The 143,502-nt window shown below is 42.4% G+C and overlaps 4 protein-coding genes across 8 annotated transcripts; 1 reads left to right on the top strand and 3 right to left on the bottom strand.

Annotated features, from left to right (window-relative positions):
* Positions 1 to 11,017: 11,017 nt before the first annotated feature.
* On the bottom strand, positions 11,018 to 48,005 carry GTF2H1 (general transcription factor IIH subunit 1). The gene is made up of 15 exons (XM_025988187.2): positions 47,718 to 48,005; positions 40,418 to 40,586; positions 37,067 to 37,259; positions 36,140 to 36,305; positions 35,182 to 35,275; positions 33,463 to 33,612; positions 33,248 to 33,327; positions 27,303 to 27,430; positions 27,116 to 27,203; positions 23,156 to 23,244; positions 22,656 to 22,773; positions 18,819 to 18,909; positions 18,247 to 18,362; positions 17,257 to 17,349; positions 11,018 to 12,038 (listed from the first exon to the last, which is right to left on the bottom strand). Exons 2-15 carry the CDS (start codon positions 40,569 to 40,571, stop codon positions 11,952 to 11,954), a joined length of 1,647 nt encoding a protein of 548 aa, XP_025843972.1. The 5' UTR covers positions 40,572 to 40,586; positions 47,718 to 48,005; the 3' UTR covers positions 11,018 to 11,951.
* HPS5 (HPS5 biogenesis of lysosomal organelles complex 2 subunit 2) lies at positions 47,927 to 92,334 on the top strand. Of its 5 annotated transcripts, none has more exons than XM_025988184.2 (24): positions 47,927 to 48,362; positions 48,730 to 48,945; positions 54,390 to 54,553; positions 60,817 to 60,927; positions 61,097 to 61,161; positions 62,038 to 62,230; positions 63,794 to 63,927; positions 68,622 to 68,834; positions 69,124 to 69,195; positions 72,861 to 72,949; positions 75,398 to 75,576; positions 76,036 to 76,194; positions 76,964 to 77,150; positions 77,838 to 77,961; positions 79,355 to 79,504; positions 80,743 to 80,820; positions 81,300 to 81,877; positions 83,306 to 83,426; positions 83,796 to 83,951; positions 84,939 to 85,058; positions 85,823 to 85,936; positions 87,320 to 87,426; positions 90,081 to 90,351; positions 91,535 to 92,334. In XM_025988184.2, exons 3-24 carry the CDS (start codon positions 54,446 to 54,448, stop codon positions 91,593 to 91,595), a joined length of 3,390 nt encoding a protein of 1,129 aa, XP_025843969.2. In that variant the 5' UTR covers positions 47,927 to 48,362; positions 48,730 to 48,945; positions 54,390 to 54,445; the 3' UTR covers positions 91,596 to 92,334. The 5 variants fall into 5 exon arrangements, 4 of the variants coding, with proteins under 4 accessions (XP_025843969.2, XP_025843970.2, XP_072581552.1 ...); XR_003233390.2 differs by having other exon boundaries at positions 47,938 to 48,362; positions 90,020 to 90,351; XM_025988185.2 differs by lacking the exons at positions 90,081 to 90,351; positions 91,535 to 92,334 and adding an exon at positions 88,213 to 88,372 and having other exon boundaries at positions 47,938 to 48,362.
* A 21,173-nt stretch (positions 92,335 to 113,507) lies between these two features.
* Positions 113,508 to 117,875, bottom strand: LOC112911570 (serum amyloid A protein). Its single transcript, XM_072725454.1, has 4 exons — positions 117,818 to 117,875; positions 117,099 to 117,203; positions 114,188 to 114,326; positions 113,508 to 113,805 (listed from the first exon to the last, which is right to left on the bottom strand). The coding sequence occupies exons 2-4, from the start codon at positions 117,187 to 117,189 to the stop codon at positions 113,643 to 113,645; spliced, it is 393 nt and encodes a 130-aa protein (XP_072581555.1). The 5' UTR covers positions 117,190 to 117,203; positions 117,818 to 117,875; the 3' UTR covers positions 113,508 to 113,642.
* A 14,476-nt stretch (positions 117,876 to 132,351) lies between these two features.
* LOC140594392 (serum amyloid A protein-like) lies at positions 132,352 to 137,012 on the bottom strand. Its single transcript, XM_072725453.1, has 4 exons — positions 136,701 to 137,012; positions 135,967 to 136,071; positions 133,035 to 133,173; positions 132,352 to 132,649 (listed from the first exon to the last, which is right to left on the bottom strand). The coding sequence occupies exons 1-4, from the start codon at positions 136,777 to 136,779 to the stop codon at positions 132,487 to 132,489; spliced, it is 486 nt and encodes a 161-aa protein (XP_072581554.1). The 5' UTR covers positions 136,780 to 137,012; the 3' UTR covers positions 132,352 to 132,486.
* Between the last annotated feature and the right edge of the window lie 6,490 nt (positions 137,013 to 143,502).

The raw sequence follows: 143,502 nt of genomic DNA on the forward strand, positions 1-143,502 counted from the left end.
TTAAAAAAATAAAATAAAGTGAAACACCCAGGTGTCCTGGCCATCCTAAGCTGGCCATGTGGCCTGGCCATTGCCACAAACAGGCCAGTTTCTGCTTCTTGCATAGATTCAGAAAGGCAGCTTCTGCGGGGAGGCCCTGGCTTTCCTGCTTTCTTTTTCTTACAGGTTGGAAAGACAGACGGTCATGCAATGTCCAGACAGCAACCAAGGGAGGCATGCGTCTCCAGGAGACAGGTTTGGCTCAGTGTCTTTCCCCCATCATGGTTCTTTGCTTTGGCCTCATGCTACTCTGGGTTTGACTCCTGGCTCTACCAATTACTATGAGGACTTGGGCAAGTTACTTGATCTCATGGAGCCTCGGTAAAATGGGGATAATACCATTTTCATAAATTGTTGTGAGGTTAAAATGTAAAGCTCTGGGCATGATAAATGGTGCTCAATAAATATTAGTTCCCTTTTCTATCCCTTTGGGGAGATCTAGAATATTGAACTTCTGGGACACTTTCTGGGAAGCTCTCAAGAGCTCAATCTAGTAAGGGGGACAACCTCCAGGAGCCAGGAGAGACCTCTGATACCACATGCTTCCCAGCTGGCACTGCCTTGTCTGGGCTGGAGATATGCCAGGAACTCGAAGACAGGCAAGCAGCCAGATGCCCTCCCTGAGGCTAAGAACTAAACATACCAGGTAACTGTCAATTATCAACCCCTCCCATATGCTCACCTTGCAGCTCAGGGCAACAGGAGCAAGGTGCAAAGGAAGGGAGGTCCCTAGGAGCAGAAATACAACCCTAAGAGGGAAGCAGTTTCTAGGAGATCGGCTTTGCTATTCCAGCTCACACCCTCTGCAGATAGCCTCTTGCAATTCAGAAGCAGCTAACTCAAACCAGGACAGAGGCGTTTCTACATTCATTGCTCAGAAACAAACTGACTTCTGCGAGGAAGGCTACCACTGGGCAATCCTCAGTTTCCATTCCAGTTTGGGGACTCCTTCTGGAAGAGCACACATCCCAGGGCTATTTTGGAAAGAAATGTGCTTAAGTCTCCTTTTTGGATCATGTAGCACAAGCTAGCTGCAACTCAGCAGGATAAGTGTTTATCAAATTCCAGTCATTGTCACAATGTTTACCATTCCTGAAAAGCTCCTATACCATTATTTATTCAACTCCTTCCTTCCTTCCTTCTTCCTTCCTTCCTTCCTTCCTTCCTTCCTTCCTTCCTCCCTCCCTCCCTTCTTCCCTTTCTCCCCCTTTTTTTTTCAAGTAGGTTCCATGCAGTGGGCTCAAACTCACTACCCTGAGATCAAGACCTGAGCTGAGGGCAGGCTGGGTGGCCCAGCAGTTTAGTGCTGTCTTCAGCCCAGGGCGTGATTCTGGAGTCCCGGGATCAAGTCCTGCATCGGGCTCCCTGCATGGAGCCTGCTTCTCCCTCTGCCTGTGTCTCTGCCTCTCTCTGTGTGTCTCTCATGAATAAATAAATAAAATCTTAAAAAAAAAAAAAAAAAAAAAAGACCTGAGCTGACATCAAGTATCAGATGCTTAACAGATTGAGCCACCTAGGCGCCCCTCCGCACTTTTCTTTAAACTGATTCATTGTTTTACTTTGACTCCTCTTTAGCAAAACAGGGGCCTGATGTGCTAGTTACATTTAAATACATGTATACAGTAAAATACATAACTATTACAATTACCATCTTGAAATGGTCTTTTATCGGATACTTAAGTCAAGCCCTTGGAGGTGTGCTAACAGCACTTTAGAAAGCACTGGGCTAGTGAAGAACTTATGAGAATCATGTGACATGCTTATGCCAAGAAGTTGGGAACTTTGGCTTACTGTATCACAAGGAACCGAGGCCAGCTCCTAGGGGTTTGGGTTATACTGATTTATAGCAATCACCTTATGGGGCCTGTAGTCATAAACTGATGACCATTCACCTAGACCTAAAATAAAACATCCCCCAAATTCATCACTAGAGGACATCTGCTTAAACACGGTGGATTGAATTCATATGTTTAAATCAGCCAAACTAGATTGATGGGGAAAGAACACACAAAGGTATAATCACACAAAGATGAAGAGACTGGGACAGGAGACGACCGCAGGTGATGTCTGCCAACAACGTTTTGCAAAGTTGAAATCAGTGTGACTCACACGGGAATGAAATCCAAGCACCCGCAGAGAGACGCAGTCAAGAGGAAGAAGCTGATTTACCTTGCAGCTGTGAACTGGAGATAGCAGCTCCCATGGAAGGAGGGTGAAGTATGGGGCTGAGGCAAGCGATATAAGGGACTGTTGGACTCCGAGACTCCTATCACCACCCTGTGAAACAAAACGTGTGCCTCCTGTCTCTACCTTCACTGAAAACGGAAGATTTATTCTTTGGAGAGATGAATCAGGACCCAAACACGGTGAGAGGTGTGGTGAGCAGCACTGAACAGGAGCATAAAAGAACGCCCATATGCGGAGCAGAGAACATCATTCCCGAGGCAATCACCAGAGAGCTAGCCTCTAGGCTTACATTCCCAGGTAGAAACGTGGAGGCACCCTCCCTGGAGAGATTAAATGGCCCCAGAGGAAAGTCCCCCAGTACTGACATGTGAAGAGTCCTGAGTGGAAAGGCTTCCCTTCCCAGTGACCCCCTAGGAAGCCCTCCACTTGACAGGCCTGCCTCTTACATACTGAGCTTCGAATCTGCTTTAAAGTACCTCACTTGGGGATCCCTGGGTGGCTCAACGGTTTGGCGCCTGCCTTCGGCCCAGGGCTTGATCCTGAAGTCCCTGGATCGAGTCCTGCATCAGGCTCCCCACATGGAGCCTGCTTCTCCCTCTGCCTGTGTCTCTGCCTCCCTCTCCGTGTGTCTCATGAATAAATAAATCTTAAAAACATTTTTTTTGTTAAAGTACCTCACTTAAATACAAGGGCTACCTGAGGGCTTTTATAGTTCACTAGAGTAGTAGTAGTCATGGGAGTGTTGGAAGGTCAAGCAAACTGCAGAGGTTTTCTAGGAAAAGACAAAAATTCGGTCAATGCTAAGCGAAGTCAGTCAGAGAAAGACAAATACCATATGCTTTCACTCATATGTGGAATTTATTTAAGAAACAAAACAAACAGGGAAAGGGGGAGAAAAGAGAGAAAGAAGCCAACCGAGAAACAGACTCTTAACTATAGAGAACACACTGATGGTTACCAGGGTGGGGGTCATGGGTTAAGTGGGTGATGGGGATTAAGGAGTGCACTTGTCGTAGTGAGCACAGGGTGATGTACAGATTTGTTGAATCACTCTATTGTACATCTGAAATCAGTAGAACACTGTATGTTAACTGGAATTGAAATAAAAACTTAAAAAAAAGAAAAAAAAGTTGGTCAAGAAAGTTGAGGGGACCTTCTAGTATACCCTGCCTGTTTGTAGTGCTGGGCTTTGCTCTGCAGGTCCCCTCTCCCCTTCCCCAACGCTGCTCTGGGGGACTGACCTGAGTGAACCACACAGCAGTGGTGTCCATGCCCTCTGCCTCTGCCTCCACTGGAGGAGACTGGGAGAGGGAGAGGGAGATGTTCTCTCCATGGGACCATGGGTGGGCTGCGTCCCTTATCTCCCATCTCTCCTCTCCTGGGAACCACTCCTTTCTAACCTCTCGGCGGGCCTAGGCCTGGTAAGTCTATATACTCTGCCCACAGCTTAATAAACAGTCTCTCTATTTATCTCAAATTACCCAATCTGAGGGTGCCATTTATTTTCTGCCGGGACCATGACCGAGGCACTGAACAGTATTTACATGATCAAATGTAAACACTGTTGATTATCAAAGAGCTATGAAATATATATATTTCATATATTGGAATGGAGGGAGGGAAATGGGAATAATGATATAAGAACACTAAATCCTCAACTACCAAAATAGAAAGTCAGCAGGTAATGATAAAATTGATAAAGAAAGAGTGGTATAGAAGCGAAAGGAGTTGAAAGTGATGGATTCTGTGAAGGGGGGAAGAAGGAACAGGGAGCAGTGGACAGGATGCTTTGGAATGTGCTTTTTAGTGTTTTTGACTTTTTAAAATTATAAGCAGGTTGGGGTGCCTGGCTGGCTCAGTTGGAAGAGTATGCAACTCTTGGTCTCAGGGTGGTGAGTTTGACCCTGATGTGGGGTGTAGAGCTTACTTAAAAAAAAGACTTAAAAAAATAAAATGAACAGGTATACATTTGCTAGATAGAAACACAATTCTGAAAAGGTCCAATGTGAAGGCCTTTTTATTCTTTTGAGGACCTAGCACATCTCGGATGCTCAGTGGTACCAACAGCCGAGTTCAAGCCTGTGTGGCTCTCTCCTTAGCACCTTTAGATCCAAGAAATCTGTCCCCTTCATCGCATGTCAGGATAATGAAGCGGTCTCTCTGAGCGTTAGAGCCATCTGTGCTTGTCAGAGTGTGGCCAGACAGAAATAAAATAGCTCTCCCTCTCTCCATTATTTATAGCAGGTAGAAGGGAAAGCTCCAGCCTGAGCAGGGCAGGGAGATGGGGGGGGGGGGGGGGGGCGGGTAGGGCAGGAAGAGGCCAATCGTTGGCAGCTGCACAGATTTTACATTCAAGAACTGCATCTTGAAGAGCTCTCTGCTCCCAAGTTCAGATGCAGGAGCTTTAGGAAAGTTGGTTTAACTTTCTTTCTGAGCCTTGGTTTTTTCTTCATCTTTTAAAAAATTTTATTTATTCATTTGCCAGAGGGAGAGGCAAGCAGGGGGAGAAACAAGCTTCTGACCGAGCAAGGAGCTCCTTGAGGGGCTCGATCCCAGAACCACAGGATCATGACCCGAGACTAAGGTAGCTGCCTAACCGACTGAGCCACCCCGGCGCCCCGAGCCTCAGTTTATTCTTAAGTAAGCCTGCTGAGGGCACGGTCTACTTCACTCTTCATCTAGGACAGTGCCTTTTCATAACTGGAGTCTTTAGAAGGTGGGGACTATGGACTGACCCACAGTAGCAGCTTGGTAAATAATTGTTGGGTGAATCCTAAGGATTAAATAAGAATATATTTATGCATGGCAAATATCCGGCAAATAGACCTAACAGATACCAGAATCTTCTCTTTACTCTCTGCCTCAGTTGCCTATCAGTGTTGATAGTGTATCGGAGGCCAGAGTCGGTAAGCTTTGAGCCTGATGATGAGGATAGTAAATGAAAGGAAGAACACTGCTTAAATTTGTCAAGCACTATTCTAAGCACTCATATTTATTAGCTCATTTAACGACAATAAATCTACAAGTACTATTAGTATGTCCATTTTACTAATGAGAAAACCGAGGCATGAAGAGACTAAGTAATCATACCACACTAGTAAGTGGCAGGGCTGGAATTTGAACCCAGGCAGCCAAACCGCAGAGCTTCAGTGCTTAGTCATATGTTAGATATTTTACCAATCTATTCATGTAACACAGAAAATAGACCACTCTTATGTTTTTAAATAAATTCCTTCTTGCCTAAGCTAGAACCGTAGAGATGTTAAATCACCAAATTGAGGTCTGCAGCCGGTAATGTTAGTAACCTTGTTTTGAAAGGAAACCCTTTGCACCTGTTGAATCAAGTTTCAAAGTTCCTCCCCTGAAAACTTTTTCTTTTACCTCAAATTTGGCCCCAACCCCTATTTTTTATTTTCATTTTATGATTATTACAAGTTACAGTAGAGAGTCCACCTCTAGGGGCACCTGGGTGGCTCACTGGTTGAGCATCTGCTTTCTGCTCAGGTGGTGATCCCAGGGTCCTGGGATCGAGTCCTGCATCATGCTCCTTCAGGGAGCCCACTTCTCCCTCTGCCTGGGTCTCTGCTTCTCTCTCTGTCATCTCTCATGAATAAATAAAATCTTTAAACACACACACAGAGTCTATTTCCATCACTGCCAGGAAGCTCAGGCTGGGTCAGGAAGCCCAAGATGAGTCCTAGAGGCAAGTACACCCACCCTGCTTCTCCCTCTGCCTCTCTCTCTGCATGAATAAATAAAAATTAAAAAAACCTTAAAAAAAAAAAGATTTTATTTATTCATGGGAAACAGAGAGAGGGAGAGACACAAGCAGAGAGAGAAGCAGGCTCCATGCAGGGAGCCCGACGTGGGACTCAATCCCGGGTCTCCAGGATCAGGTCCTGGGGTGAAGGCGGCACTAAACCGCTGAGCCACCTGGGCTGCCCTAAATAAAATCTTAAAAACAAAAACAAAACCCCTCAAAAAAAACCAGCTCCTAATTTGGAGAATGCAGGGTACCACACAAAAAAGTAATTTCTGAAGATGAACCATGAAAATCAGATTCAGGCAGGATTTGGGGGGATAAAAGTACAGAAGCAAGCACTTTTAATACTGTTCTTTGGGGGAATTTTCTTCTTTTTTTTTAAAGATTTATTTATTTATGATAGAGATAGAGATAGAGAGATAGAGAGAGAGAGAGACAGGAGGAGGGAGAAGCAGGCTCCATGCCGGGAGCCCGACGTGGGACTTGATCCCAGGACCCCAGGATCCCGCCCTGGGCCAAAGGCAGGCGCTAAACCGCTGAGCCACCCAGGGATCCCCCTTTTTTAGGTTTCTCAACAATGAAGTCAACCTACCATGTGGCTCAGTGAAAACTCGTGTCAGCATTAAGGCCAGCAAACACTCACATGGCGCTCACCACGCATTGGACTCTGCTCCAAGTGCTGTATCACAACATGATGATATTCTATTACAATAATCTTATCAACAGAGCACTACTATAATGCCCATTTTATAGATGAAAAAATGGAGGTACTGATTAAATTGTTCAGTCACACAGCTAGTGAGCTATGAAGCTGTATGATTCAAACCCAAACAGATTAGGTCCAAAGTCTGTTCAACAGCTCCACTAGATCACATCTCTGCTGCTCAAGAGGCTGCAGTCAACCCCAGTCAGGCATATGGCAACACTCTTTTTCTCTACTCCCTTTATCTGTGGATGTAAATGTTCTTGGTGATAGGATCTGATTGTACACATAAGGTCCAAGGAATTTTTGTATTCCGGCCAGGCACAGCCTGTTCCTTAGGGATAACCAGGTGCCAGAAACAGCACACTAATGGATAAGACCAAAATTCACAAACATTTGGCTTACAGAAATAGGACCATGAATGGATCCTCTAGGAGATGAGAACCATTATCAAGGTTTATCTTAAAGGGCCTGAAAGTGGGCACAGACATCTCTCTCCAGAAAAATCTCAGGTTGTAGAGGTTAGAATTTTTTTTTTTTTTAATATTTATTTATTTGAGAAAGTGCACAGAGAAGGGGCAGAGGGAGAGAGAATCTCAAGTGGACTCTGCACTGAGCTTGGAGCCTGACATGGGGCTCATCTCAGGACCCTGAGATCATGCCTGGGCCGAAACCACCAGTCTGATGCTTAACTGATGTGAGACACCTAGGTGCCCCAGAAAAATTAATTTTGAGTGCATAGAAAAGTGTCCATAAGAAAACGCAATGAGGGATGCCTGCGTGGCCCAGTTAAGTGTCTGGCTTTGACTCAAGTCATAATGTCAGGGTCCTGGGATCAAGCCTGGTGTCAGGTTCCATGTCCAGTGTGAAGTCTTTCTTGTTCCTCTGCCCCTGCACCTTGCCCTTGTGCTAATATGTAAAAAAACAAGGGGGGGGGGCACCTGGGTGGCTCATTGGTTGAGCATCTGCCTTCAGCTCAGGGCATGATCCTGGAATCCCAAGGTGAGCCTGCTTCTCCCTCTGCCTATGTTTCTGCCTCTCATGAATAAATAAATAATATCTTAAAAAAAAAAGAAAAGCAAAAGAAAAAAAATGCACTGAGCATTACCTCAGCAGAGTGAAATTTGGTGGTAAGGGTACAGAACCATCTACTTTATATGCTTCGGTACTATCCAACCCTTAAAAAATTGTACTTTTGTAAGAATTTTTAAAGTGAAGACTAATGGTAACAATCTTATAGGTCATTCACTTTTTATTACTCTGTTCACAACAGTTAGCTACTGGAATCAAATAAATAAATCTGAGTAATAAAGGACTTTGAACTCTAACACTTAGTGAACCTGAATTTGACACTCGATGGAGGGCAAGTCTGGTGAATTAAGGGTAGATGTTTTTGTGATTCTAACTAGTGTGTGTCGAGTCTTTTTTTTTAACCGAATCTGACAAAATCTTCGTCCTTTTAAAGTGTTCAGCCTGTTTACATTTAATGTAATTGCTAACAGGTTGGGTTTAAGTACCATCTTGCTATTTATGACTATGGAAAAGTAAAATTTAAATTTAAGCCAGAATTTATATTCAGCTTCAGTCTATTCCTATTATCAGCCACTCCAATAAACAGCAGGTTACCAGGTTGCCAGAGAGGGTATGTTCCAAAGGTAGTATTCTTAGTGTATTGTTGAGATGGGGGGGTGGGGGGCAGTGAGAGGAGCTGGACCTGAGGCTTTGCCTTGGCAGGTACAATTCCATGTTCGTCCTATGTATTACGAACTCTATGAAAAAGATGATGGAAACAGGATTCTGTGGTTACAGAAGCTGGGATTCTAAAGTCTTTTCAATGGTTTTAATACCCCCAAGCAAGAACATGGACTACAAACTGAGGCTGATCACTCCTGAACCAGGTTCTAGGCAATATTCCAACTCTGGACAGCTTCAGAGCTGAAAATAACTAATATTCCCTTGGCCTCAGAAACTGGGAGAACAGCTGAGTCTTCAAGAAGCTAAACTGGGAAAGGGCAGAGGTAACACACTCAGGAATCCCATGCAAGTCTTGACACTGGGGACAGCAAATCTAAGTTTAAAATAGGCAGCTTTCTATCCCAGGGCCACTGTTGGCTCCAGATGGTATATATACTGACTGGAATCACTTTCTGGATTCAACTCTCCCTCTGGATGTTATAACGGATGGTTACCATTATAGGTACAGATGCTAAAGCATTCTTTAGTCTTCAAGACTGAAGTGGGCAGCGCAACACAGAATTCACTTTGTAGTTTAAATCCAAAGCAAACCAGCACTACTGACTTTCCACTTCTTTCCAAGAGAAAGTCCATTCTCCTAAGGCAGGTTATGATTTCATTATTATATTCTGCAGCCCTCTGGGCTAATGGGACCCATTAAGCAGACTACTGTGATTTGCCATAAAAGCAACACAGAATAGAATCAGAGGTAGGAATAGCAAGGAAGTCAAAAGAAAATCTAGCCAATGGAGGCGTGACTTGGGGAATAAAAGTTTCCAACTTCACAAGCATCTTATCCCTAAGGGACTGCAAAAGCTTAGCAGTTCGGGTAAATCCCATCACCTAATATCTAAACCAGTTCTTTCTTTTTTTTCTTTCTTTCTTTTTTTTTTTTTTTAAGATTTTATTTATTTACGAAAGAGAGAGAGAGAGGCAGAGACACAGGCAGAGGGAGAAGCAGGCTCCATACAGGGAGCCCAATGGGGGATTCCATCCAAGGACCCGGGATCATACCTTGGGCCAAAGGCAAACGCTCAATCACTGAGCCAACCAGACGTCCCGATCTAAACCATTTCTGATTTGTAAAATTATCTGTCATACCTACCCACTTCACTGGTTATATCTCCATCCAAGTAGAGAATGAAATGAGATACAGCCGGAACGGTGCGATCGTTTTCCACAATCAGAAGGTAGGAAAGTAACAGGCCCAAACGGCAGCCAAAGTTCACTTTGAAAAGACTCCAAGGATAAGATACTTTAAATGCAAGGTAGACATGAAATTGAGAGCTATCTCGGGTGAAATCATCCTTAAATCCTTCATTTCCTGTAAGACTAGGTCACATATCTTAAGAATGTCTTTACTCATCCCTTCCTATTTACCAGAACTCTTCTTTAATTTGGACCTAGTTTCCAGTCTGGATTGGCATGTTTAGGGGGTTGGCCTTCCTAACTGCCAGGCTTTATCTAAAAACCAACCAACCAACCAACCTTCATAAAAACTTACATTTTTTTCTGACATAACCCATGCCTAAAGGATAAAGTCTTGAATTTCTTACCTTGGCATACAAAGCCATTCACAATCTGGATTACACTGATTTTCCCAGTCATTTACTGTCATTCCCAGCCTTCTAATCTAACACACTGGGGTCTTTCCAAGCCCTCACACCTTCATCATGCTTTTCCCTATTCAACCTGCAAGGCTTAGCTAAAATATTACCTCCTTAGTAAAGCCTACCCAGTTTCCCAAAGTGGTTTCTCTCTTCAGTCTCCGTTACTTCCATCACTTAATAACAGAGTACTCAACAGGGTATTTGTTTACACTTGGCTTTCCCAACAGATACATACTCTTCATTTCAAACATTCTCTACCTGCTCCACTGCTATTGCTTACAGTAGTTGTAGTGATAATACACTTGAAAAGCACTTTGCAAAACTGTAAGGTGTAAGAGATTCCACTATTACTGTTCTGATCTGAAGGAAAAATGGGAAGACTGAAGCTGAAAGGGATGTTGCCCCTTCTCTTTTACCAGTTCAAAGACCAAGTTTTTGACCTGTTGTAGCCATTATATGAAAGAGAATCAGTCACAAGGATGGGAGGTACTGCATACAGAATATTGTCACTGGTACTGTAATCAATGGTGACAGACGGTAGCTACACTTGTGGCAAACATACAGCATAACATGTAGACTTGCTGAATCACTATGTTGTACACGTGAAAGGAATACAACGTTGTATGTCAACTATACTTCAATACAAAAATAATTTTAAAAAAGCAAGAAAAAAAGGAAAGACAACCAGCTTGTACAATGGCTTTAAAAAGAATGAGTAGCCTACCTGAGTAAATACCACACGTGAGAAATCACAAGATGTGTTAACAGTTAAAACAGTACCTACAAAAAATTTTTTTTTCCTGTAATTTTTAATACATCTGAAGTCTTAAACAGTGAGTTGATCCTATTAGGAACAAAATATGGCATGAGTCCAGAAACAAGAATGTGCCTTTTTTTTTTTGCATGTAGGCTTTTCAGTCACTATGCAATGATTATCGATTCGCCAAGGACAGTAACAGTCAGATACTGGAGAAAAGGAGATATGAGAAACATCTTTTATTTTTTTCTAAAGAGGTGAAAATAAGTAAGATTTCTTATATTTCTCACTCGTAAGATTTTTAAACTCTTAAAAATGCAATTTCCTCTTTTCAAAGCACATGCCATCTTAAAAAAAAATCTTAGCAATGTACATTTGCACTCAAAGAAAAACATGCAGCGCCAGTCTTTTGACAAAATTCTGCATAAAAAAACCCCACACAACTTTCTGCAAATATGTTCCCTCTTAATTATTTAGGGACTCCAAACCACAAACATTCAGTGCAACATTTATTGTTTCTTATTTCCGTAGGAAACACAGGACCAATGATGTCTTCTGACTATAACTGTTTCCTGATGGCTGAACAACAGTCTCCTTCTGCTTTACTTTAAAGTACTCTCTTTAACTTGCTGATGTAAGGTATAATTAGAATTCAGTACAACTTGAGGATCCAAGTGGAGGATGGAGGAGAAATACTTAAGGTGTACCCTGTGCCATAAACTTAGGAAAAAAATTTACAAAGAAAAAAAAACAAACCTCAGATTTTATCAATGCACCCTTTTAAAAAGTTTTTTTTTTTTTTTAATTTCTGAAAGCAGCTTAATGTGAATCAAAAGCAGTTCCTGAGTAACTGCAGTAAACAGTGTCTCTTTAAAATATATATATGTGTATATATACATATACATATATATATATATCTGCAACTTATTAGCTCATTTTGGTTCTGCCTTAATTTACCTCCTCAGCTTTGAGTTTTGTCACAGTTCCTTTCCTTTCAGTTCACAATGTGCAAGAACAACAGCATCAGCTCCGAGAGTTGGCATGGTGCAGATGTTTGTCACTTCTGTGCGATCATCGGCATGTCTCAGCCAGGTTTCCAGAGTCACTGCAGGTCACAGTTCTCTTAATTTCACAAAACCTGCGAGAGCCACAGATACTTCACGTTTTCTTCATCAGACGCCGTGACTGCCACTTGTGGAGCTTGTTGTAGGCTGTCTGGAGCATCTCTTCTATGTGACTTACCAACTGAAAAACAAAGCAAGACACTTAAGCAATAACTGGGCAAAGGCTGGGGAGGTTAACCGTTCTGATCCAGATCTGGCACATACTTCAGAGTATAGTTTCCAAGCTCATTTCTATTACTCTGATGAGGCAACCTGCAAGCCCTTTGTGGAGGTATTTTCAGACACACTGGTGGGATAGAGGCTGGACATTCATCTGCTTTGGCCTGTTATTAACTAGCTATAGGACACCATTTAAGTTGAAACTGAGCTCTAGACCTCAGTTTCTTCTGTCAAATGAGGCTGATTGATAGTTTCTAGATTTAAACATTATTCTGGGGATCCCTGGGTGGCGCAGCAGTTTGGCGCCTGCCTTTGGCCCAGGGCGCGATCCTGGAGACCCCGGATCAAATCCCATGTCGGGCTCCCGGTGCATGGAGCCTGCTTCTCCCTCTGCCTACGTCTCTGCCTCTCTCTCTCTGTGTGTGACTATCATAAATAAATAAAAATTAAAAAAAAAAACCTTAAAAAAAATAAACAGTCTGTTGACTAAGGACAGGATGGTGGCATCAACATTATTTTATAGAACATTTGAAAAAAAATGGCTTACTCTCCTGAAGATCTTTAAAAAAAAAAAAAGCAACAGATTTTTATTTATTCGAGAGAGAGAATGAGCAGGGGCAGGGGCAGAGGGAGAAGCAGACTTCCTGCTGAACAGGGAATCTGATGCAGGGCTCCATTACAGGACTACAGGATCATGAGCTGAAGGCAGGTGCTTAACTGACTGAGCCACACAGGCACCCCTCTCTCCTTAAGGTTCTGATGTAGCAGGTCTGGCACAAGATCAGGAATCTGATGTTCAAAAGCTCCTGTAGCTAATTTTGTTGCACAGCCAATCTTGTGAAGTATTTTTCTATGTTTTTTTTATGGTCTTTTCCAGCTCCAATGTTAGGGAATTTCAATGTTACTCAGTAAATTAAAGAAAATCTTAATGGTGTCAATCAGTACTTCACCTTAAGTATTATGTCACACCTTAGGTCAGAACTATACATCTTGAATAGAAAAGGATTTTCACCCTTGTTATGGATATAACTAGAGGTCAACAGGATCACACTGATTAAAGTTGATAAAGACTCCTGAAGGAAAATGTCTTTGGAGTATCTGTTTCTTTGGAGACGGACAGTATTTATGTGGTTGGAACTAACAGTCTTATAAAGTCTGCAAGTCAGTTCTGGCAGTATGCAATGGCGACAGGAAGTCCTTAATTCTTTTAGCATGTCAATAACTTAGATTCGATCTGAGATGGAATAAAAAAAAAAAAAACCACCAACACACTTATTTACCCCATCTGTTATCATTATGGTGGGGATGGGGGTAAGGAGAAAAAGTATTATGTTATTTAGTTGGAAATAACATTGGAAAGTATATAAAAATCATTTATTTTGCTTGACGGGCACCAGTGGTTCCCTAGTGCCAGTGAGAAGAGATGAATGCCATAACCTCTTGTGAGGTTGTACAGGCATACCTTGTTTTATAATGCTTATCATGCTTCTCAGTGGTTTTTTTAATCACAAATTGAAGATTTGGGGCAACACTGCATCAACTGAGTCTACGAGGGAAAAGCCAGTTTCCCAAGGGCATTCATTCACCTTGTGTCTCTGTGTCACATTTTAGTAATGCTTACAACATTTCAAACTTTTTCATGTAATCTGTGACAATGTGACTTTGATGTTTCTGCAATTAGTTTTGGGGCACCATAAAGCATGCCTGTATGATGTAAACTTTATTTTTTATTTTATTTTATTTTTTTTTATGATAGTCACAGAGAGAGAGAGAGAGGCAGAGACACAGGCAGAGGGAGAAGCAGGCTCCATGCACTGGGAGCCCGACGTGGGATTCGATCCCGGGTCTCCAGGATCGCGCCCTGGGCCAAAGGCAGGCGCCAAACCGCTGCGCCACCCAGGGATCCCATGATGTAAACTTTAAATCGATAAATGCTGTGTCCTCTGACTGCTGCACTGACTGGCTGTTCCCCTCTCTCTCCCCTGTCTTCAGAACTCCCTATTTGCTGACACACAATGCTGAAAATAGGCCAATTAACAGCCCTACAATGGCCTCTAAGTGTTCAAGTGAAAGGAAGAGTCACACAACTCCCACGGTAAAACAAAACTTCCTCTTAGTGAGGAAGGGGTGTTGAAAGTTGAAACAGGCTGAAAGCTAAGCCTCACTGTGTCAGTTAGCCAAGTTGTGAACGCAAAGGAAGAGTTCTTGAAAAAAAATTGTTATTCCTGTGAAAATATGAATGGTAAGAAAGCAAAACAGCCTTATTGCTGATATGAAGTTTTAGTGGTCTGGACAGAAGCTCAAACCAGTCACAACGTTGCCTTTAGCCAAAGCCTAATGCAGAGGAAGGTCTTAACTCTCTTCAGTTCTATGAAGGCTGAGAGAAGTGAAGAAACTGTAGAGAAAAAGTCCAAAGCCATCAAAGTTGGGCCATTACCTTTAAGGAAAGAAACCATCTCTGTAACAAAGTGCAAGGGTGAAGCAGCAAGTGCTGATGTATAAGGTACAGCAGGTTATCCAGAAGATCTAGCTAAGTTAATTAACAAACGCGGCTAAATTAACCAATAGATTTTCAATATAGACAAAACAGCCTTCTACTGGAAGATGACATCCACGACTCTCATAGCTAGAGAGAAAACTTCAAAGGACACACTGATTCTCTTATTAGGAGCTAATGCAGTTGGTGACTTTGACAATGTACCTGGTCACTCAAGAGCTCCGATGAAGATGTGCAAGATTAATGTTGTTTCCATGCCTGCTAACCCAACATTTATTTATTCCATAGCCTGTAAGTTAAGGAGTAATTCTGACTCCTAAGTCTAATTATTTGAGAAATACAATTCCCAAGGCCATAGCTGCCATTGACAGGGATTACTCTGATGGATCTAGGCGAAGTAAAATGAAACCTTCTGGAAAGGATTCACCATTCTAGATGCCATTAAGAATATTCATGATTCCTGGGAAGAGGTTAAAATACCAACATTAATATGAATTTGGAAGAAGTAACTGCAAAGTAAAGGAAATAGAGAACTACAATTAGAAGTAGAGCCTGAAGATGCGACTAAATGACTGCCATCTCAATAAAACTTGAATGAATGAGGAGTTGTTTCTCAGGTATGAGCAAAGATAGTAGTAGTTTCCTGAGACGGAATCTATTCCTGGTAAAGATGCTGTGAAGACTGTTGAAATGACAACAGGATATTTATTTACATAAATTTAGCTGATAAAGCAGAATTTGAGAAGGGTGACTCTGAAGCAAACTTCACTGTTATCTTATTTTTAAAAACTGCTACCAGCCACCCCAACCTTCAGCAGCCACCAACACAGAAATAAGATCCTTCGCCAGCAAAAAAGATTGACTCTCTGAAAGTTCAGGTGGATAGCAATTTTAGCCATAAAGTTTTTTAAATTAAGGGAGGTACAATGTTTCTAAAGATATAATGTTATTGCATACTTTAAAAAAAATTTTTTTTTTCATTCACAAGAGACAGAGAGAGAGAGAGGCAGACACAGGCAGAGAGAGAAGCAGGGTCCATGCAGGGAGCCTGACGTGGGACTCGATCCCGGGACTCCAGGATCACACCCTGGGCCGAAAGCAGGCTCTAAACTGCTGAGCCACCCAGGGATCCCAGTTATTGGATATTTAATAAACTATAGGAGAATGTAAACAATTTGTACATGCACTAGGAAACAGAAAAATTCATTTGAATTACTTTACTGAGGTGATCTGGAACCAAATGCTCAATATCTTTGAGGTTATGTATGCATGGGGCTTCAGAATCCTTTTTTCCACAGTGTTCCAGGCAGTTACAACTGAGAAGACAACACATAAATTGAAACCCATGTGCTGTCCTTGCTCTCATATAGGAAGAAACTTCAAGCTTCTTTCCTGATTTTTAGTACTATAGTTCTATTCTGAGAAAAACCATGTAGAATGTTCATGGAATAAATACTAAAAAACCTTACTGATGAAGAATTTTCAGCTTTCTTTCTTTTTTTTTTTTTTTTTAAATTTTTTTAATTTATGATAGTCACAGAGAGAGAGAGAGAGAGAGAGAGGCAGAGACATAGGCAGAGGGAGAAGCAGGCTCCATGCACTGGGAGCCCGACGTGGGATTCGATCCCGCGTCTCCAGGATCGCGCCCTGGGCCAAAGGCAGGCGCCAAACCGCTGCGCCACCCAGGGATCCCGAATTTTCAGCTTTCAATTATAAAACTCCTCCTTTTGATTAGCCCATTTACTGAAATACTAAATCCTAAAATTGTATATATTCTTCTTTCCCAGTCATCTCAGAGGGAATTGCATAACACATACAAAGAAACCAATCTTGAGTGGTTGCTCTAGCCTTGCATTAAAAACAATGTTAAAAATCCTGAGCACAAAGTGACACTTTTCACCCACTACCGCACCCCCAGCCCTGCGCTGCTGTAAGCAATTAGGGTAGGTGAAGGCAGACCATTAGGCAGCAACTTTAAGGTTTACTGTTACAGAGTAGCAATTCTGCCTTTCTTGGCAGGGTTAAGTTTTCAAAATAATTTTTTAGGAAATATATGTAGGTTTCTAAATCTATAAAACAAAGCACAGAGATGATTAGAGCTCCTTGACTGGCTCAATTGGTAGAGCAGTAACTCCTGATTTAGGATTGTGAGTTCAAGCCCTATAGAGCTTACTTAAAATGAACTTAAACCCATGGAGTTCATTATTATAAATGCCTGGGTTAGTTGTGGACTTGGAAGACTGTGAAGGAGGGGTAGGCAACTGGATAGGGAATGCCTACGGGTACTGGTATTGTTCCATTTCTTATGGCGATTTATGCATAGATCCTTGTTTTGAAGTGTTACGTATTTTATATACTCTTGAATGTATGGTACATTTTCATTTAAAAAATAGTACCCTTGAGAAGCTCCTGAGCGAGAGCCCCACACTGGGTACAGAGATTACTAAAAAAAAAAACTAAAACAAAAACAAAAAAAAACCCCAAAAAACCAAAACCAAACTGTACTCTGAGCAATAGAAAAAACAAATGAACCCAAAAAACCAAAAAAACCAAACTGTACTCTGAGCAATAGAAAAAACAAATGAACCCAATTTATCTACTCATTCACATGAAAACAAAATTAATCCCATAATTTTGTGACACAGAGAAAGAAAATCAGGCCAAAATCACATTGTTGCCTTACATTTGTGCTTAAATACTGTCTCCGAATCTTTTCTTGGAATGGGCAGAGCTTCGTAACTTGAAATCGCTCCAAATTACTTTTCATTTTCACTACCTAAAGACGATGACAGAAATAAATTAGAGAAATCTTAGAGAACCTATGGGAGGTAAGATAGAAACACAGGAAGGTTACTTTTTTTTAATAGATTAATTGGCTTTAGGAATTTATATTAAATTCCTGAATACTGAATTTCTGGGTCAAAACATTTTTTAAACAAGGTAGTACAAATTTAATGAAGAAAGGACTCTTAGCAACACGGCCATCACGGATCATTTTAAATTTTTTATTTTAAAAACCATAGATAAAAAAATGCTCTTTCACTGTAGCTTTGAAGATTATTTGAATACTAGGGAGTATGAAAATGTCCTCTTAGGTTTGCTGAGCCAAGTGCATTCTTTAGTGAGGTGCCTGTTAAAAATCTTTTGACTATTATTTTTAATGGGGCATTTAATCTTTTTTTTTTTTTTTTTAGAGGGTTGTTTAAAAGAGCAATCTATACAGTTCAATTACTACTATTAATACTATATATATTTTCTATTTGTCAACTGTCCTTTAATTGGTTAAAAAAGGATTTTAGTGTTATACAGCTAGTGCTGTATTTGTTGTCAGGCTCAGTTTGAATTTCGCTACCTCTAAAAAATAAACCAAATAAATAATTTTACATATATAACTTGTTTTGGGTCTCTGTCCTTCATTGCCCCTAGTTGATTTGAGCTAGACACAAGTTTTAAGATGCCAACTATAGGTTATAGAAATGGCCTGGATCTAAAGTTTATTTATAAAATGGGTTTCAAAACCTACTCCATTAAGATGTTGTAGGCTTAAATTAACATATGCAAGTAGTTATCTGAATGTCTAGCACATGGTAAATACTCAATACAATTTTGATTTCAAAATAACACCCTACTAAGTCATACTACCAGAGAGCTGGCTGTTTGGAATTATTCTGACCTTTTCTTCTAGGAATGGTGTATTAACAGGAAAGCAGGACCAGAAGTGCCGTAGAAGTTCCCCAACAGCCACATAAAGGTGTTTCAATTCAGACTGAATATCATTTGGCACCATCTCTGCCGAAGAAAGAATTGGATAAAAGTTATTTCCACATATGTATAGTCTCTGAAAGAACGATCACTCACAAAATAAATATGATCATGTGTTCTTTGCCAATGCTAAACCAGGATGTGCTATTCAGAGATAAGTTAATGATTTTGTGGCTAACAGATCTTAAAATTTAAATTCCCTTAGATTTTGGAATAATTTTCAGGTTTCCTTTTATTCTAAGAGGCTGGAAAGTAAAAAAGAAAGCTTTTAGTATGATTAAGGAGACTAGCAATGTACTGCTGTTTGTAATATTAAGATAATTAATGAAACCTAACTCTTGTCTAAGTAGGATCTATATGCATAAAAACATAAGTTCCAGAAATGCTCCCAAAAAACAGAATATAATTTTTGCATTCCTCTCAACTTGCTCTTTAGAGTTTATTTAAGTAAAGGGACAGCAAAGAAAGTGGCCCAGCACATACGGTTTATGGCTTGCTGTGTCCCTCCCTGCATAAGTGCTCCTCCAGGTGATAGCGTTGTGATAGTACTACTGGCAGCACTACTTGAGAGAACCTGAAAGAAATGAAGACACAGAAAAGTGGTTTTCCTCTTCTTGCCATCTTTCTTACTTGTTTTACAGCAAAACATTCAGTACATCTTTATTCCTGTATCAACAATATACAATTTATAGCAGCCAGAGTGAATTATTTTGCATGAGGCCAGAAAAAAATACCTACCAGTCTTCTAGCGAAACAAGCAAGTCTATAGAACTCAAAACTCACACTTTGGCTAGTAAAGCACTTTCTTAAGCACCAACTCAACTAAACTTGTGAACTTTTACCAATGAAGGTAAAATTGAGTTTAAGAAAACAAGCAAAAACAATATAATGTGTACTAGCCGGTAGCGGCGGGGGGGGGGGGGGGGGGGGGGGGAACAGAGCCGTTTTCCGTTTTCCAAAGGAGTGAGTGAATATACCTTGCCAAAAGGGGAAAAAACATACTCCCCACTGTATCAGTATCAATAGTTAAGGAAATAATTGACCTATGTATTCAGTGAATGCTTAACAAGTGCCAGGCACTGTGGTTATAGAGGAACAAATCATTTGTTGAATAGTTCAAGTGCAGGACCAGTATGTGCAAGGCTTTTCAATGATGTTTTTGCAAGTAGAAATCTATGGGTATAAGGGACTGGCTGAAAATAAATTTTCAACCTGGCCTCAGGGTACAGGACATGACAACAATGAGTGAAGAGAACATGGGAGTTCATGTTATTCCTATTTCTTTTTGTCAGAAATTTAATGTGTTGGACCCAGAAGTTTCACTGACTGTTGAGTTTGCTGACTAGCCATGGGCTGCACTCAGGTACACACACCCAAGGAGAGATAACTTCCTGGGCATTCCTGAGTCAATTCATGTGTCTTAGATATTAAATCATTTTGGGGATGCAGAGTGGGTGTGGGGAAAACTTTAAATATCTAAGATTGACCACAGCTTAAAAACAACCAGGAGAGTCTATCTGGGCCCAAGGGCCAGATGTTGAGCAGTTATATACCAAGAAGAAAAAAAAGTAGTCAAATAATCTCAAATGTATTATGTGTACATACATGTACATACCTATATTTCTCAGCTCTGATCATGGAAGGGACAATAACACTAGCAGTAAATGATACCCCAAAAGCAATGAAAACACTGCACCCAGGTCTTTGTTTCTTTCTTTTTAAATTCTACACCAAGAGAGAGAATCCCAAGCAGGCTCCGTACTGAGGGCAGAGTCCGACTTAGGGCTCAATCACACCATGCTGATACCAAGACCCCAGAAATCAAGAGTGTGGCATTTAACTGACTGCACCACCCAGGCACCCCCAGATCTTTGGCTTCTAAATCTACACAGCACTAAAGAAGATTCCGTGGCTGGGGCAGAGAAAGCATAAGATGAACCTGGAAGATCTATCTCATTGTTCCATAAAGTAAGGTACTCAAAAATTGATGAAGAAATCATCAGAAAGATACAGGAGCCAGTGTAAGGGGCATGGGAAGGTACTAATTACAAAGAGGCATGGGTACATTTTTGGGGATGACGAAACTGCTTTTTGACTTGTGTTGGTGGTTACCGAACTGCATATGTTTATTAAAATTTGCAAAAGAGACTAAAAAAAATGTACATTTTATAATTTACTGCATGTAAATTATACCTTAGTTTAACAAAAAGACAGCAACAGTTAATAACCCAGAGAATAATGTAAGAACCCATGAATCCATTCTGATATAAATGCAAGAGAAGAAAAGGCAAGCTCTTCATCTTAGCAAAGTGTCAATAAATGTAGAAGGAATAATGGGATTAGAAAATCACCATTTGGGGCACCTGAGTGGCTCAGTCAGTTGGGCGTCCAACTCTTAAGATTCTCTCCCTTTCCCTCTGCTCCTCCCACTGCTTGTGCACTCTCTCAAAGACAAAAAAAAAAAAAAAAAAAAAAATCACCATTTAACTACCATGGTATTGTTTCTGTTAAGAATAAAAAATGGATTCTAAAAAACTGTGGGTAATAGTTTGATAAGAAACAGAATAGTTACATAGTCTTAAAAGTATTGCTCAAGGGGCACCTGGGTGGCTCAATGGGTTAAGCCTCTCCCTTTGGCTCAGATCATGATCTTAGGGTCCTGGGATTGAGCCCTGTATCAGGCTCAGTGGGGAGTCTGCTTCTCCCTCTGCCCTTCCTCCCCACTCATCATGCTGTCTCTCTCTCTCTCTCTGAAATAAATAAAATCTTAAAAAAAAAAAAAAAGTATCTCTCAAAATAAGTCATTACAAAGGGAAAAACAGTAACTTTTTGGTGGAGAAACCAGGTAGATACTACCTTACCCAAGTGGTCAGAAGTTAGGAAAAATAAATATGTGCCTGATAGGATATAGTGAGGATAACACATCACTTCTGTGGTATTCCTGCCAAAAATGCATAATGTGAATCCAATCATGAGGAAACATAACAGAAACTCAAATTAAGGGCATGTCACAAAAACTGGCTCTACTCAAATATCAAGACCATGAAACTGTAAAACGATTCCATTTGAAAGGAGACTAAAGGGATACGCGAGAACCAAATAAAACTTGGAACCTGACTTGGATGCTGGACCAAAAAAGTTTTCTTTGCTGTGAGGGACACTGCTGGTACAACTGGTAACATTTTTGTAAGACCTAAAGAATAACAATGCTTTATCAGTGTTAACTTATCATTTCTGTAATTATATTGTGTTATTTATGAGGAATGTTTTGTTTCAGGAAATACAAACTGAAATATTTCAGAGTTTCTAATCTCAAAATAGGCCAGAAAACATTCTTTTGGCAACTTTCTGTAAATTTGAGATTACTTCAAAATAAAAAGCAAAAAAATAAGTTCCAATACATGACAAGTATTATAAAACATATATGAACTCTGCCTCGGGGTTTACAAAAACAGACATGCCCCCATGCCCTGCCCCAAACTTGTTCTGGGCATGCTGAGAATTGCTTTACAGAGATAATGAAATCTGAGCTGAGTTTTGAATAATTATTATTAGAGGCAGAACAGACTAAGGGCATTCTAAGAAGAGAGAAAGCCTGAGCTTTCTCTGTTTTCTAGGTAGTTTAGTGTGTTTGGCTGGAGAGAAGACTCTTGGTTGTGTGGAAGGGAATGGTGGAGATACAGCTGGAATGCAAACTGGAGATGTGAATCCGGGCCACAACGTAAAGGCTCTGGCACACCAGATAAAGGCATTCAGACGATTCCTATCTATGTCAATGAAAGGGGACAGTAAAGGTTTTAAGCTGCAGGGTGATAAGATTAAATTTCTGTTTTTAGAAAGATAACCTGTAGAGGCATTGTGGAAAATTGATCAAGTGTGCTTAAACCAATGTTGTGCGAATCAAGAAATACTGAAGAATGGACAGAACTTGCCGAAGAATTTAAGTATGAATAAGAAAATAAAGACCTGATAATAAGCTCTATTTTATATATTCTAGTTTGAGATCATGCAGAATATCTAGATAGTGATGTCCAGGAGTGTTTCGGAAATCTGGGAAATTTTCCCAATAACACTGGGTATGTGGAAGGAAAAAATTAGCAATCACAAAACTTATGTTATTTTTTATTACATCTTAACTTCAGATGCTTAAGTATGCCAAATATCTTTTTTTCCCTACCTCTTGGTTATTTTAAAATCTATTTAGCAGAAATATGCCTTTAAACCCAATTAAAACAGTTTATATAGTTCAATACAGTTGTGCTCATAAACGGAGGAAAGAACTATGGGAATTCTGGTTTTCAAACTGTACAAGTCACATACCTGAGTTAATTTGGGTGTATAAGCTTCCATTTCTTGCCTAATACTTTGAAAAGAATTAATAATGTCCTGACTTGTTGCATATTGTAGTGACTGGATTGGAGTTGGCCCGTGATAATACCTGAAGATTAGCAAAGAATAAAGAAATTACTCATCACACAGAATAAAGGCGCTCAACATTTGCCCTTCAAATATTTCAGCAGTCTTCATATAAGTTGTCCCCAAAGGAAAAAACAATAATACATTTAAACAGATTTCAATAAAGTAACTCAATTTTTATGGGGGTAATAAAAAAATAGCACAGAGAACCACCTTTTATCTTAGCTTTTATCATTTAGCATCCTTTTCTGAAATGCACAAATTTTCAAGGAAAGAATATACTGTATTTATATGGTAACAAAGGGATAGAAAACTTGGGTGCTACACTTGCAGAATATACTCTGCAGTGACTTGTGTTATAGAACTGTTGTGCCTTAAGTTAATTTGATATTGACCAAACTTACCTATCTGACTTCTTGAGGTTTAGTGCAATCGTTTTTATGGAATTATTTTTTCCCAAGTCTTCATATTCAATGGACTCTTGTAACTTTGCCTGTAATTATCAATACAGCACTTTTTATGTTAACTTTTCCGTACAAAAGTAATAATTGTGACTGAAAAAGTACCACTATAGAGTAAAATATGAAGTCTTCCCACCATGAGATTCGATTCCTAGAAATGAATGTTCTACAACTTGTTGAACTCATTTTTTCACCAACCACTCAGAGTACCTGTTTTCTTCCTACACTCTGAAGTACACTTCCTACACATCTTAAGTATTACTGAACTTCTAGTTTTTAGCAGTCTGACAGGTGAAGATGGTGTATTTTACTATTTTTCTACCAAATAAGTAAGACTAATTTATTGTATGTGTTGTAAATACTTTTTCTTTTACTTGGGTGGTTTTTTTTTTTTTTTTTTTTTGGTTTTAATTATTTCTTTCTTACTTATTATTCTGTGGATTAAATCTTTTGCCTAACTTTGATCCACTTAGGATTTATTGTGGAATAAGGAATCTGAGTTGTTTTAACAGTCCTCCCAACAGCATTTATAGAATAATGTCATTTCCCATGCATTATGAAACAGCATGTTTATCATGTATATTTAATTCTTCCAGGTATTTGGGTTTACTTCTGTACTCTCTCTTCTGGTTTCTGTATTCTCTATTTTGGTTGTACTAATCTGTTTTCTCCTGTACTAGTAGTAACAGACTGCTAAATTTCTACAGCCTATATGTTAATTATAAAAGAAATAAAGCAATCTACATATGGCTATTTGTGAAAATAATTCTACAACATTTCATCCTTTACATAGCTGTGAAATTCATCTGGTCAAACCTTCATCTATAGCTACCAAGACTAGGACCAAAATATTTAGGTTATTAAATAACCTGAAAACTTAGTATCTGAAATTACCCATTTGGACAGTTTGAATATTCCCCTGGTAGTATAGGAACACAATATTCAGAATAAACACATTCACCAGTCCCACTTTACCTAAACCCAGAATTTTTTTTCTCAACTCTATACCCTTTTACTAACTTCAAGGCATATAGAAATCTTCATTAATTTTCACATAAATCAAGCTCATTTCTACCCCTGCTGTTGCTTCACCTAAGTCATATTCCTTTCTAACCTCCCATGATAACCCAAATCCCATACTTTTGCCAAAGTCTCATTCGATGACCTGATTCTCATACCTAACCGAAAACTCCATAAAAATACTCTTATTACTTCAGAATCTCTCATTCTATAAAACCCTTCTACAGAACATTCATCAGACTATTTATTTCAAACTATTGATTTCAAATAATGTCTAGAGTCAGCATTATTGAACACTGTGAAAATCCACACAAACCATTTTTTCTTCAAACCATGATTTTTGACAACTCTTTAATTACCAACTGTCAAATGTACTTAGTGTAATAGTACTGCAAAGAAAAGCATCACTTCCTAGATTTCCTCTTAAACTCCTCTCTATAACTTTCATTTTATTTTCACTTTTCTTAATCAGAAAAAAAACTATTCAACTCATAAATAAGATATTTTTTATTTATTTATTTATTTATTTTTTATAAGATATTTTTTAAAGGAGTGCACTTGTGATGATCACTGGGTATTATATATAAGTATCGAATTACTAAATTGTAGGGGCGCCTGGACTGCTCAGGCACTTAAGCGGCTGCCTTTGGCTCAGGTCATGATCCTGGAGCCCTCGGGTCCTGGAATAGAACCCAGTGGTGTGCTCCGCGCTCTGCCTCTCCCTCTGCCCTTCCCTACTGCTCATGCACACTCTCTAATAAATAAATAAATCTTAAAAAAAAATTAACAAAGCCAATAGAATATTTTTTCATTTTAAGTTTCCTTTTTTTTTTTTTTTTTTATGATAGTCACAGAGAGAGAGAGAGAGAGGGAGAAGCAGGCTCCAAGCACCGGGAGCCCGACGTGGGATTCGATCCCGGGTCTCCAGGATCGCGCCCTGGGCCAAAGGCAGGCGCCAAACCGCGGCGCCACCCAGGGATCCCCTCATTTTAAGTTTTCATTTAAATTCCAGTTAGTATATGGTACAGTCTTCGTTTACAGGTATAGAATTTATTATTTTTCTTTACAAGATTTTATTTATTTATTCGAGAAAGAGAACAGGAGCAGGGTGATGGGCAGTGCGAGCGGAGAGGAAGAAGCAGGCTCCCCCATTGAGCAGACAGTCCAACGGGAGGCTTAAGTCCAGAACTCTGGGATCATGTCCTGAGCCAAAGGCAGATGCCTAACTGACTGAGGTGCCCAGGCTTTGTTAATTTTAAAGGTTTTAAATTTTTTTAATTTTTTATTTTTTTAAAGATTTATTTATTTATTTATTTATGAGAGAGAGAGAGAGAGAGAGAGAGGCAGAGACACAGGAGGAGGGAGAAGCAAGCAGGCTCCATGCAGGGAGCCGGATGTGGGACTCGATCCTGGAACTCCAGGATCAAGCCCTGGGCCAAAGGCAGGCGCTAAACCGCTGAGCCACCCAGGGATCCCCTAAAGGTTTTGTAATTTATTCATCTGAGAGAGAGAGAAAGCAAAAGCATGAGAAAGGGGGAGGCGGAGAGGGAGGAGACAACCCACTGAGCAGGGAGCCCAACCTGAGGCTCAATCCCAGGACCCTGAGATCATGACCTAAGCCGAAGGTAGACACTTAATCGAAGGAACCACCAAGGTATCACCGGCTTTGTTAATTTTAAAAGTGTATATGCCTGTAGAAACATTAAGTTACTAAAAAATGAACTAAAAAATGAGTGTAAGACTCATTCATAATTCTTTTATGGAAAGAAAACCATTTAGCGAATTTTTGAAGGCCTTTTAAAAAAGTTCATAAACTTTTTTTTACATGTGAAATTGTATTACATAGCCTGTTCTGTGAACTTTGCATTTATTTAATTCATGAATTTTTATTTTCTTTGATTCCTACTTTATTTTTTTTTGATTCCTACTTTAAATAACATAATTGCTATACTTCAAGTTTTATTCTGAAACACTTTTGATTTTGTGTTCCCTAAGACACTAAACTCATAAAGGATAAGAACTCTTATCCTTTTTTGTTTCCCACCCCCTAATATTTTCAGTGACTCAAAAATAGTTTCTTGAATATAATTTTTTATGAACTAGTTATGGCATATGTGAACTCTTTTTAATTTAGTATGTCAATAATCCTTTTCAAGTTATTCATGACTGCATCAATCTCCATTGTATGGGCAGATGTATTATTAGGATATTTGCTACTTTGTTATAATACTATAATAGGTATTTGCATTTAAATATTTGCACACCTTTACTGTCCCCAAAATGGAATTAAGTGCATAAACCACTAAAATTTTAATACACATTGCTTGATTGCTGTTTATATTTATAATTAGGGAAGAACTTAAAAAATTGGAGAGAGAGTAGCTTGGCAAAGTTGAAGGAAAAAATATGCAAGTAGATAATTCTGTCCATACTCCCCAAACGCCCCAAATGATTACTTCAATATTTAATGAGAACACATTTCTAATTCTGATACGTTGTTTAAGAGAGGCCCAAATCCTATCTTTTAAAATCATATACACAAACCTTTAGTTTTTCTTCCTGTCATATTGCCTTTGTTGAATACTCTTGCCCAGAACACAAACTGTATGTCAATATGTGTGTATGTGTACATGTGAAGGAAAAAAAGAGAACAAAACCAGTAAGAACAGTTAACAGACAGGAGTGCATGGAAAGTGGGCTGGCAAGTTAAAAACCAACAAAGTATTCTTTAAAACGTTCTATAAGTTATGCCAAATGCTTAAGGTCCTGGTCAGAAGAACTGAGTCATTTGAAATAATCTAGGGTTAACATAAAGTACTAATAGTTATACAAGGTTATCTGGACAAACTTGAGCTCTAAACCTTCTGAACATTTTACCCATACCCTTTTGACTGCAGGCTGGAAGCAATCTGCATCTCCAGAATTTCCATCGATGCTGCTGGGTTCACCATTTTGTTCATTTTGTGCTTCTCTTAAAACAAAGGGGGAAAATGTTAAAAATCAGAACAACACAACTCCATCTGGTTACCTTGAAAAGCCCAGTTATTGCACCTTTGTATGAATACTTAACTGTTTCCTGAGACCTGCTGCAAGGACCATGGCACTGTGATGGTTAAACCTCTTGATGATGGCAGCATTACTATTCTCCTTTATGGATTTAGAATTAGAAGTAGATGGCACAGAAGAAATGCCATAGCCCTGTGAGAAACAATTTAGAAGATTAAAAATAAAGTTCTGGTTTTCTTATCCATTATGAGAGAGATGCCTAGCTGAAAAAGTTTTCTGGATGATGGGACTATATTAATTCTGAGCATTACACAAAAATTTTTTTTTTGCGTTACTCAATGTTTACAGGCAAATATTTAACAAGTTACATACACACAAAAAAAATACAACATGCTCCTTCTTCTAGCATGATAAAAATAATCTTAAACCACCCATTTTTTAAAAGAAGATTTTAAGTCATCTTTACACCCAGTGTGGGGCTCAAACTTCTAACCTTGAGATCAAGAATTGCATGCTCCACTGACTGAGCCAGGCAGGCACCCTGAACCGTGTTTTTCTTTATTTTTTCTTTTTAGAAGAGCAGTTTTGGATATAGTTAGCAAAATATTAAATGAAGAATTAGAATACAGTGGAAAAAAAAGGCATAGACTTTGGAGTCATGTAGATATGGAGTCAAATCCTGGCTTTATAACTTTTTAATAAGTATTAGTCTAAGCAAGGGTAATAAACTTTTCCAAGCTCTGTAAAAATAAGTATTTAAGAAACAGATGAGATATTTTCAAACATGTAGACAGAAAGTTGTTAAGACCTCGTGCCAAAGGAGCCAGAACACTAGTTAGCAGGGTGCTAGGCTATAAGCCAGTTACACATAGTTAAGTGCTGCATCCTGAGAGAAAAAAAAAAAAAAAAAAAAAAAAAAAGTGCTGCAACAGAGGAAGTAGTCTATCCCACAGGAGAGCAGAGATAGGTTCAAAAAAGCTTCATGGAGCACCATAAATTGATCAAGTGCTTGCAAGCCAGACATGAATACAGTAACATTTCAGGGAGAGGAAACTGCTTAAATATAGGTATACAAGCAACATAATACATATGTGTCATAGGGTTTTCCTGGTCAGCAATACATCTGGAATGAAGGGTGGACCAGGGATTGGTAAGACATAGGACTAAAAAGGGAAAAGATTATAAAAAGACTCATGCCGGGCAGCCCGGGTGGCTCCGCAGTTTAGCACTGCCTTCGGCCCAGGGCCTGATCCTGGAGACCTGGGATCGAGTCCCATGTTGGGCTCCCTGCATGGGGCCTGCTTCTCCCTCTGCCTGTGTGTCTCTGCCTCTCTCTCTCTGTCTCTCATAAATAAATTTAAAAAATCTTAAAGACTCATATGTCATTCATTCATCAAATACTGAATACCTATTACATGTCATGTGCAGGGGATAGGTCAGTAAATGAGAGTCACCATCACAAAACTTCTACTCTATTGAGAGATCACTTTTGAAAATGACAAGGGGTATGAAAAAAATAAAAGGGTGGCAGGATATAAGGACTGCATGGAGAGAGAGCAGGAACTACTTCAGATAGAGAGGTTAGAGAATGTCTCTCTTTTTTAAAGATTTTATTTATTTATTTACTCATGAGAGAGAGAGAGAGAGAGAGAGAGAGAGAGAGAGGCAGAGGGGGAGTAGGCTCCACGCAGGGAGCCCGACCCAGGGTCACGCCCCAGGCTGAAGGCGGCACCAAACTGCTGAGCCAATGGGGCTGCCCGAGAATGTCTCTCTTGAAGAAGTCTTTGAACAGATGTCTAAAAGATAGGTAGGAGCTAGTTAGGAAAAAAAAAAAAAAAAGGAGCTAGTTAGGTAGAAGAGCAGGAAGGAGGAATAGCAAGTGCAAAGACCCTGAGGTAGAAAAAGCTTGGGATAGACATGAAAGAAGGTATCTAAGGGGATGAATGAGTTTAAGTGGCCTAAACTGAAGTAGCAGCAGGCAGAGGCCAAATCAAGAAGAGCCTTGTAGTTTTGATTTTTAGGTTCAATAAGAAACCACCAAAGAGTTTTACACAAAAAACTGTTATGATCTGATTTATAACTCTACTGCTAAGGGAAAGTAACATAGGGAACAAAGTTGAAAATAGTATCAATTAGGAGGCTAATAAAAGCAATCAAAACAAAAATGGTGGTAGCTTAATAGTAAGAGAGTTTAAGTGTGGAGATGGACAGTTGTAGGCAAATCAATGTATGGTAGGGGACTTGCTGATGAACTAAACATTGGAGGTGAAGGAAGGGGAGGAATCAAGGAGACTCCCAGCTTCTGGCTTGAGCAACTGAGTCCATGGTAATGTTCGTCTTTTTTTCTGAAGATTTTATTTATTTCAGAGAGTGAGGGTGGGAGGGGAGGAGAGAGAGAGAGAAAGAGAGAGAGAGAGAATGAGAGAGCGTGTGCAAGTACAAGTGGGTGTTATAGGCAAAGGGAGAGGGAGAAACAGATTCCCTGCCGAGCATGGAGCCTGATGTGGGCCTTCATCCCAGAACCCTGAGATCATGACCTGAGCCAAAGGCAGATGCTTAACCGATTAAGCCACCTAAGCACCTCGATGCTATGTAATGGTAATTTTTTAAAAATTAAGATACAGAAGATCCAAGAAGAAATAGGTTTAAGAGGATAAGAACAAAAAGTTCATTCTGGACATGCTATGCTGAGGTGTCTGTGAAATATCTAAGTGAAGACAGTAAGCAGGTATGTGTATAGTTTTGGAGTTCTGGGGTCAGAGAGACCAGGGCTACCTGGGATTCATTATTACATATTAGTATTTAAAGCAATGGAAGAAAATGTATCCAGAAGGTGGCCCAAGGCCATATTCTGGAAAAGTTACAACTAGAGGATATAGGGGAAAGAGGCACCAAAGGAAAAACAGAATCACCCAACCACCCAATCACCTCCAATGTTTAGTTCATCAGGATTTCTATTTAGGGAATTGGTTATGTAAATGTTCATTTCTCCATATAATGGAATATCAAGCAAGCACACCTAAACATAAATAAAAGTAACACCTATGATTTGCTGAGCACTGTGTACCACACTCTTCTAAACTCTTGTAGCAATCCCATAGTCAGCACTTTTCTTTGTACTGAATTTATTCAACTCAGATATAATTGATACATAACATTTTATAAGTTAAATGTATAAAATGTATTAACCTCATATTTCCATATTGCAGTATGATTACTCTAAAGCTAACATCTCTATCATGTCATGTAATCATCATTTCCTGTTCTGCAGTAAGAACTAAGATGTAGCAACTCTGAAGTTTATAACACAGCATTGTTGACCATAGGCCGCATATTAGATCTTTAGAACTTATTTATCTGCTAGTGGCAAGTTGGTTATCCTTAACCAACATCTCAATTTTCCTATCCCCTACTAATAAGGTCAGTACTATTAACCTCATTCCATAAGAAAACTTGGAATGACAGTCTAAGCCAGGTAGTTTGGTTTTATAGTCTATGTACTTAACAACTATGGTTTATCTAACTAGGACTGACAGTGGTTAACAGGCAAAGTGAAGAACAAAATCACACAAGAATACGTATAATATGCCATCATTTCTTTTTTTTTTAAGTTTAAAAAAAATTTATTTCGGTAAACTCTGCACCCAACGCGGGGCTTGAACTCATAACTTTGCGATTAAGAGTCACACGCTCTGCTAACTGAATCAGGCCGACACCCCAAAATACCATCATTTGTATTTTCTTAAACAAAAAAACCCACTAATATCTTTCCCCCATATTAAGCTATACTTTTTAAATTTTTTTTAAAAATTTATTTATGATAGTCACAGAGAGAGAGAGAGAGAGGCAGAGACACAGGCAGAGGGAGAAGCAGGCTCCATGCACCAGGAGCCCGACGTGGGATTCGATCCCGGGTCTCCAGGATCATGCCCCGGGCCAAAGGCAGGCGCCAAACCGCTGCGCCACCCAGGGATCCCTTAAGCTATACTTCTAAGCTTCACAAAACTTCATATTTTCAGGATGATTTAAAGAGGGCCATGTTTTAATGTATTGAAACTCACCAAGAAAGTGCCTGAATATAGAGAATTAACAAGAAAACTCAATTTCATTAAGGAAATGACTTATCTGGGCACCCAGGATTATTTTCTGCTAAAAACTGTAGGTTAAAAGTTTCCTCACCTTGCTGAATACTATACACTAAAATAAAGGAAAAGTTTATTTATTTATTTTTTTAATTTTTATTTATTTATGATAGTCACACACAGAGAGAGAGAAAGAGAAGCAGAGACATAGGCAGAGGGAGAAGCAGGCTCCATGCACTGGGAGCCCGACGTGGGATTCGATCCCGGGTCTCCAGGATCGCGCCCTGGGCCAAAGGCAGGCGCCAAACCGCTGCGCCACCCAGGGATCCCCAGGAAAAGTTTAGAAAAAGAAAAGTTTGGAAGGTTTAAGCATGTGTATATGGCCAGCAGAAGAGGAGCCAAAAGAAAGGTAAGAAAATGAAAATCTGAGTATAAAGAAGAATAATTGAGGAAAGCAGGCTTCTAGCCTAGAAGACAGGGGAAGGGATCCCATCCTTCCCTGTGACCAATACATCTGTAAGTCTGGAGTTCTGAGGTGGAGGTAGGTGGTGCATACCTGGTGGTCTAGCTGTTGAAACATATCAGAGCTGGTAAGGTCATGGGTGTGCTCAAGGTCTGGCATATAGTGGGCTATGGAAAAATGTTATCTTTTCTTGGCCTATTGATATTTACTCATATTTCTTTAGATCAACGTCAGAAAATAAAGCAGACTCACAAATATCTTAAGCCTTCACATTACTTAGAGAAGTACCAATCAGCTAGAGCTAGAAAATTCTTTTTAAAAAAAAGTTTTAGTGGGGATCCCTGGGTGGTTCAGTGCCTGCCTTTGGCCCAGTGCGTGATCCTGGAGTCCCGGGATGGAGTCCTGCTTCAGGCTCCTGCTTGGCATGGAGCCTGCTTCTCCCTCTGCCTCTCTCTCTATGCCTATCATGAATAAATAAAAAATATCTTAAAAAAAAAAGAAATTAAAAGTTTTAGCAACTCAGGATTTTCAATTTTCCAAGGCGATTTTAATAGCAAATGGTGCTGACAAGACTTCTGATAAATCACTCCAAATAACAATATTTATGTGAAATATTTACCCTGAAGGAAATTTTTTAAAGAATTTTGTTGGTTTTTTTTTTAAATTAAGATTTTTATTTTATTTGACAGAGAGAAAGCCAGAGAGCACAAGTGTGGTGAATACCAGAGGGAGAGGGAGAAGCAGGTTCCCTGCTGAGCAGGAAGTCCCATACAGGGCTTGATCCGAGGACCCTGGGACCATGGCCCGAATCATCAGCAGATGCTCAATCGACTGAGCCATCCAGGTGCTCTAGATATTTTTAAACCAGCTGAAGACTGTTTTCTCTCGTAAATTTTTTTTTTTTTAAGATTTTATTTATTATTCAGAGAGAGAGAGAGAGAGAGAGAGAGAGAGAGATGCAGAGACACAGACAGAGGGAGAAGCAGGCTCCATGCACCGGGAGCCCGATGTGGGATTCGATCCCGGGTCTCCAGGATCACGCCCCGGGCCAAAGGCAGGCGCCAAACCGCTGCGCCACCCAGGGATCCCCCCTCTCGTAAATTCTTTTTAACGAAAATTTGTTTCTTGTGGGCGCCTAGGTGGCTCAGTTGGTTAAGCATTGGACTTCAGCTCAGGTCATCATCTTGGAGTCCTAGGATGGAGCTCGGTGTCGGGCTCTGTACTCAGCAAGGAATCTGCTTGTTCTTGTCTTTCTCCCTCTCACTCTGCCCCTCCTCTGACCTGTGCTCTCTTGGTCTCTCTCTCAAATATATCTTTTAAAAAAGTTTTTTTTTCTTGGTGTGTGTGTTTTTTAGTAGGCTCTAGGCCCAAGCTTAAACTCACAACCCTTACACCAAGAGTCACATGCTCTACCAACTGAGCCAGCCAGGTGCCCCTCTTACAAATTCTTTTACTTCTACTTACCTCATCTAATGATTTATCTTCCAAAGCAGTCAAATCAAGTAGTGGGTTTTTCACTCCTAATGAAACCATTGTTTTTAACCCTAGAAAAACAATGAAATAAAAAATTGGTCAAGTCTGACCTTCCTCAGAAATAAAAAAATTCACTAATGGCACTATGACTAGAGGACCAGAAAACAGCAAATCAAATTTAGTGTGTGTCAGGGAGAAATGATTACCTTTTTCATCAATTTTGGCACATTCTGCAAAGAGGTCTTTTGACCCCGTATTCAGGCGGTCCCTGTGAAAATAATGGGACTGAAAGAAACGTGTCCAAAACTCTTTTTCTGTCATGTTGTGAGGAACATTTTCTGCATACTTCATTTTTACTGTGGAAAAAAAACATAATAGTTACATACAAAATTTCCATTTCTTAAAATCTCTCAAATTAGTTGAAATATGGATAATGGAAAAACTAAATTAAACTGTTCAACTTTATATACTGTGTGTCATAATCTAATTGGAAATATGAAATATAACTTGAAAGATTAAGTGACACAGTCCCTTTATGAATCTTAAATTACAAACAAAATCTTATTTTGCACCATTAACAAGTTTCATAGTTTTAGTAGAAATATCAAAAATCAATACCCACTAGACTATCTGTTCAGCACATTCCAGAAGTTCAGAGTCCAATAAACAAGAGGTTAAGAGCATGGTCTCTTGAGCCAAACAGCCTGAGTTTAAAATTTTAGATCTGCCATTACTATGTGACCTTGTACAAATTACATAACTTCTCTGTGTCTTGGTTTCCTCATCTGTCATATGAAGGTATAAGAACACCCACTTCATTGGGTTATTTGTGATGACTAAATGAGTTAATACATATAAAGGCCTTAGAATAGTGTCTGATACATAATAAACACTATATAATTACATTATTATTATAAAAAAATACAAAAATAATTATATTACAATCTGACAACTCTTTGAGACAGACACAAGCCCCTATAGAAGCAAAGGGAGGCTTATACCTGCCCAAAGAAGTCAGGATTTTATAGAAGTGGCAGTGAGGCAATACTTGAGTCCTATAAGGGAGATATGTTTCTAAAGGACTAATGGAGCAGGGGTGAGGGAGTGAGGGGAGAGAACAGCATGCGGTTTGAGGGAGAACAGTTTAGTCAGTAAAAAAATTGAAGTGGTGGCTCTCCTCCTTGGCTGCACCTCATAAATTACTAAGGCTGGGATCAAGTCATTTATACTTTTAGGATGGTTTCTGCAAAGGTAATGATTTGTGGGTTAGAAAGGTCACTGTGGAGGCAGTATGAAGGATGATTTGAATTACTGCTGTAGAGACTCATTTATTAATGCCTCTGGAGTAGGTCATTTTGTGCAGGCATGCTGAAGGGTAAATAAAGTTTAAGAACCACTGATGAAAGAATGGGAAAGTCATTATACCAATGAACTGATCCTTTTACCATAAGAGACCCTTAATCACGGGAAACAAACAGAGGGTCACTGGGGGGGAGAAGGGTGGGGGATGGGGTAACTGGGCAATGAACTATTAAGCAGGCCATGGAGTCCCACATCAGGCTCCTTGTAGGGAGCCTGCTTCTACCTCTACCTATGTCTCTGCCTCTCTCTCATGAATAAATAAAATCTAAAAAAAAAAAATAAATAAATAAAAGAGAAGGCACAGGATGTAATGCGCACTGGTTATTATATAAGACTGAAGACTGACGAATCACTGACCTCTAACTAACTCTGAAACCAATAATACATTATGTTAACTAAATAAATTTAAATAAAGCTTAATAAAAAAATAACTACTGTATGTTTTCGCAGATTTTGTTGTACTTCATCAGGAATAAAGGTAAAGGTTTTTGTTTTTCGCTGATGTATTACTGAATTCATCCACACAAATATTTCAACTATGTGGAAAAATTGATGATTCTTACCTGCTGGATAGGTCCTAAATATGGACTCAATGATATCAGAGGTTAAATTGTACCTCAGACCATTACATCCATCTGTTTGGGGCCGGACATCAGCCTAAATTAAGACCAGATGTATATATTTATTACAATATTGGGGGGAAGATATATAAGCATATAATAGACACTGGACAAAGGTGGAAAAACAGACTTTTCTGAATAAACAACACAGGCAGAATTAAGTCCCTCATTTGTAATTTTTGGCACTGAGATAGGGCTCAAAGAAGCCTGACCTGGTTTCACTTAATCTTACTGATGTGTAAAACCTGCTTCCTTGAATTACCAAAACTATAAACCTTGGTTACTAAATTACTATCTGGTTTCTCTAGGAAAGACTTTATTAATTCAGTTCACTACTAAGCACCCAAGAAGATGCTAAACATATAAATGGTAGTCAAATTTTTTGTTAAATGCATAAATACTGCTTTGGTTCTTCCAGAGTACAGATTAAATTAATCCCACTTTCTAATTCTACAGGTAAGGCATTCCCAATTTTTCATTAACATACATTTTACAAATCTTAATTCTTCTGAAACATCATGGTCATTACACATTTAACTCTGAATTTTAAGTATAGCAATCATAAAAAAAGGTACCAGAAAGCCCTAAATTTAAAAGAATTAGGGGAAACAAGTACTAGTCCAATTGCTGAAAGATTCTCTTTATTTATTAAAGTCCATAAATTTCTAGCATGTTAGGGTCAAGTCCAAAAACCAAAAAAGTAGAACTGGCAAAAAGTATCAATTTAATAAATACTGCATATATTTTAAAAGATTTTTTTAAAAGAAGAACACTGTAGATACCAAAGTATCCACTGATTTACTTGAAGGAAATGCTAGTTTTTACAAAAGAAATGGCACGGTTAAGACATATACCAGGGTTTTCTTTTTTTTCTCTTCAGAAATCTAGAAGGGTCACATACCAGAAATGCTGCAGAAATGCCAACATCCTGCTTATGATTGGATGTAGAAGAACTCTCTGTTGCATTCACATTTAAACGATTGGCCCAGAATTCCTCAGCGCTGATCACTTGACTCACAACAAGGTCTTTATAAAGCTGAAACAAAACAGGATCTTCTTGCAGCATTCTGGTGATAGAATAGATTGAACATATTGAACTTCTAGAATAAAACACCATTTATGTTAACACTTTTTTTTTTTTTTTTTTTTATGTTAACACTTTTTAAAAAGACTTTAACAACATGAAACACACACTCAACTTCCATTTTATAATGTGGGAGCGGCAGAGGTCTTTTAATTCATTTGTTAGTAATTACAACAAACAAGCTAACAAAAAAACATTTCTGGAGGAACAAATGAAAAGTAGAAGTCTGAAGAAGCAAAGACTAAACTCCTTGAAGGCATGGATTTGGTATTATTGGTCTCTGTATCCTAGTGATACAGAGGTCATTGTGTCTGTATTTGTACTGTATTCTCCTTCACAGATGAAGGGGAAAGGGAAAGAGAGGGGATATGCATGAGATTTTCTGGCCATTAGTTTTTCCACTAATAAGCACCTGGAGACTTAAGCACTCATGGCCTGGAAATATTGGTGATGGAATAATTCATCTTACCAGAAACTCATCATTTGATATGCTTTCTCAACTTTTTTACAATGTGATTTCTTTCAAGTTTCTCACTCACAAACATATTTCTAAATGGTTTTGTGTCATCTCTGTGGCAGTAAACTGGGAAAAGGAATGAAAGGACCTTAGCACCTTTGAGTCCCAGTTGTGTTCCTCATCAGACGTTATACTTGAGGCAGTACAAGGGATAAAAAATAACAAGGTGTGACTCTACTAAGAGACCAGAGAGAACCTAGGGTCTCTTTATTCTTTTCTCCCTTCACCTGTTTTTCTCTTCCAGCTCTTTATTCGCTTTCCTCTTGAATTTGGGCAGCAGCTGCTGAAGAAGGTCTTTCACTGCATCTCGCTCTTTCACAGCTGTGCTTTCATTGGAAAAATGGAAGTTAGTTGTGTCCCCTGCATGCAACACCAGCTGAAGTTGAATTTTAGCTTTTCCTTCTGGACTGATTTTCTGGCCTAAAAAGAAGCATGAGGCAAATTAGATGAGGACACCCACACTGTGGAAATTGTCCTACAATAGGCTACTTCTTCCTCCCAAGAAGATTCAGAATTCCTTTGGGCTTCAGCTGCCCTGCTCCAATCTTAATGCTTTTGCAGAAATGCCCTCTTCTCAAATAATTCCATATATTCAGAGCAGATAATTCCATATATTCTGCTTCCTTCTTCAGTATCCTTTGTTGGAACTTCTTACCCACTGTCTCCACCTCCAGATACTAAAGGGCTTCTGTTTCCATTCAAGATGGGGCAGATCTCTAAAGAGCCAGCTATTTAGAGATAAATAGTTAAACCTACCCTGAACAGCTGCCTCCAATCAACATTAATAAAAATGATCTGTCATAGTTAAAAAAAAAAAAACCTCCCAAAACATAGCCCATGGCTTACTAACTTTAAAGAAAAAAATATATTTTACATTTGAGAGATCTGGGTCACCATTTCAATCAAGTGATGAAATTTTAATGAGTCTCATTCAAAGTGGGTGGGACAACCTAACACTATGGGCTTTCTGAGGGAACAGAAAAGTAGGTAAATAACACCACCTATGTGTGTTCTTGCTGTGAAAGTTTATTTTATTTTATTTTACTATTTTATTTTATTTTTTAAATTTTTTTATTTATGATAGTCACACAGAGAGAGAGAGAGACAGGCAGAGACACAGGCAGAGGGAGAAGCAGGCTCCATGCACCGGGAGCCCGACATGGGATTCGATCCTGGGTCTCCAGGATCGCGCCCTGGGCCAAAGGCAGGCGCCAAACCGCTGCGCCACCCAGGGATCCCCTTGCTGTGAAAGTTTAACCTGAGTATGATCAAGCCTGTAGAAATGACTCAGTTTATGAGAAATACAGGTCTGCACAAATAAATTAAAGAAAACCTTGAGGAGACAAGCACACATAATCCAAATGTGGTATGCAACACTCTACAGACTGAAGAGACTACAAGTCCATATGTGAACCTAGATTGCATATAATTAAAAAAAAAAAATCACTGCTACTGAAAATGTTATTGGGACAACTGGGGAAATGTCACAACGTTCTGGATATTATTAAAAATTTCTTGGTGTAAAATATTACAGCAAAATGTATGCACACATGATCTTAAGTGGATTATATAGGTATGCATTGCACCATTTCTTTTTTTTTTGTTTTTTTGCCTTTTTTTTTTGCATTGTACCATTTCTAAAAATTTTTCTGTTACTTTGAAAATTTTCATAATAAATGGAGGCGAAGAATGTCAAAATACACCCACATAATGGAGAACTTGTACTCTTTAACAGTGGGCCTCATGGTGATAGCAGTGCTTGTCTCTGTCAGGGGAAGAGAGATGGAGGGGCTTTGTCTCATGAAATGGGAGACTCCTGGTAGTGTGAAACAAACTGCCTAGAGTTGTAACCCAAACCACCTATTAAAACCCCTAAACAACCTTTACTACTGAAAACAACAATACAGAGCAATTTACACTGTCAGCCACCCTATTCTAGTATTCTATTTTTCCAAAACAAAACTATAACTTCTTTCTAGGCACCTTTTCTCAGTCATTGCTTTATCCTTGCTCTATCTTGGCTTTTGCCTCTGAGAGGCCTACTTCTTAAGTTTTTTAATTAACAAACTTAACTGCTGATTTTCACCTTAGTAATTTACTATTGATAACTCTCAACGTCTTCTTCCAGAAATGGGTATTCTTTCAAATATTCAAATTAAAATGAAAACTGATCTGGTGCAGATCTGGATTTGGGTATGAGCTCTCCTTCCTAATAAGAGAAGAACTGTTGGAGGCAGCCCGGGTGGCTCAGCGGTTTAGCGCTGCCTTCGGCCCAGGGTGTGATCCTGGAGACCCAGGATCGAGTCCCACGTCGGGCTCCCTGCATGGAGCCTGCTTCTCCCTCTGCCTGTGTCTCTGCCTCTCTCTGTGTGTGTCTCTCATGAATAAATAAAAAAATTAAAAAAAGAGAAGAACTGTCGGGAAACAGGAGAAAGGTATATTCCTCTATTGTATGTTGTGGGTATCACAATGAGTGTGTGTTTTGGAGAGCTACAGGACCAGCTTCCTGTTTAAGAGAAATGCTAATAGAGGCAGTTCCTAATTTATGGGTCTCTTCTAGTACAACTGTTAGTTTAAAAGAGTACTAGGAGGAACCCGATGAAGCACTTTCCCACAAAGTTTTAAAAGGAGGTAGTATTACCAGAATGAATAGTGGACAAAACATCAGGTAGCTTAGGCAGTACCTAATTATGATGAATTTTAACAGTATTTCCTTCTGAAAGTTAAAATTCTAAGTTATTTCAGTGGCGGTAGATGAAAATCCTGGTCACTTCCAGCAGCAAAACTGAGGTAAGTCCTTAGGGCCACTGTTGACACACAAAGTACTTCTATATCTTGAGTACCTGCAAGTGGAAGGTTGTCTTTTTTTGAGGTGTCACGTTCCTTGAAATTTACACAGGATTTTATCTAGGAGAATAATTTTACGTCCAGGAAAATAAATGAATTCATATTAATGGTCACAGCTCAGATACCACAATTTGTTAAGGAGACTGTGCTCTGTATTTCTATTAAGTCCAATAAAAAAGTGAGTCTATCTTTTCAACAGATGATGGTCACATAACTAAAGATTAATTAGACAACTTGCTTACATCATACAATTTTATTAAAGGCCAATCTGCCATTATCTGTCAACATTTTAAATGCACGAACCATCCGAAGCAGTAAATCTACTGCAGTGATGTATCCCATACATACCACCTCACAAAGATTATTAGCACACATAACTATATTGCAGCATTGTTTGCATTAAAAGAATTCAGGAAACTTCATAACTGCCCTTCAACAGAAAACTAATTAAATACATGACTATATCCATTCAGTGGAGTATTAGGTAACTCCTAAAGAGAAGGTAGGTGTGGAGATCTTTATGTAATAAAGATATTCAAAGCTATATAAACTCTATTATTAATTGGAAAAGACAAGTTACAGAATAACAGATTCAGTGATCCCACTTTATATTATTTCAACATGATTATTTTTTGGACACTATAATAAAAACCCCCATAAAGACTGTATAAGCAATCTTCTTATAAAATTACTGACAAATATTCCATCAAACCTTAGTATAGCTGACTTACATTTAATATCTGCATACATATGGCTGATTGTAAATCTATCTTTGCCTTCAGGTGCCCAAGCAATTCTTTCTGCCATGAGGTATAAAGCTCCATCCTGCTTCTTTTGACGCACCTTCTTCACAATCAACAAAACCTCTTCAGATGAAGTTGCCATGATGTCTAGGAAGTGCTAAAAGAGAGTTCACATCTTAATTAGGATCATACTTGTTGACTTCTGGAGTCTTTCCAAATCTAAACCTAAACTAATAATGAGGAAAAATGTCTGTGACTCAAAGTTGAAGATGAGTTGTATGGTACTATCTTATAAAATCAAATTTAATCTCCTATCACAGGTGTGAAATTTACACGATATACTTTATGACACTTGGCAGTTTTTAAACCATCTCTACGTATTCTAATCAGAGTATTTTCAATTTTACTTTTAGTTTCTCAATACTATTCTTAAATCTTAAATATATGATTTGACTACAGATATGTTTAATCTACGTGCGGAATTGTGGAACTTGAGAATTAGGACCCTACTGAATGTTTAGTTCAATTTTCTTCAGCTGAAACAACTAAAGGCTAAAGGATTTGTGTGACTTTCCAGAACCACTTTGAACTGAAACCACACCCACATCTCCTGATTCCTAGTTTAAGTTTCTTCCTGTATGCTTTTAAAAGAAAACTTTTAACACTTCAGATGCTATTTCCCCTATCTTTTACAATCAAGTATCTTTAAGCTGAATTGTTCTCTTGGTCTCGGTGGAAGATTCACTTGTATATGACTAATTCATTACCTAGGAAACCACCTTTAGTCTGCCTCTTTCTCTACTCCCTTCCTTCCAGTCCTGGGAATCTTACATGCTCAACTGAAATCCTAGATGCTTGAGTGTGGCTTTCTAGAATATGACTCTGAAAAGGAATTTGAGGTTGTATGGGCTTAAGGAAAGAAGCCATGATTGATAGCAATGTTTGCCATGGGCTGGGATGGGCAAAGTGATAGCACATATATGATACCACATATACGTCACTTCTGATGAAGTTAACGGCTTTAAGTTTTCATTCTCAAATAAATGATTTAAAGTATAATTTTAAAACATTTGCTTATAATACAATTTTAGAGAAATCCACATATCTAAGTATCATAAAAATTAAGTTTGTCATGAGCAACTGAGGCTTTACTGAAATGTTTTTCCTGGAAGTTAATTAAAACAAATGAGAACAATGAAATACTGGATCTGCCATCAGTTATTCAAAATAATTGAGGAACGTTTCTATTTGGAAGTGGAGAAGCAATAAGCACCAGGAAGAGTGGCAGGCATTAAAAATAATGGAAACCATCAATTCTTCCATCACCTCTTAGCATTAATGAAAAACATGACTGGATTAAAAAACATTTTATAGTACTTGACACATTACATTAGTTTCATACAGTAAATCGAGTAAGTTATGCTCACCGCAAGTATAGCTACAATTAAAAAACTCACTCAAGCAGTAATTTAGAAATAAAAAATAGAAATGAAAAAAAAGTGAAATCTTAATTTCTCTGTTGATTTCCTGAATTTTGAGTAGCCAAATATTCTCTTGCATAGTTATCTTTACAAGCTACTCTACCTGAGGAATGGAAAAAAAAAGGGTCAGTGTGAATACATTTATTCAATAAATTTGTGCTGAACCAGTAAGTCTAGGAGTTATCCAAAGATGAATGTCTGACCATGATTTCTGCTTTTAAAGAGCTTTCAGTTAGTAAGCAAGACATGTGTATATCAGTGTATACAAATTAGAATGTGTGAAGTTCCAAAAGAGAGATTAAAAAATGTTCTGGGGCAGCCCCAGTAGCGCAGTGGTTTAGCACCGCCTGCAGCCCGGGGTGTGATCCTGGAGACCCAGGATCGAGTCCCGCATCGGGCTCCCTGCATGGGGCCTGCTTCTCCCACTGCCTGTGACTCTGCCTCTCTCTCTCTCTGAATAAATAAAATCTTAAAAAAAAAAAAAAAAAAAACAGGCAAAGAGAACGATTTGGGGCAAAGGCCTGAGATGCTAGGAATGGTAAATAGCCTGCTCTGGATGTAGTATAAAGTTCATGATAAAGATCAGTGGGATATGGAATGGGATGGTTAAGACAGTGGAGAATGCCACCATACATGGCAGACGACAGAAAAACCTCTAAGGACTTCTGAATAGGCCAGAGATTTGTATTTTAGGAAACTCATCTGTGGACAAGATGAGAGATACTTAAAAGGACTAGCAAGGGTCTGAACCAGGCTGGTGGCATCAAGAATGGAGAGGAAGGGACAAGGAGGAATACTGAAGAAGGATGAATAGACACTGCAAGTACTGAAGGTGTCACAGCGCTTGCTCATACCCCACTCCTAATCCCTACTGACATGAGTACAGTGCGCCATTTACAGAAAAAATTTAAAAGGAAGAACAGGTTTGAAAGTGAAGACCAGGAATTCAGTTTTGGACATGAAGAGTGTGAGATGCTGTTGAGTCATGCAGGTGGAGATTAATTAACTCATTTTTCACTTGCCATTGAAAATACTTCCCCATGTTAACAATCTTCAGTTTGGATTTCTATAAAATAAACATGACAGAGGCTAACGTTCTTAATACCACCTTTTAACTAATTTATTTATTTGATATCCTCCTAAGATTTTGATTAGAGTTACTGCTGCTTAAAAAATTTGAAAAACCACTGTTTAACTGTTTTAAAAGACTAATGACATGAAAAGACACAGGTAATCAAAAAAGGGGGGAAAAGCATGTAGTTTGATTTCATATTATTAAATTTTAAAAATTTAGTAAAATGTACTCAATGCAGGGAGCCTGGCTGGCTCTGTTGGTAGAGCATGCAACTCCTGATCTCAGGGTCATGAGTTCAAACCCCACATTGAGTGCAGAACTTAAATCAAAAAATGAAAGTACTCCATGCTTAATGTTATGTGTGAAGCACTGGGCTAAGTTCTTTATAGGTATTATCTCATTCAATCCCTAGTTAACAATCCCCAGGTGGGTTCTATTATTAGTTTCATTCTGCAGATAAAGGAAACTGGGTCTAAAAAAAAAAAAAAAAAAAAAAAAAAAAATCAACATGCCTTCCCAAAGCATCAAAGAAATAGCTAGGTCTGAATTTGGGTCAGTCTGACCTTAGAGTTCCACCATGCTGTTTTGCAAATAATATATGACTGGATAAATATACACCCATCTTCATAGTGGTTACCTATGGGTGATGGGATTACAGACGACTTGAATGTTCTTTTTGTTTTCTGGGTTAGCTATAATACATATTTTGCAATGAGAAAGGTAGTTATTAAAAAAAAATCTTTCCAAGAATTTGTTCCCTATCAAACCAGAGGTATATAAAGTAACATGGGAAAAATAGGACTATTACTGTAAGAAAACAACTGTTATTTTTGAAATTTCTGTAATATTTATTAATTTATTGGGTTTTTTCCAAAGATTTTTTATTTATTCATTTGAAAGAGACACCAAGCGAATGAGAGCACAGCAGGGAGAAGGGGCAGAGGGAGAAAAAGCAGGCTCTCTACAGAGCAGGAGCAGGAGCAGGAGCGCAATGTTGGGGCTTATACCCAGGAACCCAGAATCATGACCTGAGACAAAGGCAGACATGTAACTGACTGAGCCACCCAGGCGCCCCCAATTTATTTTTTTATTAACTTAATGTACCAAGAAAATTTCATAACATGTATAGAACTTAACATTAATTTTTATACTTATAATAAACATAATACCAATAAAAAAGTCTGTACTATCTGAAATTATGCTATAGTGTAATTACATACACATGTTTTAGGAAGCATGAATTAAAATCTAAAAGATAGGAGGGGGAGGCTTTGTGGACGGGGGGAAAGCAAATAATTATAAGTATGTCCATATACAGAGAAAAGCAGTGAGCAAGGACAGCTGATCAAGCAATTAACTGTGCTTATAGGCACAAATAAAAAGTGCTAGCTTTGGAAAAGAACAGAAAAACTTTCTGAGATGAGAAGGTAAGAAAGAAAAGAAGAGTGAAGACAGAATGTAAAATGGAGAATAAATCAGATGGAGAGAACCGTGAGAGTCAGTCACTAGCATGTAAAACCATTTATATCAAAAAATCCACTTGAGAGAACATAAAAAATGAATCAGAGATAAGTAATTGAACATTGGGATGACTAGTCAATTGTCTCACAGCTAACTTGCTTGGCAAATTTCCTTGTACATCTATTGCGCCTCTGATAATTGTACAAGGACCAGTTTTAGAAAGTTTAATAGACCCAGTGGGGATATCCTACAATGCCTTATGTGACTTCCAGATTTTTCTTGAGGGTGACATCTTGGGTAGCAAAACTTCTTTCCAGTAAAACTCTGTAAAAGTCACAGAATATTTTGCTTATGAAAAATATTGGTTAGTTCCATTTAAGCAAATTAGCTTGAAGATCTAGGTTTACTTACAAATATTTTTAAAAAAATATTCTATTATTTATTCGAGAGAAAGAGTGAGAGCGTACATGCAGGGGGAGGACCAGAGGGAGAAGGAAAAGAACAAGTAGTCTCCTTGCTGAGCACAGAGCTGGACGCAGGGCTCAATCCCAGGATCCTGAGATCATGGCCTGAGCCAAAACCAAGAGTTGGACACTCAACCAACTGAGCCACCCAAGTGCCCCACTCAAAAGATTATTTACTTTACGAAATTATCTGCCACAAGACTTCTTTAAATTAGCAAGATCCTCCAGTAAAGGCATTAATTCATTTGTAGTTAAACATTTGCTTGAAACTATACATGCCTGCTCTGAGCCTTTGCACATTCTCCTCCTTTCCTATCAACTGGCTTTTAGTCATTTTTTTGGGTCTATTCTAGGTTTCAAAATTACTAGGCAAGACTTTCTGTTGTTCTTCTCTTGATAGCACTTACCACACTACAATTAATTTCTAAAGTAATTCTTTTAATGTTTGTCTCCCCGACAGACTATGAGCTTCACAAAGGGAAGAGGATGCATGTGTTGTATTCACTGCAATACAGCACCCAGTAACATATTTGGCCTGTATGAAGAGTGTAACAAATACCTGTGACATCTATTTAAGATCTGTTATTAAAAGAACACCAGCTTGGTAAGACATAAAACATCTTTGCACATATATCCTTAAATAAACTCCAGGAAGCATTACAGCTCTCTACTCAGAGATTACAGTATCATTCTTCAGAGATTCCAGTAACTGGCTTAGAAGGAAACAGAGATAGAAAAAAATTGAAACTGATCAACAGAAACCTTTAAATCACATCTCTTTTCTAATGTGCAGAGATAAATGGGGCAGAAACAAGGACAACAAGTGAAATAAAAACTCCATATCACCCCCTAAAAAGAGGATTATTATTAGAGACAGCTGCTTTATCTGCCAGCATACAAAATGGAGATCTGGAATGCTGCTTGCTATGAGGCAATCCAAAAAAATTTTAACAATTCAGCATTACAGGGAATAGGACCTTGGAATTATGTAAAAAGTGAACAAAATTTACCATTTTAATGAAAGTTACAAACACAATGAAGCTATTAAGGGGAATAACCGATGTAGCAATTTTGAGACCAAGCACTTTTTCATTTTACAGCAGTGCAGGGAGAGGCAGGAGGAAAATGCGACAGAGACACAAGACAGAAGGAAATGTATGCTCATGTTCACTAATAAATACTGCATGCTGACAAGAGTGCAATATCAAAATTGAAAGAGCAATCAGTTGGTAATCAAAGTGGAGAAGGGAGAGACTTATTAGTTGGATGCCTACTACTCCCACATTGAAAGCAGACTAAGAAAAGAGGAAGAGCACAAGATATTTCTAGCAGCAGTATCCATGAAGTAGAAATACGGGGTTAAGATGCAAAAAAGCTCATTCTGATAGCAGGGGAAAAAACCCAGTAGCACAGAAAAGCAGGTCTAAAAGTTGTAAAGAGAAACCAGCAGGGAGAAGATCTATGCCTCCAGGGCAGTACATGCAGGAAGCTGATGATCTGGTTTATTAAACTGATTCCTCTCTGTACCCATCTTCCCAGGATCTTTAAAGAGCCCTCCCCACATCTGCGTGGCTCACTTACATGTGCACTACCGCATGTATTTAACACCGCCCGAGAGAAACTCAAACTTTCAATCTGCTGCACTGCTAAATGTCAGCGGAGTGAGGGCAAAAGAACAGGTTTAATGGCCCTAAATTATCTCACCCTCCTTCCCAAATGACGGATTTAGGTCTGCTTGCTAAAAGGTACAAAGTTCTCTCTAGAGCCCCGTCCTTCTGCAAGCCATAGGCCTGATAACCAGAGATTATCTTCCCTTCTGTTGTGACTTCATTTGTTCTTCATTTAAAAACCTACTTTAGGGTTGGCAATTTTGGCTTATTCACCAAAGCCCAGTCAAGTGGTTTTCAAGCTGTTGGGGGGGGGGGGGGCGGGGCGGACTGGGTGGGGCTCGACCCTCTTCAATTCAATCCCCTCGGGCTATGTTTTGTATACTGGAGCTCCCCTGTTAAGGATCTGTGGGGAGAAATGAAATGGTTGCGCTCCTTTGCAGAGTTAACACTTACTGCAAGGTGTATTTCAAACCACTTAGTTTTTGTACGTTTTTCAAATTGGGTCTTCTGACAAGCAAAAGAGTAAGCTTTTATAGCTCTTTCCCCTCCCCCACTACACAGACGCCGAAATAGCCGTTTAAGAGTCAGTTTAAGGAAATGAAGACTCCCTTAGTCGGTTCTGTCTCTGAGAACACTGGAGAATTTATAAAATAATTATGCTCTTCCCTGGGTCGGTGGTCTGTCCTATCATTACAGGACGATCACACCGGGCACAGACTAAGCGGGGGGTGGGGGGTGGATTGGCACACGTGCTAGGAAGGTTTTAAGAAGCGGCAGGATTGACAGGTCGAGCGAAAGGAGTGCGGGCACGACGGTGGAAGCTGTTCTCCTACAGAAACCGAAAGGCTTAGCCTATTTCCTAACGGGAATGGCTCCTCTGTCAGGCGGAGGCCTCCACGTCCTCCTCCTCAGGAGCCAAGTCTGATCCCGGCGGCTTCGGGTGAATCTGGGAGTCCCTGCTCTTAGTAACGGGGCAGGCTTCCTACAGGCCAGATGGAGGGGGGGGTGTCGATTATCCGCCCCCCCCCCCCCCGCTTCAGGACAATAAACGGCGACCGAAACGGCAAGCTTAGGAGCTGTGGCGACGGCAACGGGGACACAGGGAAAAGGGGCAGAATCCGCGCCGACCTGCGGCCCCCGGCCTGTCAGCTCCTCGCCCACCCGCTCACCCACCCCCATTCTTCGCTCTAAACTTACCAGGTGGGAGCTACGGCCCCGGGCAGGAAGTAAGTAACCGGGCTGGATCGGGTCGAGTTCCGCCGCGCTTCTTAGAGACGCTGCCGGGAAGACGCTGGAACCCAGGAGCCACCGCCGTCGCCACCGCCTCTGTTACTGGGGGGTCTCGCCTCCATCGCTGGCTGCGAGGACTCTGAGGGGCACGTGACCGGAAGCGCGGAGGCGGGCCTGCCGGGCACGTGACCCAGAGCGCGGCCGCCATGACACCTTCCGCTCGTTCCCTCCCTCCCCCGCCGGTTCCCGCCTGTTTCATTTCCTTTCGCCGGCCTTAAGCTGTGAAAGGTCCCGGGGTCCTGGCTGTCTCACCCCTTTAGCCTAAGGGTCCTCCGGTCCCGGTTGGCGTTGCGTCTTCGGCCGGCAGCAGCCAGGGGACTGCAGGCCGCAGGGAGCGTAATTGCGACCGCGGCCGGAGGGGGAGGGACCACGCGCAAGCAGGGGGCGTAACCCGTCACGTGACAAGGAAGTGCCGTTAATAGCGCTGTCCGCGCGTCTTCGGCGCCTGTGGATGACGTAAGCCAGGGAGGGGAGGCGCGGAGAGGGAGAAGGAAGGACTCAGGCGAAGCTCTCAGTTGCGTCTCGGGTGTCTCTACTGCTGCTGGGTGCTCGGTGAGTGTTTCGGCGACCGGCCGCGAGAGCGGGTCTGATGTACTGAGGCTTGCGGGCTGCCGGCCTGGAGACGGGGAAGCGGGGCCGAGACCCCCGTGCTGCTGGTCGGTGCGCCCGGCTTGGAAACCCTGGCTACCGGGAGGTGCGACTCCAGGAGTCGCTGCTTGTGCGCAGGGACTGTGCAGCCGCGGGTACAGAAGCGTGCCGAATGCACGGCGTCTGTAGGAGTCGGTTGCGACTTCTCCAAGGTGAAGAGTTCTCCGATTAATACTTTCTGGCTAGGAAGGTCTTACCCTTCGCGTAGTGTTTTTGATTTTTCCTTGTGCTTCCTTCTCTCTCCCTCCCTCCTTCCTTCCATCGTGGCTAGTGGGAGAAAGAGAACGCTGTGGGGTTTGCTTATGAGGAGCACTAGGATGATGAGAAAAGCCTCCAAACGCTACGACTCGTTCATGTAATCAAGTGACGCGTGGAAGTGGAAAGGTAGATTGGATTTGGACTTAGGAGGAGTGGATCCCAGTCTCAGTGCTGCCTCGGCGGAGTTCTGTCAACCGTGGGCAAGCCAAGCCCCTCGTCCCACTGACTGGTAAGCATCTAGAGCCACCTTCTTTTGTTTAGTTTTTTTTGCCAGCCTAGAGGCGTGCAAGGCTTAACAGCTTTGCAGAAGGTAGAGTTTCGCTAGGGAATAAGAATTCAGAAAAAAACAAAACACGGTATGTCTTAAATCGTGGAGGGACAAAGTTTTATGCAATGAAAGAGGAACAAAAGATAACTTGGTATAGTTGTAAAAAAAAAAAGGATATAAAGGGGAAAGTGAGGCTGGAAGAAGAAGTAGGGTTAAAGTAGATTATGTAAGAAGGGGAACTTTTGAAGGTTTGAACAGAGATTTCTCTTTATTTTTTTATTTGTTTTAAAGATTTTTATTTATTTGACAGCGGGGAACGCACAAGCAAGCAAGGGGAGCTGCAGGCAGAGGGAGACGGAGAAGCAGGCTCCCCGCTGAGCAGAGAGCCCCACAAGGTGGGGCTCGATCCCAGACCCTGGGGTCATGACCCCAGCCAGAGGCAAAGGCAGACACTTAACTCATACACCTTGCAGACATTTCTTTTCAAAAATATGTACATAAAGGACCGCCTGGGTGGCTCTGTTGGTTGAGTGTCAGACTTTTTTTTTTTTTAAGATATATTTATTTATTTATTCATTCATGATAGATACAAAGAGAGAGAGAAAGAGAGGGAGAGACACAGGAGGAGGGAGAAGCAGGCTCCATGCCGGGAGCCCAATGTGGGACTCGATCTTGGGACCCCAGGATCGTGCCCTGGGCCAAAGGCAGGCACCAAACCGCTGAGCCACCCAGGGATCCCCAGACTCTTGATTTGAGCTCAGGTTATGCATGATCTGGGTGTAGCAGGATCCAGCCCCCTCTCAGGATCAGCACAGAATCTGCTTGAGATTCTTTCCTTCTACACCTCCCTGCACTCGGAGGCTCTCTTTCTCTCAAATAAATAAGTTTTCTAAAAAAGTATGTACTTAAGAAAGTGTCATGGAAAATTTCAAACATAGGCAAAAGTATATGGGATAATAAAATGAACCCCCCCCCATGTATTCAGAACCCATTTTTAACAATTGTCAACATTCTGTTGTTTTTACAGAGAATTTAAATGTGTAAGTATTTTTTATATACGTTGTCACAGTTGATTAATACCAGATTTCAGGTTGAGCTCAATTCTATCTTATGGAAGTACTAGCCAGGAAGAGCATATTAATTTTATGTGAAAATTTCTTTGGGTTTCAGTGACATGGCCACTTTAAAAACATCAGATGAGGGGCACCTGGGTGGCTCAGTGGTTGAGCATCTGCCTTTGCCTCAGGACATGATCCTGGGCCCAGGATCAAGTTGCACTGGGCTCCTTGCGGGGAGCCTGCTTCTCCCTCTGCCTGTGTCTCTGCCTCTCTCTGTATCTCTCATGAATAAATAAAATCTTTTTAAAAATTAAAAAAAAAAAGACTAGATATTATTTTAGGTTGTAATATAGAAACTTAGTGTCCAGATCAAGGAAGTTGATGTTTCTAGTCTCTGTTATTCAACTACTTAAGTATTTTTTTAAAAATATTTTATTTATTTATTCATGAGAGACACAGGCCAAGGGAGAAGCAGGCTCCATGCAGGGAGCCTGACTTGGGACTCCCCTGGGCCCCAGGACCACACCCTGGGCTGAAGGCGGCGCTAAACCGCTGAGCCACCCGAGCTGCCCTCAACTATTTAAGTATTATGTTCATTTCTAGACAACATATTTTCAGGCAAACTAAATCACCTGTGTAGAAGGGTGACAAGAATAGAGAAGAATTTGGAAATTGTCATGTCACAAATGATAGAAGAATTCAAAATGTTAAATTTTTATAAGACCTGATAACACTTTTCAAATACTGAAGGGTTACTTTGGAAGAAGTAAACTTGCTCCCATAAACTACAGAAGACACAATTAGAAATAATTAGTAAAAGCTCTAAGTGATCAGATTTCAATATTAAAGGAAGAGAATAAATATAAAGTATAAATTTGCAGTTGGCCTAACACCATCACTCTGCAACTTCTCTTAAGTAACATTGCTTATGCTGGTTTTTTTTTTTCATTCTCATTTCCTATTAAATCTTTTTTTAGAAAAATAGAAACTTGCTAGTTTCTTTTTTACCTCATTTAATTATAATTTGTAGGATACTGAGATCAAGGCCAGATGGCCTATCCACCTCAGAACTTAGGATCACAAATAGAAGAATAAGACACTGTGGTCTTGATGTCATTCCTTTCTGTCTTCTTTAGGATTTTATACTATGGTTTTATCTTTTTTCTTGTATCTTCAGTCCTTTTCATTCTGAAGTCTCTTACTGCATGCAAATCTGTTTGAGTCTCTCCTGGTTAGAAAGTCAAGAGAGGGATGCCTGAGTGGTTCAGTAGTTGAGCATCTGTCTGCCTTTGGCTCAGGGCATGATCCCAGGGTTCTGGGATCGAGTCCCGTATGGGGCTCCTGCTTCTCCCCCTACCTATGTCTTTGTTTCTCTCTCCTTGTTTCTCTTGTGAATAAATAAAGAACACCTTAAAAAAAGGGGGGGGGGATGTCTGGATGGCTCAGTTGGTTAAAGTGTCGGACTCTTTGTTTTCAGCTCAAGTCAGGATTTCATGGGTTGTGGGATGGCGCCCCACTTCTTGGCTCCTCACTCAGTGGGGTGTCTGCTTGAAGCCTGCTTCTCCCTCTGCCACTCCCCACCTTTCAGATAAATAAATCTCAAAAAAAAAAAAAAGTCAAGAGAGGTTTTCTTTTCCACCAGGTTTCTTGAGTAATTGGCAGGTCTTATCTCTACTTCCTTACCACCCAACACTTTTCTCAAGTCTTTGTTTTCCAGTTGTGCTCACAGCATTTCACAGAAATTGTGATTGCCTGGTACCAAATCCTTCTGTTGCCTTTCTGTTGCATACCAAATTATTAGTATTCTTTTAAAGATTTTATTTATTAATGAGAGACACAAGAGAGGCAGAGACATAGACAGAGGGAGAAGCAGGCTCCCCACAGGGAGCCCAGTGTGGGACTTGTCCTGGAATTCTGGGATAATGACCTGAGCTGAAGGCAGATGCTCAACCACTGAGCCACCCAGGCGTCCCTGTTGCCTACCAAAGTAAAATATCTTCATTTTCTTTGGTTTTAAATTCAGAGTGTTTCATACCTTATGCTGAGTTACTATTCTGCTTTTATCCTTCATTATTCCATCCTTGTATCCTGTGTTCCAATCAAAGACAAAACTCATATTTTTCACATGTATCTTCTATATTTTTGCTTGTTGCTGCCCTTTTCCTATTTCTTCTGATAAAAGCCTACTCAGCTCCAGTGCTACTTCCCTTAAGTTTTCTGTGGTTCCATTTAACTCAATGTGATTCTTCTGTAAGTTCCAACATAGCACTTTTCTTATGTCTCCCTTATGAGAGGTGTGTGTTCTTTTTCTCCCTATTTATAAAGTGACTGATTTCTGGAATTATTTTATTTGTCTTGTTCCTACCGCTGTGCCTCATATTTTACTAGGAACCCAATAAAATGAATGAGTGAGAAGAATGAGATTTTTTGGGGGTTAGGAATTCTCAAAAATTTTTTTTGGTAAAGATTTCATTTATTTATTTATTTTTGAAAATATTTTATTGAGGGGTGTCTGGGTGGTTCAGTTAGTTAAACAGCTGCCTTCGACTCAGGTCACGATTTCAGGGTCCTGGGATCAAGCCCCACGTTGGACTCCTCCCTGGGTGGGGAGTCTGCTTGTTTCTCATTCTCCCTCTGCCCCTCCTTACCTTGTTTTCTCTTTGGCTCTCTCTCAGAGAGAGAGCTCATAAGACGGGGAGGGCAGAACGAGGAGAAGAAGAAGCAGATTCCCCACTGAGCAAGAAGTCTAGCAGGGAGCCAAACTGAGTGTGGTCCCAGGACCCTAGGTTCATGACCTGAGCCAAAGGCATAGGCTTAACTGACTGATCTACCCAGGTGCCCTGAAAGATGTTACTTTTGGTTAATCTCTACACCCAGAGTGGGGCTCAAGCTCACAACCCTGAGGTCAAGTCACACACTCCACGCCAGCCAGGCACCCTGGAATTCTCAAATACTTTGAGTGTGGGACTACTAAAGATTTGTTGTTGTTTTTCTTGAAATACTATTGTCTTTTCAGAGATCAAGCTGTATTAAGAACAGTATAATGAATAAGAAATAAGGCTATATTGTATCTGTGCAAGAAAAAAGCATCCTAAGTTTATGTGTGTTTTGCCCCTGGGAAGTATGCTCCATGAATGTTAGGACTTTGTTTTATCCTCTGTTTTATCTCTGCATCTAGAACAATGCACAAGTTGGTGCTATTGTAACCTAACAAACACGAGTTCACTCCTGTGAGTCGGAGGTAAAAACACACTAGATAGAATTGCTGTGTAAGGAAAACTTTATTTGCAGCAGATAAGGAGATCATGGGGAATAATTTCCAAAGCTGTGACTCCCCGAGCAAGGGCGAGTGGATTTCTTTTATTTACGGTCAGGATGCATATTTAGATAGGGGAGCCTTGTCATGGCTTGTAGAGGTGGGCATAAGGTTGCGCGTGTGCCCTAAGGAAACCTGCTCATCTGTACGTTGTATGTTATGTAAAGGAGGCTTGTGCTGCTCCTTGGGTGGAGATTTTAGTATGGTAATAAGGTGCAGGTAACTGGTTGCTCCACAGTCCATCTGCACAGGTCTGAATCGGGAGTTGAGCTCAAACTGGTCTGGGTGGTCTGGGCCGCCCAAGCTCCTATCCAGGCAGTCCTTACTGCTGGAGGGGTAGTTTTGGTTTCCATCACAGGATATTAGGCCCTCAGGTCTTTTGCCTGAGTGAAGAGATGAGCTGTGAAGAAGAGCTTAAAGGAGAATGTGGGAGGTTAATGGGAACAAACAGTTGATAAGTAAAGGTCAGGCCTTGGGGTTTAGCTGGTGACAATAAATACCTAATTGATGAGTAAATGAATTAGTAGGTACTTGTAGCTCTGAGAAAAATATTTTAAAAAACAGTTGTTTCTAAATTTTTCTTTAGCGTTTGCTTTTATTCTTAATTGGCATGTTATAAAGATTGAGAAAAGTTAAAGTTGATGGGTAAGAATTTTTTAAAATTTTATCTCTTTTCTGAAAGGGTGCAATTTGACAAAAATGTACACTTGAGAGTTGCAGAACAGATAAGCTCTTGTGTTAGTTTACAGAGTCTTCATAGGGTGTTTAGCATTTGCTGTCTTGTATTCTTATTCCTTTTCATTCCTTTCAGAGTCAAGGAATGATATGGTACAAGCTGATGGTTGCATATAATAATATTGCTTATATGTATTTTCTTTCCACCTGGATGCTAAATATAGCGTAAGGATCCTTATCCCTTTCTCATGTTTCTCTCTGTTCTGCATATATCCATTAAATGCATGCTGAGTGAAGAGCTTCTTTTTTTTTTTTTTTTTTTTTTTTAAGAGCTTCTTAAATTATATTTTTTGCAGGTTTTATTCAGGAATACTGTGTCTGTCACTCAACATAGTTTCAACTTTCCAGCTAAATGACTTTTGTGCCAGTGATACCGGAGTCCTACAGCCATGTTCTTGCAGAGTTTGAGTCTCTGGATCCATTACTTTCAGCCCTGAGGCTGGACTCCAGTCGTCTGAAGGTGAATTTCTTGATCCTTGCTCATATTTGTGTATTTTATGTGCTCTGTGACGTATGCTCCCTCCCCTCTAGTTCTTTATGTTCAATGGAATCTTGGGTGTTCTTTACTGTGCTAGTAGTACCTTATACATAGATACCATGTTCATACCCCCCCTTTAAAAAAAAATTATTTATTGGGAGGGGGAAAGCACAAGCTGAGGCAGAGGGAGAGGGAGATGCAGACTCCTTGCTGATCAGGGAGCCCATGAGGGACTCAGCCATAGGACCCTGGGATCATGACCTGAGTGGAAGGCAGATGCTTCAACAACTGAGCCACCCAGGCACTCCTGTAGCTCTTTCTTGATTTACTTTTTGAGCTATCATTTGAATTTTTTTTTCTCATCCTTGGAAACCATGATACTGATTGCTGAATTTTTTTCCCTTCACAATAATCTTTTTTTTTTTTTCTTTCAGAAAGTCAGGTATTTGGTTGAAAATAAAGCAGTATAAATGAGTATACCGTGTTATATTTTAAGCAACATGAACCACTGCAGATATACCAAGCTCATTCCAAAACAAGGAGTTTGATGTACCCTCCATTTTAGAGAACAGAGCAAAAGTTCTTAGCTCTGTGGAAAGAAATATATACTCCCTTCAAGCCCCGAGTTCTTCTGATAAACTCAGGAATGACATGGTGAAGAACAAAATCTTATAATCAATTCCAAAATAATTTTGTTTTTATACTTCTGCTCCCCCATCCAAGTACTTTTCTAGCCTCTAAGCGAAAGTATAGAACGTAATAAGCAAATTGATAGGAGGAACAATCATGAGGGTTGATTTCAGTTAGACTGTTTTTTTAACTGCAGATTATGAGATATCCTACCTGGTATAGTATGGCTTAACCAGTATAGGTGTTTATAACCTTGTTGGAGGCTAGTGTTTCTAGGTTTAGTGTAGTAGCCCAATAATACCACTTGAAATATCAGGTTCTCCCATCTTTCCTATTCTACCATCATCCATATATTGGGTTTTAGTCACAGTTGCAAGGTAGGTGTCCTGGCTCCAGTCTTGATATTTCCATTTGCATCTCAAGCAGGAAAGATGGGGCCATAAGCAAAGGCTTTCTTTTCTTTTTCTAACCCCTCCCTGGGTTTGTTGTTTATTTATTTAAAATTTTTATTTTTCATCATAAATATACTATTTTTTTTATTATTTTTTTTTAGAAGGAATTTGAATTTTTATTATTTATTTATGATAGTCATATATATAGAGAGAGGCAGAGACAAGGCAGAGATAAAGGCAGAGGGAGAAGCAGGCTCCATGCACCGAGAGCCCGACATGGGATTCGATCCCGGGTCTCCAGGATCGCGCCCTGGGCCAAAGGCAGGCGCCAAACCGCTGCGCCACCCAGGGATCCCTACTTTTTAAATACTCATCCCCTATTTCCCTCATTCCCGTCCTCCCCTCCAGTGACCATCAGTTTATTTTCTATAGTTAAGAGTCTGTTTCTTGGGGCTTCTGGGTGGCTTATTCAGTTAAGCATCCAGCTTTCGATTTCGGCTCAAAAATGATCTCAAGGTTGTGGGATCCAGTTCCGCATTGGGCTCCATGCTGAGCATGGAGTCTGCTTGGGATACTTTCTGTCTCTCTCCCCTGTCCCTCCCTCCCCCTCTAAAAAAAGTCTATTTCTTGGTTTCTCTCTTTTTTTCCTTTGCTTGTTTGTTTTGTTTCTTAAATTTCACATGAGTGAGATCAATATGGTATTTATCTTCCTCTGACTTATTTTGCTTAGCCTTATACTCTCTAGCTCCATCTATGTCAGTGCAAATGGCAAAATTTCATTCTTTTCCTATGGCTGAATAATATTCTATTGTAGATATATACCAGCTTTTCTTTATCCATTCATCTATTGGTGGACACTTGGGCTACTTCCATAGTTTGGCTGTTGTGAATAATGCTGCAGTAAGCATGGGGGTGTATGTATCCCTCTGAATTAGTGTTTTTGTATCTTTTGTGTAAATACCCAGTAGAGCAATTACTGGGTCCTAGAATAGTTCTGTTTTTAATTTTTTGAGTAATCTCTGTACTGTTTTCCAGTGTGGCTGTACCAGTTTTTATTCCCACCAGCAGTGCAAAAGGGATCCTTTTCTCCATATCCTTACCAGCACTCGTTTCTTGTGTTTTTGATTTTAGCCATGCTGACAGGTATGAGGGGATATCATTTTGGTTTTGCTTTGCATTTCCCTGATGATGGGTGACATTATTGAGCATCTTTTCGTGTGTCTATGGGGCATCTGTATCTTCTTTGGAAGAATGTCTATTTGTGTCCTCTGCCCATTTTTTAATTGGATTATTTTTTGGGTATTTTGTTTTTTTTGGGTATTGAGTTGTAGAAGTTCTTTATATATTTTGGATATTAACACTTCATTGGATATGTTGTTTGTAAATATCTTCTCCCATTTGATAGATTGCCTTTTAGTTTTGTTGATTGTTTCCCTTGCTGTGCAGAAACCTTTTATTTTGATGTAGTCTCACTAGTTTATTTTTGCCTTTATTTCCGTTGGTTCAGGAGATATATCTAGAAAAATGTTATGGCCAGTGTCAGAGATAACTGTCTTTGCTCTCTTCTTGGATTTTTATGGTTTCAGGTCTCACATTTAGGTCTTTAATCCATTTTTAGTTTATTTTTTGTGTTTGGTATTAGAAGGTGGTCCAGTTTCATTTACATGTGGTTGTCCAGATTCCTCAACACCATTTATTGACGAAACTGTCTATTCCCATTGTATATTCTCCTTTGTTGAAGATTAATTGATCATATAATTGTGGGTTTATTTTGCGTTTTCTGTTCTTCTTTAAGATTTTATTTATTCATGAGAGAGGCACAGAGAGGCAGAGATACAGGCAAAGGGAGAAGCAGGCTCCTGCATGGAGCTTGATGCAGAGCTCAAATCCAGGACCCTGGGATCATGACCTGAGCTAAAGCTAGACACTCAACCACTTAGCCACCCAGGCACCCCTCTCTCTCTTTCTTTCTTTCTTTCTTTTTTTTTTTTTTTGGCGTCATCTTGAATTTCTTTCTTCAGTGTATTACAGTTTTCAGAGTATGAGATTTTCACCTCTAAATTTATTCCTGGATATTGTTTTTGGTATAGACATAAATGGGATTGTTTTCTTAATTTCACTTTCTGCTGCCTCATTGTTAGTGTATAGGAATCCAACAGATTTCTATACATTGATTTTTGTATCCTGTAACTTTACTGTATTCATTTATTAGTTCTAGTAGTTTTTTAGGGGACTCTTTAGGATTTTCTATATATATGTTATTTGCAAATAGTGGGAGTTTTACTTCTTCCTTACCAATTTGGATGCCTTTTATTTCTTTATGTTGTCTAATATCTGTGGTAGGACTTCCTAGTAGTATGTTGAATAAAAGTAGTGACAGTGGACATCCTTGTTTTGTTCCTGACCTTAGGGGGAAAAGCTCTGTTTTTGCTACCATTGAGTATGATGTTGGTTGGCTGGCTGTGGGTTTTTCATAAAAGGTCTTTATTATGTTGAGGTATGTTCCCTCTAAACCTACTTTGCAGAAGATATTTATCATGAATAGATGTTTTACCTTGTCAAATGTTTTTTTTTTTTTCTGCATCTATTGAAATGATTATATGGTTTTTATCCTTTATTGATGTGATGTATCATGTTGATTGTGAATATCGAACCATCCTTGTATCCTGGGAATAAATCCCCTTTGATCAGATATATGATTTTTTTAAATGTATTATTGGATTCAGCTTGTGATATTTGATCGAGGATATTTGCTTTGATATTCATGAGAGGTTGGCCTGTAGTTCTCTTTTTTGGTAGTGTTTTTATCTGGTTTTTGATATGTAGGGTGATACTAGCCTCATAAACTGAATTTTTAAGTTTTTCTTTCTCTTGTTTTTTTGGAATAGTTTGAGAATAGGTACTAACTCTTATTTATTTACTTTTTTTAAAGATTCATTTATTTGATTTAGAGAGAGTGTGTACAAATGTGCAGGTGGGTGAAAGGGCAGAGCAAGAGGGAGGGAGAATCCCAAGCCGACTCCCTGCTGAGTTCAGAGGCCAGACTTGGGCGGGGTGGGGGAAGCTCTATCCCATGACCCCAAGATCATGGCCTGAGCTAGAACCAAGAATTGGATGCTCAACTGACTGAGCCACCCAGGTGCCCTGGTAATAACTCTTCTTTAAATATTTCGTAGAGGGATCCCTGGGTGGCGCAGCGGTTTGGCGCCTGCCTTTGGCCCAGAGCGCAATCCTGGAGACCCGGGATTGAATCTCACGTCAGGCTCCCGGTGCATGGAGCCTGCTTCTCCCTCTGCCTGTGTCTCTGCCTCTCTCTCTCTCTCTCTCTGTGTGACTATCATAAATAAATAAAAATTTTAAATAAATAAATAAATAAATAAATAAATAAATAAATAAATATTTCATGGAATTCGCCTGTGAAGCCATCTGGTCCGGGATTTTTGTTTGTTGGGAGTTTTGGGATTACTGATTCAGTTTCATTGCTGGTAATTGGCCTGTTCAAATTTTCTATTTCCTCCTTTAGTTTGGGAAGTTAGGCATCTCTAGGAGCTTAGCCATTTCTTTTAAGTTGTCCAGTTTATTGCCATATAGGTTTTCATAATACTCGGTTATAATTGTGTTTATGTGGTATTGGTTATTCCTCCTCTTTCATTAGTGATTTTGTTTATTTGGGTCTTCTCTCTCTCGGGGTGTTTTTTTGTTTTGTTTTGTTTTTGGGTTGTTTTTTTTTTTAAGTGAATCTGGCTGCAAGTTTATCAATTGTGTTGATCTTTTCAGAGAACCAGTTCCTGGTTTCATTGATATGTTCTATTGTTTTTTTAGTTTCTATATCATTTTTTTCTGCTCTAATCTTTATTTCCTTTTTGCTTGGTTGGGTTTTATCCTTCTTTCTCTAGCTTTTTTAGATATGAGGTTTAGGTTGTTTGAGATTTTTCTTGTTTCTTGAGTTAGGCCAGTATTGCTATAAACTACCCTCTTGGAACTAGTTTTGCTGCATCCCAAGGATTTTGAGCTGTTTTCGTTTTCATTTGTTTCCATGTAATTTATTTTTTCTTTGATTTCTTGGTTGATCCATTGTTTAGTAGCATGTTATTTAATCTCGTATTTGTGCTCTTCCAAATTTTTTCTTGTGGTTGATTTCTAGTTTCATAGCATTGCAGTCAGAAAAGGTGCATGGTATGACTTTGATTTTGCTTTGATTTGTTCAGACTTGTTTTGTGGACTCATTTATGATCTATTCTGGAGACTGTTCCATGATCACTTGAAGAGTGTATTCTGCTGTTAAGGCTGGAATGTTCTCAATATGGCTGTTAAGTACACCTGGTGCAGTGTGTCATTCAAAGCCACTGTTTTCTGGTTTATTTTCTGATTAGATGATTTGTCCATTGATGTAAATGGGGTGTTCAAGTCCCCTACTATTATTATATTATTATCCATTGTTTCCTAAAGGCTTTCTTTTTTCAGACTCTGCCTTTTACCTAATAAGGTAAACCTTTCTAAGAAACCCTAGTAGCCTTATTCTTATTAGCTAGATTTTAGTTACATAGCTCCCTCTAGCTTCAAGAGAAACTGGGTAAATGAATATTTAGGTTTTCCAGCTTCTGTGGTAGAAAGCAAGATTCAGAGGGTTGGGAGGGTCTGTTCATCAGCCAAGCAACAAATTTTGCTGCAGGGTATTATTGGGCACAGCAAGACCACTGTTTTTTTCTGTCGGATAAAGAAAGAAATCAGCAAGCTGAGAGTTGAGGGAGAGATAATAGCACAGTGACCTGCATCTGCGTCCTCTACAGTCCTACTTGTTCTAAAAAACTATAGGTGGTTTGTATGTTAATTATAATTATGTAGACTAAAAATGATTCAAGGGAGTAAATGGTTAAAGCAGTTGCTTTATCCCCTGGAGACTTATTTGATCTCTTGTCTTTGTGGTAAGCATTGGAATGACCTAGCCAAATTATGCAAAAGATGAATGGTCTAATAACTGGATTTTGCTAAGGGAAAATGACTCATTTGTACAATGGAGCCTATTCAGTCATTTTGAGATTCAATTAAACATTCAGAACCAAATGTTTCATTATACTAGGATGAGTGCGATTATGTGGTATCCTACAGGGCAAGGAGTGGGGTAGGGGAGGAACCTGCTACACAGATCCTTAGTATTTATTTCCAGTAGTTAATTTGGTTATGTGACTATGATCTCACGCTTGTCTGTTTACATGTTTTTAGTGCACCAGCATAGCTGTATCTCGAAAATGGTTGGCTTTGGGCAGTTCAGGAGGAGGACTCAATCTCATTCAGAAGGAAGGCTGGAAGCACAGGCTTTTTCTTTCACATAGGGTAAGATTAAGGGTAGTCCTGTCATATGCTATTTGGAATATCTTTCATAAATTTGAATTTCCCCATTATGAATAATCATTTGGAGTAAAAGAAGAATGTAAATCTTGAGATATAAAAGTAAAAAATTAACATTTTTGAGAAGCCCAATATTTTTCCTTTTGTGTTCTAGGAAGGTGCAATTTCTCAGGTTGCATGTTGTTTACATGATGATGATTATGTTGCTGTAGCTACCAGGTGAGAAACTGCTTTAAAATTATCTTTTCTAAATGTATTTTATTTTATTTTTTTGAGAGAGTAAGTGCTCATGCCAGCAGTGGGGAGGGGCAGAAAGAGAGGAATAGAAAGAATCCTAAGCAGGCTTTTTACTGAATGTGGGGTCCGATGCCATGCAGGACTCCATCTCATGACCTTGAGATCATGATCCGAGAAAAAATCAAGAATCAGACACTTAACTGACTGAGCCACCCAGGTGCCCCCCTAAATACATTTTAAATTGATAGATGTAGGGGGGATCCCTGGGTGGCGCAGCGGTTTAGCGCCTGCCTTTGGCCCAGGGCGCAATCCTGGAGACCCGGGATCAAATCCCACATCGGGCTCCCGGTGCATGGAGCCTGCTTCTCCCTCTGCCTGTGTCTCTGCCTCTCTCCCTCTCTCTGTGTCTCTCATGAATAAATAAATAAAATCTTAAAAAAAATAAATAAATTGATAGATGTAGTTGTGTGTTTGTTAGAGTAGCCAGCCATCCTGGTTTGCCTTTGACTGTCCCAATTTTAGCCCTGAAAGTCCTGTGTCCTAGGGAAATCTCTCAGTTCCCAGCAAACTGGGACAGACAGTTGTTCACGGTCACCCTATGGTTTATGGAAAATGTTTGGTGTAAGGCAACAACATTTCAGTGACCTTAAAAGAGAAAGATAACATAATGTATAACATCTAAATTCTCATACTGGATTGGTGGACTAAAGCAAGGAAGTTAGTACCTTGACTTTCTACTTTCTCTTTTTTGAAGAACAGGAATTATGTATATTTGATAAAATTGATACTGTGATACAAAGAAATTGCACCGTTTTCACCATTGCCAAAAATCTGCTTCCGTGACTCATTTTCTTGCAGTCAAGGTCTTGTAGTTGTTTGGGAATTAAATCAGGAGCGTCGTGGGAAACCAGAACGAATTTATGTGTCTTCAGAGCACAAAGGCCGAAAAGTTACAGCTCTCTGTTGGGATACAGCTATTCTTAGAGTTTTTGTAGGTGATCATATGGGGAAAGTTTCTGCCATCAGACTTAATACTTCTAAACAAACAAAGGTAAGAGCTAGTCCAGTTCTTTTATGTATTTAAGTGAGATATATGATATTGTCTTACAGAATCTCAATTGAAGGACACAATTTTACATACTATATTTCTTGGGAGACTGATCTAGAGCCTGACTATTAATTTTGAGGAGACTTGTTTGTATGTAGTCCATATAGTAGCCTGGTTTAGCTTGATACTGTTGCAGGGTTGCTTTTGTGACATTATCTATTTGTACATTGTCTGGTACAGTATTCTGTAATTCACCTGTATGAGTCACTTAAATTAAGCATTAATATTAGGCTATTAATAAAGATAAGATGCCTTGGGGCACCCAAGTGGCTTAGTCAGATATGTGTCTGTCTTTGACTCAGGTCATGATAGCAGGGTCCTGGGATTCAGTCCTGCATCCAACTTCCTACTCAGTGGAGAGCCTGCTTCTCCCCCTCTGCTCCCCCTTCTTGTTTGTGCACGCACACACTCTCTCTCTGTCAAATAATAAGTAAAATCTTTAAAAAAAAAAAAAAAAGATGCCTTTTTCCTTTTTTTTTTTTTTTTGAGAGAGAGAGTGAGTGAGTGAGTGGGGGCAAGGACAGAGGGAATAAATCTTTCGAAGACTTCTCACTGAGCGTACAGCCTGATACAGGGCTTGGTCCCAGGACCCATGAGATCATGACCTGAGCTGAAACTAAGAGTTGGATGCTTAATCAACTGAACCACCCAGGCATCCTGATAAGATGCCTCTTTGTTAGTTGTGTGAACAAAATGGGAAATATACAAATAGTATCAGTTGTCCAGGCTCCTATTCTCCTGGTCCCTGCTTAGAAGAAACTCATGAGATTAGGTATATTATTTCTCAGAATGAATGTAACTTACTGTAAGTTGAACCTTAAAGATACCTCCTGGATTGTGCTTAGCTGTATGGTCCCAGGCTTCCTCCTAAGTTGGAGTAAAAGGGTTAAGTTTCACATTACCCTAACAGAATGTTCCAGGCTCTCGTTAAAGAGGGCAGACCAACTTCTTACTGTCCCTCTTCTCCAAAATTGTTATAGTGGGGAGCTTGGTTTATTCCATATAGGATCTTCACAGGAAAGAAGAAATCTAACTACCATTGGCTAAATTATTTTATTTTAATTAACACACATTCTTTTGATTTGATCATGGTGACCCACATCAAAGTTACCACTTGATTCCTAACATATTTTTCATCCCAAATACAGTTGGAACCTTACAGGTGGTATAGCCCTAATTTGTGTTTTTCCAAAGGGAGAAGTTCTGTCTTCCGTGTGAAAAAAATTCTCTTTCACATGTCCCAAAACTTGCTTCATCTTTGTCATTCCAGCCTTTAAGATTAGATAACCAGAAACAGAGCCTTAAGAATTGTCTTTTGCAGTTATGTAACAAAGTATTTCACAACTTTTAAATGAGTGAAGCTTTGATATCCTAATAGGCAAATTAAATTTTGGCCCATTTAAAATTTTTATTTTGCTATCTAAGGTTATTTTCACTGAAAGGGTAAAGAGAAGATTATGCATCTGTGTAATGGTGATTTTTCTTTCCTTGTCATGTCTCTTTTAGGCAGCTGCTGCCTTTGTGATGTTTCCTGTTCAGACAATAACCATAGTTGACTCCTGTGTTGTGCAGTTGGATTATTTGGATGGAAGACTACTTATATCTTCACTTACTCGATCCTTCTTGTGTGACACTGAGAGGTATATTGACCAACCATGAGTCATAGGTTATGCAGAATTCTCGAACTCTCAGAGACTTAGAAGTCATATAGCCCAAACCCTTCAGTTTATTTATTTTTTATTTATTTTTTAAATTTTTTTAAAAGATTTTATTTATTTATTCATAGAGACACAGAGAGAGAGAGGCAGGGACACAGGCAGAGGGAGAAGCAGGCTCCATGCAGGGAGCCCGATGTGGGACTCGATCCAGGGTCTCCAGGATCACGCCCTGGGCTGCAGGCGGCGCTAAACTGCTGCACCACCGGGGCTGCCCCCAAACCCCTCAGTTTAGTAATACAGATGTTAATGAGGACCCAGCTATGTGCAAGCTGATGGTAAAGAATAGGAAAGATAGGAGACTGAGCAGTCCTGTGAGTGTCTAAGACAGATGTTCAGTTAACCCCATGAAGGGTGGTCACAGTGCCATGAGGGAAGGCTGGACAAAGGCCTATTTCAATATGAGGAATCAGGAAGTCTTCCTTGATTGAATTTGTTGTTGTTTAGATTTGTTGTGTGTTTAATAAATTTTACTAATGGGTAAAATTGGGTGAAGGATAATTATGAATTTTGTGAAGCTGACAGGTATTTTACCGAAATCTCAAGGGTGGAGCCAAAGGTTCAGTGAATGGTGTATTACAGGTAACTATGAAACATTAGAACATAATAGGAAACAACTTGGTATGAATATTGTGTATCGCTCTACTGAAGTTACTCAGCTATTCTCACTGCAGGGAAATTTTCACAGGTTATTCTTTTTGTTCCCACTGTCATATTCTTCAGGACCGGCCACTCTTTTAAATATTTATGAAAGGGCAGCCCAGGTGGCTCAGCGGTTTGGCGCCGCCTTCAGCCCAGGGCCTGATCCTGGAGACCTGGGATAGAGTCCCATGTCTGGCTCCCTGCATGGAGCCTGCTTCTCCCTCTGCCTGTGTCTCTGCCTTTCTCGCCTCTCTTTCTCTCTCTCCCTCTCTCTCTCTCTCTCTCTCTCTCTGTCTCATGAATAAATAAATAAAATATTAAAAAAAATAAATATTTATGAAAGAGAATTTTGAACACACATAAAAGAGAATTGTCTATTGAACTCCCATGAACCCACCAGGCAGCTTAAATAATTTTGATGATGATTTTTGGTAGGCTAAATTTGAACTAAGAGGGGAAGGAAGGGATATTTTAGCAGGAAGGAGCAGCCTCTTGGGGGAAAAGTGAGGAAAAAGTAGGCATATTTAAAAACCTGCCAGTCTGACTTAAGTAGGGGAGTTGGGGAAGATCAAGTTGCTAAATTGGCACCACAGTGAGAGTGATAGCCTAAAATGTCACATTAATTAAGTAAGTGGGTTCTCAGGTTGTTTTAAGAAAGTATACATATAGTATATCAAGATTTGAAAATTGATTTCCTTAAAACTATCCAGGCTTGGAAAGTCTTTATGTACTTCCAGAGGTTCACACATCTCAATTAGAAAGTTTCTATTCTAGAAAGCAGGAGATTGTTTATTATAAAAGGTTTGGAGGAATGTGAGTCAGGGATGGTAGAAGGAAGTTTGGGGAGAAGGTATACTTTGTATTTATTTTCTTGGACGAGAAAGATACATGGAAAAGAGACCAGTTATAGTAGGATGGCAGGTGCCTGATAGCAGAGAACCTAGCCGGACAGCAGAGAGGCAAGGCTTTGAGATGCAAGTGGCTAGATTATATGGAATTAGTGGGAAGGAGGATATACTTGGTTCTGACTTATTTCAGATCAGCGATGAAATTAGACTTGGAGAACTGGAGATCATCTAGTGTTACTCTTTCATTCTTGCAGATCAGAAAGCCTAAGCATCCTGAGTGATAGAGCATGCCTGACATTGCACAGCTCGGGAGAGACAGGCAAGAAGACTAGAACCTTTCTGTCTTGATTCTCTGCCCTTGCTCTTACCTTGCAGTTCCCCAAAACACCTTTTGATGTTGAATCTTTGGCCATTAATTCCACACTTGAGATTTTGGTAACATATTTATTAGCCTCACCAAGTTCCTAAGTATTCTTCACCTGTAGATTTTCAAGTTTACCAATGGGCCCAATTTAGAAAGACATATGATAGACTTTTTGAAATAAAGAGCTAAAATAAGTAGAGGTTTATTTATTCTTTCGTGCAATGGAGTTGCTAAACATTTTCCTGGTTCACAGGGATGTGGCTAGAGTTGGTTATGAGAATAACATAGATTCTGCTGCTAAAATAACAACTTACAGAAATGTCCACTTTCTGGTTTTTTTTTTTCCTTTTTTAAAATTTAAATTCAGCTTGCCAACATATAGGATAACACTCATCCCGTCAAGTGCCCTCCTTAGTGCCTGTCACCTAGTCATCCCATCCCCCGACCCTCCACCCCTTCCACAAACCTTTGTTTTCCAGAGTTAGGAGTCTCTCATGGTTTGTCGTCCTTTCTAATTTTTCCCCACTCAGTTCCCCTCCTTTCCCTTATAGTCCCTTTTACTATTATATTCCGCATATGAGTGAAACCGTGTGATGATTGTCCTTCTCCGATTGACTTATTTCATTCTGCATAATACCCTCCAGTTCCATCAAAGTCCAAGTACCCACATTCTGTTAACTAGAATTCAGTTTGGAGGGATATAGATAGTACAATAATTTTAAAAATTCATTTATGTTTAAAATAATTTTGTTGGTTTCAACCTATATTCCCTCCCAACAAGCAGCAATTTTTTTTTTTTTTTTTTAAAGTAGGCTACATGCCTAGCATGGAGCCCAGTGAGGGACTTAAACTCACAACCCGGAGATCTAGACCTGAGCTGAGATCAAGAGTCAGATGCTTAACCGGCTGAGCCACCTAGGCACCCCAGCATTTTTTTTTTTTAAACGGGGCTCTTAGTATTTCCTTCTCTTGCCAGCCACTGACTACTTTGTCTCAGTATTGTTGATGAGCAAGGTGGGTCCCAGGAAGGAACAGAGGAAATAGAAACAAAGAACTAGGGTCTAGTGAGGAGAACATGGACTAATGGAGCCTGACAATATGATTTCAAAATCTGGCTCAGATACTCTTTAGACCTTGGTAAATGTTGATTTCCCCATCCAGAGTGTAGAGACAGTTTTAAGGATTAACTAAGAGAACGTATATGAAATACTTCACCTTGTGCCTGTAATATATTGTTTGAAAATGTAGTAAGCAAGGTTAATGAGCATAGTAGAATAGTATAATAGTATAATAGGAATGAGTTGCCTGTGTGTGTTGACACGGCAAACATTCATTGCACTCATCTGAAACCTTAGCACTATGGTAAGTACCATAGAGGATATAAAGTAAGCAAGAAATATGTTTTATCTCCCAATAAGGAACATAATAATAAATCCATAACTTTTAGATTGCTCTGTATACATTTCAAAGCACTTTCACATCCATGTTCTCATGGTACGCAGAGTTCTTATAGTTACATTTTACTTATCAAACAACTAAGTACAGGGATAATATTTATTGAGTTATATCTAAGGTCACCTTGTAAATTCACACCGGATGGCATATTTGATCATTCTCTTTTAATCAAAGAGTTAGAGTACATGGAAGCACTACAGAGTAGTTAGGACTTTCTGTAGGCCAGATGCTGGGCTCTACATTGGGAATTCAACTAAAGTAGAATAAGAAATGACCTTTGTCCTAAATAAAGTCATATTCTATTGTTGAAATAGACACAATTGCCATATATAATGAGGTAAGTGCCCTGGGAAGCATGTAATTCAGCTTATGGGCATCAAGGAATCTCTCAGAGGAAGAATGATGAAGTGAAGCCATGAAGAAAGAGGGAAGCAGTTTTTAGGAAGCAACATCCTCACATTATCACCTTTCATGTTCCCAGTCAGTATACTATGCTCTTTTGTCTATTTAGCTCCTGTAGTCATAAGAAAACAGAATGTTCGGGGATCCCTGGGTGGCGCAGCGGTTTGGCGCCTGCCTTTGGCCCAGGGCGCGACCCTGGAGACCCGGGATCGAATCCCACATCGGGCTCCCAGTGCATGGAGCCTGCTTCTCCCTCTGCCTGTGTCTCTGCCTCTCTCTCTCAATCTGTGACTATCATAAATAAATAAAAATTAAAAAAAAAAAAAAAAAAAAGAAAACAGAATGTTCAAAGTTGCAGAGTTTCAGAAGGACTTGGCATTCTGAGACAGAGTGAAGAGTTTGCTGGGTGTTTGTAGCAGGGGAGTGCCTAGAAGACAGGGTTGGAGAGGTAGCTTAGTAGCTGCTATGGAGCGTCCAAAGAACCTTTTACAAGGTGATTTGGAATGGGTTTTTATTTTTTTATTTTTTTATTTTTATTTTTTTTTTTGGAATGGGTTTTTAAAATAACTTTACAGTAAGATTTAAGGATGTATGTCATGATTTGCTAGCACTCATTTTATAGATTTGAAAGGGGCCTTCATATTAATTGTGAGCCCCTCATTCTGTGGATGATAAACTAAGTACTAATGTGAAGTGATCTGCTTCCTGTTACAGAAATTGTTAATGGCAAATCAAAGCTAGAACCCTATTTTGACCTTTCCAAGCTACTGTTTTTTCCAGTATACTGCTAATGTGAATATAGAGAGGACGTTTTGGGTGCAGTTGTTATGGCCATGCTGATTTGTAGTGCCATTGTTCTTGACTTTCTTATAAGTAAACATGCTTTCTTTGCCTTTTTTGGGGATTAGAGAAAAATTTTGGAGAATTGGAAGCAAGGAAAGATATGGAGAATACGGAGCTTGTTTCTTCCCTGGAAGATGTTCTGCAGGCCAGCAACCCCTAATATATTGTGCTCGCCCTGGCTCCAGGATGTGGGAAGTGAACTTTGATGGGGAAGTTATAAGTACACATCAGTTTAAGAAACTCCTCTCATCACCACCTCTCCCTGTGATTACTCTAAGGTAATGATTTGTATGGCTGGTAAGGACTATTTGAGGATTTTACCTGCAGGAGTTGGGTTGAAATCTCTGATATTCCAGATGTGTTAAAAATTTTATAATGCTTTCCAAGAATGAAGTTGAATTTATATTAAAGATTTAGAGAAACCAAGTCTTTAACCAGTTATCTTTGAGATGATTAAAATAGATCGAATAAAGGCAGACAAGTTAAATGCGGCAGAACTTTTCCTACATAGGGAGCAGCATACTTTTATGCTGTGATTCAATCATTAATAGACTCTTTACTTCCTAGATCAGACCCTCAGTATGACCATACAGTTGGATCCTCCCAGTCTTTGTCTTTCCCCAGACTCTTGTATTTTAGGTAAGTTTCTCCTTTTGATCTTTCAAAAAACACACAACACTTTTTTCTCTTTGCTTCTTATTCATAGGTGGTTAGCTTTTTAAAAGTTTTTTTTTTGTACTAAACTGTTTTTGGAAAATTAGAAAATGCCTATGTTTCTAAGAGAAATAAAAAAGATCATAGAAATATGCTGCTGTTTTTAGTTTTCAAATTGACTTTACTCTGTAATAATTAGAGCTAAGAATTGTCGGTACTCTTTTTTTCATAATCTCTCCTACCTGTTGGGAGGTTAGAATGAAAGCAAGTCTCAGACTGAAGTCAACCACACATAGGGATGTTTCTTAGCAGGTAGGCACAAACCTAATTGTAGAACTTGTTCTTGTAAGCATGGTAAACTTTCAATTCTGTGTTCTTTAGGTGCTCTGTCAGGTACCTTGCATGAAAGCTTTGCTTGAGGCACATTCAGAAATATTCTAATTTCTTTTGTTAAGATTTTATTTATCTATTTGAGAGGGGGTTAGGGGGAGAGCTTAGGGGGAGACTGAGAGGGAGAAGCAGATTCCCTGCTGAGCAGAGAGGATGTGGGGCTCCATTCCAGGACACTGAGATCATGACCCAAGCCGAAGGCAGACGCATAACTGACTGAGCCACCTAGGTGCCCCATGTTCATCCATATTCTGACATGAGGGTTCAGCTAGCCATCCAGTAGATCAGGTGCAGAAGTCCACTCTTAAGTGATAGCACAGAGTGCTACTAAAGGCTGGGTTTGTCAGTTCTTAGAACTTGTTCTGCCAGTGTGGGAGTCCAGTATACAATTTCCAGCCAATCTCTGGCTCTTGAACTCATTTCATCAGTGGATATTATTTCTAATATCCCTTAGGTGATGCACAAGATCTATACTGCAGATTCAGAGAATGTTATTTGGAGGTCATTTTAGGATAGTGTGATTGGGGCTTCATCATCCGCTCGTAGAAAGTGATTAAAAAAAAAACCCAAACTCTCAAAATGTTAACTAATTGCCCCCCCTCCCCGTGTGTGTGTGTGTGTGTGTGTATCGCACTGCCTACACTGATGAATTTAAAATTAAATTGTAGACAATTTAACATTTTCATAAATTCTTAATTCAGCCTGAAAATTACAGAGAAAAGTTGATATTTGTTCATAGTTAGATAAACCATATTAAAAACTCTTCCTTTATTATAATTTATAATTATGTATTCATACATTTATGCTTGTCTTACTCTTAGTAAGTTCTGTAAGGACTTTGTGTCTGTTTTGTTCATTATATTATTCTCAGTGCTTGGCATAGTGTCTGGCACATGATAGACACTTGCTGACTGTGGTGTGATTTGTGAGGAAACCCTTTACCCAAGGGTATGTTTTCTAATGGAAAACCATGGTTCATTTGGTCCTTCTGGTAGAGTTGTTCCTTTGAGTTAAGCTATTTAGAGCTCCTAAACAGATAAGTTTCTGCCATCACATAAAAAGCCCCTGATGATCTGGCCCTGCCTGCTCTTCAGCTTAAGTAATAATTAATGCCAGTTTGAAGCCTGTGCTGACTCCTCCAGCAGGCTTAGATTAGACACTTATTCCCAGGCACTTTTGTCACACCTTCCTTGTTCCTCTGTCACCGCCCCTATTTCACTGTACTATGAATGTCCGTCTCAGCACCAGATTGTAAACTCCTTTGCTCTGGGCTTGGTGTTAGCCACAGAGAAGGCCCTCAAGTAACAGCTCAATTAAAGAATTCAATGAAGATTAAAAAAAAATGAGCAGGAGGGCTTTTTGTTTCTTTACTTTTTTCCTCCACCTATACACTTGTGTCCTATGGTAACCTTTACTGTTACACCCACAAATCCCAAAGGAAGCAGTATATACTTTGTTTTCTCTTGGGTAAACAGTACCACTTTCTCTTTCTTGACCTTTAAAGCTATTCTCTTTAGGTTGTGTCCTAGTCTGTTTATTATCAATGAAAGGACAAGGGGAGGGATACATAAGTTACAGAGTATCAGCTCTTAGGTAGGCCCCTCCTAAGATTTCCTATGGAATCTTTCCAAGCTGAGTATCAAATTTAGTGTCAAAATCATGATTGTGGGGGTGCCTGGGTGGCTCAGTTGGTTAAGGGTCTGCCTTTAGCTCAGGTCATGATCTCAGGTGGTGTAAATAAAAATGGTATATATTAGGAAAAGGCCTCTGTTTTCTAATTTATTTATTTATTTGAGAGACATATTGGGGAAGAGGGGCAGAGGGAGAGAGGGAGACAATCTCAAGCAGATTCCCTTCTGACCATGGAGCCCAACACTGGGCTTGATCCCCTGACCCTGAGATCATGACCTGAGCCGAAATCAAGAGTCAGATGCTTCACCAACTGACCCACCCAAGCACCCTAATGTCCTTGTTCTTAAGATTATAATTTGTTGGAGAGATGTGATATTTCTACAAAACTTAACAATAATAAAAAATAAAGGTTGCAACAGTGCAATACATGACTAAGTGCCATATGAACAGGGTTGACAGGAAGTAAGGTGAGTGCAGGAGAAAGAGTGGTTGCCAAGGGCTCTCAGAGGATTCCAGAGAGAAGTAGCACTTTTGTGATCCTTGGGAGGTGGCTAGAGTGAGAGCATTATAAATGGGATGCCCTGACTGAAGGGAAGAACCAGATTACTCATTGGTACATGAGAAATAATAGCAGCCTTCAGAGAGTAAATGAATAAGTATAAAGAAAGGAGTATGGAAAGAGATGAGCAGAGATAGTACCAGAGGACTGGCAAAGGTGAACCAGGGAAGTGCAGTGTACCAGACTCTGGGGAGGTAAGATTCAGGAAGGAAGGAACAATCAACAGGGTTGGCCCCTGCTTGAACATTAAGAAGAAAGGAAATAAGGAAGGTTCACTTGGTTTGGCATTTAGGAAATCTATGACGATGAAAATGCAGCTATGTAGAATAGTTGGGATTCTGGATAATAGTTGGTGAGTGAGTCAGTGTAAATAAGAAAAGAAAGAGGTGTAGAGGAAAAGGTATAGAGGTCAGGTTTAGAGAAAAACTCCAGGTTTTAGAGCCAGACTGTCCTTGGGCATATTATTTCATCTTTTTGACTTTCAGGTTTTTTTTTTTTTTTTTTTTTTTTTTATAAAATAGGGTAAAGCACATATATCTTGAGGAGTAACCACAAGGTTAGATGATATAGGTAGAGCCTTTGATAAAGCTCCTGGCAGATAGTTGACCAGGGGTTTTCAGCCTTTTATTGCCTGCACACAACTAAGGGCATCAAAATATTACCATCCCTAAAAGTGGCTCACTAGAGCATTGATTTGTGCTGAGGTGTGTAGTCTGTTTTGAATGTGCCCTTTGCATACTAGTAATAGGAAATTTAGGTGCTTTAATAAATGTTAGGTAAAATGCCAGCCTTTTCTTTTTCTAGAAGATTCTTAGTGTATCTAAATTTTTCTCAACTTGGCATCATATTGTGCTATTTTTTAAGGGACTCTTGTTATAGACATAAAAGAGGTGTTAGGACTTGATTAACTGGATCACTGTTATGTTTTCTTTGTAGTTTCAATTTACTTTAATAGCTGATCTGAGGGTCTCACTGCAGGGAATTACAGTGAATAAACTTGGGTACAGGAATAAACTTCTGTACCCAAATAAACTAGAATTCTCTAAATATCTTCCCTTTTCTTTTATAGTGAGCACTGTGTGCTGACTTGGACAGAAGGAGGAATTTATATTTTCATTCCTCAGAATGTTCAAGTTCTTCTCTGGAGTGAGGTCAAAGGTAATTATATTTTTCTTCCGTATGTGAATGTTTAACCTCATGCTTATAAAAGATTTAATTATCTTAGGAGAATTCTTTTGCAGCGTGAAAAGTAGAAAAATAGACTGAGGTGACTTTCTTTTAAAGATTAACATCATAGATGTTTCCCACTCTAAGGTATTTCCCTAGCATACACTTGTAAATTTGTTTTCAGTTATTCAATTTTTCATGGATAATTTTATTTATTTTTTAAGTCAGCTCCATGCATGGAGCCCAACATGGGGCTTGAATTCAGAACCCTGAGATCAAGACCTGGGCTGAAGAGTCGCTGCTTAATCAAGCCTCCCAGGAGCCCTTTCATGAATAATTTTATGTGTTTATTATTATTATTATATTATTATAATATTATATATTATAATCATAATATATTTTATAATATTTTAATACTATAATATTATAATATATAATAATTGTATTATACAATATTATTATATTTATTATTATTATTAATAATAATGTGTCCTAATAGTTTGAGGTTCAAAAAGTCCTTGGGGAACAGCATTTTATGTGGCTGACGCAGAGAAAATCAATCTCTGATTTTCTTTAGTTTAAACCAGAAATGTCATTGCTACTCAGGGTGTGTATCGTATCTTTCTGCGTCATTTTCTACTTTGTAGAGGTATAAAAAAGAGGAACCATTGCCTACTGATCTAATTGATACTGATTTCTTGTGGATTAAGTTGCTAAGGTTCTCCCTTGAAAAGGAGTGTTTTTAAAAAAATTGACATATACACTGTATGAGTTCAGGTATATGAAGTACTGATTTGATACAGTTATACAATTAACCCTTCAACAGTGGGACTTAGGGGCACAGACCCCTGGGCAGTCGAAAACTGGCATGTAACATTTGACTCCCGGAGAGCTTAACTACTAATAGCCTGCTGTTGACCCGAAGCCTTGCTTGATAAACAGTTAACATACTTTGTATGTTATATGTAATATTTGCTGTATTCTTACAATAAAGTGAGCTAGAGAAGAGAAAACATTAAGAAAATCATAAGAAAGAGAAGATACATATACTATACTGTATTAATGGAAAAAATTTCACGTATCCATACCCATGCAGTTCAAACCCATATTGTTCAAGGATCAGCTATATATTGCAATATGATTACTGTCTTTTGTGATGAGAACATTTAAGATCTAGACTCTTAGCAACTCTGCAGTACGTGATACAGAATTGTTAACTGTAATCACAAGGCTGTGCATTAGGTCCCTAGAACTTGGGATGGCTGGGTGGCTCAGCGGTTAAGTGTCTGCCTTCGGCCCAGGGCGTGATACTATAGTCCCAGGATTGAGTCCCGCATCGGGCTCCCTCCATGGAGCCGGCTTCTCCCTCTACCTGTGTCTCTACCTCTTTCTCTGTCTCTCATGAATAAATAAATAAAATCTTAAAAAAAAAAAAAAGATCCCTAGAACTTAATTTGTCTTCTAACTGTAAGTTTGTACTCCTTAACCAGCATTCTTCACCGCTCCAGTCCCTGGTTACCATACTTAGTTGGCTTTTTTAGATTCCACCTATAAATGAGATCAAAAACTAGTTTAAGTTCTTTCATCATGTTCTGCCAAGATAAGTATTTTCTTATGAATTGTTTGTCAATTTATATATGATATTAAAATCCATGCATTGACATCAGATTGTAACTCTCAGAAATGTTGTAGTCTGGTTTCTAATGTAGAGTGCTCTCTTAAATCCTCAGTTTCTTTTCACAGAAAGTATCATTTATTTTATATAGTTTTTAATTCCAATATAATTAACATAGTGTAATGCAGTTTCAGGTGTACAATATAGTGATTTGACAATTCTGTACATCACCCAGTGCTCACTATGACAGACAAGTGCCCTCCTTTTTTTTTTTTTTTCCCAAAGATTTTATTTATTCATGAGAGAGAGAGAGGCAGAGACACAGGCAGAGGGAGAAGCAGGCTCCATGCAGGGAACCCGATGCGGGACTCAATCCCGGGACTCTAGGATTAGGCCCTGGGCTGAAGGCGGCGCTAAACTGCTGAGCCACCCGGGCTGCCCGACAGGTGCCCTCCTTAATGCGCATCACTGGTTTCCCCCATTCCCCCACCAACCTCCCCACTCTGGTAACCATCAGTTTGTTCTCTGTCGTCAAGAGTCTGTTTTGGTTTGTCTCTCTTTTTCCTTTGCCCTTTTGTTTAGAAAGTATCATTGTAAACATAGCATTTTAGATAAGAGAGATGTGTTTCTCTGTTTATTTTTGATCTTATAAGAAGTGTCTAAAATATTTCTTCACTGAATTGCAAGTATTCTAATAGAGATGAAATTTAGGCAAACCAAACTCCATATAAAAAGTGAATTTATTAAAATAATTTCAGTCTTTGCCAACATGAAATGGAATATTTGGTTAACCTTCTGTGTGTTCACCCCTGTGGGTTTTGTAGATATTCAGGATGTGGCCGTCTACAAGAATGAGCTGTTCTGTTTGCACCTAAACGGGAAAGTCTCACATCTTTCTCTATTGTCTGTGGAACGCTGTGTGGAGCGCCTGCTGAGGAGAGGCCTGTGGAACCTGGCTGCTCGCGCTTGCTGTCTTTTCCAAAATTCTATTATTGCCAGCAGAGTGAGTCAGAGACTTACACGTTCATCTGGTTTGTTAAAACCACCCTAGCTTGCAGGAGTGTGCTAGAAAGTTGCTTGTCTTTATTAGACCTGTCTGTAGGACCTACAGATAAAGCAGCAATAAATCACTAAAGGAGGTATGGCAGACAAATCTAGGGGTGGGTGTGGGTAGAGGGTAAGAAAAAGGGTATACTTCCCATTTTAAAAAATTACATTCTCAGAAACCTCCTTGAATTTCAGGCCCTGTTTTAAGAGGGATGATTGTATGTACAATAACTCTCAATTTTTAATTCCTAAGATAATTCTCATTAAGTCTTTCACTAGCTTGTTAAATCTTTTTAAAGCACTTTTGAGATTTTATGTTCTCGGTTATATCTCTTTCAGTATATTGACCACTGAATTTAGATTTAGTTATAAATAGTAAGCTATTCTATTTGATTTCTGCTTATCCTTTCATTAGGGAAGAAAATCTTTAACTGCAGATAAATTGGAGAATCTGAAGTCTCAACTGGACCTCACAACCTATAGTGATCTAATTTCTCAACTGGAAGAATTGATTTTAAAATTTGAACCTTTGGATTCAGCTTGCAGCAGTCGGAGAAGCTCCATTTCATCACATGTAGGTAGTTTTATTATTTATTTATTTATTTATTTATTCATTCATTCATTCATTCATTCATGAGAGAGAGAAAGAGGCAGGCGGAGACACAGGCAGAGGGAGAAGCAGGCTCCATGCAGGGAGCCCGATGTGGGACTCCAGGATCAAGCCCTGGGCTGAAGGCGGCGCTAAACCGTTGAGCCACCCGGGCTTCCCCAGTATTTTTACTTTTTAAAGGGTTTATCTGCACAGTAAAGTTTTTCTTCCTTTGAAAAGAAATATCCCTTAAGATCCCAAAACTTATCTTCCTTTCCATATAGTAGATTTAGGGGAAAGGGGGCGGAGTTGTCAAGAGGAGGCTTTATTTCCGTTGTTGGGCAGCCCTTAGGAAGCCTCTGTTTATGTGTGTCTTGGAGCTACATTTTATTTTATCATTATTTATTATATTGTTTCCAGACATAACTCATATAGCCTCTAGCAAAAGTTGAGTTGTTCCTAATATGTGATTTCAGATGCTTCGTACTCATTGGAGTCTTAGTGTAGCTCAAGATTGCTTCCTTACTGCCCCAGTCTCACAGCCAGGATTCATGGAGGCAAGCTAGAGAAAGATGGTAGTGTTCTGTCATCCGTACGAGAAAGTGATCCAGCTGCCAGGGACCTACACCTTGCTCACCAGCTTGTTCTATTAAGCTATAATTGTGGTTATTGACTTGCACTTATTCATATTGGTTTTTCTCAAAAAAAGGGAGGAGTTTCACTTTGATTTTTTGGGGATTCTTTTTATTTGTAGGAAAGTTTCAGCATCTTGGACTCTGGTATATATCGTATCATTAGTAGTAGGAGAGGCAGTCAGTCGGATGAGGACTCTTGTTCCCTTCACAGCCAAACTCTCTCAGAAGACGAGAGACTCAAAGAATTTGCCTCACATCCAGAAGAGGACCAGCCAGATCCGTGCTGGAGCTCACGCGGAAATGAAGGTGATGGCAGTGTGCTTTGTTGGCTGCTGATAGGAAGCAGTTATTTTCTGTGACTTCTATTGGCCAGGGTTAACTTGTGCATCTAATTTTCTACATGGTGTTAATAATTTTTATCATGTTGATAGACTTTCCACTCAGACCTGTAGATCTGCTTGCCCCTGGGAGAGTGGGTTTATGTTCAGTCGTGTTTTTCCCCCTCTTGCTTAGGCTAACATCGATAACAGTCCCTAATTTTGGTCATGCATCATTGTGCTGGAAAAGTTAAGAAAGAAAGTCATTAACCAAAGGAGTAGAACAATTTTATCTTGACTAACCAAATTATTTTCCATCAGGAATGAAAAATTACCACAGTTTTGGGGGCCATTGCCTTCACTTTTCGATGTTCGAGTATTCCTGTGACTGAACTATTGAGAAGAGATTAATAGAGATTCTAAACTTCCTTTTTGACTTATGGGGATTCAGGGTTAGTAGGACAATGAAGGTACCTACCTAAGTGTTTTATATGTGGACCATCCCGTGCATCTTGTAAACCTGTGTTCTGCTCATTTGTATCTGGGTCAGTTGTGATTTTGGTATGGAACCCTTCATTTCCTTTGGTTTATTCATTTCAGAATTTTTCTAAAGATTAAAAAAAAACCTCCTGTGTGATTAAATTTTGTTTCTTTTTCCCCTGATTCCATTCATCAGACAGTGTTTCTCATGCTCCCGTGACATTTGAGACAGATAAGAATGAAACATTTCTCCCCTTCGGCATTCCACTATCATTTCGTTCTCCATCTCCTCTTGTGTCTCTTCAGGCTGTCAAGGAAAGGTAAACTAATCTGTCTTGCCACTGAATCCTGTTTCTGGTTTCACTTCAGTTGTCACATTAGGTACTTTTGCACTGAGAATGGAAAGACATTTATTTATATACTTTTAAAAAGATTGTATTTATTTATTTGAGAGAGGGAGTGCATTCGAGAGAAAGCATGATCCAGGGAGGTGGAGGTGGGCAAGGGAGAGGCAGGAGACTCCCCCACTGAGCAGGGATCCTGATGTGGGGCCTGGTCCCAGGACTCCAGGATCATGACCTGAGCTGGGGTGCCCTGTAGAAAGACATTTTAAATGAGAAAAAATGAAAGCCTCTTGGTTATTTCTATATAATGTGTTATCTGAGGCTATTAGCTTCTCATTTCTGTCTTGGGCAGTTTAGCTTCCTTCTTCTTCTTCTTTTTTTTTTTTAGCTTCTTTCTTTGAGTACTTGGATATTCAAGTTGTTAAAATGTGTCCTCCACTTCAGACAGAGCAAAGTTTGAAAAATCTGTTTTTTCCTCATCTCTGATAGAAACAGTTCCTATATATCATTAGTCATTTCTTGATACTTTCTCAGTTTGGGCTCAGAATTGGAGACTCTTAGGAAGTCTAACTACTCTGTGAGCCTAGAATTAGCATTTAAGTTTGAGAGCAGACTTTGTAAAGCTACTTAACTGCTTATCTGAGTCTTACTGGATACAGTTTTCTGTTTTGGGTTTTTTTTTTTTTTTTTAATTTTAATTCCAGTATAGTTAATATACAGTGTTATTAGTTTCAGGTGTACAGTATAGTGATTCAATTACTGGATATAGTTTTGCTTATAAAGGAGGCTATATTGTGACTAGTTAACCATTGAGTGTCATGGAGAAATTCTGTTATTTCTCTGGCCAGGCTGAGGCAGGTGATCATATGGCCTCCTTTGCCTAAGTTGACAGAAACATTACAGACATAACTGGAGTTAAAGATTTTTTTCTTTTTTTAATTTTTATTTATTTATGATAGTCACACAGAGAGAGAGAGAGAGAGAGGCAGAGACATAGGCAGAGGGAGAAGCAGGCTCCATGCACCAGGAGCCCGACGTGGGATTTGATCCCAGGTCTCCAGGATCGCGACCTGGGCCAAAGGCAGGCGCCAAACTGCTGCGCCACCCAGGGATCCCAAGATTTTTTTCTTTAGCATTGAATCCAATGAAGTGAATCTTTATTATATTGTAAATTTTACATGGGCCTTATGGGAAATACGTAGTTGATTAGGGAAGTTGCTATAAGCATAATCTTTTTTTTTTTTTGTATTAAGTCCAAATTACCTTACTAGGAGTACAAGAACATAGAGAATGCAGATACAGAATTTTCCGTTCTTGGGAGTAATGAGGGGTTTTTTTCATTATTACTTTTTTGCTATTTGACTTCTAGTGTTTCTAGCTTTGTACGTAAAACTACTGAGAAGATTGGCACCCTTCATACTAGCCCTGATCTGAAAATAAGACCAGAACCCAGGGGTGATGAGCATTTATGTGAAGAGGATATGAGTCCAGTCACCTGCCCAAAGGAAGAAGACACTGAGTAAGCTCTTGCATATAAATCTGGGTAAATTCTAGGGGACTCAGCTGTCATTTTGGAGAAAGCCATAGACAGCGCTATTAGGGAAGACACATGTATGACCCTGTTCATTGTAGATTGTGTAGTTCACTAAAAAATGTGAATGCCATAAAGGTAAGTGTTGGAAAATGACATCCATCCATGACAAGTCTTTTGAGAGAGAGTTTTAAGTTAGCTCCTGTTTCATTTTTGCTCTCCCTTCCCTCCAAATTTTTCAAACTTCTGGGTTGTTAGAGAAGAGTATTAGATTAAGAGTAGGATGATCAACAATTGAGGCCTTGTCCTTGCTGTGCTTCTGACTAGCATGTGACCTTGGCTAAGTTACTAATGCTCTCTGGCCTGTCAGATGAGAGCATTGGCATTGATGTCTTGGCACGTACTTTCTCAGGGGATCTGAGCATTGGAAGCACACAGGTTCAGCACTCACCCAGGAACTGAGAGCCCCATAGGCCCAGGGAACGTGGACAGTCAGAGGAAATAGGATAGGTCTGTGAATCCCATGTACTTAACAGGGAAAAAAAAAGTACAGGATTGCCGTGGCATTGAAAGCCACCTCAGTCTGACCTCAGCCCATCTTTCCAGCCTCACTTCCATCTACATCCTTCCAAGCACTTGAAATTCCAGTCCTGGCAGAGTACTGGGTGGATACACCTCATGCTGTTTCTTTCACCTGCATTCCTCCCACCCCCACCCTTCAACCCCTTAGCCTGCACCATTTTTCCTAACACATATACTGCCTCCAGGGGAAGGTATCCCTTGATTGCCTCATCAGAATAATTATTCCCTTTACTGTGCTTTTCATAGCACGGTTGTGTTGCTCTTTAGCATTTATTTTATTCTCATTTATGTAATAGTTATTTGCATACTTTTCTTTCTCAGTTGAGTTTATTCATCTTATTTTTTTTTAAAGATTTTATTTTATTCATGACAGAAAGACAGACAGAGACACAAGCAGGCTCCATGCAGGGAGCCCGATGTGGGACTCAATCCCAGGTCTCCAGGATCACACCCTGGGCCGAAGGCGGCGCTAAAGCTGGGCCACCAGGGCTGCCCGAGTTTATTCATCTTAAAGCCATGGACCATTTTTCTATATTCCTCTGTTTGTGTCATGTAGTACTAAGTACAGTACTTGCCACTTAGCACTTAGAAACATTTGTCCAAGGAAGCTCTAATCCCCTCCAACTCTTTTCACATTTTTCTAGGGACAAAAAAGAAGTAATTAGTCAACCTCCAGAAGAAGACAAGTTCCGAGAGCTCAAAGTAGCGACAGCAGAAGCAATGTGAGTATTTATTTTTTAAGATTTTATTTATTCATTTGAGGGAGAGAGAGCATGAGCAAGGGGATGGGGTTGGCAGAGGGAAAAGTAGGCTCCTGAGTTGGGAGCCTGATGGGGCTTGATCCCAGGACTCTGGGAGCATGACCTGAGCCAAAGGCAAACATTTAACTGAGCCACCCAGGTGCCCCGAGGACGAGGGAGTTTTATAGTGAATGGGAATGACTTCAAGGTTGTCAGTAGTGGTCCTCAGACAGTGTGGGGCAGAGGTAGGTCTCATTGGTAATTGAAATTCAACAGTTAGTATTCAAGTTAACACTCTCTGTATTTTCATCTTGTTGAGATAATTGTCAAAGAGTTGAAAAGTAACATTGCAGATCAGTCTTTTATTCAGTATGTTTGTTTAGCATGAAATAATTTGTTTTTTTTTTTAAAAACAAAAAAACACATGGAGCCTAAATTTCACATTGGTCTGTCTTGTATAGGACCAAGCTACAAGATCCACTGGTTTTGTTTGAACCCGAGTCTCTGAGAATGGTCTTACAGGAGTGGCTTCCACAGTTAGAAAAAGCATTTGCCGTGAAGGACTTTTTAGGCGTTTCAGATACTGGCCACTCATCTATGACATCAAACCAGGATATGCTGTTGTTTGAAGAGTCAAAAAAGGGAATATTAGAAGAAGATAACAAAAATGAAAAAAGAGACTCTTTAGGCAATGAAGAAATTGTTGCTCCAACAGCATGTGAATCTACAGAGTGTGTGAAGGAGCCCTCGGATGACCTTTTCCAAGTATGTGCTCCGTGCAGCATAGCTGACGGTCTTCAGAAGGACCTGGCTGAATTGACAACATTGTGTTTGGAATTGAATGTATTGAATTATGAGACCAAAACCACAAGTGGACACGCGGACCATTCTTTCCAACAGCACTCTCCTGAAATTCTGGCTTGTCAGTTCATAAAGAAGTACTTCTTCCTCCTGGACTTGAAAAGAGCAAAGGAGAGTGTCAAGCTTAGTTACGCTAACAGTCCTGGTGTTTGGGACACTTTTATTGAAGGATTGAAAGGTAATAATCAGATTGCCTTGTCACATAGAAATTAGTATAGAGCACAATAGCATCTTAGTATTTTCACATTTAAAAAAAAGAAGGCTGGTTGCCTTCTCTGAATTTGTTCAATTACTTACTGCCTGACACAAATAGGAAATAATGAAAGTGAGAAAAAATGATCTTAAAAAACCATATATCAGGGCACCTGGGTAGCTCAGTTGATTAAGTATCTGCCTTCAGCTCAGATCATGATTCCAGAACTCCATGTCCAGCTCCACGCTCAGCAGGGAATCTGCTTCTGCCTCTCCCTCTGCTCCTCCCGTTTCTCTCTCTGTCTGTCTCTCAAATAAAATCTTAAAAAACACACACACACACACACACAAAACCCATATATCAGAAATTGAAGGTTGGGTTTTTAGAAATGATCTGAACAGATGCTACCCTTCTGCTAATGATGTGATTAAGGAAAACAGCGTTTGGGATCGTTCCTTAGGATTTGTCCTCAGAGCCCTTTGAAAACTACTTCAAAAAACTACTCCGTTTTAGTGGTGCCTGACTGGCTCAGTCAGTGGAGCATATGATTCTTGGCCTCTGGGTGGTAAGTTTGAGCCCCACATCGGGTATAGAGACTAAAACTAAAATATTTAAAAAATACTCACTTTAGATTCATATATGTGTGTGTGTGTGCAGAGATATTCTTTTTAAACTACAAGTAGTTGTTTTTTTTTTAATTTTTTTTTTTTAATTTTTTTATTTATGATAGTCACACAGAGAGAGAGAGAGAGAGAGAGGCAGAGACACAGGCAGAGGGAGAAGCAGGCTCCATGCACCGGGAGCCCGACGTGGGATTCGATCCCGGGTCTCCAGGATCGCGCCCTGGGCCAAAGGCAGGCGCCAAACCGCTGTGCCACCCAGGGATCCCTTTTTTTTTTTTTTTAAACTACAAGTAGTTTTAACTAGATCACACACACTTGACCTGGCTATAACTGATGTTCGTTAAAAATAGGTGAAATTTTAAGTTAATGTAATTTATTTTGTTCAAAAAAATGGAGTAGAGGCACTGGCTCTAGGAAAAATGAGAAATTTGGTATTGATCATAGATTGATCTGTCTATTCTGCTGATTTAGTATATAACAGATACGTGCTAATATATGTTATACTTTTTTTGTTGTTGTTATACTTTTTTTTGAGGGTGATAGTGGGTTATATCTTGGTTGTGTGTTCTTTTCTCATTTAAAAATTACAGTGTATTTTGCCTCCCAATTTGATTTTAAGGTCTTTAAAAGTAGGGATTGTGTCTTACTCATTTTTATCTGTCTTTCAGTGCTTAAACATTGTGCCATGCACGCAGTAGGTCCATGACTAATGATTGTTGAATGAATGTGTTCATGAACTGAATATTTACAGCTATGAGATGAAAGGAAAAGGGTGTGCTTTATCTTTCAGAATTGGCAAGTTCCAATCCTACATATATAGAGATGGAACAAGGAGACCTCCCAACAAGACTAAAGTTATTAAATGACTCAGTCCCCTTTGACAATCCTTTGTTGATTGCTTATTGTGCCCGGTAAGTTGTCGTATATGTTGTTTATATGAATAAAGCATATTTTTTAAATTTTTGTCTGCCTTTGGCCCAGGGCGCGATCCTGGAGACCCGGGATCGAATCCCAAATCGGGCTCCCGGTGCATGGAGCCTGCTTCTCCCTCTGCCTGTGTCTCTGCCTCTCTCTCTCTCTCTCTCTCTGTGTGTGACTATCATAAATAAATTAATTAATTTAAAAAATTAAAAAAATTTTTGTCTTAATCTCTAAAATTTTACTCAGTTGCATGGTGGGCAGTCTCTTTTGTTATTTTTATTTCTAGTAAGTGCTTAGTGTAACCAAGTTACATCATGTCACTGAAGTTGAAGACTAACTTATTTTGTTTTTAAATGCAGATTGTATGAGAGGTTTGGAGAATCTGCCCTTCGGTCCTTAATCGGATTTTACCCATCTGTTTTGCCGTCGGATGTCATGCAACTTTGTCATCATCATCCTGCTCAGTTTTTGGCCTATTTAGACAGTCTGGTGAAATCGAGGCCTGAAGAACAACGGTGAGAAGGCGAGAATATTTGCAGACTCCTTTGCCTTGATAGGGCATTGTTTCCTTTGTGGAAGGCGCTGTAACATTTTTACTGCCAACTGCCACAATGCTGAGGCCCCTGCTATGGAAGAGGACGCCTCCAGCCACTACCCTCTGTCACAGTCCGCAGCACACACTATAAATGTGCGCATACCACACTTCTCTTTCCTACCATCCCCCTCATCCCCCAGGGATTCTCAGATGATCAGTGTACATTTAACCCCTGCTTCAGGTCTTAACGCTAAGACAGATAAACTTGTTGTCTGTGCTGCTCAGTAGGTTTATTGTCAACCTCTTTACTGATAATATTCCAGCTTTCGGAGGAATCTCATCTTTTTGTGGATCTCAGTTCCAGCTTTTTGTCCCCTTTTTAGGCTGAGGCCTCATTTCCTATTTCTGCATTGCTGTTAGTTGTTGAAGCTAGCAACATCCATCCCCCACCCCTCCCACCCTGATCATTTTTTTCCTCTGATTGATTTACATTTGCCATGCTGGTTTTTATTTTTCTCTCTCTCTCTCTCTTTTTTTTTTTTTTCTTTTTAGGCCTTTAGGCATTTACCTTATCTTGAGCTCACCTGTTCATTTAAAAGGCTGTAAGATTTTTTTTTTTTTTTTAAGATTTTATTTATTTATTCATGAGAGACACACACAGAGAGGCAGAGACATAGGCAGAGGGAGAAGCAGGCTCCATGCAGGGAGCCCGATGTGGGACTCAATCCTGGGACTCCAGGACGGGATCACACCCTGAGCCGAAGGCAGATGCTCAACTGCTGAGCCACTCAGGCATTCCGGCTGTCAGATTTTCACCAGCATTTCTAGACATTTCGTAGCAGAGTGTTTTCAAGTTATTTCACCTACTATTTTGATCCCCTGGTAACATTTTTTTTCACTTTCCCAGATTTTATGTCTCCTTTCTCAGCATGAAGATTGGTGACTTTTATCCCCACCTTTCTTTTAGGCCCTCCTTTCTTGAGTCTCTTCTGCAACCAGAGTCTTTAAGGTTGGATTGGCTGCTTTTGGCCGTGTCCCACGATGCTCCCCCAAGCACCAGCACAATGGACGATGAAGGAAACCCCAGGTACAGAAGCCCACTTTCTAAGCTCTACAGTTCTTTTGGAATGGAAAATGCCTTTATTCACATGTAGCATTCTTGACTTACTTGAGGAATAGTGATGGAAGAGACTGGCTCAAATCATGGTAGTAATGAGACTTAGTGGGTCTGAACATGTTTTGAGTTACAGATCTTATATAAGAATCTGATGATCCCTCTCAGGAAAAATGCACATCCCTGCACAATTTTGCACATGATTTCAGGTTAAACTGATCCCCCTGAACCTCTTTCATGGATCCACATTAAGAGTCCTTGATACAATCCATATTAGAGGGAGAAAATTGTATGTTTTCTCCCTGGAAATTTCTAGACATGGCTTGGGACTAAAAAAAAGAATTCATTAAAAAAATACACACTGATACGTGTTCTGTATTAGAAATGTTCCTTATGCTTTCCTCTAGGAAAGCTTTTTAAAAGCCCCCCCAAGTGCCTATCTTATATGATGCCTATACAAAAGGTCTAGAAGGACATACAGTGGCAGTCTGTGAGTGATGGATTATAGACTTTTCTTTGCTTTTGATGACCTAAAATGTGTAATTTTAAAAAATTGGTATTTGTATAGGAAACATAGCTATTTTTAATTTTTCAAAAGCCAAGTAGAAATGTTTGAAAGCTACAATAATAATGGAACAAATAAAATTAAACTGTATTCTTATCTATCAGATGATTTAAAAAAACAGTTTGTAGAACGTATTTCCTATTCAATTTATTTAGAGCTTTTCATTTTGCAGGCCTCATTCACACTTGTCTTCATGGGGCTACAGTCAGCTGATGCTGCATCTCATTAAACTACCTGCAGATTTTACAACCAAAGAGAAAATGACTGACATCTGTAGGTCTCATGGGTAAGTAAGAATTTTTTAGAAGCTGAAGATTAGGATCATCTTCTTTATTAACAGCTTTGTAGTGAAGGCCGTGAATTGGTATGATTTTCATTTGGAAATTCTCTTTACGAGGGAAAAGTATCTTTTGTTTTAAGTGATAGTAAAGTAAACATCTTTTTCCGTTTAAACTTTGTGAATGTTTTTTCATTGTGTAGAAGAGATTGGCCCTTGCTAATTCCTCTCTCCCCCTGGTCCTTAGTAGCTAGCCCCAGTTCTCAGGCACTTAGATGGTATTTAATTAAGCTCCAGACCATGTGATAGGAGTTGATACAGGATTCCCGAGAAGGGAGAGATCAGAATGTGCTCAAGAGAAGTGCTGGTGAAGGACTTCAGAAGGAGGTGAGACTTTGGAAGTAAAGTCCTGAAGGCTGGACAGGATTTGTATTGATAAAGGAGCCCAAGAGGAAGGCAGGGCAGGTGAGCAAACCAGCAATAGCAGGAGCATGAGAAACTGACATTGCTTTTTATCCATACCACATAGTAGTTATTTATTGTTTGGCAATGTTATTTTAGGGCTCTACCTGGATTATAATCTTTTGGAGATAGGGACCTGTGTCTTCCTTTTTCCTCATAATGCCTTAATTCACAGTGGTAGGTTCTTGATACGAATTTGTTCATTAATAATAAGGGATGAGACTAGCCAGGTATGGTGGGTGATGAGATCATGTAGGACATTGGTGGCTTGTCAGAAGAATTTAGTTATCAGTAGAGACCTTTTAGAGTTTTTGGTACAAAAATGACATAAAAATGGAGCTTTTGGGAGATCATTTTCTGGTGTCATATATGAGAAGGATTGGAGGTAGGAGTGCCAGCTAGGAAGCTGTTTTAGTAATTCAGATATGATTGAATTGGTGATTAGTAGGGCAGCAGAAGGAGCACATCCAAGGGACATTATGAAGGAAAATGCAATGGGACTTATAGACAATGGGTATAGCAAATGAAGGAGGGGGTAGAGTCAGGGAAAACATAGTTTGCATATTTGGGGAAGAAACCTGAAAGTTTATAAAATATATTAGCTTACATGTTTCATAATTGGTGCTTAGCCTCAAATGTTAGTATTTATCTCTAGCTTTTATTCTTTTTTCTTAAACACTTTAGATCAGGGCTAACTAATATAACTGTCTGTGATAATGGAAATAGTCTTCTACATTGTCCAATATGGTAGCCACTGGCCACTTGTAGCCATTGAGAACTGGAAATATGGTTTGGTCAGCTGAAGAACTGAGTTTTTATTTAATTTAAATTTAAGTAGCCATGTGTGGCTAACATTTACTCTATTGGACAGTACAGCTCCAGGTAAATTTGCTGTTTTGATTCCTTTCTTTAACTTTGATCTCTTTAAAGTTTCTGGCCTGGATATCTTAGTCTTTGTTTGGAGTTAGAGAGAAGAAGAGAGGCCTTTACCAACATTGTGTGCTTGAACGATATGAGCCTGATGGAAGGGGACAATGGTATGTAAATCCCAATTGGTTACTCTTGATTGTAGTATTTTAGATGTCACTGCAGACATTTCAGTAAAGAAATTTAGTGAACATTTTAATGATCCTGTATGTAATTCTAGCTAACTGTCAAATCTGTGGAGGTTTGGGAGCTTTTTGGGATTTTTTTTTTTAATCTCTATCACTTAGTATATATATGAAATCATAATTAGGAATAAACTACAGACAACTTTTCTATCAATGAATGCATACTATATGGTATGTTAGGCATCATATACTAGGTGCTTTTTCACTTGCTGTTTAAATGAGATGACAAGCTGTTGGAATTGTTACTGTTATTTCTATTTTACCAAAGTTTTAAAGAGGAAGAACAGTTTCCCCAAAGCCATGCAACTGGTGGAAGAAGTGTTCAGACCCAGGTCTCACTATCTCTAAAGTTTGAGCTCAGATTGTTTTTTTAATAGATTTTATTTCTTTATTCATGAGAGACTCAGAGAGAGAGAGAGAGAGGCAGAGACACAGGCAGAGGGAGAAGCAGGCTCCATGGAGGGAGCCTGATGTGGGAATCGATCCTGGAACTCCAGGATCAAGCCCTGGGCCAAAGGCAGGCACTAAGCCGCTGAGCCACCCAGGGATCCCTGAGCTCAGATTCTTTTCTCAGCACCATGCTGCCTTTTACACAGGCAGAAGTTAAGATATCATTAAAATGAATTTAAAATGGAGTGGCAGCTTTTCCTAAGCCTTCACAGATATTTAGATACTTAAATTTTTTTTCTTTTTTAATTTTCATCAATCCAGCACAGATAAAATGACAATTAAAAGGCCAGAACTTTGACACACTGATATCTGAGATCTGAGAGCCCATCTTGAATGTTTTGTAGTGCTACTTCATTCATCTCAGTGTAAAGATGCCAACCTTGTGACATCAGCAACCTTCATTCAGTAGTGTGACTTACAGGTCAGTTCAGCCCTGTTGGTGTAGGAGAGGGAAAGTTAGAACAGAGCAAAGAAGCCAGTTGACTGGCAAGTGTTAGTTTCAGATGTCCCAATATTACTGAGGTCATTTTTGTTTCAGAAATGAAGAGGCCCAGGTGGTTCTGTAGGACTAGAACTGTACAGTTCTGAAAAATAACCAGAATAATTAAGATATACATGGTATATATTTTTAAATTCATAACATAATGTTTATTATAGATTAAAACTGAGGATTCAGGAAACATAAAGAAAATATCACTTAAAATCTTTTCTGCCTAGGGATCCCCGGGTGGCTCAGCAGTTTAGCACCTGCCTTTGGCCCAGGGTGTGATCCTGGAGTCCCAGGATCAATTCCCGCATCAGGCTGTCTTCCTTGAGCCTGCTTCTCCCTCTGCCTGTGCCTCTGCCTCTGTCTCTCTGTGTCTCTCATGAGTGAATAAATAAAATCTTAAAAAGAAAAAAAATCTTTTCTGCCTAGATAAAAGGACTGAATATTTTGTCTAAAGCTTTTATTTATTTATTAGTGAGACAGAAGCAGAGCATGAGTGGGGAGGAGGAGGCAGAGGGAAGAGGAGAAATAAAGCCCCTGCTGAGCAAGGAGGGCACAGGCTAGGACCCTGAGATCATGACCTGAGCTGAAGGCAGACACTTAACCAACTGAACCCCCCAGGTGTTCCTGAATATTTTGTTAAAGTAATAATAGCAGCTGTTCTTACCCTTGGTGTATTACATGGGGGTCTTTTCTTGATAATTCTCTTTCTCCATAACTCATATTAATCATTCTTCAAGGCATGTTGGTTTTACTGCCAGAAGTAGATCTCGTATCTGTCTACTTTTGCTTCATCACCAGCTCTCTGGTCCTAGCTACTTGCCTAGATGGCTGCAGTAACCTCAGAGTTAATCTTCTGGTTTCTATTCTCTCCCACCTTTAATCCATTTTCCTTGTAGCAGCCAGAAGGGTTTTATAAAAATTGGATGATTGTGGCTCTTCTCTCTGAAGCCCCTTATATGGAACTCAGAATAAAATCCAGGCCTTTGTGCACTGTAGGCCTTTCTTTGAGTTCCTTGAATTCAAGTTCTGTCCTGTGTCAAGTTACCCTCTTTGTGTCCTTTGTCAGATATGCAGGCTCATTCATCCTCTGTTCCTGATGCCCTGAGACCTCAAGCTGCCCTGTATGAGCCACAGGCATATGCTCTCTAAGTTTGCTTGGTCTTTCAGCTCTCTGCTTACCTGTCCCGTCCTCATGGAGCTCTTCTCAGATCCTCCCCTAAACCTGCCATTCTCTGTGATGGTTCCCTGCACTTAGCCCAGTTTATAAGTACAGATTTATTTCTGTGTTTACTTAAGTTCTGCCTCCTTTACTAGACTGTGAACTCCGCAAGAGTGTAGGGGTCATGTCCATTGGTCCCTCGCTGCACCTGTGTGCCTAGCCCAGACCATACCTGAGAAATTCCTGAGTAAGCAAGTGAATAAAGAATTACGGAACTAATTTTGTGACTTCTCTTAATGAATTATTTATTCAACAAATATTCAGAAAACAACTTCATGGTAGGATGATGTGATTATGTTCTTATGTTTTGATATTAAATGTTTTCACAAGTGGTTTTGACCATCTACTACTGTATGCAGGCAGAGCACTACGAGCCATGAGAGCCAACAGTTGTGTGTTTCTGTGTGCGTGTGTGTTAAGGTTGGGTCCCAGAGACTGTGGAGGAATGGAAGCTTCTCCTGCATCTTGTACAGAACAAGAACACGAAGCCCGCACCCCAGAAGTCACCAAATGGGAACTTCAGTGATGGGCCTTCCCCCATCAACGTGGAGAATGTGGCCCTCCTATTAGCTAAGGCCATGGGCCCAGATCAGGCCTGGTCACTGCTGCAGGAATGTGGTTTGACCCTGGAGTTGTCAGAGAGGTTTACCAGAACCTGTGATATCCTAAGGATTGCTGAGAAGAGACAGAGGTAATACTTGTTTCACCATTGTCCTGTCATCTCCACAGGCTCAGTAAGAGATTAACAATAACTGTAATAATAAAATAGAACAATCATAATAGCATACTGTGATAAAGGTTATGTGAATGTGGTCTTTCCTCTCTCTTTCTGTCTCTCAAAATATTTTATTGTATCATACTCACCCTTCTTGTGATGATGTAGATGATAAAATGCCTATGTGCTGAGATAAACTGAGGTGAATGACATAGGCATTGTGACGTGGTGTTAGGCTATCATTCTCATATGTCAGAAGGTCATTTCTTTCTGGACCACAGTTGACCATGGGTATCTGAAACCATAGTAAGTGGAACTGTGGATAAGAGGGGACTACTGTATTATAAGTATTTTATATAAATGGAATCATATGGTGTTTGTCTTTTTGTGACTGGCTTATTTTCAACATAATGTTCATAAGGTTCATTCTGTACATGTGTCAGACTTCCCTTCCTTTGTAGGGCTGAATAATACTCCATTGTGTGAATATACCACATTTCGTTTATCCTTTCATCTGTCTGTGGATACTTGGGATGCGTCCACCTCATGGCAATTATGAGTAATGCTGCTGTGAACACGAATGTATAGATTTGAGACCCTACCCCAGAAGTGGAATTGCTAGATCATATGGAATTCTATTTTTAATTTTTTGAGGAACTGCCATACTGTTTTCTGTAGGGGTTACACCATTTTGCATTCCTACCAGTAGTGTACAAGGGTTCCATTTTCTACATATTCTCACCAACACTAGTTATTTTCTTTTTGGTAGTAACCATCCTGATGACAAGTCATCGTGGTTTTTATTTGCATTTCCCTAATGATAAAGGATCATTGAATATCTTTTCATATGCTTGTTGGCTGATTGTGTATTATCTTTGGAGACCTATCAAGTCTTTTTGCCTATCTTTTTGTCATGTTTTTTGTTGTTGGATGAATTTTTTTTATATATTCTGGATATTAACCCTTTATCAAATATATGATTCTCAAGTATCTTTTCCTACAGGACAGGATGCCTTTTCACTCTTATGATTGTCTTTTGATGCACAGAATCAGTCAGCTTTTTGAATCCTTTAATTCTTTGTGGGTTTTTAAATGTTCTTTTGTAAAGAAATAAACAATGAAAACTAAATGCACTTGTTTCTTTTCTTTGGGATTTCAGAGCCTTGATACAAAGCATGCTGGAAAAATGTGATCGGTTTCTCTGGTCTCAGCAGGCCTAGTGGAAGAAGATTCAGCAAATGTCGCAACATTTTGAGAAAAACAGAATCATCCTCCTGAACCTCCCGAGTGCATTTGTTGTTGAAGGAAAGGTACCACCTGAAAATCCTACCACCTTACTGGGAGTACTTTTGTCAGTATATATAATTTCTGCATTTGTGGCTGTGGCTGTGACCTCTGTTTCTTAACTGGGGTTGGATTTTGAAAAGGACTCAGTACTTTTTTGCTGAAATGAAGTGCTCTGGAATCAGAATGTGCAAGTTCACAGCTGTGCAGTCCTTATTCTGAACTACAGTATTATTTTCTCCTTGCTTAAGGGATTGGGGGAATTATTTTCCTATTGTGACTCTCATGGAGGGAACAGAAGTTTCTCACCCTGGTTGCGTGAAGGCAGATAAAGTAATTGACAGAAGTTGAATTCTTTATATCTTCTCTGGAATAGTTGAGAAATTATTGAAAGAAGACCTGATGGAATGGAATTAACACATCAAATAAGTGAAACATTGAAGATTCAAGTTAGATATTTACGTGAAATGACCCCATATTTAAAATTGAGCTAACTTAAAATCTATTTTTTCCCAGTATTTGACATTTTCTAATCTGAACTTATATACAGATGACTAATTTATTACTGGAAATGTTTTATCTCTAATCTTTCCTAAACAGTGGTCCAAAGGAATCATGCACTTTTGAAAATTATTTTTTAAAAGCCATAATAAAGGAAAGCTAAGTACTCACAAACTGCAGTAGACACCTGTGTCATTTAAGCCATGGACCCAAATGCCTTCGTCAGGCCCCTGTACACTTGCATAGCATGTTACGTTAATAATACATTAAAATCTGTTAAGTTTTTATTTAAGTGGAATACAGACATGAGGTTTATTGTAGCAATTTGTAGGAAAGCATGGGATAGACTCAATATGGAGTAAGAAAAGTGTTGGATACCTTGAATGATTTACTTCTTCCTTTCATTCAGAACACAGCCGGGAAGCTATAGACAGAAATTGCTGTCATATTTCCACACAGGTATTCAGATTTGATATAATCAAATGGGTTGAAAAATTGTCAGATGTCAGAGAGAGAAGTCTTCACAAAACTTATTAGAGTTTTGTGAAAAACCTAAAAATTCTGGTCAGCAGTAGGGGTGGTAGTGGTGGGAAGTGTGTGTGTGTGGTGTTTCCCCTCTGACCCCAGTTGGGTGTCCTACAATTTAACCCAATTCTGACACTGTTGACATGTCATATCCCATAGGTAAACGGCTCAGTCCCTAAAAGACTGCCCTCCACTTTATACACTAATTGTAAGGCCAGGTTGTTACTTCTATTTCTAACCAATTTCCTGTAGATCAGAGGTCCTCACGAACCCCTCCTTGTGTTTGATGGTTTGATTAATTGCTAGAGCAGCTCTGAGAAACTATTTGTAAGATTGCCAGTTTTTTATTTAAGGATACAGTTCAGTAACAGCCAGATAGAAGAGATGTGTAGGGCAAGATTTGGGGAAAAATGTTAGGAACTTCCATGCCCTACTCCAGCTCTCCCTTCTCCAAATCCACATGTTCACCAATCCAGAAGCGCTCTGAATCAAGTTCTTTGAGGTTGGTTATGCCTCCATTACAGATTGGTTAAATCACTGATCATGGGCAATTGAACTCAGTGTCCAGTCCCTCTCTTTCCTGAGGTCAGGGATGGGATATAGAGGGTGATACTGAAAGTTCTAACCCTCTAAATCACATGATTGGCTCTACTAGCAACCAGTCCTCATCCTTAAGTGCTATCCAAATGTTACCTCATTAGTACTATAGGACACCTCTGTGGCAGTCATCCCTTAGGAAATTCCAAAGGTTTTAGGAGATTCTTCTGCCAGAATTAGGCGGAAGACCAAATATATATTCTTACTGTAAATCATCGTATCATACCTTCCCACTAGCAGCAGCTGGATTTTGGTTGTTTCGTATTATGTCGAGTATGAGTCTATACTAAGGTAAAGAGCAAGACCCTTCCCTTCATTGTCCATCAGCTTTCTCATTACATAATGACTGTCCAAAAGAGGGCCCAGAAGAAATATGAGGAGGCGACAGCCTGAACTGGCACAATTGTGCAATCATTTCCTGACAGATTGTTCTAGGGTGTATTACAGCAATCCTCATTTGCCAAGAGGGTACAGAGAAATTTCTAGCATTAAAAAAATAAGTATCACATCATCTGAATTTATTTTCTAAAGTAAACCAGCCAACAACAAAAATCCCCTTTGGTTAAACGTTTAGGTTTCAATAGTCTAGTTGGATATTAGGCAGTGTTTTCAAATACAACTTGTATTTTTCACTTGCCTAAAAATTCTAGACAGTGATTCATAGTTGCCTCACTTTTAACAGGGCCACAGAGTAGCATAGTGGCTAAGAGCTTGGGTTTTGAGGCAGGCTGTCTAGCTTTGCATGTTTTTCTGTCTCTTTCTAAATGACCTTGGGGCAGTTATTTTGTTTTTCTAAGTTTCAGTTTTCACATCTACAAAATGGGGACAGCAATAGCGCTTACTCAGGATGGTTTGAGAATTAACTGAGGTCATGAATGTGAAGCACAGTGCCTGGCACAGAGAGTCAAGTCAGAGCCATCTCTTAGTGACACAAGAGACTAATGTGCAGGGCAGTAGTACTTGGGTCAGCACACAGGTAATACATGTTGGCTGTTGTTTGAAAGATTTGGAATATCTTTTCATCCAGTAGTGATCAGACCCAGGTCAGCTGGTTTCTATGAATCCCAGAGAATGGGAAAACCAAAGTTGAAGTTAAGAATGTCCTTACATGGGATCCCTGGGTGGCGCAGCGGTTTGGTAACTGCCTTTGGCCCAGGGCGCGATCCTGGAGACCCGGGATCGAATCCCACGTCGGGCTCCCGGTGCATGGAGCCTGCTTCTCCCTCTGCCTGTGTCTCTGGCCCTCTCTCTCTCTCTCTCTCTCTCTCTCTCTCTCTCTGTGACTATCATAAATAAATAAAAATTTTTTAAAAATGCCCTTACATGTGTTACATTTGTCCCTGTCCTGCCCACGGCTGAGAACCTTGTGGTCATCCTTGCCTCCCCCTTTTCAGCCCTCAGGTGCAGTCATGAGGGAGATCCTCTCAACTGTGTGTTGGTGGTGGTTTTCCATGGTCATTTTCTTCCCAGTTTTTGTTGCCGCCGCCCGTGTTCTCATTCTTGTCTGCCTGAACAGTTGGAGCAATCTTAGTGACCTTCCTTTCTTCACTTCTAAACTCTGTCTTCCCCATTGCCCCCACTCAGTCTCAGCTCATTAAAACATAGGCACCCGGGCATCATCCAAGTCAGGTGACTCACAAAGCTGCTACACACATAAATCACCACAGGAGCTTGTGAAAAATACTGATGTCAGGGATCCTGCCCCAGGCCTGGGATCTATAGACCTCGAGTCTAATTTAATCCTCAGCTGGCCTCCTACCACTGCATTGTTCCTAGATTTAGATAAGAGTTATCCGGGATTATATATAACCCCTTATCCTTGGTCTCATGGAAAGTAATGAGAGATCCACTGGCAGAGTTCTTGTCCTCTTGAGGCATAGTCTTTTTTTTTTTTTTTTTTTTTTTTAAGATTTTATTTATTTATTCATGAGAGACAGAGGCAGAGACAGAGGCAGAGGGAAAAGCAGGCTCCATGCAGGGAACCTTAAGTGGGACTCGATCCCAGGTCTCCAGGATCAAACCCCAGGCTGCAGGTGGGGCTAAACTGCTGCGCCACCAGGGCTTGAGGCACAGTCTTAATCGTGCCTCTTCCCAATCACAAACTTTCAGTGGCTCCCCTCTGCTTTCTGAACAAAGCCCAAATCCTTGAGCTTGTCCTTGAAGGCCCTCTATGACTTGTTTCCAAATTCAGTTTCTCAGTTCCACAGTTTGTCTCTCATCCTGGGTTCTCTGTTTCTTGGATAACACTCTCCATCCACATGGACCTCTGGTTGTGCCCCTGCTTTATTAACAGATGTGTCCATTGCCCAAGTCCCCATTTGCTGAGACCCACCAGGATTCAGTGCCTTCAGGTTCTCTTTCTTTCTTTTTTTTTAAGATTTTATTTATTTATTTGAGAGAAAGCATATGAGAGAGAGAGAGGGAAAGCACAAACAGGAGGGGCAGAGGGAGAAGCAGGCTGACATTGGGCTCAGTTGTAGGATCTCAGGATCATGACCCAAGCTGAAGTCAGACACTTAACCTACTGAACCACCCAGGCGCCTCTATGCCTTCAGGTTCTACATGTCAAGTTTGGTTGTTTTAAATTATGATAAAATACAGATAACATAAACTCCACTGTGTTAACCATTTTGTGGCAGAACAAGGGGCTGAATCTCGTGTCAAGAAACAGTAATGTTAGAGTGGGGTCAGAGTTTTTCCTACTCCTTCATTTAGTTATTTTTTAAAGATTTTATTTATTTATTCATGAGAGACACAGAGAGAGAGGCAGAGGGAGAAGGAGGCTCCCTGTAGGGAGCCTGATGTGGGACTCGATCCCCCCACCCAGAATCACACCCTGAGCTAAAGGCACACCCTCAACTACAGTGCCATCCACGCATCCTCCTGCCTCTTCATTTAGAAGAAAACTGCATACTGCTAAACTCCTTAAGTAAACTATCAGAGTTGCAACACAGTGCTGGAGTCTGGAGTTTCCAAGTCTAATGAATCAAATACAAACCACAGAAGCAGCCCGGAAAAAAATGCTATTTGGTAACTTTCCAGAAGGCTTACAAAAATACTAACTGGCACCACTGTGTCCTAAATACAGAGGATGTTGTCCCAGGTTGTGGTTTTCCCAACTTGCCCAAGTAATACATTTTTCCAGATGGGCAACTCTGAATCAATGTGAATATTCAAGATGCTGTTTCTTGAATGATGAGGGCACTATTTAGTGATGAGGGCACTATTTAGTGATGAGGGCACTATTTAGACCTGTTATCGGCAGGTAAAATCTGGCTTTAGTGACCTAGTGTTTTTAATCTCTGGTGTAGCTTTTCCTAGTAAACTGCCCATCTTCATAGCCTGAGGCCTGTGTAGTCCTGCAGGGGCCTGGGCTTGCGTGAATACCCTGCTTCCACCATCTTGGAATTTTTAATAATTTCTGAACAAGTGTCTCCACATTTTTATTGTGCATTGGGACCCACACGATAAGTAACTGGCTCTGGCTGTCACTATAGATCTGAGGTACAGCCTGAGGTTTTACATTTCCAGCAGGATCCCAGGTAATACTTCCTGGGATCACCCTTTGGGTGGCAAGCCACAGTCTGAAGTCCAGTAGAGCAGCAATTTGGAAGGAATCTGAAAGACCGTATGGAGCCAAGGCCCCTGGCACCTGGATCACTTGCCACATTGAGGGAAACATAAAGTGTTGTATTCAATCTTAAGCTTCTGTACTTTTGTTATAACAACTTAGCCCTACCCTAATTAATGAAAGTGAAATAGAGCCAGTCTCGTAGCTTATCCTGTTCTCAGTTTATTTAGGCTTAAGTAGTTGTGGGGGAAAGAGCCTTCTGTGAAGTGTGCCTGGAAACTTGCCTCCAGCTGTGTCAAACACAAACTCAGGCTCCCTGCTTCGCCTCCTCCAAGGCTAGTGGGTGCCTATGGGGACAGCCTTTATGATCTCGGGGGCTGGAGAGGAGAAGCAACCGAGGCACTGTTGCCCAGGCTCACCCGAGCTCAGTTTTGATGTCTGGAGTCAAGCCCTTGCCAACAAAAACTTGCTTCTCATTGCCCTTGAAGCTTATCCCCACTAGGGACCTGGTGGCTCGTGCTTTCCTTGGATCCCCTAACCATAATGGTCATCATATCCCCCTCATTCTACCCCAACTTCTGACAAACTACTTTTGTTGTAAGAAAACAAAAGCATGTTATCTTAAGTAAAATAACGATGGGTTGTGCAGCAGATATAGTCTTGTTGCTAAGAATGTCCCTACCAAGCCCTGTAGCCTTCCGTTGCTCTCAAAGAGCACTGTGCTCCAGACCATGTCTGCCCCCCGGGGTGACATCTCTGTGGCGTCACTAGGTTCATGGCCGGATCATTTCACAAGTCCACTAGTGTACATTTCTCTGTTTTTCCCAGTTGCCCCTTCCTCTTTCCTCTTGGTTAACCAGTGCCTTTGCCTCTTCCCTCTTTTACCCTCAACCTGAGACCCAGTTGGTGCCTTCATTCCTGACTAAGCGTACTATCCATGCCTTGGGGATGCCTGTGCTTTTCCATGAGCTTTAGAAGAGCACAAGGTTGTGGTAGTCAGGTCTGGCTCATGCAGTACTTCAGATCCCCTGGTCCCCTTCTCTTCCTGCAGCCATTGCCACAGTGATTCCATATGGGTTTTGATCCATCTCATGCAAGTGCAGCTGGGCAGCACCTTGCTTTAGGTCTGTTCCATACACCTTCTATGTCCTATACTAGGGAAACCCATAGAGCACTTCAGTGTGCACAACCATGCGATGCAGGAACGTTACATTGTAGGGGTTGCACCTGCTCAGTGGGGATGGCAGCCACTTGATAGGGGCTTTTCTTTTTTGATTCCTGGTGGATAGTGCTCAGGCATCTTTTATTACATTGCTCAGAATGTCCCAGGGTGATTGAGCTCAGCTATAAGGCTCTTACTGCGGCCTGTCCTATAATATATCCTTCTGTGGATATGCTCCTTCCTTGGTCTCCTGCCCTGTCTCTCACTCTTGCTCCCTGGGGTTATTTCCAAGTAAAGTAGTGGAGAACTTAGGCTAAGAACCATGAGGAGATGGTGGGGATGAGGAGGGCAGGAGGTGGGAGGATTCTTCTATTTGAGGCTTTATCACCTAGACTTAATCTGTTATTTAAGTCTAGGGTCCATTAGGTAAGAAAGAGTAGATAGTCTCTCCCCTGACCATACCTGCTTCCTTATCCCTCCTCCTCTGATGTCCTCAGATCCCCACAGCTAAGCCCCTTGGCCTACCTCCCTATCTACAGAGGTAGCTCAGCTCATAGCTTGGTGTAAAAAGTACTGAAGGATCTTCAATCTCTAACCTCCAGGCAGCCCTCCAACTATTACCTGGGGTAGGAGGGGGAATGGCACATGCACATGTATCCACTAGTGAGAGTCCCAAAGGGCCCAGGGCCCATTCAGATGGTGCCCCAAATGCCAAGTGGAGTCCAAGCTGTGATCAGGCTGGGGCTTTCTATGTACCCTTGCTGCTAACCAGCCCACAGGACTGGCTGGATCTTGCCTAGACCCAAAACATTTCCATTTCTCCCCTAAAACAATTCTATGCTTTTTTCTCACTGGCCTATTAACTCTAAGTCCCCATCAGAGAACTGGGGAATCTTATTATTTATTAATCCTGCCCAAGGAAGTAGTGGTGCAGGTTAAGGGAGGGACCTCAAGCCAGGGGTGTTCAAATCCTGGCTCTGCCACTCTTTATGATCTTGAGCAAGTTACTCCATTTTTCTGCCCCTGGGTGTCCTCATTTGAAAATCCACACCAGGGATCCCTGGGTGGCGCAGCGGTTTGGCGCCTGCCTTTGGCCCGGGGCGCGATCCTGGAGATCCGGGATCGAATCCCACGTCAGGCTCCCGGTGCATGGAGTCTGCTTCTCCCTCTGCCTGTGTCTCTGCCTCTCTCTCTCACTGTGTTCCTATCATAAATAAATAAAAATAATAATAAAAAAAAAAGAAAATCCACACCAGGGGTGGGGCAAGATCCCGGAGGAGTAGGGTCCCCAAGTCTACTGTCCCCACCAACTTACCTAGGTAACTTTCAAGTCATCCTGAAAACCTACGAATTCGGCCTGAGATTTAAAGAGAGAACAGCTGGAACGCTACAGAGAGGAGTTTGCGCTTCTATCAAGGTAGGAAGATGGAAAAAAAGTAAATAAAGCATCCAGTGGAGGAGGGGCCCCACGAGGAGCCGGGCTAAGCGGGCGGCGGAAGCCTCTAGGACAGGAGAGCCCAGGCCTGGAGAAGCGGGAACTTTACTAATATTCCTGGTCGGAAAGGTGCACGCAGGGAGCTCAAGCAGGATCCCAGGAGGGGCAGTGGAGCCCCCAGGTTCCCGGAGTCACTAACAGAAGAACTGCGACCCGGGAGAGAGCTCGCCACACCCCGCGGGCTGAGCACAGTAAAGGGCCAGAGCGCAACCAGCGGGGCCCGGGGAGCAGCTCGGGCGGCAGCTCAGGTGGCGGCTCCGTGTGGAGGGGGCTGCGCGGCCCTGGAGCCCAGGGCACTGGGGGACACAGCCCAGCATCCTGTGCTGCCCCCAGGACAGGCGAAGGCGGGGAGGGCCCAGGACAGCGAGGACGCTCCTGCCCCCGGGCAGCCCCGAGCTGTGCAGGTCGGCCCCCTCCGCCCCCGGAGCATCCAGGCCCCTGCGGACTGAGAGCTATAGTGGTTACTGCGGGAGCTGACTCTAGGGCTGGAGGGCTGGTCGCAGCTGCTGTTGTTCCTCATGGTGTCACCTTGCGCCTGGGATGGAGCGGGGCTCCCGGGGAGCAAGGGCCTCACAGGATAAATGGCTCCCACTGAACCGTGCACCTGGCCGGGGTGGGCAGCTCCCCCAGTGCACACCTGAGAATCAGCCCAGCAGGCCCCTTCCCCAGAAGACCAGCTGGAAGGAGAGGGGAAGAGCTAGCTCTGGACCGAGCAGTGCTGGAAAGCGCCAGGGGAAGTTGAGGGACTTACAGTATATACAACCAGAGGATACCCCCTCCTTGGTTTTTGGTTTTGTTTTTTCCCTTTTTTCTCTTTTTTTCTTCCTTTTTCCAGTATAACTTGTTTTTAGCCACTCTGCACTGAGCAAAATGACTAGAAAGAACTCACCACAAAAGAATCAGAAACAGTACTCTCTCCCACAGAGTTACAGAATTTGGATTACAATTTGATGTCAGAAAGCCAATTCAGAAGTGTAATTATAAAGCTACTGGTGGCCCTGGAAAAAATTATAAAGGATTCAAGAGACTTCATGACTGCAGAATTTATGTTGCATGTGCTGCGGCAACACAATCAGGGTCCTGAGGATAAGGGGATGAGGAAAATAAAAGTAAAGAGATGGGGACAGGAGGGACACAGTGGATGATGTCCAAGCAGTTCCAGCTTTATTCAAGGTTTTACAACATTTTATAGCATGAACAAAACAAAGCCAAGAAAGTGTTTATTTTTAGCAGGTTTGTGAAACTCTCCAAAGTTCCCTTTTCTCAGCATGCAAGACAGACTCACAGGTGCCAGAAGACCTTGGTAAATAGATAAGCTTGTTGCTCCAGATGTGCATACTTCAAAGGAATATTAGGTATGGTAAACAGACCAGCAAGGACAGACAGACCCTTATTTACATTTATGACCAGGTCAGAATAAGTTTTATCTATTGTGTTATGTGATCACGTACAAGTGAGCCCTGAGAACCATTGCTCAAGCCCTTTCTCAAGCATCTACCAACTATTCACCCTTTAGGCTCCCGAGCCTTTTGAGGGAATGAGGGACACAAGTCTGGGCCTGGTTTGGTTCAGTTACTCCAGCTAGTTCGTGGTTGCCCACAAATTTAGATCTAATCAGGCCGAAATTAAAAATCAATTAAATGAGATGCAATCCAAACTGGAGGTCCTAACGATGAGGGTTAATGAGATAGAAGAAAGAGTGAGTGACATAGAAGACAAGTTGATGGCAAGGAAGGAAGCTGAGGAAAAAGAAAAAGACCATGAGGAAAGGTTAAGGGAAATAAATGACGGCCTCAGAAGGAAAAATTAACGTTTAATTGGGGTTCCAGAGGGCGCTGAAAGGGACAGAGGACCAGAAAGTGTATTTGAACAAATCATAGCTGAGAACTTCCCTAACTTGGGGAGGGAAACAGGCATTCAGATCCAGGAGATAGAGAGGTCCTCCCCTAAAAATCAATAAAAACCATTCAACACCTCGATATTTAATAGTGAAACTTGCAAATTCCAAAGATAAAGAGAAAATCCTTAAAGCAGCAAGAGACAAGAGATCCCTAACTTATATGGGGAGAAATATTAGATTAACAGCAGACCTCTCCACAGAGACCTGGCAGGCCAGAAAGGGCTGGCAGGATATATTCAGGACACAATGAGAAGAACATGCAGCCAAGAATACTCTATCCAGCAAGGCACTCATTCAGAATAGAAGGAAAGATAAAAAGCATCCAAGATAGGCAGAAACTGAAAGAATATGTGACCACCAAACCAGCCTTGCAAGAAATATTAAGGGGGACTCTGTAAAAGAGGAAGTCCAAAGAAACAATCCACAAAAAACAGGGACTGAATAGGTATTATGATGATGACACTAAATTTATATCTTTCAATAGTAACTCTGAACGTGAATGGGCTTAATGATCCCATCAAAAGACGCAGGGTTTCAAACTGGATAAAAAAGCAAGACCCATCTATTTGCTGTCTACAAGACACTCATTTTAGACCTAAGGACACCTACAGCCTGAAAATAAAAGGTTGGAGAACTGTTTGCCATTCAAATGGTCCTCAAAAGAAAGCAGGGGCAGCAATCCTCATATCAGATAAATTAAAGTTTATCCCAAAAACTGTAGTAAGAGATGAAGAGGGACACTATATCATACTTAAAGGATCTATCCAACAAGAGGACCTAACAATCATGAATATTTATGCCTCTAATGTGGGAGCTGCCAAGTATACCAATCAATTAATAACCAAAGTTAAGACATACTTAGATGATAATACACTTGTACTGGGAGACTTCAACACGGTGCTTTCTGTAAATGACAGATATTCTAAGCACAACATCTCCAAAGAAACAAGGGCTTTAAATGGATACACTGGACCAGATGGATTTCACAGATATTTACAGAACTTTACTTCCAAATGCAACTGAATACACATTGTTCTCAAGTGCACATTTCTTGAAAAGTGAACTTTCTCCAGAGTAGATCACATCCTGGGTCACAAATCAGGTCTTAACCAAATCCCAAAGGTTGGGATTGTCCCCTACATATTTTCAGACCATAATGCTTTGAAATGAAAACTAAATCACAAGAAGAAATTTGGAAGAAATTCAAACACGTGGAGGTTAAAGACCATCCTGCTAAAAGATGAATGGGTCAACCAGGAAATTAGAGAAGAATTAAAAAGATTCATGGAAACTAATGAGAATGAAGATGCAGCCATTCAAAATCTCTGGGATACAGCAAAAGCAGTCCTGAGGGGGAAATACATTGCAAAACAAGCATCCCTCAAAAACTGGAAAAAACTAAAATACACAAGCTAACCTTGCACCTAAAGGAACTGGAGAAAGAACAGCAAATAAAACCTACACCCAGCAGAAGAGAGTTAATAAAGATTCGAGCAGAACTCAATGAAATAGAGACCAGAAGAACTGTGGAACAGATCAACAAAACCAGGAGTTGGTTCTTTGAAAAAATTAATCAGATAGATAAACCATTAGCCAGCCTTATTGAAAACAAAAGAGAAAAGACTCAAATTTATAAAATCATGAATGAAAAAGGAGAGATCAACACCAGTACCAAGGAAATACAAATTATTTTTAAAAATATATTATGAGCAGCTGTACACCAATAAATTAGGCAATCTAGAAGAAATGGACACATTTCAGGAAAACCACAAATTACCAAAACTGGAACAGGAAGAAATAAGAAAACCTGAACAGGCCGAGAACCAGGGAGAAAATTGAAGCAGTCATCAAAAACCTCCCAAGACACAAAAGTCCAGGGCCAGGTGGCTTCCCAGGGGAATTATATCAAACGTTTAAAGAAGAAACCATACCTATTCTACTAAAGCTGTTCCGAAAGAATGAGATGGAGTACTTCCAAACTCATCTATGAGGCCAGCATCACCTTAATTCCAAAACCAGACAAAGACCCCACCAAAAAGGAGAATTATAGACTAATATCCCTGATGAACACAGATGCAAAAATTCTCAACAAGATACTAGCCAATAGGATCCAACAGTACATTAAGAAGATTATTCACCATGACCAAGTGGGATTTATCCCCAGGATGCAAGGCTGGTTCAACATTCGTAAAGCAATCAATGTGATCATATCAACAAAAGAAAAAACAAGAACCGTATGATCCTCTCAATAGATACAGAGAAAGTATTTGACAAAATACAGCATCCATTCCTGATCAAAACTCCTCAGAGTGTAGGGATAGAGGGAACATTCCTCAGCATCTTAAAAGCCATATACAAAAAGCCCACAGCAAATATCATTCTCAATGGGGAAACACTGGGGATCCTTTCTCCTAAGATCAGGAACACGACAGAGATGTCCACTCTCACCACTGCCATTCAACATAGTACTAGGAGTCCTAGCCTCAGCAATCAGGCAACAAAAAGAAATAAAAGGCATTCAAATTGGCAAAGAAGAAGTCAAACTCTCCCTCTTCGCAGATGACATGATACTGTACATAGAAAACCCAAAAGACTCCACCCCAAGATTGCTAGAACTCATACAGCAATTTGGCAGTGTGGCAGGATACAAAATCAATGTCCAGAAGTCAGTGGCATTTCTATACACTAACAATGAGACTGAGGAAAGAGAAATTAAGGAGTCAATCCCATTTACAATTGCACCCAAAAGCGTAAGATACCTAGGAATATGCCTAACCAAAGAGGTAAAGGATCTATACCCTAAAAACTATAGAACACTTCTGAGAGAAATTGAGGAAGACACAAAGAGATGGAAAAATATTCCATGCTCATGGATTGGAAGAATTAATATTGTGAAAATGTCAATGCTACCCAGGGCAATTTACACATTCAATGCAATCCCTATCAAAATACCATGGACTTTCTTCAGAGAGTTGGAACAAATTATCTTAAGATTTGTGTGGAATGAGAAAAGACCTCGAATAGCCAGGGGAATTTTAAAAAAGTAAACCATATCTGGGGGCATCACAATGCCAGATTTCAGGTTGTACTACAAAGCTGTGGTCATCAAGACAGTGTGGTACTGGCACAAAAACAGACACATAGATCAATGGAACAGAATAGAGAATCCAGAAATAGGTCCTCAGTTATATGGTCAACTAATATTTGACAAAGCAGAAATGACTATCCACTGGAAAAAAGACAGTCTCTTCAATAAATGGTGCTGGGAAAATTGGACAGCCACGTGCAGAAGAATGAAACTAAACCATTCTCTTGCACCATACACAAAGATAAACTCAAAATGGATGAATGATCTTTTTTTTTTTTTTTTTTTTGATGAACGATCTAAATGTGAGACAAGAATCCGTCAAAATCCTAGAGGAGAACACAGTCAACACCTTTTTGAAATTGGCCACAGCAAACTTGCAAGACACATCTATGAAGGGAAGAGAAACAAAAGTAAAAATGAATTATTGGGATTTAATGAAGATAAAAGGCTTCTGCACAGAAAAAGAAACAGTCAACAAAACTAAAAGACAACCTACAGAATGGGAGAAGATATTTGCAAATGATACATCAGATAAAGGGCTAGTATCCAAGATCTAAAAAGAACTTATTAAACTCAACAGCAAAGAAACAAACAATCCAATCATGAAATGGGCAGAAGACATGAAGAGAAATCTCACAGAGGAAGACAAAGACATGGCCAACAAGCACATGAGAAAATGCTCTGCATCACTTGCCATCAGGGAAATACAAATCAAAACCACAATGAGATACCACCTCACACCAGTGAGAATGGGGAAAATTAACAAGGCAGGAAACCACAAATGTTGGAGAGGATGTGGAGAAAGGGGAACCCTCCTGCACTGTTGGTGGGAATGTGAACTGGTGCAGCCACTCTGGAAAACTGTGTGGAGGTTCCTCAAAGAGTTAAAAATAGACCTGCCCTACGACCCAGCAATTGCACTGCTGGGCATTTACCCCAAAGTTACAGATGTAGTGAAACGCCGGGACACCTACACCCCGATGTTTCTAGCAGCAATGTCCACAATAGCCAAACTGTGGAAGGAGCCTCGTTGTCCATCGAAAGATGGATGGATAAAGAAGATGTGGTCTATGTATACAATGGAATATTCCTCAGCCATTAGAAATGACAAATACCCACCATTTGGTTCGACGTGGATGGAACTGGAAGGTATTATGCTGAGTGAAGTAAGTCAATTGGAGGACAAACATTATATGGTCTCATTCATTTGGGGAATATAAAAAATAGTGAAAGGGATTAAAGGGGAAAGGAGAGAAAATGAGTGGGAAATATCAGTGATGGAGACAGAACATGAGAGACTCCTAACTCTGGAAACAAACAAGGGATAGTGGAAGGGAGGTGGGCAGGGGGATGGGGTGACAGGGTGATGGGCACTGAGGGGGCATTTGACAAGATGAGCACTGGGTGATATGCTATATGATGGTAAATTGAACTCCAATAAAAAAAAAATTAAAATATGGGCAGCCCGGGTGGCTCAGTGGTTTAGCATCACCTTCAGCCCAGGGCCTGATCCTAGAGACCTGGAATTGAGTCCCACGTCGGGCTCCCTGCATGGAGCCTGCTTCTCCCTCTGCCTGTGTCTCTGCCTCTCTCTCTCTCTTTCTGTGTGTGTGTGTGTGTGTCTCATGAATAAATAAATATAATCTTTAAAAAATTAATTAAAATAAATAAAATCTTTAAAAAATAATTTTTTTAAAAGATGGAAAAAAAATCCACACCATAGAGTAGTTGCTTGCTGGCATGAGAATGAGCTCAATAAATATTCATTCTGACTAGTATTAGTATTCAAATATTCTTCTGGCCTATCCCAGTAATCCTGGTTTTCATTTTTTAACCTAAGTATAGATAATATTTCACACTAAACAAGCAAAAGTTTTGCTTTTATTTTCATAAGGAGATGTTAATATTTTTTAGGATATTCCCTATGCATAAGATAAACAACAGTTTCTTTTATTGTGTTATCAAGATAATACTAAACAGAATTTTTTTTTAATTTTATTTTTTTTTATTTATGATAGTCAGAGAGAGAGAGAGAGAGAGAGAGAGAGAGAGGCAGAGACATAGGCAGAGGGAGAAGCAGGCTCCATGCACCGGGAGCCTGATGTGGGATTCGATCCCGGGTCTCCAGGATCGCGCCCTGGGCCAAAGGCAGGCGCCAAACCGCTGTGCCACCCAGGGATCCCTAAACAGAATTTTTAAAAAAACTTTCTGATGGAACACGGATATTGTCTGAAATGACTGCATAGTACTCCATTTCGTGTGTGTGTTACACATTATTTGATGAGTGCTCATTCCTCCCTCTCAATTATTTACATTTTTTCTCATACAATTTTTTAGTTGAGATATAAATCACATACCATTTAATTCACCCTAAGTGTTCAGTTCAAGGGTTTCTAGTATATTCATAGGGTGGTTCAGTCTTCAACTCCATGCAATTCCAGAACATTTTCATCATCCCCAGAAACTTCATACTCTTTAGCAGTCACTCTCTATTCCCCCTCCTTCCAGGTCATGGCAACCACTAATATGTCTGTCTCTGGATTTGTTAGTTCTGGACATTTCATACAAATAAAATCCTATAAGATACAGCCTTTTGTGCCTGGTTTTTATTTTTATTTATTTTTATTTTTTAAAGATTTTATTTATTTATTCATGAGAAACACAGAGAGAGAGGCAGAGGCATAGGCAGAAGGAGAAGCAGGCTCCATGCAGGGAACCTGATGTGGGACTCGATCCCAGGACTCCAGGATCACGACCTGAGCCAAAGGCAGATGCTCAACCACTGAGCTACCAGGAGTCCCTGTGCCTGGTTTTTATTTAACCTTTTTTAAGGTTCATCTGTGTTATAGCATGCATTAGTACTTTATTCTTATTATGGCCAAATATTGCATTGTATGAACATACCTCAATTTTATTTAAGCACTCATTAATTGATCCTTGAGGTGCTTCCACTCCTTGGGTATTTTGAATAATGCCGCTACAAATACCAATATACAAATTTTTATGTGAATATATACTTTCATCTTTTGGGGGTATAAACCTAGGAGTGGAATTGCCAGCTCATATAATAACTATGTGTAACTTTTTTCAATTTCCAGGTTTTCCTGTCCCAGGAAGCTACTGTTTCCCAAAGTGGCTGCACCCTTTTACATTCCTGCTAACAATGTATAAGGGTTCTAGTTTCTCCACCATCTTGCCAACATCTTTTCAGTTATCTCAATCCTAGTGGGTGTAAGTAGTAGCTTATATAGTTTTGACTTGCATTTTGCTAATGAATAATGATGTTGAACATTGTTTCCGTGTGCTTATTGGCCATTTCTATGTCTTTGGAGAAATGTCTGTTTAGATCTTTTCAGCAACATGGATTTCCACTCACCAAGACCAACCAAGATGACTACAACTATCACTGAGTGCCTACTCTATCAAGAGCAGGGACCAACACTGAGCCCCTGCTACTGCACCATTGCCTGGGGTGGTCAGTCAACTCTCTAGTGACAGCTTGATACATTGGACCACTTCCATCATGGAAGGGGCAATGCTTTTCCTAAATAGAATAGACATATTGAATATAGATTTGTCTCCCCTGCATGCAATGCTTCTGCCAAAATCTGTGGATTTACAGAATGCCTTGTCCACCATCATGGTATTTATTTCACACAGTGTTACTTCTGATTAAGGAAATCACTTTGCAACAAATAAAACATGGCAGTAGGGCTATGCTCATGGAATTCACTGGCTCCCTATTATCTTGAAGTAGCCAGCTGGGTGGAATGGTGGAATAACCTTTTGAAGACTCAGATAACAACACCTTGCAGGGATAGGACAGTACCCCCCCTCCTCCCTGCTCCCCCAACAGATATGGTAGGTGCTGTAGTATTTTTTTAAAGATTTATTTATTTATTTATTTATTTATGAGAGAGAGAGAGGCAGAGACACAGGAGGAGGGAGAAGCAGGCTCCATGCCGGGAGCCCGACGCGGGACTCTATCCCGGGACTCCAGGAACGCACCCCAGGCCAAAGGTAGGTGCCAAACCACTGAGCCACCCAGGGATCCCCATGGTAGGTGCTTTAAGTCAGTGTCCAGTATATGGTACTGTTTCTCCATAGCCACAATTCATGAGTTCAGGAATGAAGGCAAAGAAGTGTCAGTGGCTTCTCTCACTATTACCCTACTGATCCACTAGCAAATTTTTTTTGTTTTCCATCCTTGTGACTTGAAGTTCTGGTAGTCTAAAAGACTTAGATCCAAAGAGAGGAACCACTCAAGAGAGAAGATTACACCTCTGGACAACAGCTTGAGCCCATGCCTGTGGAGTTCAGCCTGCTTGTGATCTGCTTGGTTGCATGGAAAACAGGTCTTCCCTATAGACTTAGCCAGCCCCCACCATCGCATAAGCCAATTCCTTTTGAGAAATCTAAATCTAAATCTATCTTTATGATTCTGTTCCTCTAAAACAACTTATAGTACCAAATTCTGAATCAATCAGAGTTCAACCAGAGAAGCGGAACCAGTAGGATATGTATGTATCTATTAATGGCCCTATTGTAAGGAACTGGCTTACACAGTTGTCAGGGCTGCCTAAGCAGTCAGGACAGGCAGTCAGGATGGCAAGATCCAGGGGGAAGGAGAGCAATTGTAGTAGGCCCAATGACTATTTGGAGACCAGGTCAAGGAAGGTTTAAGCCTTTTTCTAAAGGCCTTCCAACTGATGAAGCCAGTTCCATGTAGGATAATCACTCATTTGATTAATTCACAGATAATTTATTATGGACATTAATCACGGCTGCAAAAAAACCTCTCATAGCACTGTGTAAATTAGGTGTTTGAATAACTGAAGGATGATGTGTGTATACAACAAAGTGGCTCCATCTCCCCTTCACCCTTTAAGAAATATCTCTATGGCCCATCCAGCTGGCCTCACTTGAGAGAACTGAGGACTGTAGTTCAGCCTAGCCAAGTTGACACATCCAAAGGCCATAACTGGGAGTTATAATTTTCATTTCTCATGAGAAAACTTGCAAAGCATTGCTAGAGAGGATTATTTTTTCTATTATAAAGAGAGATTATGTCAGTTTAGATGGTACTTTAGTATAGACTTTGGTATAGATTTGGAGATTCATCTTTAAGTGAAACATTACTAGGTTCTGCAGACCAAAACCTGTATCAAATATCAGATACCCTCCACAAGTCCCAAACACTGCTCCCAGGTCTGTCATCCTCTGCAGAATACTTTTCTTCCTGCTTCATTCACTCAGTAAATGTTTACTGAGCATCTACTATGTGCCAGGAGCTCTAGTAGCTACTCTAGATAACAAGGATGGCATACAACAAGATAGAAGTGCTCTTTGCCCTTTGTTGATGGGTCCTGGGGACAATAATGTACAACAGTAGCAGGTACAAGTGAATTCCCTCAAGTCCCTTGACCTCCCTCTCAATGATCTGTGTCTCCTGACTGCATTCTCTTCACCTTCCTTCCTTTCTCAGGAGTAACTCCTTGCTCCTTTTCAGGTTAACCCATCAACTGGGAGCTTGACCTCATTCCTACCTTCTTACTAATTAGCTAAACAGTAAATTATTTCACTCATTCATTCATTCAGTAAGTGTTGAGGTTCTATTATGTACCAGGTACTTTGCTTAGTGCCAGATATTTAAAGTTAAATAAGACAGGAATTGTTACAACAGAAGATGGAAGATGGACCAAGAAAACAAGCAAAACGAAGAAAAACAATAACAGAAAAATGAAAGACAAGAAATGAAAAAAAATCCTATATATATATTTTTTGAAAGATTTTATTTATTCATGATAGTCACACACAGAGAGAGAGAGAGAGAGAGAGAGAGGCAGAGACACAGGCAGAGGGAGAAGCAGGCTCCATGCAGGAAGCCCAACGCGGGACTCAATCCTGGGTCTCCAGGATCACACCCTGGGCCAAAGGCAGGCGCCAAACCGCTGCGCCACCCAGGGATCCCAATCATCCTATATATTAATAATAGGTAGAAAAGAACAGCCACAGTAGGTGACTCAGAGCAGTCAGAGAAGGCCTCTCTGAAGAGACATTTCACAGGAGAGGCACAGGATGAGCAGGGGGCAGCCACGTGAGGAAAAGATGGATCGAGTGTTCTAGGCAAAGGCAAGCAGCATCATGTGCAAACACGCTGTGGTGAATTAAAGCTTGACTTTTTGGTGGGACCGAGGGAACACTAGTGTGGTTTGGAGAGCAGTGCTCCGAGAGGGTGGGACCAGAGGGTAGTGTGATAGGATGAAAGCAATTGAGAGCATTGTTCAAGAAGGTGGGAGAAGGCAGGTATGCTGAAGGTTGCTCAGGGGCCTACTGGTACAAGGAGGAATATGTCACTTGTTGGGGGCAACACGGAGGTCCTTGGTGGACAACAGTTGCTCTGCTGAAGTGCTGTGGACAGGCCAGGCTGGAGTGGATTCAAGTGTGAGTCAGAAGGAAGGAATCAGTGTAGACGGGAGGCTCTTTCAACAGGTTGGACTGGTAGGAGGAAGAGGATAAGGTGCAAGAGTAAAGAGTGAGATGGACGGAGTCCAGGTTTTCAGTGGTAATTTATCGGGGAAGCCGTTGGTGAATGCCTGGGCCATACAAGGCGTAGTGCACCCGATGATGTGCCAGATGTGGTGCCCATCTCCCAATCATAAGTGCTCTCCTGGCCGTTTAAACCTAGCGCTAGAGATCTGGGAAGGAGAGAGAGGTCCCACTGCTGAAGCTCTTGGCCTTGTACAGCACACCCAGGTTCTGGAGGCAGACACAGCAGCCTGCAGCCCTGGCTCTGCACCTGTTACGTGTGCAACCCCGGACGAGGTCCTAATTGCGTACATACCTCTAAACCTGGGTTTCTCCAGCTGAGACCTGCAGAGAGCTTACGTCAAGTAAGGTGCGTACAATATATAGAGCACAGTTTGGCATTTGCAAACAAAGCAAATGGCAGCTACTTTATTTAATTGGTATTCACCAGCCTCCCACACCCTCATGGAGCTGAGGTTGCCACCAGTGTGCTTCAGCAGAGGCTCTTACTAAATTATGTCGTGTCTATGTACGTATCTGGCTTCCTCTCTAGAACATTAGACATTGTCAAAAGAAAAGTTATGTAGAAAATAGAATGAAAGTGTTTTATGAGCTGTAAACTACTTTTCGGATATAAGTTATATTAGGGGCTTGGAATCTAACTGGGGAACTAACACGTTAAGGGAACAGAGGGGATGGGGTAAAGGTGAGCCAACAGGCGTGAATGAAGCTCTGTGAGAGCCCCCAAACTCTGCCCTGCAATGCAGTGCGTGGGCTGCTGGGAAGATTCCTTGAGGAAGGAGAATTTTTATCTGGATCTGAGTTCAAGGACGGTAGGAATAAAGATGAGAGAAACTAATGTGAGAGCCAGTCCTCAGGTAGGACCAAAAAGAACTGGTTAAAAATGTCATGAGAGACAGGGGTTGGCGTTAGGGAGGCCAAGACATCAGTTGCCAGAACCCCTGGGATTAGGCTTCCCAAAGCCTAATGGAAAGAGGCCACTGAGGGGCAAGACGCAGAGGCAGAGAAGGGGACAAGACACAAATGACTGGGCAGCGAAGAGCTGGAGACACAGACAGGTCTGTGAGTACAACAAAACACCTGGAGAGGCCTCAGCATGACAAAGGTAAGAAGCGGAGAGACATGAGACTTCTCATCTGTGGTGCTGTGGATGTCAAAGGGGAGAGCCCATGTAGAACCCCTGGCGGCCTGGAGACCCCGTTACTGGTCAGGGGCCTCAGGAGACAGAAACCAACCAGTAATTTAAAGAGGGAGGGTGTTTAACAAAGAATTACTATAGGGGCACCTGGGTGGCTCAGTTGATTAGGCATCTGCCTTTGACTCAGGTCATGATCCCAGGGTCCTGGGATTGAGCCCCACATTGGGTTCCCTGATCAGTGGGGGGTCTGCTTCTCCCTCTGTCCCTGCCCTTCCTCATGTTCTGTCCCTCAGATAAATAGTTAAATATATATAATTTATATATATATATATATATATATATATATATATATATATATATATATATCAGAAGATTGGCTATGAAGTGATAAAAAATAAAGGAAGGATAAATCCAGGAAAGGGCCCCCCACAAGGTTGATCTTAAGGTCTTGGAAGAAAGTATGTGGCCGTGGTCCATTGCTTGGCAGGAATTTTGCTGGGTGCCACGACTGAAAATTGATGAGCAAGAAAACCCCAAAGAGTGACAACAAAATTTCGCAGATGTTGATGATACCACTATGCTAACATTTTTTTCTTACATTTCTTCTTTTTTTTAAAGATGTATTTATTTATTTACTCATGATAAACATAGACATAGAGAGAGAGAGGCGCAGAGACACAGGCAGAGGGAGAAGCAGGCTCCATGCAGGGAGCCGGACGTGAGACTCGATCCTGGGACACCAGGATCGCGCCCTGGGCTGAAGGCAGGCACTAAACCGCTGAGCCACCCAGGGATCCCCTATGCTAACATTTCTGACATGTTATGGTCCTGGTAGCTTTTGTGTAAGGCAGTGAAATCAGGAGGAGCAAAACTCTCTTGGACACATTCTTAGATGGCAAGGACCGAAACGGGTTGTAATTTGACTTGAAGGCCCTGCTGAGGAGCCCACAGAACATCAAGGCGGCCCTTGATCCCACGGTCCTGGCCTCCCTCTGCTGTGTCCCCTGTCCTCAGGGACATGGACCACTGAGGAGCAAAGCTAAGGGAACTAGACGCTGAGGACAGAGACGGTGACAGGACACAACTGACACAGTGAGAGTTCTGGACACCAAGGAGCCAGAAATAGCACCAGTGTAAGCAGAGAGGCCTGGGCAGGCGGGCAGGTCTGATCCGGGAAGGGTGGGTACAGGGCGTCTGTCTGAGTGCTTGAGACGGTCCCCCCTACACCAGGGCCCAGGCTCAGCCTCACGTGGTGTCCATCCATACCCCCTGGGGAACTAACCAGCAGGACGTACACCCAAGAAGAACACGCTTTTCAACAGTCCATCTCTTAAGCATTTATTAGACACCTCTGAGGTGCCCTCCCCAGCCTGCGTGGCCCGAGATCTCAACGAGTGGGTGTCCCTGCCCTCAGGGGGCTCCCAGCCCGGCTCTCCAGGGCAGAGCCAAGAGGAAGCTCAGTATTTGCTAGGCAGGCCAGCAGGTCGGAAGTGGTTGGGGTCTTTGCCACTCCGGCCCCATTCGTTGGCAGCCTGGTCAGCCTTCGAGTCCTCCGCTCCGTGGCCGCTGTCTCCAAACTTAAGAAGGTCTGTGATTCTCTGAGATTTCTCTCTGGCATCACTGGGATGGAGGGGGACAGGCAAGCGATGAATTAGGGCCTGATGAGCAAAGCCCACCGCCCCCACCAATCTCTCCTCTCTCCAAGGGCTGGCTGACAAGAGCCAGGGAGGGGCTGAATCACCCTGCACCTGACCCTCCACTGGGCACAGCCCACCCCAGCCAGGCTGGTCCCCGGGCCCCCAGGAGGAGGGCAGGGAATCCCCAGGTCCCCCGGCCTTGCTGTGGCCCTGGGAGCCACTCCAACCCCACACTGGGCCCAGAGGAGAGGGTGGGCAGGACCAGGAGGAGCCAGTCTCTCCTGCAAACATCTCTGGGGCATGGCCTGTCCTCTGACAGCCTCGCCCAGCTCACCCATCCCTGCATCCCCAGGGGCCCAGGTCACCTGATCACTTTAGCAGCCCAGGTGCCCCCAGGGCCCCTCTGTGCAGCATCATAGTTCCCCCGGGCATGGAAGTATTTGTCTGCATTTTTGTAGTTGGCTTCTCTCATGTCAGAGTAGGCTCTCCACATGTCTCTAGTCCCTGGAAAGGAAAGAAACTGAAAGTGATTATCTCTTGGAAAATAGAGAAAAAGTTTTCCTCCCACTGATACTAGATTTCAGTCTTTGACAGAACCCTTGGAGATGATCTTGGCTGGGAGAAATATTCCCTAACTCTTCACTCCCCTGATTCCTCCAGAATCGCACTGGATACACATTTTATGATCTTTGATTCCATCCTGTAGATACCTGGCTTTTGGCTCTGTGTGATGTGTGTGAACAAGGGTGGGATGGTCTCTCAGGGATGCTTCCTTGTACAATGAACCTCTACCTGGAAAGACTAGGGAACCTCCTGCTGGGACGTGTGGACAAAGCCCAGGGTAGGGGGGCTGCTGGCCCAGGGGGCTCCCAGCCTAGTCAAGGGGAGAAATTCATCCCTGTGTGCAGCATGAAGACAACTCGGTCCCACCTACTTCAAAGGTCTTGGGTGTATTTTGCCTCTAGGCAACTGTCAGAATTCAATCATTCATAGAATTGAAAAAGTGAGCTCCCAAAAGCAGCTTCACCAGAAATCTGGTCACGAGATGCATAAAAAGGGCAACTGACCCGCCAGCTCTAAAGCTCAGTGTCCTCCCCATAAATGGAAGAGTATCGCCTTCCCCACAGTGGTTATGCAACGAAATGAGAAATTACACATATAACTTCTAGAAGATTGTAGGTGCTCCATACGCTATCACCTCACTAGGCCTTAGGAAGGCTGGGACAACACCAGCAGCGGGACTAGGCTAAGAGGAAAGCCAGAGAGTTATGGACTGAAGGAGTCTCAGTAGACTACTCAGTAACCACATGAAGACTTCTAGAAAGTAGCTGACTAGGCAAAAGAGAAAAACCTCAGTCGAGTGGTCGTCATAGTTTGCGTAATATCGGCCACGCCCCTATCTTCATTTCATGTATTTCTCATTCCCAGTGCTCAGAAAGATCGCTTGGTTGAGCAGCACAACCTTCTGACTATACTGATTCCCTCCGAGTTACGGACTCAATAGATGCCTGGGGGCCGCTGGCTTTAGAAGTGCTTCCAAATGCCCGACATATCTGTCACTCGGGGAGCAAGACTGCAGGTAGTAGTACCCAATCTTGAGTGGGGAAAAAACCCACTGGGTGCTAGCTAAAGGCCAGATTTCAGGCTCAGCCTCAGAAATTGTGATTCAGCAGAGGGGGAGTGTGTGGACCAGGCATCTGCATTTCACAAAGCACTTGCATGAGAATTGTGATTCTCATGCAAGTGGCCCTAGAATGACCCTTTGAGAAACCTTGACCTAAAGATGAAAAAAAAAACTGTAGCTGTACCTGTGAGAAAGTCTTAAAGCAATAGCCACAGGCCATCACAGAAAACTCAAAATACATGATTTAGTGAAATAACCAAATGTGGCCTCTTGACCTGCCTCATAAGAGGTATATCTCTTCTCTCCGGGCCAGCCAGGTCTCAGGCCAGAAGAGCCATCATCATGTAATTCCTTGTGCCTTCGACTGGGGGAGAGAGCTCTCAGAGTTGCCTTCTGCCTGCAACACATCCTGACTATCTGGCATTTGGGCAGATGAGCAAGAGGATTATGTGTTCACAGGCCTCTCACTCTCCCATGTGCTCTCTGGTGGGAGGCAGGGTAGTCCTGTCCCAGGAAGCTCTGGGAGCGCCAGCACTGGGGTAAATCCTGCTCTGTGTGGGGTCGTTGTTAGGACTCTTCATCTCTTTCTGCCTCAGGTCCTCTAATAAGAGATGATGGTACCTACATCCCAGGATTAAAGATTAAAACCTGAGGATGAAAACGAGTTCATCCATACATGTAAAGCTCTCAGAACAGCACCTAGGACGGCCAAGCTCAGTTACTCTTGGATGTAATTACTAGGTGCACAAGTTGGATGCACCCACTTCAGGCTGCCTGAGACCCAGCCATGAGCTGTCCCTGCCTTCCCACCAGGCGGCACTAGAGTCCACTCGGAATAGGGAGCAGGCACCAGGGACCCCAGATCTCTTCCTGCTCCTGCTGCAAGTGGAGGCCCAGACCCTATATGACCTCAGGCAAGAGGATCACCATGGAAGAGGGCGATGCTGGCCAGAAGAACCAGGGGTGGTGGGATAGGACGGATGAGGTTTCAGGGGAAAAGGCACAAGGAGGAAGTAAGGCCTGGAGATCTGATGCACAGTATAATGGACACCAAACAATGTATTATTATAACTATGAAGCTTGCTATACTCTAGAACTTAATTATTTCTTTTGTAAAAAAAAAAAAAAGATTTTATTTATTGATTTGACAGAGAGAGAGAGAGAGAGCACAAGCAGAGGGAGCAGTAGGCAGAGGGAGAGAGAGAAGCAGGGCCCCAGTGAGCAGAGAGCTCAACATGGGGCTTGATTCCAGGACCCTGAAGTCATGACCTGAGCCCAAGACAGGCGCTTGATCAACTGAGACCTGCAGGTGCCACAAACTTAATTATTTCAAATACTAAAAAAAAAAAAAAAAAAAAAAAAAAGGATAATTATATAATATAGTAGAGGTGCTAATTATAGCTACAAAGGCAATCAAATATATAAATGCATCAAATTAACGTGACATATACCTTAATTATATATAATGTTATATGTCAGTTGTATTGCAATAATAATAAATTAAAAAGGCCGGGGAAAATGCTGTCTTGCAAACCACGCTTTGTGCTTCCCACTCTTGGCCCCTGCCCTGTGTGGATGTGGCCCCCGCGCAGGTGAACTCCGAAGGAGGCCAAGTGCAGTCTCCCCATGACCCCCCATGCTTTGGTCCTTACCTTGACCTGCTTCCTTGAGGAATGTCCACCAACTCTGGCTGCTGACTCCCAGGATCAGGGAGCACAATAGGATGCCCACGAGAAGCTTCATCCTGCTGCAGAGTCCTGGGGACACACGAAGAGGAGACAAGTTTTGTTTTGTTCATGGGGGGAATGTGACCTATCCTTCATGTCTACACACACACACACACATACGTGTACCTATACACCCATGTACATGCATCCGTGTGGGGGGGTACATGGAGAAGGAAGTGGACAGCGTGTATTAGCACAGTTAGCAGGTGATACAGAGCTACGTAGACAGAATTCCAGGGGGTCCACGTCTCCATTTCCACTTGCCTGCCGGGAATCCCAGGATGAGAGCCTGCACGGCACTTCCAACACACACCACTTTCAATCCTGCCCTATGAGCCCTCACAGCCACTGACAGGAAGCTTCCGAGGAGCCCTCTGGGCATTTGTGACCCTGCACCTGTCTATCGAATGAGATGAGGGAAACGATGCCCACACACTTGCAGGTGCCACTTGTACCCACCCCCGAAGGCCCACAGAGGATGATCACGACTAAAGCCCAGTCCCAGAAAGTATTCACATCTGCTGAATCCTCATTGTCAGGATCATGGATCCAGGAAAGGAGCAGAGAGCTGGGACCCAGCACAGGAACACTATGGGGAAAGAGAATCTGCCAGGAAGAACCACTTGGAAGGTTCTGGACCTCACCTTTGGCTTCCCTCCCCGCGGAGGCTCCTGGTGAGGCTGAGCTGCCCTGCCTCTGGCCCGCGACCTGTGCCAGCACATATATACTGACGCTCTGCTGGGGGGACGAATGGGAAGACAGGGCGAGGGAAAACACTGCCCTGGGGGAAATTCCCCGAGGCGAGAGGCAGCTTTTTTCCTCAAAGCCTCTCATTTCCCAGGTTTTGCAATCTGGCAGGTTCCGGGAGTGTGACAAACGGGGATTTTCCAGCCTCTTTCCACTCTCACTGCTGCTCAGGAAAGGTTTTCTTCCCCACACAACTGCTGTGAAGGGGGATCAATAAGAGAAAAGAGACCCGAATGCCTAAGGCCTGAGAGCCCACAGGGTCACTGGAGGAGCAGAAGGGGGTCCGCTGAGGGGCGCGAAGCCTGGGGCTGGGCCCGGGGAGCAGGAGGGAGACAGGAAAGCCTCAGGACCAGGACAATAAGCTCCAGCAGCCAGGGGGGGCCTGGACACTGGGAAGGTCCTCCAGACGCCCAGGCATCACGACCGGCCCCTTGAGGGCGCCTCTGTAGGCCCGATGAGGACAGGCCTCCCAGGGACACCGACCTGGGGCTAGATACTGGCACCCATGTCACGCAGAAATGACATCCTAAAAACCATCAGGAAGAGAGCACTGGCTGGGAGCTGAGCAGAATAGAAGATTCAGGACGGGAGCCGAGAAAGCAGGATGCAGCGCAGGAGCAGAGGGAGCGGCTGCTTGGCCCGAAGAGCAGGACCGCGCTGTCCTGTGGGAGGTTAGTCAGGGTGTGTGGGGAAGGCCCTGCGCGCAGGGCTCCGGGGGCCGGGAGGCCCGGTGGGCGCCCTGACCCCTTCCTGCCCATTCAAGTGAAAGGAACGTGCCGAGCTCATTGGAATTCCTCAGGGAGAGAGGACGGTGCATGTGTGATGTGGCGGCAATCATGGGGCGTCCAGAGGACAGACCCCGTCCTTCTCACAGTGAGGCCCTGGGCCACAGGCCAGAGGCAGTAGGGCAGGGAAGGCCCGGCCCAGGGGTGCTGGCTCAGGGGTGCTGCCTGGAGCGCCCCTGGGAGACGAGGAACACCAGCGGCTTGGCAGACACAAGACAAGTGCCTGCAGGGCTGATGCCAGCAAATCCTGGAGACTGGGCAGCCCAGAGGCTGGAAGATGCTCCGTAGTGGCCAGGTCGGAGGTGGGATTCATGCTCCACCAATAACCCAGAGAAGAAGCAGGAGGCCCACTTCTGACTTGTTACAAGACTAGAAGGGATCTGAGCAGGACACTACAAAGGGGAGGCTGACCCAGGACGAAGCAAATCAGGCGAGGATTACAGGAGCGTGAGGGAATCATTGGCTGAGATGGGCGCCTGCCAGTGCGGAGTGATGCCTCTTCCGGAGCTGGGTCTCATCTTAATTCCTGTAGGTATGATGAGCCGAAGCTGCAGGCAGACAACTGTCAGGATCTCTCTGCCCGGTGGGCCTTAGCCAAGGCAATGCTAAGCTACATTTGGATATTCCCCGCACAAATCATTCCTTGGGAAAGGTGGGGTCCCTAGGTCCACTGAGTCCCCAACCCTGAGCTGCTTTGTCTCCCGGGGTCATAGGAGTAGACATGTGGGGAGACGGGCAGTTGTCAACCCTCCACAGCCATTGGTGACAGGGAGCTTGGGGGCTGCTTCCCGGAGGAGGCCATGGGATGCCCACAGCCCGCCCCCTAGGCTCCCCAGGGCAGAAATTCTGGGTCAGTGACCCCATCCTGTGACAATTCTTTTGCTCCTTCGTGGCCCTTCTGTGCTGGAATGCTCCCTCCCCCACTTTCACACAGCATTCAAGTCATTCCCTTCTTTGATAGAGACATTGCAGAGACAGTGAGTGCAATTTCTAGACACCAAGAGATGCTCCTCACAGGGATGGGAACAAGCACCGTGTAGTCTCATCCTTTGTCACATCGTGTTCAAACTTCTTGGAAGGGACACTCAGATCTTTGCAGGGCCCTGCTTAGAACAATAGACATTAGGGACTGGCAGCTAATTCCCTGGTGTCTAATACAGAAGGAAGATGCTGGCATGGTGGCATCAGAATGTCTAGGCCTTAGAGAGATCTCCAGGTCTCCCCGGAATCGCTGTGTCCAGGTTTGCAGAGACAGTGCCCATTAGGGCGTCTGTGTCAGCTTCATCAGTAGTGGCAACCCCTGCACTCTCAGAGTGACCTGGTTTACATAATAAGGTAGATGTCCCCCCCACCCTGTGACCAGGCTATTAAGGGACCTCAGAGACCCCCCTTTGCTCTGTTGCAATTAATGTAAGTGGATGAGAAAGGGACCAAGGCTTGAAGAATCAGAGAGCCAAAGTTAAAAAAGAAGTTCCACAGGACACCGTGACCCAGGGAGGCATGGGAGGCCTGGGTCCCAGGGTCAGAGGGAGGGCAGAGAGAATGATGAGCATTTTCATGAATTTAAAATGAGAAGAATAACCATACGTACCTGCAAGGTTCGCATGGATAAGAATAAAAATTAGATCATTCTGATGATGAAATATGTCCCATATTTCTTGGTCGTTCACAGTGGCGGCCTCCCAAACCCTTGAAATTGCCAAAGTGTTGACAGATACAGAGGGGTCTTTAGTGGTGTTCGTGAGATGACTTGGGACCTCACGAAGGACGGGGGCTGATTGCCAGGAGGCCCAACCATATGATTGGAGGCACTTTCGTTCCGTCCTCTTACTAGAGGGAAGGTTCAGGGACAGGAGCATTGAATCAATCCCCCATGCCCCAGGATTTAAGTAATCCCTTATGCAACGAAGCCTCCATAAAACCCCAGAAGCCCTCGGTTCAGAGAGCTTCCAGGGTGTAAGCATATGGAGACTCGGGAGAGTGGTGACCTGCGAGGACATGGGGCCTGTGGCCTTTCCCATTCTTTGTCCTCCGGATCTCCTCATCTGGCTCTTCCTCTGTATCCTCTTCTATAGCCTTCATTACACTGGTAAATAGAAGTAAGTGTTTCCTCGAGTCCTGTGAGAGCTTCTAGCACATTATTCCAACCCAAGGGGGAGGTGGCTGGATCCTTCAGCCTGTCTGGGGTCTGTCAGAAGCACACAGAGCAGTGGGGGTTTAGGATTGACATGTGCCTGGCTGAGGTGAAGGGGAAAGATCGTGTCCTAGGACTGACTCCTTAACAGGAGGGTTCTGTGCTCTCTCTGGGGAGAGAGTGTCAGAACTGAGTGGAATTCTTGCACACCCAGTTGGTGTCTGAGAACCGCTTGGTGATGCATGTGGGGGATCCCCACAGACCCTGACACTGGGTCTGAGACCTAAAAGAATGCCTCATAGGGCTGTGGTCGGGGTGGGTCCATTAAGGCTGAAAGGGGCTTGGGTCGGTCGCTCTTCATATGCTGAACCTTTCTGCGCTGCCAAGACACTTCATAATACTTTATACGTAGCAGAAGACAGAAGATTAATTAATAGAGTATTACTGCAGCCACACATTCTTAACATTAAGAAGTGAGACGACCAAGCAGAGGTAGATTTTTAAAGATCCTGCTTTGACTACTCAGGACATAGCAACATTCTTTCAAGTCTGGGTGTCTCTGAAGATCTCTTTGTTAGAAACAGCTGTGCCCAGGCCAGTGTTTGTGATGCACGAGACAAGGCGGAGTCCCTGCAGCTGTGCAAGGGAAGAGGGAACATTCTCTTGGCCCTGGAACTCCACAGGTAGCACCGGGAGAAACTGCGGCTGGAGGAGCTCAAAACTTGCCACAAGGAAAAGAGAGGGCAAAGCGGGTTCAGGAACACATGCAATATTGACTGAGTCATTTTTCCATCTAAAGGCCCCAGGGTAGTTAGAGTAAAAGAAAATTTTATCAGCATTTCCCTCTGTATGACTTCCTTTTATTCTTCACATTCTTCTTTCCAATATGGACTACTTGCTTAGCATCCACGTGTGAACAACTGTGGGCATCCTTTAAGGCTACATTCATGTACTCTCTAAAGCATTGCTGGTTTTAAAACTAAATACTGTATCCGGCATCATAAAAATACCTTTTCAAAAACTTAAATCGAGAATAGCTTAACAGAAAGAGTTTCTCAGTGTGATAGAAAAAATAATGCCCCCCACAAAAGATGTTCAGGTCTTGCCCTTTCTTTTTTCAATTTTCATCTAGTATGCATGGATGGGTGCTAATTCTTTTAAAAATTGTATTAACTGGGCAGCCCAGGTGGCTCAGCGGTTTAGCGCTGTCTTCAGCCCAGGGTGTGATCCTGGTGTCCCAGGATCGAGTCCCACATTGGACTCCCTGCATGAAGCCTGCCTCTGCCTCTGCCTGTGTCTCTGCCTCTCTCTCTGTGTCTCTCATGAAATATTAAATAAAATCTTTAAAAATTTTTTAATTAACTTATTTTAAGTAATTTCTATACCCGAGGGGCTCAAACCCTCCATCCCAAGATCAAGAGTCCCATGCCCTATGATCTGAACCAGCCAGGAGCCCCTGAGGAACACGAATGTTAACTTTGTTGTACTTTCTTCCTCAATATCAAACTGTCTTTTTGAGTGATCACGTCTCATTCATTCCATTCATGGTCATTTCCGTAACCCATGTGAGGTATTTGCTGTGAGTACAGAGGATATGCTTTATGGCTTAGCTATCTTTGCAAACATTGAGGGACACATACTTTTACTTTTCTCTCAAGCTGCAGGATTTTCCAGCCACCACGTTTGTGAAGAGAAGTTTTGTTTTGCTTCCTTTTTTTCCTCTTCTCCTGAGGAGTTGTTGAAAGTCTCAGCTTAGGGATCCCTGGGTGGCACAGCGGTTCGGCGCCTGCCTTTGGCCCAGGGCGCGATCCTGGAGACCCGGGATCGAATCCCACATCGGGCTCCCGGTGCATGGAGCCCGCTTCTCCCTCTGCCTGTGTCTCTGCGCCTCTCTCTCTCTCTCTCTGTGACTATCATAAATAAAAATAAAAAATAAAAAAAAAAAGAAAGTCTCAGCTTAGACACATGGTGTATCTGGTCGTCCCTACCCTGGGAAGGTGGACTGTCCTGGGGGTGCCAGGCCAGCTCATAGGAGCTCAGGACAACCAACTGTTAAGTCATTGGTCATACGAGTTTAGCCAAGGTGGGACGCTTTACACCATAGAAACTGATGACACTGTGAGTCATAGATTTTTTTTTTTTTCACTTCTGGCTTCTGGGGAGGCAGTTGTTAAACATCTCCCAGCACGGGGTGGGCGCCACCCTCTAATTCCAAGCACCACAGATCCTTTTCTTTGTGAGTCTAGGCACAGACAGACCAGCGCTCCAGGAGAGGGAAGATGCTGCAGACCCACAGCTTCAGCCCCAGAACAGGTGCATTCCTCACGCCCACCCTTCAGTTCACTCAGGGAGATTCAAAGAAAATAGCGCATTCGAACAACTGAAGAAAGCGTTAAATTCCCGGCCCGCTGTAGATGATGTGGCTGCATATATTCCCAAGGAAACAAAGAAACGAGGCAGGGCTGGGGCGGGTGCACAAAGCATCCAGCCCCAGAGAACATGTGTACTCAGCCCCTTTGTGCTTCCTGAGACCAGGAGCTCCACCTCCATGATATCCTGTAGGGAGCAGCAGCTCCCCAATTCCAGGGCAAGGCAACCTGCTCAGGCAGGGCGGGCTTTCTGCTCTGGTGGCTCCTCACTCTGCCCTAGTCCCCCACTACTACTAGCAAACCTACAAAAAAAAATCCTTTCAAAATCAGATCTCCCATGTTTCTCCTTTCAGTTTGCTGCTGGTGGCTCCCAGGTCAGGGGACACCTGCATTCCCCACATGTACCCCCAATGACCTCTGGAAGAAGCCACGAGAGGCAGCAATGAACAACACTAACTACAGCACAACACAGCACAACACAAAGCAAAACCGCATAATTATCGGACCTTTCAATGACTGCAGCATTTCTCAGCATAAAAGGTCTTCAGAAGGATTGTTCTGAGCTGGTTAGAGCCAGTTCACAGAGGCAGACTAACTCTCCGTGTGGACCCAAAAGGTTAAGCTAAGTTCCCCTTTTCTGGCTCATGTTTGGGCTTAATACAGAGCTCCTGTTCCTAGATTCGACTTAATCAACTCACAGTGACACACCTTGTGTTAATTTAGATTAAACAATGCCACAGAGGTATTTATGTAAGTAAGAAACTTTTTTGTTGCAAGGAGACATAGTCATCTTTAGGAAGCCAAATAAATGTTAGATACGGTGAAATGGTTGATAAAATCTCTCCTCCCCAGATTCTCCTCTGAGGCCAGATGTTCTTCAGGAGCCTGATAGAATCTTAGGGACAGTTAATTATGTGTTATACAAGTAATGTAGAAAACAGAAAATGAAGTTGTGCCGCCATTTGAAGAAGCTAGAATAATCTTGATTCCAAAACCAGACTTGGTTAATACAAGAACATAAAACAACAGTCCATTTTGTTTTCAAAGGCACAAACATTCAAAATGGAATATAGTGTAAACAATCAAATCTGAGTTTAAGAATGCCTCACCATTGGTTCACTCTTGGAATGCACAAGGAGCTCAACATTAGGATATTGATCAGATGAAAAAGACCAGAACATTGTGTCAATTGATAGCCTAAAAAGATAAATAGTATCTCAGTTGATAAAAAACAATCCTTTGAGAAAGCTTAGGATATATTTATGGTTCAAAAAAATCCTTTAGGAAACTGAACATCAAAGGTAACTCTCTTAAATGTATCAGACTAGGGGACAGTAAACATATAATTTAATGGAAAACTTCTAATCCATTTTCTGAGGATCTAGAATGAGCGAAGACTACCAACGATCACCACTGTTTTCTATCGTAGGTCTAGCAGCCATGGAGAATACCTTGGATAATAAAAAGAAAGAAGAAATATTAAAATTGGAAAGGTGGACATCAAACTGTCATTATTAGTAGATATTAAAATCATTAACTCCTAGAAGCCACAAATCAAAAACCAGTAGACTTGATAAGAGAATTTAATAAGGTAACCCAACAGTTGAACCAGAAACCAAACACATTTCTCCATATCAGAAATAACCAAATAGAAAATATGATTAAAAATAGGAAACCATTCCTGGTAACAACATATCTACAAAATACCTAGGGATGAAATGAATGTGGAATCACACTGGAGAAGATTTCAAACCTCTAATGAACACGTCATACGATGATGTGAATTAATTGGAGAGAAGCTGCAGGCTCTCAGATGGGATGATTTCATTTTGTAAAGATGTTAATTCGGGATGCCTGGGTGGCTCAGCGGTTTAGCGCCTGCTTTTGGCCCAGGGAATGATCCTGGAGTCCCGGGATCGAGTCACACATGGAGCTCCCTGCATGGAGCCTGCTTCTCCCTCTGCCTGTGTCTCTGCCTCTTTCTCTCTCTATGTCTCTCATGAAAAAATAAATAAAATATTAAAAAAAATAAGATGTTAATTCTATCCCAAATTAATGGACAAATGTAATGCCTTTCAAAGCAAAATTCCAGGTGAACTTTTGAGGAATCGAAGAAAATTACTCTGAAATTTATATTGAGAAGTAAAGATCACACATAGAAAAATAAACCTTCATAAATTAGAGTGTGACGAGGTTTCACCTGGGTTGCTCAGTGGCTGAGGGTCTGCCTTTGGCTCAGGTCGTGATCCCAGAGTCCTGGGATCTAGTCCTGCATTGGGCTCCCCACAGGGAGCCTGCTTCTCCCTCTGCCTATGTCTCTGGCTCTCTCTGTGTCTCTCATGAATAAATAAATATAATGAATTAGTTAGTTAGTTAATTAAGTAAAAAAAGAAGAATGCAAAGAGTTGACACTTGTCTTACTCAGGCACTAACACACAGAGCCAATGCGGTAGTAGAAACAAAGTAGTAGTATTGGCAAACAAAGGACACATTGACCAACAGGAGAGAGGAGAGTGCAGAGTAGGGCCACACGTAAAGGACAGTAATATGTGATGCAGGAGACACCTCAAATCATGGAGGAAGAGACGGCTTACTTAAAGAGAGTTTCGAAGGAACTGGTCACCCTACAGAGAAAAATGAAACAGGATCCTTGCCCCATACATATACAAATATCAACACTAGAATATTAAATACAAAGGTAAAACGATAAAGTTAATAGAAAATATTTTCACAAACTAAACTTGTGGGGCGCCGGGGTGGCTCAGTGAGTTAAGCATCTGACTCTTGGTTTCAGGTCAGGTAGTGACCTCAGGGTCATGAGATTGAGTCCTGGGTGGGCTCAGGGCTCAGGGCTCAGTGTGGATCCACTTGTCCCTCTCCCTCCCCTGCTGCCCCTTCCTCAGCTCATGCTTGCATTCTCTCTCTCTCTCTCTCAAATCAACAAATAAAATCTTTTTTAAAAAGTTTTTTTCACCATATAATTTATTTATTTGACATAAGCATGAGCAGGGTGAGGGGTAGAGGGCAATATATAAACTCTTCAACAAATAAATAAATAAATCGGTGGGGGCACCTGGGTGGCTCAGTTGGTTAAGTAAGCATCCGACTCTTGATTTCCCCTCCAGTCCTGAGCTCGCGGTCTTGAGATCCAGCCCTGCTTCAGGCTCTGCACTGAGCTGGGAGTGTATCTGAGATTCTCTCCCTCTTCCTCTGTCTCCTACCCCGACTCTCTCTCTCTCAATGTCTCTCTATAATAAATAAGTAAATCTTTTAAAATATAAACTTGTGATGTGGACGAGGGAAGAAATTCTTATAATTTCAAAGCACAAACCAAAACGCGAAATAGTGAACTTGAATATATCAAAAATAAGAACTCATTTTTAGAGAGAAACTGGCAAATGACAACGTCTAAAACATGTTGAGAGATTAATTCTTCCGATGAATCTTGAGAAACGGACAGCACTGCAAATAGAAAAATGGGTGAGGAGCTCAAAAACCTAGTGTGCAGGCAACTGCCAATGACCAAGAAGCTCACAAAGAGATGCGCTCAGCGTTCGTCCTGGGGAAAAGGCAAATAAAACACCGAGCAGTCGGGTCACATGTATCAGAACAGAAAAAAAAATGACATTGGCTGAAACCTTGTATGTCAGGAGAGCGCGTGCTGGGGGTGCTGTGCGTCTGTCACTCTGCAGGGTGGCCCGACCTCCTGGCTCCAACTCCTTGGCCACCAGCAGGCACTTTCCCAGCTCCGCCTCCCACCTGCAACATCCGCGTCCCACCTGCACCATCCGTGTCCCAACCGAAGCATCCCTGTCCCACCTGCACTTACCGTGTCCCACCTGCGTCATCCCGTTACCCACCAGGCAAATCATTGTGGTGTCACCGACACAGAGTCACGTCTAAATGTTAAATAAAATGGGGCGGCGGCGCTCTCATGGGACGAACAGAGGATCTCTGAAGTCTCCTTTGTTGTTCTGGGTTCAAAGAACTTCTTGGTCAGAGCAGCTTCTGGGAACGCGGTGCCCGGTGCGATTCGTATTCCTGCAGCTGCGGGGATGAGGAACACCCTTCCTTCTGGTACTGAGCTAACTTCTTTCTCGGGGGGTCAGTGGGGCCTGTCTTTTCCAAGGCCAAGTTCTGGAATAATGTCGGTTTGGCCAGAAGATAAGCAGGCCTAGGAGAAAATTGAATCCTATGGGAAAGGACAGGTCAGAATAGGACTGGGATAGACGGACTACGGCACGTGATCAGCACCATCCTTTATCTCGTAGCTTCCATCCTGTATGTTCACTGGGACCCTGACTCCTTTACCAATTAGTATCGCATGATCTTTATTAATGTGGGTGCACTATTGATGTGTGTGGATGTATTTGCACATTTAGTGCAGTTGGGGGGGTGTGATGAGAGAGAAAGGCACACACGTGTGAATTATATGCTGCACAGACATCTGCTGCTTTTCCTCATCTCCACCCTCAAGCAGGCGTGAGGTTCGCTTTCTCACCCTTGACAAGCAGCACCCAGGACAAGGCCTAGCAGACAGTGGTGCTTAATGAGCCTAGGTTGAAAGAACAAGTTAGAGAAGAAAAGTTGAAAAACATGTAATAAGTATATGGGCAGCCAGGGTGGCTGAGCGGTTTAGCGCCGCCTTCGGCCCAGGGCGAGATCCTGGAGGCCCGGATCCAGTCCCACATCAGGCTCCCTGCTTGGAGCCTGCTTCTCCCTCTGCCTTTGTCTCTGCCTCTCTGTGTGTGTCTCTCATGAATAAATAATCTTTTCATAAAAACCATTTAATAAGTATAAAGAGAAAAAGAAAACAGCAGGGCTCACTTCCTCATCCTGGGTTGGGGGAGAGGCAGGAAGCACCTCCTGGAACCTTCATGTTTGCCTTCTGGTCTATTTCCTAAGCGTATGTACTTACCTGATACATAAACAACGATAGGGATATAATACTCAGCATTTTCCAGGCTGCTTTTTCCCTGAACTACTTAGCAGAGCATTTGTCCTCGAGTCTCCTCTCACCTGCCACAGAGTCAGGGGCCAAGCAGAAATTCATATCTGGCCGCCTGGGATTGAGCATTTGGACTCTTCGCCACATGCTGTGCGGCTGCCACCTGAACAGTGGCCCGGGATAGTCCTTCACCCCCTAAATGTACAGTGTAACTTAATTCCATTGTGGTAAACATGCATAGCTAACTAATGGCTCCCCCGGAGAGTGCGACCTGCCCGGGACCACTGATGTCCTCTGTGCCCTTGGCCGCTCTGTTCCCAGGGCCTCCCTCAGTTCCTGCCACATACTGGGGCTCATTCAGGCGGGGGTGAATCTGGGAACGGATGGAGAAGGAGTTTTCTAAGCATCTGTACCCACCAGGGGACAGCTGGGCTTTGAAAAGGCTCTGTGTTAGACTGTCTGGACATTCCCAAGGGGTGGCCTGCAGGGGATTAAGGGAAGATTCCAGTGAAGGGTGGCTCCCTTCCTGCTCAGGTCCCTGGGCAAGCAAGGCCCTATGGGCAGCCTGGAGTTCTTGTCACTTTGCCCAGCTCTTTCAGCAAAGGGACGTGTGAGTCATGATGGGAGCTTTGCAAAATGTTTTACCCAGCATGGTTTCACAGCCCTCCGTAAATCACGGATTGTGTGTAGAGCACACACATTCTTCCCAGAAAAGAGCTGAGACTGCTTTCCCATAATTAGAGACTTCAGGAACCGACTTGGAAATCAGGGGACTGTGAAAGGGCTCCCTTTGCCCCCGAGTTTGACAAGCAGGCCGTCGAGTGAGTCTCTTCCCTGTCCCACACCGAGGACCAAGAGGCTCCATGCACCCCACAACCTAGGGAGAGCATCCAAGAAGCAGGCCAGTCTCACGAGCACCCAGGGCTGATGAAGAGGCACCTGTGCAGATGGGTGCGATCACCTCCTCCTGGTCCCATTCCCCTCTGACCGTACAGACGAGGCCCGGGCAGGACGAGTGGGGCCCTCGGTCACTCTGGGGTGTCCTGGAGAGAGAACTGAGGTTGGATGAAGGATGTGGCTGGGCCACGAGTTGCAACATCCTATCTAGAGAGGGAGGTTGGCACATGCGCCCTGTCAGGACCAGTCATGGATACACCACCTCTCTCTGGGGGGGTCCTGCACATGTGGGAGTGCTGGTGTAGAGCTGACCTACACCCCAGGAGCGGGTAAATAAAATGAGAGGGAACCTGTATAAATAGTAACTGTAATAGCATATTCTAGTATTTCTAAGATAGACATTTTTTAGCATGATTTTTCTGAAATTAGGACATCTCACATCCACCAATAACTAGGCCGCAGTCATAAAGTCATTATCATTGCTCTAGGAGCATTTAAATCAATTTATTTTGCGTATGCTTCATCTTTTTTTTCTTTATACACAAAAGTGCTCTAAGATAAAAAATGTATGCCCAAGGAGGTCCAAGAGTATCTTCCAAAGAGTCAAGTAAAACTGCTGAGTGATAGGAAAATATTACAACTTCCCTGAATTCACAGAAGGTTTTTCATGGAGTTTTACCAACAATAATGTATATCTCAGTCCACGGTGTCTTGGGCGAGGGAAATGCAGAGTATCTTTCCCCTCCTCTGTTCTCACAGAGCACCTTCTGCTAACTTGACCCTCTGAGAGTCCACAAGGTGGTCTGGAAGTTCAAATATTAGCTGCTCTCTCCCAAGGCTTCCCCTCAGAAACCCTGAGGACTGATACCTCCAGTCCTCCCGAGGTTTCTATTTGCATTTGAATGGGAGACAGCAAGGCCCTCCTAGGAACAGTGAGTGTATTTGATGCTAAAGTAAAATCTTGTCACTTCCCGCAGTACCTAGTGGAGATTCTGGTGTGGATCACAGCCACCCAAGGTGCCTCCTGACCACGTTGTGCAGATCAAGCCCTGGACCTGACAGCCCTACGTCCTGGATGAACCCCTCTTGCTTCTCCTTTGCGTTGGGGCAGCTGTTGTTCCTCTCCTCTACCTTGAGTCACCTGCAAGCCACAAGTGGTGGGCTGGAATATTTAAAGGGTTTGGAGAAAAAGGCCCGTCAGCACACACTGTGTACCCCATGCACTTGTCCTGCAAAATGAAGGAGAAGCAAAGCCTTTCTGAGAAGCAAGTGAGAGCCATGGTTGGCACGCACCAGCCTGGCACAGCAGGTTCCAAGTTGCTCAGGATACTTGGAGGATGGGCTGGAAAGTCAGATCCATGGAGAGGCAGGTGACCTTCGGGGAGGAGGCGTCAAGGTGAAGCAGCACAACCCTTCCCAGAGGGGCGCCGAGGGCAGTGAGGCCCCAGGTCACCAACTGGAACCCACTCCCCGGGCCGGGCCCTGCTGGGCCGCCACCTGCTTCTGCTGCCCCCGCCTTGGTTCCACAGAGACCCGACCCTGGCTCTCAAGCCCAGAGCCTGGACCCTCTGGGTGCACCTGGCCCTGCTCTGGGCAGGAGCCACGATCTCCCGTCACTGACACCCGCATCCACACTTCTGTTTCCTCCTTGACCACACGTGCAATTGTCCTTCCTCTGTGAAATGTCGTCATGACTCTCTCCCTCCGGTGGGCTCCTCGATGTCTTTGTCAGAGAGGATCCACATGCTGGTAGCGATTGACATCCCTGAGCTCCCAGGAGGGACAAGCAGGGAGGAAAGGCCTCTCCCCCAGCCTGGGGCTTGGCCTCCTCCTTACCCCTGTGGCGCTCCTGTCCTGTGCAGGCCCCCTTGCCCCTCACTAGATGGAGCTTCCTGGCTGTCCCCCCGAACTTCCATGGCATCTTCTGTGATGCTTCCCTGCAGCGCTGGGCCTGTGTTAGGTGGGTGCTCACCACAGCCACACACTGGGTGACTTAATCCACTCAAATGTATTTCCCCTATTTCAGAGAGCAGGGAAGTCCAAGATCAAGATGCACTCATTTGGGGCCTGGTGGGAGCTCTCCTCCCGGCTTGCAGATGGGCACCTTCCAGCTGTGTCCTCTCAGGGCAGAGAGGAACGAACAAGATCTCTGGTATTTGAATTTTTAAAGACACTGATCCCACCAGACCAGCTTGCAAGCTTGTGAATTCGTTTAACTGGAATCACTTCCTTATCCGGTGGACACCCACACTGGGGGGTGGGGGGTGGATAGGGCTTCACATATGACCATTCTGGCCATAGCTCGGCCGCCTCCACAGCTAGCCTCAGGCAGGTGGACAGCATCGCCCCCGCCGCCCGCCGGGCCCCGTGACCCATGTGGGCTGCCTCCAGGTGAGTTCCCAGCAGCCCCAGCTCCAACCCAGTTCCACTGCACACCGTTGGAGTTTCCTGCCTGGTATCCTCCTTGGCACCTCAGTGGGGAATCCTTGTTTGTGGGCTTTGTCTTGGGACACCCCACAATCTTTATGGGCCATCCAATGGGCTACAGGAGTTCCAACAAGATGGACATCTCAGCTTTGTGTGATCTGGACCCCATAGTGTGTAATCTCGCACCTGTCAATCTCTCCTTCTACTATAATGTTCCGTCTCAAATTATTACCTGGTTTCCGTGTGCTGACTCCACCCCAGGCGCCACCCCAAATGGCTTCTCTCCACTGCTCCTTCTTCACTACCACTTCCCCAGTGTGACAGGCTAAGGTGCAGAGGCCTGAGGAAATAGTCCCGAGTGAGGTGGCATTTCGTCTACACTTAGCTTGAAGTGAGGCAGTGAAATCAGGAGGAGCAAAACTCTCTTGGACACATTCTTAGATGGCAGGGACAGAAACTGGTTGAAACTGGACTTGAAGGCCCTGCTGAGGAGCCCACAGAACATCAAGGTGGCCCTTGATCCCACAGTCCCGGCCTCCCTCTGCTGTGTCCCCTGCCCCCAGGACAGCAGCCATTGAGGAGCAAAGCTAAGGGATCTAGACGCTGAGAACAGAGAAGGTGACAGGACACAACTGACACAGTGAGAGCTCTGGACACCAAGGAGCCAGAAATAGCACCAGTGTAAGCAGAGGGGCCTGGGCAGGGGGGCAGGTCTGATCTGGGAAAGGTGGATACAGGGCATCTGTCCGGGTGCACTGAGACGGTCCCCCCTACACCAGGGCCCAGGCTCAGCCTCACGCGGTGTCCATCCTTCCCCCCTGGGGAACTAACCGGCAGGACGTACACCCATGAAGAACACGCTTTTCAACAGTCCATCTCTTAAGTATTTATTAGACACCTCTGAGGAGCCCTCCCCAGGCTGTGTGGCCAGAGATCTCAACGAGTGGGTGTCCCTGCCCTCAGGGGGCTCACAGCCCGGCTCCCCAGGGCAGAGCCAAGAGGAAGCTCAGTATTTGCTAGGCAGGCCAGCAGGTCGGAAGTGGTTGGGGTCTTTGCCACTCCGGCCCCATTCGTTGGCAGCCTGGTCAGCCTTCGAGTCCTCCGCTCCGTGGCCGCTGTCTCCAAACTTAAGAAGGTCTGTGATTCTCTGAGATTTCTCTCTGGCGTCACTGGGATTGAGGAGGACAGGCAAGAGATGAATTAGGGCCTGATGAGCAAAGCCCACCGCCCCCACCAATCTCTCCTCTCTCCAAGGGCTGGCTGACAGGAGCCAGGGCAGGAGGGGCTGAATCACCCTGCACCTGACCCTGCACCAGGCACAGCCCACCCCAGCCAGGCTGGTCCCCGGGCCCCCAGGAGGAGGGCAGGGAATCCCCAGGTCCCCCGGCCTTGCTGTGGCCCTGGGAGCCACTCCAACCCCACACTGGGCCCAGAGGAGGGGGTGGGCAGGACCAGGAGGAGCCAGTCTCTCCCGCCAACATCTCTGGGGCTTGGCCTGTCCTCTGACAGCCTCACCCAGCTCACCATCCCTGCATCCCCAGGGGCCCAGGTCACCTGATCACTTCAGCAGCCCAGGCGCCCCCAGGGCCCCTCTGTGCAGCATCATAGTTCCCCCGGGCATGGAAGTATTTGTCTGAATTTTTGTAGTTGGCTTCTCTCATGTCAGAGTAGGCTCTCCACATGTCTCTAGTCCCTGGAAAGGAAGGAAACTGAAAGTGATTATCTCTTGGAAAATAGAGAAAAGGTTTTCCTCCCACTGAATCTAAGTTTTCAGTCTTCGACAAAACCCTTGGAGATGATCTTGGCTGGGAGAAATATTCCCTAACTCTTCACTCCCCTGATTCCTCCAGAATCGCACTGGATACACATTTTATGATCTTTGATTCCATCCTGTAGATACCTGGCTTTTGGCTCTGTGTGATGTGTGTGAACAAGGGTGGGATGGTCTCTCAGGGATGCTTCCTTGTACAATGAACCTCTACCTGGAAAGACAAGGGAACCCCCCGGCTGGGGCATGAGGACAAAGCCCGAGGGTGAGGGTGGCTGCTGCCCCAGGGGGCTCCCAGCCTAGTCAAGGGGAGAAATTCATCCCTGTGGGCAGCATGAAGACAACTCATTCCTACCTACTTCTTAAGGCCCGGGGTGTATTTGGCCTCCAGGCAACTGTCAGAATTCAATCATTCATAGAATTGAAAAAGTGAGCTCCCCAAAACGGCTTCACAGAAATCGAGTCACCAGATGCATAAAAAGGGCAATTGACCCGCCAGCTCTAAAGCTCAGTGTCCTCACCATAAATGGAAGAGTATCGCCTTCCCCACAGTGGTTATGCAAAGAAATGAGAAATTACACATATAACTTCTAGAAGATTGTAGGTGCTCCATACGCTATCACCTCACTAGGCCTTAGGAAGGCTGGGACAAAACCAGCAGCGGGACTAGGCTAAGAGGAAGACCAGAGAGTAATGGACTGAAGGAGTCTCAGTAGACTACTCGGTAACCACATGAAGACTTCTAGAAAGTAGCTGACTAGGCAAAAGAGAAAAACCTCAGTGAGTGGTCGTCATAGTTTGCGTAATACCGGCCACGCCCCTATCTTCATTTCATGTATTTCTCATTCCCAGTGCTCAGAAAGATCGCTTGGTTGAGCAGCACAACCTTCTGACTATACTGATTCCCTCCGAGTTACGGACTCAATAGGTGCCTGGGGGCCGCTGGCTTTAGAAGTGCTTCCAAATGCCCGACAAATCTGTCACCCGGGGAGCAAGACTGCAGGTAGTAGTACCCAATCTTGAGTGGGGGAAAACCCCACTGGGTGCTAGCTAAAGGCCAGATTTCAGGCTCAGCCTCGGAAATTGTGATTCAGCAGAGGGGGAGTGTGTGGACCAGGCATCTGCCTTTCACAAAGCACCCCAAGCCCCAGGTGATTCTCATGCCAGTGGCCCTAGAATGGCCCTTTGAGAAACCTTGACCTAAAGGTGAAAAAAAAAATTGTAGCTGTGCCTGTGAGAATTTAGAAAGGATTGACAGCAAAGTCTTAAAGCAATAGGCACTGGCCATCACAGAAAACTCAAAATAAATGATTTAGTGAAATAAACAAATTTGGCCTCTTGACCCTGCCTCATAAGGGGTATATCTCTTCTCTCCCGCCCAGCCAGGTCTCAGGCCAGAAGAGCCATCATCATGTAATTCCTTGTGCCTTCGACTGGGGGAGAGAGCTCTCAGAGTTGCCTTCTGCCTGCAACACATCCTGACTATCTGGCATTTGGGCAGATGAGCAAGAGGATTATGTGTTCACAGGCCACTCACTCTCCCATGTGCTCTCTGGTGGGAGGCAGGGTAGTCCTGTCCCAGGAAGCTCTGGGAGCGCCAGCACTGGGGTAAATCCTGCTCTGTGTGGGGACTTTGTTAGGACTCTTTCATCTCTTTCTGCCTCAGGTCCTCTAGTAAGAGATGATGGTGCCTACATCCCAGGATTAAAGATTAAAACCTGAGGATGAAAACGAGTTCATCCATACATGTAAAGCTCTCAGAACAGCACCTAGGACGGCCAAGCTCAGTTACTCTTGGATGTAATTACTAGGTGCACAAGTTGGATGCACCCACTTCAGGCTGCCTGAGACCCAGCCATGAGCTGTCCCTGCCTTCCCACCAGGCGGCACTAGAGTCCACTCGGAATAGGGAGCAGGCACCAGGGACCCCAGATCTTTTTCTGCTCCTGCTGCAAGTGGAGGCCGAGACCCTATATGACCTCAGGCAAGGGGATCCCCATGGAAGAGGGTGATGCTGGCCAGAAAAGCCAGGGGTGGTGGGATAGGACAGATGAGGTTTCAGGGGGAAAAGCACAAGGAGGAAGCCTGGAGATCTGATGCACAGTATAATGGACACCAAACAATGTATTATTATAACTATGAAGCTTGCTATACTCTAGTACTTAATTATTTCTTTTGTAAAAAAAAAAAAAAAAAAAAAAAAAGATTTTATTTATTTATTTGAAACAGAGAGAGAGAGAGCACCAGCAGAGGGAGCAGTAGGCAGAGGGAGAGAGAGAAGCAGGGCCCCAATGAGCAGAGAGCTCAACATGGGGCTCGATTCCAGGACCCTGAAGTCATGACCTGAGCCCAAGACAGGCGCTAAATCAACTGAGACCTGCAGGCGCCCCAAACTTAATTATTTCAAATACTAAAAAAAAAAAAAAAAAAAAGGATAATAATAGACTATAGTAGATGTGCTAATTATGGCTACAAAGGCAATCAAATACATAAATGCATCAAATTAACGTGACATATACCTTAATTATATATAATGTTATATGTCAGTTGTATTGCAATAATAATAAATAAAAAAGGGAGGGAAACTGCGGACTTGCAAACCACACTTTGTGCTTCCCACTCATGGCCCCTGCCCTGTGTGGATGTGGCCCCGGCTCAGGTGAACTCCGAAGGAGGCCAAGTGCAGTCTCCCCACGACCCCCATGCTTTGGTCCTTACCTTGACCTGCTTCCTTGAGGAATGTCCACCAACTCTGGCTGCTGACTCCCAGGATCAGGGAGCACAATAGGATGCCCACGGGAAGCTTCATCCTGCTGCAGAGTCCTGGGGACACACGAAGAGGAGACAAATTTGTTTTCATTTGGTTTGTTTTGTTCATGGGGGGAATGTGACCTATCCTTCATGTCTACACACACACACACACACATACATGTACCTATACACCCATGTACATGCATCCGTGTGGGGGGTATATGGAGAAGGAAGTGGACAGCGTGTATTAGCACAGTTAGCAGGTGATACAGAGCTACGTAGACAGAATTCCAGGGAGTCCACGTCTCCATTTCCACTTGCCTCCCGGGAATCCCAGGATGAGAGCCTGCACGGCACTTCCAACACACACCACTTTCAATCCTGCCCTATGAGCCCTCACACCCACTGACAGGAAGCTTCCGAGGAGCCCTCTGGGCATTTGTGACCGTGCACCTGTCTATCGAATGAGATGAGGGAAACGATGCCCACACACTTGCAGGTGCCACTTGTACCCACCCCCGAAGGCCCACAGAGGATGATCACGACTAAAGCCCAGTCCCAGAAAGTATTCACATCTGCTGAATCCTCATTGTCAGGATCATGGATCCAGGAAAGGAGCAGAGAGCTGGGACCCAGCACAGGAACACTGTGGGGAAAGAGAATGTGCCAGGAAGAACCGCTTGGAAGGTTCTGGACCTCACCTTTGGCTGTCCCTCCCCGCGGAGGCTCCTGGTGAGGCTGAGCTGCCCTGCCTCTGGCCCGCGACCTGTGCCAGCACATATATACTGACGCTCTGCTGGGGGGACGAATGGGAAGACAGGGCGAGGGAAAACACTGGGCTGGGGGAAGTTCCCCGAGGCCAGAGGCAGCTGCAGATCATCAGGCTTTTTCCTCGAAGGCTCTCATTTCCCAGGTTGTGCAATCTGGCAGATTCCAGGAGTGTGGCAAACGGGGGTTTCCCAGCCTCTTTCCACTCTCACTGCTGCTCAGGAAAGGTTTTCTTCCCCACACAACTGCTGTGAAGGGGGATCAAGAAGAGAAAAGAGACCCGAATGCCTAAGGCCTGAGAGCGCACAGGGCCACTGGAGGAGCAGAAGGGGGTCCGCTGAGGGGCACGAAGCCTGGGGCTGGGCCCGGGGAGCGGGAGGGAGACAGGAAAGCCTCAGGACCAGGACAATAAGCTCCAGCAGCCAGGGGGGGCCTGGACACTGGGAAGGTCCTCCAGACGCCCAAGCATCACGACCGGCCCCTGTGAGGGCACCTCTGTAGGCCCGATGAGGACAGGCCACCCAGGGACACCCTCCTGGGGCTAGATACTGGCTCCCATGTCACGCAGAAATGACATCCTAAAAACCATCAGGAAGAGAACACTGGGTGGGAGCTGAGCAGAATAGAAGATTCAGGAAGGGAGCCGAGAAAGCAGGATGCAGGGCAAGAGCAGAGGGAGCGGCTGCTTGGCCCGAAGAGCAGGACTGAGCTGTCCTGTGGGAGGTTAGTCAGGGTGTGTGGGGAAGGCCCTGCCCGCAGGGCTCCGGGGGCCGGGAGGCCCGGTGGGCGCCCTGACCCCTTCCTGCCCATTCAAGTGAAAGGAACGTGCCGAGCTCATTGGAATTCCTCAGGGAGAGAGGACGGTGCATGTGTGATGTGGCGGCGATCATGGGGTGTCCAAAGGACAGACCCCGTCCTTCTCACAGTGAGGCCCTGGGCCACAGGCCGGAGGCAGTAGGGAAGGGAAGGCCCGGCCCAGGGGTGCTGGCTCAGGGGTGCTGCCTGGAGCGCCCCTGGGAGACGAGGAACACCAGCGGCTTGGCAGACACAAGACAAGTGCCTGCAGGGCTGATGCCAGCAAATCCTGGAGACTGGGCAGCCCAGAGGCTGGAAGATGCTCCCTAGTGGCCAGGTCGGAGGTGGGATTCATGCTCCACCAGTAACCCAGAGAAGAAGCAGGAGGCCCACTTCTGACTTGTTACAAGACTAGAAGGGATCCGAGCAGGACACTACAAAGGGGAGGCTGACCCAGGACGAAGCAAATCAGGCGAGGATTACAGGAGCGTGAGGGAATCATTGGCTGAGATGGGCGCCTGCCAGTGCGGAGTGATGCCTCTTCCGGAGCTGGGTCTCAGCTTAATTCCTGTAGGTATGATGAGCCGAAGCTGCAGGCAGACAACTGTCAGGATCTCTCTGCCCGGTGGGACTTAGCCAAGGCAATGCTAAGCTACATTTGGATATTCCCCGCAGAAATCATTCCTTGGGAAAGGTGGGGTCCCTAGGCCCACTGAGTCCGCGACCCTGAGCTGCTTGGCTCCCGGGGTCATAGGAGTAGACATGCGGGGAGACGGGCAGTTGTCAACCCTCCACAGCCATTGGTAACAGGGAGCTTGGGGCTTCCCGGAGGAGGCCATGGGATGCCCACAGTCTGCCCCCTAGGCTCCCCAGGGCAGAAATTCTGGGTCAGTGACCCCATCCTGTGACAATTCTTTTGCTCCTTCGTGGCCCTTCTGTGCTGGAAAGCTCCCTCCCCCACTTTCACACAGCATTCAAGTCATTCCCTTCTTTGATAGAGACATTGCAGAGACAGTGAGTGCAATTTCTAGACACCAAGAGATGCTCCTCACAGGGACGGGAACAAGCACCGCATAGTCTCATCCTTTGTCACATCGTGTTCAAACTTCTTGGAAGGGACACTCAGATCTTTGCAGGGCCCTGCTTAGAACAATAGACATTAGGGACTGGCAGCTAATTCCCTGGTGTCTAATACAGAAGGAAGAGGCTGGCATGGTGGCATCAGAATGTCTAGGCCTTAGAGAGATCTCCCAGGTCTCCCCGGAATCGCTGTGTCCAGGTTTGCAGAGACAGTGCCCATTAGGGCGTCTGTGTCAGCTTCATCAGTAGTGGCAACCCCTTCACTCTCAGAGTGACCTGGTTTACATTATAAGGTAGATGCCCCCCCCACCCTGTGACCAGGATATTAAGGGGCCTCAGAGACCCCCCTTTGCTCTGTTGCAATTAATGTAAGTGGATGAGAAGGGGACCAAGGCTTGAAGAATCAGAAAGCCAAAGTTAAAAAAGAAGTTCCACAGGACACCGTGACCCAGGGAGGCATGGGAGGCCTGGGTCCCAGGGTCAGAGGGAGGGCAGAGAGAATGATGAGCATTTTCATTAATTTAAAATGAGAAGAATAACCATACGTACCTGCAAGGTTCGCATGGATAAGAATAAAAATTTGATCATTCTGATGATGAAATATGTCCCATATTTCTTGGTCGTTCACAGTGGCGGCCTCCCAAACCCTTGAAATTGCCTAAGTGTGGACAGATACAGAGGGGTCTATAGTAGTGTTCGTGAGATGACTTGGGACCTCACGAAGGACGGCGGCTGATTGCCAGGAGGCCCAACCATATGATTGGAGGCACTTTCGTTCCGTCTTCTTACTAGAGGGAAGGTTCAGGGACAGGAGCATTGAATCAATCCCCCATGCCCCAGGATTTAAGTAATCCCTTATGCAACGAAGCCCCCATAAAACCCCAGAAGGCCTCGGTTCAGAGAGCTTCCAGGGTGTAAGCATATGGAGACTCGGGAGGGTGGTGAACTGCGAGGACATGGGGCCTGTGGCCTTTCCCATTCTTTGTCCTCCAGATCTCCTCACCTGGCTCTTCCTCTGTATCCTCTTCTAAAGCCTTCATTACACTGGTAAATAGAAGTGTTTCCTCGAGTCCTGTGAGAACTTCTAGCACATTATTCCAACCCAAGGGGGAGGTGGCTGGATCCTTCAGCATGTCTGGGGTCTGTCAGAAGCACACAGAGCAGTGGGGGTTTAGGATTGACATGTGCCTGGCTGAGGTGAAGGGGAAAGATCGTGTCCTAGGACTGACTCCTTAACAGGAGGGTTCTGTGCTCTCTCTGGGGAGAGAGTGTCAGAACTGAGTGGAATTCTTGCACACCCAGTTGGTGTCTGAGAACCACTTGGTGATGCATGTGGGGGATCCCCGCAGACCCTGACACTGGGTCTGAGACCTAAAAGAATGCCTCATAGGGCTGTGGTCGGGGTGGGTCCATTAAGGCTGAAAGGGGCTTGGGTCGGTCAGAGCTCTTCATATGCTGAACCTTTCTGCGCTGCCAAGACACTTCATAATACTTTATACGTAGCAGAAGACAGAAGATTAATTAATAGATTATTACGCAGCCACACATTCTTAACATTAAGAAGTGAGACGACCAAGCAGAGGTAGATTTTAAAAGATCCTGCTTTGACTACTCAGGACATAGCAACATTCTTTCAAGTCTGGGTGTCTCTGAAGATCTCTTTGTTAGAAACAGCTGTGCCCAGGACAGTGTTTGTGATGCACGAGACAAGGCGGAGTCCCTGCAGCTGTGCAAGGGAAGAGGGAACATTCTCTTGGCCCTGGAACTCCACAGGTAGCACCGGGAGAAACTGAGGCTGGAGGAGCTCAAAACTTGCCACAAGGAAAAGAGAGGGCAAAGCGGGTTCAGGAACACATGCAATATTGACTGAGTCATTTTTCCATCTAAAGGCCCCCGGGTAGTTAGAGTAAAAGAAAACTTTATCAGCATTTCCCTCTGTATGACTTCCTTTTATTCTTCACATTCTTCTTTCCAATATGGACTACTTGCTTAGCATCCACGTGTGAACAACTGTGGGCATCCTTTAAGGCTACATTCATGTACTCTCTAAAGCATTGCTGGTTTTAAAACTAAATACTGTATCCGGCATCATAAAAATACCTTTTTAAAAACTTAAATCGAGAATAGCTTAACAGAAAGAGTTTCTCAGTGTGATAGAAAAAATAATGCCCCCCACAAAAGATGTTCAGGTCTTGCCCTTTCTTTTTTCAATTTTCATCTAGTATGCATGGATGGGTGCTAATTCTTTTAAAAATTGTATTAACTGGGCAGCCCAGGTGGCTCAGCGGTTTAGCGCTGTCTTCAGCCCAGGGTGTGATCCTGGTGTCCCAGGATCGAGTCCCACATTGGACTCCCTGCATGAAGCCTGCCTCTGCCTCTGCCTGTGTCTCTGCCTCTCTCTCTGTGTCTCTCGTGAAATATTAAATAAAATCTTTAAAAATTTTTTAATTAACTTATTTTAAGTAATTTCTATACCCGAGGGGCTCAAACCCTCCATCCCAAGATCAAGAGTCCCATGCCCTATGATCTGAACCAGCCAGGAGCCCCTGAGGAACACGAATGTTAACTTTGTTGTACTTTCTTCCTCAATATCAAACTGTCTTTTTGAGTGATCACGTCTCATTCATTCCATTCATGGTCATTTCCGTAACCCATGTGAGGTATTTGCTGTGAGTACAGAGGATATGCTTTATGGCTTAGCTATCTTTGCAAACATTGAGGGACACATACTTTTACTTTTCTCTCAAGCTGCAGGATTTTCCAGCCACCACGTTTGTGAAGAGAAGTTTTGTTTTGCTTCCTTTTTTTCCTCTTCTCCTGAGGAGTTGTTGAAAGTCTCAGCTTAGGGATCCCTGGGTGGCACAGCGGTTCGGCGCCTGCCTTTGGCCCAGGGCGCGATCCTGGAGACCCGGGATCGAATCCCACATCGGGCTCCCGGTGCATGGAGCCTGCTTCTCCCTCTGCCTGTGTCTCTGCGCCTCTCTCTCTCTCTCTGTGACTATCATAAATAAAAATAAAAAATAAAAAAAAAAAAGAAAGTCTCAGCTTAGACACATGGTGTATCTGGTCGTCCGTACCCTGGGAAGGTGGACTGTCCTGGGGGTGCCAGGCCAGCTCATAGGAGCTCAGGACAACCAACTGTTAAGTCATTGGTCATACGAGTTTAGCCAAGGTGGGACGCTTTACACCATAGAAACTGATGACACTGTGAGTCACAGATTTTTTTTTTTTTTTCACTTCTGGCTTCTGGGGAGGCAGTTGTTAAACATTCCCAGCACGGGGTGGGCGCCACCTTCTAATTCCAAGCACCACAGATCCTTTTCTTTGTGAGTCTAGGCACAGACAGACCAGCGCTCCAGGAGAGGGAAGCTGCTGCAGACCCACAGCTTCAGCCCCAGAACAGGTGCATTCCTCACGCCCACCCTTCAGTTCACTCAGGGAGATTCAAAGAAAACAGCGCATTCGAACAACTGAAGAAAGCGTTAAATTCCCGGCCCGCTGTAGATGATGTGGCTGCATATATTCCCAAGGAAACAAAGAAACGAGGCAGGGCTGGGGCGGGTGCACAAAGCATCCAGCCCGAGAGAACATGTGTACTCAGCCCCTTTGTGCTTCCTGAGACCAGGAGCTCCACCTCCATGATATCCTGTAGGGAGCAGCAGCTCCCCAATTCCAGGGCAAGGCAACCTGCTCAGGCAGGGCGGGCTTTCTGCTCTGGTGGCTCCTCACTCTGCCCTAGTCCCACACTACTACTAGCAAACCTACAGAAAAAAATCCTTTCAAAATCAGATCTCCCATGTTTCTCCTTTCAGCTGACTGCTGGTGGCTCCCAGGTCAGGGGACACCTGCATTCCCCACATGTACCCCCAATGACCTCTGGAAGAAGCCACGAGAGGCAGCAATGAACAACACTAACTACAGCACAACACAGCACAACACAAAGCAAAACCGCATAATTATCGGACCTTTCAATGACTGCAGCATTTCTCAGCATAAAAGCTCTTCAGAAGGATTGTTCTGAGCTGGTTAGAACCAGTTCACAGAGGCAGACTAACTCTCCGTGTGGACCCAAAAGGTTGCCCTAAGTTCCCCTTTTCTGGCTCATGTTTGGGCTTAATACAGAGCTCCTGTTCTCAGGTTCAACTTAATCAACTCACGGTGACACACCTTGTGTTAATTTAGATTAAACAATGCCACAGAGGTATTTATGTAAGTAAGAAACTTTTTTGTTGCAAGGAGACATAGTCATCTTTAGGAAGCCAAATAAATATTAGATACAGTGAAATGGTTGATAAAATCTCTCCTCTCCAGATTCTCCTCTGAGGCCAGATGTTCTTCAGGAGCCTGATAGAATCTTAGGGACAGTTAATTATGTGTTATACAAGCTGTTGTAGAAGACAGAAAATGAAGTTGTGCAGCCATTTGAAGAAGCTAGAATAATCTTGATTCCAAAACCAGACTTGGGTAGTACAAGGACATAAAACAATAGTTCATTTTGTTTTCAAAGGCACAAACTTTCAAAATGGAATATAGTGTAAACAATCAAATCTGAGTTTAAGAATGCCTCACCATTGGTTCACTCTTGGAATGCACAAGGGGCTCAACATTAGGATATTGATCAGTATGAAAAAGACCATAACATTGTGTCAATTGAAGCCTAAAGAGATAAATAGTATCTCAGTTGATAAAAAAAAATCATTTGAGAAAGCTCAAGATTAATTATGGTTTAAAAAAATCTTTTTTTGAAACTGAACATCAAAGGTAACTCTCTTAAATGTATCAGACTAGGGGACAGTAAACATATAATTTAATGGAAAACTTCTAATCCAATTTCTGAGGTTCTAGAATGAGCGAAGACTA

Source organism: Vulpes vulpes, chromosome 11, assembly GCF_048418805.1.
Source record: "Vulpes vulpes isolate BD-2025 chromosome 11, VulVul3, whole genome shotgun sequence".
Lineage (NCBI taxonomy): Eukaryota > Metazoa > Chordata > Mammalia > Carnivora > Canidae > Vulpes > Vulpes vulpes.

Bases quoted from the DNA above. Each gene is read 5' to 3' on its own strand.
- HPS5 (XM_025988184.2), top strand. From the start codon at position 54,446: ATGACTTTTGTGCCAGTGATACCGGAGTCCTACAGCCATGTTCTTGCA. The intron at 76,195-76,963 runs GTAGGTAGTTTT...TTTTATTTGTAG, and splicing joins GAAGCTCCATTTCATCACAT to GAAAGTTTCAGCATCTTGGA. The intron at 83,952-84,938 runs GTGAGAAGGCGA...CCTTTCTTTTAG, and splicing joins TCGAGGCCTGAAGAACAACG to GCCCTCCTTTCTTGAGTCTC.
- GTF2H1 (XM_025988187.2), bottom strand. From the start codon at position 40,571: ATGGCAACTTCATCTGAAGAGGTTTTGTTGATTGTGAAGAAGGTGCGT. The intron at 27,431-33,247 runs GTAAGTAGAAGT...TGTTTCTCACAG, and splicing joins AAGATAAATCATTAGATGAG to GGCTATGGCATTTCTTCTGT. The intron at 18,910-22,655 runs GTATGTGACTTG...CATTTCTTTCAG, and splicing joins ATACACCCAAATTAACTCAG to GTTCTCTCAAGTAGTGCTGC.
- LOC112911570 (XM_072725454.1), bottom strand. From the start codon at position 117,189: ATGAAGCTTCTCGTGGGCATCCTATTGTGCTCCCTGATCCTGGGAGTC. The intron at 114,327-117,098 runs GTAAGGACCAAA...TTTCCTTTCCAG, and splicing joins CCTCAAGGAAGCAGGTCAAG to GGACTAGAGACATGTGGAGA. The intron at 113,806-114,187 runs GTGACCTGGGCC...CCTCCATCCCAG, and splicing joins TGGGCTGCTAAAGTGATCAG to TGATGCCAGAGAGAAATCTC.
- LOC140594392 (XM_072725453.1), bottom strand. From the start codon at position 136,779: ATGTGCTGGCACAGGTCGCGGGCCAGAGGCAGGGCAGCTCAGCCTCAC. The intron at 133,174-135,966 runs GTAAGGACCAAA...CTTCCTTTCCAG, and splicing joins CCTCAAGGAAGCAGGTCAAG to GGACTAGAGACATGTGGAGA. The intron at 132,650-133,034 runs GTGACCTGGGCC...CCTCAATCCCAG, and splicing joins TGGGCTGCTGAAGTGATCAG to TGACGCCAGAGAGAAATCTC.